This window comes from Cupressus sempervirens, chromosome 4 (assembly GCF_028749045.1).
Source record: "Cupressus sempervirens isolate cs-2001-9-10 chromosome 4, ASM2874904v1, whole genome shotgun sequence".
Classification (NCBI taxonomy): domain Eukaryota; kingdom Viridiplantae; phylum Streptophyta; class Pinopsida; order Cupressales; family Cupressaceae; genus Cupressus; species Cupressus sempervirens.
Window position 1 is genome coordinate 502,599,245 of NC_143121.1, and position 144,179 is coordinate 502,743,423.

A 144,179-nucleotide genomic window follows, 5' to 3' on the forward strand; every position below is an offset into this window, starting at 1 on the left:
GAATCATCGTTGGGGCATCTTCATTTCTTCATGTCTTCATCATTTCTATGCTTCATATCTACTTCAATTCACTATTTCATGTCTAAAATCACCTTTCTACTCATTTCGACCTTATTTTTATGCTATATCCTTCAAGGTCAACTCTAGTCAAACTGGGGCATTTTATCAATTTTTTTATATAGTCATTCTTGGGTTCTAATCATCTATCTGTCATCTTGGACATTGCTATATTCTGATTTTCTCATTTCTAGCCAGTTTTTGCATCCCCTTACCTCATTTCAATTTCGATCCCGAGGGGGCAGAAATAATCTATCACTGCTTAGGAGCATTTGTTTGATCTTCTCACTTGCTCTCACTCTATCTACTTTGCTAAGTGTTAGCATTCTTCTTGAATTCTAACATCATCTTCCTAGTGTTCAGTACTACCGCTATCAGGCTGTACATTTAGGACTTGCTATCTTTTTCTACATTTCGTTCTTCAAAATCAGATATCTATATCTATCATCGCCTACTTGGCTTTCTATTTTCTTTGACATAATGTGTTCCCAGATCGATCACGCATTAGTCAAAGAGGGGCAAATGTAATCACCTAAAAATGGTCATCTAGACTATTAGCCCCCTTTTCAACATTTTGGCTAAATTAATTTAATCACTTACCTAAGCCAAATTGCTAATAATCAATTTATTTGATTATAACCTATAGTTTGACTATGCTATCCTAAGTTCATTATTTGATTAAAAGAACATGTCCCATTTTAATTAAATAAAAGACCCCATTCTTATAACTCACTTAAAGTGCACACATAAAGTCCTTTTCCTATTTTGCAATTAAAAGAAAAGGCTTTGTGACTTTTTTCTTATATGACAAGTCAACTTATATTCTATTGGTTGATTTGTGTGTGCACATGGATCACTCCTATTTTCGAATTCCACTGTTGATCATCCACCATCTTCATCTTGATCTCCACCGTCCATACATCTTTAAAAGGGAGAGAGCTTTCCCCATCCATGATCCATCTTTTGAATATTGTTATGCTGCAGGTTTTCTAACAGGTTTCTTTGGAGCTTTGTGGAGAACTTCTATTTCTTGTCTACATCCTCTCATACCATAGCATTTTAGCTTAGATTCATGTTGCATGTTAGTTTAGCTTCTATTTTGCAATAATCTATCTCACATAGCTTATTAATGGTATTGTAACACTCTCATCCATGCTTAGAATAGCTGCATTTTTCATATTCATTCTAGTTTAATCTTTAGTTGCATTGCGTTCTTGAGGAACTCCTTGGGACATTTGCATTCTTTCATCTTGTCTTTGGAACCTCCCATTGCATGGTTTACTAGCAAGAAGAGTATCTCTAAGGCTCATCTGAGAGCCTTCTTATTCTTAAAATATACTCTCTTGCACTCCGTGGATAGGGAGCTCTAAGCCGGCATCTGAACATTCCAATCTCATGGAATCATTTGGATAGAAGGGTTTAGAGTGGGACACTTTCGAGTGTACAGGCATGCTACATTGTTTCCCACTCTAACAATTCCTCCATCTTGACTTTTGAAATCAACAAACTTGTTCATATCACTAGTCATATGATGTGAACAACCACTGTCAATTATCCAATTAGATTTATTCTCAACCTATGATATCAAAGCTATCTTCTTTGGAATTTCATCTTTAACTTCCATAAATTCAATTTCATGATCACTAGCACTTAATGCTTGATCATCAATATCATTATCTTCATTTGCATACAAACAATCTCTATCTTTTCTAGGTTTATGACTTCCCTTATACTTTTTCTCCCTTTTAGGACACTTCTAGATGCATAATGACCATATTCATTGCAAGTCCAACACTTAAAGATTTTCTTACCTCCATTTTCTCTTCTTACTAGAAGGGCTACTACTTCATCAATCTTTCTTTCTTTTTCAGATATGCTATTGCTAGCAAAATCTCCTCTAGAACTTGTGATCCTTGATAGGTTAGGTCAAATATTCAAGGCACTGAATGTTGTCTCTGTTCTGGTTAATTCTTCAGACTGTCTAAGCTCATTCTCAATTATTTTAGGTCTTCCAAGCAATGTCTCCTTTGTGAAATCTTTAGTACATGATATCAACAACTATATCATCTGAACTATTAGCTTGAATGGTGGTGTTAGAGTTTTCAATATCTTCCATAAAACCTCATCATCTACTTTGTTTCCTTCTTGATATTTAATATCTATAGTAAATTTTGATATCCTACCTATATATGTTCTTAAAAATTCATCTTCCATCATCTTATCAACTTGAAATGCATAAATCCAACTTTGTAGCCTCAACTTCTTAGAATGTGCATCACCTTCAAGACTATTTTCTAAAGCTTTCCAAATCAAATGTGAAGTAGGATGTGTAGTCGATAGTGCTTCTCTAGCTCTCATGTTACACATGAAAAGATCTCTTTCTATCTTGGTGCAAGTTTCCAAATCTCTTTCTTCAATGATTTTCTTCGTTGATTTTGTCAAGATCCAATATCCCAGAGCCATACACAACAAACGTGTCTTCATCTTTTCCTTCTAGCTTTCATAGTTTGTTTCATCAAACTTCATACTATCTTTCTTGAATATGTTTGCCATGGATCTCCCAAAGCTATTAAACTTTTTCTTCAAGGACCTAATGCTCTGATACCAATTGTTAGAAATAATTGTCCACCAAGATAACTTAGAGGGAAGGTGAATCGGTGATACAATAATTAAACCACTTATCTTCATTAAAAAAACTTAACCATTCAACCAAAGTAAAAAACAACTATACAAAGATGCACATATAAAATTATACTAGATATGTTCACTAGGGAAACTCTTGATTAGAGGGAATACCCTAGTGGGAATGATGCCCACAAGATGATGTACTAATATAAATATTCCTTGTTAGAGGATAGACCCTGTTAGGAGTCTATTACAACATTTAATAAAATGATTCCTTGTTAGGAGAATTTGAATCCCTATTAGGAGATTCCAACCCTGTTAAGAGTTTTGGTATAATGTATGCAAGAAGAGCCCACTGCCCAAACATGCAATTTCAACTACAAGAAGAGATCACTACTCAAAAAAGTAATTTACTAGTATCTTCTTCTTTCTTTTGTACTTTCCTCTATCATATCAACCAGACTAATCATTATTAGACCTTGTAGACCAGCTCACAAACCTCAAATCCAAATACCAAACCTTGGATCACTCAAAAAAACCTTGACAATGAAGTTTCCTTCACTTTTGCACTGCTTTGCTCAACTTTGCATTATGTACTACTCTACTACTTTTTGAAATTCAGAAGTCATATATCACCATGCCATGATAAAGAAAAATATCCTTCCTTTATACTAAGTCTATAAAACAATTCCTAAGTCAGCTATTAGTCCTTCTCAATTGATTATTATAGGACCTCATGAAGAACATGTTACACTTAGCAATAACACAAATCTTCTGCCTTACAACTTGAATAATGTTTTGTCCACATAATATCATGATGAGTGAGCCTAGACACATCATCATCAACATGTCTTCTTCATTTTCTCAACCTTGATCCTGAAGATATCAATTATGTTAGGAGATATAACAAGTTTACCAAAACATGCCTTTGTAAACTCTATCTTAGAATAGACATCACCAAAACTTACATAACTTATTCTAGACTTGTCCTTTCTACTTTTTACATTAACTATATATGCCAGATACTCCAAATTATCTCTCATAACCTTGGGTGGTTATTATACTCAACTAGTCATCCATACTAACTTAATCTTTCCATTATTCTTCTGTCAAATACCACAAAAGACATTAAACATGGTATGTTGACATCAATGACAAACTCAATCATGAATGTAACATACCATCATCAAACCAATCTTCCAACAATCTTGCCAATATTTCAACACTAAGAGCATGCAAAGTGATACTAAAGAAATATTTTAGAAGAATACTAGTGTAGTATGGAACAAGAGAGAGATGCTCATTAATTCAATTTTAGACACCCTAATTGCATTTGTAGTGAGAGTGATTTTTCACAAATTCTTTCAATCTAGTAGATTGAATAGTGTATCCTATATGGCAATAGATTTAGGATACAATATTGTCAAAAGAGGCCATACCTATGATCTTGCTAAGTTACAAGTTTAGCAACTATCTGAAAACATGGAGACCATTAGGAAGACAAAAAGTGCATCATGTAAATTTGATTCTCTATTGATTTGTACATTTTCTATGTTTAGAACACATTTCCCACATTTGGAAAGGTAGTGTAGAAGATAAATAGGCTAGTGATAGTGCATATTTCAGAGTCGATTGAGCAACTTGGAGAAAATTTTGAGTCAATAATGACTAATTACTTTGATTATTTCAATAAATATATGAAGCAAAGACTAAGGATCCCTATGTCACTAGTGGAGAAACATTATAAAATGTTTTCTTCTTAGTTGACATCGATTATATCTATGTATAGATTGCTATACCTAAGGTCAGATGGCTCAGGCCCTTGCCTTATGAAATTAATGTGGATGAGGCATATGCAACCATCACATCACTATTGGTAGTAGATATAGACAAAAGTGCCACATAATTTGGTAATTATGAAGAAGCTAGGTCAAGAATAAAAGTGAACTTGAAAACAACTTCTGTGACAAGGAAAAAGAAAAAACTAATCAAGAAGCTAAAAGAAATACCTAGATAAGGAGAGGAAGAAGAAGAAGATGATGATGGTTAAGAGGAACAAGGCCAAGCCCCTTTGGAAATTACTCAAGGACAAGGAGAATACCAAGAAAAGGAAGGAGGTGTCAAGGAAGAAGAAGTTGAGGAAGCACCTATGGTAGAGAAGAAGAAGAAGAGAAAGGAAAAGGAGCCTATAGTAGAGAAGCCAAAGAAAGTTGTGAAACCCACACAAAAAAAGCCAACAGTACCTACTACCAAGGTTAGAACAAGGGCTACTACAAAAATATGTCAAGGAAATAGAAAAGCCTAAAGGAAAAAGAACCATTACTACTCTAGAGCAAAGCCACCTAATAAGAATACAAGAGGATAAGAAGAAAATACACTATTCAAGCCAAGTCATATGAGAATAAAATTGAATCAGATGACATGAGTCAATTCAAGGTGGTAAGTCATAGTCTCTCATTAGACTTAGACAACTTGTGTGATAACATTAAGCATAATGCAAATTTATCAATATTCACAAATGTTGAATTTGATAAGTTAGGAAACATAGATATGATCATAGTAGAGAAAGCTATATATGAGATGATAACCACATTTAAGACCACACCTATTGAGATTTCCAACTCACTTTGAAAGAGTCTCTATGATCGAGTTGAGAAAAAGTGGCAATTTAGTCTATAGACTAAAAGGCAAATTAGAGAAACCACACTTGCTCAAGTTATGCCTAATTTACTAAAGGAAATGATTAATGAGGCCATGGAAATGTATAAGGGAAAATTCACTCCTAAAGATAGGGCATTCAATATTTTGCAAAAGAACATAGAGGATGTGGTAACCAAAAGTAAAGGAATTTGGAAGTTAATATATGGGTTATCCACTAAAGCTATTATAGAGAAAGGTGAGCAAGAAAAGGAAGATCCTAAGAAAAATGGTCAAGAGGAAACATGGACTACAAAATATGTAAATGTTAAGGATGGTCATGAGGAAGGGACCGAGAAGAAAGAAGATGATGCAGCCACAAGTAAGGATGAGGAGTAGGATGATCAAAATGTATCTGAGGTATAAGTGTCGAGTGCTAGTCCCCCTCATGTGGACCAAGCAAGTTAGAAGGACACAATAAAGATCAAGGATGTTTTTGACACCTCAACATAGAACATCAATCCTCTGATAGAGGAAGATTTGAAAAATAAATTAAAGGATTCTACTTTATCTACACAACTTTGCACAAGTCTTGTACTGGTGAATACAAATGAAATTGATAAAGCATTAGTAGGGGAGAAACAAAAAAATGCAACTATAATGTTCCTACTAGCTACAAAGGTCAAAGTCTAAAGAACAATAGGGTGTCACCATTGACACACAAGTTTCAATGCCCATTGTGGTAGATCAAGTGAAGGATGCAGTGATATCAGATGGAAGCACTACAAAACCAAATATATCGTCACAATAGCCTATGTTAATAGTTGAGAAAGATGGGATAGAAGTTCACATAGGTTAGGCAGCTAGTCCTGCACCTATCTCAAAGATGCAAGGTGAAGACAAGAAAGAAGAGAAGGAGGAAAATAGGATTGAAGAGTCAATTTTTCCAAAGAAGCCAAAGGAACAAATAGTTATACAGACATTGGTTACCCTACCAGTCTTTGTATCTTATCTTCCTAGTCAAACTCTTCAAAGGCTAACTATAGATGCTACACCCTTACAAATATCAAGGCCTAGTCCTAGTACATCCAAGATTTTTGAAGACACATCTTATGGAAATGTAAACTTAGATGAGGTGATTGAACTTCAAAAGTTTTATCTTATAACAACCATCATTGAGAAAATGAGCATTTTGTAGGAAGCTCTTCATAGGAAGAAAGAACAAGAGTTTCTCAGAAGAGAATATAAGCAAAAGAAAGTGCTTCATAATATCAAAGATATATTCCTTGATGCTTTTAGTCTTCCCAAGCCAAATGAAGACAAACCAATTCTTAAGAAACTAGTTAAAATTATTGACAAGATAAGAGATGAAGACCTAGATCACAATGTAAAACTTCTTGAATGGTCAGAAACAAATTTTTGCTTAAGAAGATATCTAGTGTCATTCCATTAAGATAGGTTGATCTAGAAACTAAAGTTGAGAGTATGAAGAAGGTGCTAGAAAAGATATTATCTCTTTACACCAACCTAAGTGATGTGAATTTATTCACACAGGATGTTCAGAGGCATATTGACCAGCTGCAAGGAGATCTATGATTAATAGGTACAACATTGAAGCTATCTCCCAGTCAAACCCAATCTCATTTCCAAAGACTATTGTCTACTCAAGGCAAGCTAGTCAAGCTCCAAACCTAAGATGCAAACATAAGGGTTGTTGAAGAAGGAGATTATTGAGAATAGATTGATACAAGTATAATCAATATGTTTCAATCAATGTTTTGTCACTAATGTCAAACCTACTATTTTCTGGTAAGATAACTACTTATATGATTTAAGTACTATCACTTGTTTGATTGATGAAAAGGATTTGATCAAAATATGTAACAATAGAACCTAGATGAAAGGTTGAGTTATGATATGTAAAGGAGTACAAGAATTATTTAAGATAGTGATAACATGATGTATTGATAATCTACTTAAGGTTACAAAGGTTGGTTACACTAAGAAAGTATAGAAGAACAAGTTAAAAAAAGCTTGTTTGTCAAGTTTGATCGAGTCAATAGTAGGTGCCAAGCAAGGTCAGTGCAAGTTGAGCAAAAATTAGTTAGAGCAGAGTAAAATTCTATTCTAGTGTATGCTGAGAAAAATAGTGGATGCTGAGTAAAGTTTAGTTGATGTCAAGCACTAGTAAACTTTAGTTCATTGCAAGTGATTTTATAGAGGATGCTAAGAAATGCAATATGTGCTAAGCATCAAAAGAAAGTTAATGTTGAGTTGTTGTATCGTTTGAAAGATCGTGAATTTGATGGATCTAAGCTAACAAGTTTGTTTTCTTGGATTGCATGAACCAGGTGGAAGATAAGATTGATGAGCTGATGGCACAAAATTCGAGGTAAACTATTTTGAGGTGAATTCAAAGAGAATTGAAGGAGAAATTTCTAGATGAGATATGAAATATGAGGTAGATTCATTATATTCTACTTAATCTATCATAACCCTAAATTGGATGATGGAGAATGAGTGGCAAAAGATCTTAATTTCCTATTTATAGAAATGGTTGGTCAAGAGCAAGGGTTTTCATATGCGAGAACCTAAGGAAGACAAGGAGTCAAGGGTTTATCTTCATCAAGTGACCTAGTGAAGAGTCTGCATTGGCATGTTAAGCAAGAAGGCTTAAGGGTATGAATGCTTGAAAGGTGAACAAGCTATTAGAGCTGAAATGTGTTTAGGCCAAGTAGAATGGAGGACTAAAATGAAGACCTATAATCTAAAAATGGAGTAATAAATTGTTATTAGATCAAGCCTTACTATTACTCTCTAATAATTGTATTAGTCTAGGGTAAATCCTTTGGATTAAGGTTGACCTAACAGTCATTTTTAAATCCTTTAACCAAGTGACATTCCAAGTGAATGGTCTAAAGTCCTCTAACAAGGCTCACTCCTAATAGGTTGATTGAAATCCTTTAATAGGATCACATTTAATAGTTCACATTATAGCCTTTAACAGGGTTGGCCTTTCATAGGGCATCACTTCAGATGAGTGAAAAAGGGTAGCATGTTATTGGTGGTTTTTCCCAAACTGGGTTTTCATGTAAATCATTGTGTCAAATGTGTTGTTGAATCTATTATGTTTCATGTTTACATTTTTGCAAATTTATTTGATAGTAATGTACAAGTTTTAAGTGATTGCATAATCTTATGGATGCATGCATGATGATACATGTTATATGGGTTCACTAAGCTATGTAAAATTTTATTTATACATCTGGACCTTGGATAGCTGATTCACCCCCCTCAGTTATTCTAAAGTATTCCAAAAATAGCTATTAGAGCCATCTACTTAAGAGGAATAGTTTGAAGGTACTACAAGCATGAAGATCAAGATCTAAAAAAGAGAAGTACCCAAGCTAAATAGAGGTAACTTTCTTGAATGTAAAAGCTTGATGAAGCTACATCTTGGAGAACTTGGAGATAATTCACAATCTATGATTACTACTAAGCATGTTGATCTTGGTAGAGCCTCAACTACTAAAGATATGAAAAAGAAGAAAGAACATAACTAGGCAATGTTGGAGATTACCTCTACCCTAAGTTATGCTAAATTTGATGATATCAAATGTCTTGACAGTGCAAAAAAATGTTGGATTCCTTAACTACCATCTATGGAGGAGAGACTAATATTCTAAGATCCAAAACTAAAAGTCTCAGAAGTAAGTTTGATGATATATGAATGGAGGAAGGTGAAAATATTGTTCAATATGTTGGAAGGATAAAAGAAGTTGTCAATGCAATAAGAGGAGCTACTAGCACAATATATGATGATACTATGGTAAGAAAAGTTTTAAGAACACTACTACCCATATATGCTATTAGAGTTTCTACAATTCAAGAACTGGGATGTATACTAGGGAATAATTTATCACTTGAAGGTCTGGTAGGTAGGCTCACAACTTTGGAGCTATCTAAATTTGATAATTACAAACCTAAAAACATTGAATCTACTTTCAAAGCTAAGCTTCATTGAAGTAACTTGATGAAAAGAAGGAGAAGAAGAAAAAGATAAAGTATGTGTCTAGTGACAATGATATAGATGAGGAGGATGTAGAACAACTTGAAGCACTACTGGCAAGAAGATTCCACAGAGGTAAAGGAAAGTTCAAAGGTAAATTACCTATCATTTGTTGCAATTGCAATAAGGTTGGTCATATTTCTACTAGATGTCCAAAGAAGAAGAACTATAAAGATGGTGACAAGTGCAAAAGTAAAAGAGATGAAGACAACAAGGACTAAAAAGATAAAGGCAAGAAGTCTTGCTAGATGTTGAAAATGAAACAAAAGATGAATTTGATGAACATCATGATAAAGTGGTGTATGTTGTAATGAAGGATAGATTTGATGAAGATGAGGCAACTGCACTTGTGACTTGTGTGAACAAGAATGACAAATGGATCATTGATAGTGGGTGTTCACATCACATGATTGGAGACAAAAGTAAGTTCATTGCCCTGAATTATTATGATGGAAATAGTCTAAGATTTGGTAATGATGCACCCACCATGTTTGATAAAAAGAAAAAGTTCTATCAAACTCACAAATAAGATTTTATGTGACAATGCTTATTGTGTTGAAGGACTTAACTATAATTTGTTCAGTGTGTCACAACTGAATAATTTAGGATGTAAGGTTGAGTTTGAAAACAAGATTGCTAAAATATGTGACACAAATAGAAAATTGATTGGAAAGGGTTATCAACTAGGAGTTATCTATTCTACCTTGACATAGAGGATGCTACTTGTCTAGTTGTAAAATTTGATGATGTATGACTATGGCACAAAAGGTTATGTTAATTTTGATAACTTGGTTAGTATTAGTAACATGAGAAAAGTTATAGGTTTTTCTACGTTGAAGAAACCTATTAATATAATGTGCAAACAATATCAATTAGGCAAAATGACAAAGTCAAGTTTTAAGAGTAAAGCTCATACCTCTAATGAAATACTAGAGATTGTTCATACTAACTTATGTGGACCAATTGAAGTACAAAGCTACAAAGGAGATAAGTACATTATGTTGTTTATTGATGATTATTCTAGAATGATGACATTTATGTTTCTAAAATAGAAATTTGATGCTTTCAAAATGTTTAAGTGGTACTTAGCAAGATTTGAGAAGGAAATAGGTAAAAGTCTTAAATGTTTGAGATTTGATAAAGGAGGAGAATTTACATCACATGAGTTTGAGATATCCTGTAGTGAAAGAGGATTCAAAAGATAGACATTTACCCCTAGAACCCCTCCACAAAATGGAAAAGCTAAAAGAAGGAACAAATCTATAATGGACTGTGCTAGAATAGTCATGATGGAAAAAAATATTGCTTTAAAATACTAGAGAGAAGCTATAAGTATAGTTGTCTATACTTTGAACCATGTACAATTCAAGAAATGTACTCATTCAACACCTTTTGAGGTATGGTATGGATACTCACCCAATGTACAATAGTTTAAGGTATCTAGAAGCAAATGTGATATTCTCAAAGACTTTAGGAATGGTAAACTAGATGCAAAAAGTGAAGGAGGTATATTTCTACGATATTCCACAAGAAGTAAAGCTTATAAGTGTTTAAATACTAACACTAACAAAGTTGTGGAAAGTGAAAATGTAAATTTTGATGAATATAAAGAAGTATATGAGACTAAACCTAATAAAGAGCTAGAAGAATAAAACTCATTTGTATACTTTTATGAAGGTATGCCTACTAAAGAAGATGCTATGAATCAAGCTATAAATCAACATCATGTTTTAGTGATTGTTGAGTCACATACTATGAATGTCAAGTTACATTCAAGAACTGAGGTACATTCAGATTCCAAGTTATAATATGAAGTTGAAGCACATTTTGATTCTAAAATTAGTAGAGATGTTGAGCTACCTGATAGAGATGTACAGAGTGACTCTAAATTTGAAAGATCAAATAAAGAAACTAGAATTGAACCAAAATTGTCTAAATATGTCAAGAGACATCATCCTGCTACACAAATTATTGGAGATAAAAATGCTATACTGGTGACAAGAAACAAATTGAGAAATGATACATGTTTACTGAGCATGAAAGTGCATAAATCAGTTAGACATGCCTTAGGAGATGTGGACTAGAGTAAAGCCATGGAAGAAGAGATTGAACAAATTGAGAAAAATAAAACATGGACTCTAGTTCCTAGACCAGAAGACAAAAATGTGATTGGCACCAAGTGGGTATTTAGAAACAAGCTAGATAAAAATGGTGAAGTCACAAGAAAAAAGGAAAGATTAGTTTGCAAATGATATGTACATGAAGAAGGAATTGATTATGGAGAGACATTTGCTCCAATTACTAGATTGGAAGGAGTAAGAACTTTACTTGCTTATTCTACATACAAATATTTTAAAGTTTATCAAATGGATGTTAAATCTACATTTCTAAACGACATATTAGAGGAAGAAGTTTACATAGAACAAGTAGAAGGTTTTGTTGATATTAACAATAAGAACATGGTATGTAGATTACACAAATCTCTATATGGTTTGAAACAAGCACCAAGAGCATGGTATGAGAGACTTCATAATTATCTTGTGAAAATTGGATTTGAAAGAACTCTAAAGATGGAAAATGGAAAAAATATTTTTTTAATCTGAAATTTTAGTTGATGATATCATATTTGGAGGTCAAGATGCTTTATGTAAGGCTTTTGCAAATGAAATGAAGCAAGAATTTGAGATGTCTATGTTTGGAGAGATCAAGATCTTTGTAGGTTTGCAAGTGTATTAGATGAAATATGGTATATACATCACTCAATCAAAATATGTCAAAGAAATATCGAATTTTTTTAAATTGGAGGATTCAAAACTAGTAAGTATAGCTATGGTGATAGAAAACAAATTGTCAAAGAATAATGATTTAGCTAAGGTGAATTAGACATTGTATAGGTCTATGATTGTAAAATTACAATATGTAGTACATAGTAGACCTAACATTGCATTATCTATAGGGATAGTTGCATGATTCTCTGCTAATCCTAGGGAGAATCATTTGATGGTTGTAAAGAGAATAATGAGATATCTAAAAGGAATAGAGGAGTATGATCTATACTCTAAGAAAAATGAGAAATTTGAATTAAGAGCCTATACTGATGTTGATTGGGCTAGAAACATTCATGATAAAAAGAGCACTAGTGGAGGAGCATTTTTCTTAGGCAAGAAGTTGGTCACATGGACTAGAAAGAAACAAAATTGCACTTCACAATCTATTGCTGAAACTGAATGTGTTGTTGTAAATTGTACAAACATTGTATGGATCAAACAATTACTCAAAGGTATGAAGAAAGAGATCATGGAACTAGTGACTCTTTATTATGATAATACAAGTGTTGCAAACATATCAAAGAATCTTGTGATGCACACAAAAACTAAGCACATTGCAATCAAATATCATTACTTGAGAGAATTAGTTCAAGATAATGAGGTGAAGATGGAATATGTTAACACATAAGAGAAAATTGTTGATATCTTCACAAAAGCATTATCTAAGGATGCTCGTGAGTATCAAAGAGGTAAACTAGGGGTGATACCCCTATCAAAGGCTAACTAAGTAACAAAAGGTGTGCCTTGCATCAAATAAGCTAATTTTCATATGTTACAAATTGATGCAGAGGGTCTTACTTCAGGGTCTGCCTAAAGTAATTAAAGAGTTGACATTACAAATTAGTCACAAGTAAGGTGACAAAGGAAGAAATTGAAGAATATCTGCAAGTTAAGATGACAAGTATTTGGCATTGTTGTCAAAGAGGGATATAGTTACTAATCAACATAAATATAAGAAAGAGCGAGATAGTTATTGATCAAGAGATATACAAGAGATTGGAGACTTAACAAAGAGGGAGAAATCCTAAACATTTACCTAGTAAGAAGGAGATATAAGAAGAAATTCAGAGGAAGTCATAATGATGACACGATAAGAAGAAATTCAGAGGGATAAGGATGACACAACAAAGTTTTGTAACCTATTTAGAAGATGGAAGTTTCCAAGGTATGTTTTAGTGGCTAATATTCATAAATTGACTAATTTTAGAATTTTTTGGCTAGTAATTTAGCTAATAATTTAAGATTTGATACAACCTAAATTGCCATAGTTTTATAAAATTTAGTTATAGAATATTTAAAATCGCTCAATAATTTATTTTATTGAAAAAATTAAACTCAAATATTTGCCACAATATTCATTACATGATTAGATTTGGGTCACCTAAATATAATATATTAATGGATAAATTAAATTAAACTAACCAATAATTATCATAATTACTAGTTACTTTACAGATATAACACTGATACTTAGTCTTCACTATTGATTTAAAGTATATGTAATGATTCTCATAATATTCCACGAGGTAAAAAAAAATGTTCAATTTTGATTTGTAATATTCCATGATGATTAATGAACTTCCTATTATTATTGAGATTCATCAATATTTTATACAAAAAAAATTATGATTCAAAAATAATCACCAATATTAATCATATGTAGAATAAAAATTGAGAGATTCGACAATAGAACTAAATATATTTTTTCAAAATAATGAAAGATTCACCAATATTTTATATCTTTTTTTGGAGGCAACTTTCTTAAATTTTACCCTGGAAGTTTTCGATAGAGGGAGAGATTTCAATACAAGGAATTATTTTCTTTTATGTATTTTGTTGGTCTTACTATTTTAAACTAGTCAATTTGGTTGATCACTTTGGTTTGCCATCAATGCTAAAAAGGGAAATTGTTGAAGAAATAGATTGTTGAGAATAGATTGATACAAGTATAATCAATATGTTTCAATCATTGTTTTGTCACTAATGTCAAACCTTCTATTTGCTAGTAAGACAATTGCTTATATGATTTAAGTATGATCACTTATTTGATTGATGAAGAGGATTTGATCAAAAGATCTAACAATAACACCTAAAGGAAAGGTTGAGTTATGATATGTAAAGGAGTACAAGAATTAGTTAAGATAGTGATAACATGATGTATTGATAATCTACTTAAGGTTACAAAGGTTGGTTACACTAAGCAAGTATAGAAGAACAAGTTAAACAAAGTTTGTCTGCCAAGCTTGACCGAGTGGATAGTAGGTGCTGAACAAAGTCAGTGTAAGCCAAGTAGAAAATTAGTTGGAGTTGAGTAAAAGTCTATTCTAGTGTATGTTGAGAAGAATAGTGGATGTTGAGTAAAGTTTAGTTGATGCTGAGTACCCGTAAACTTTAGTTTGTACCAAGTGAATTTATAGAGGATGCTGAGAAATGCAGTATGTGTTGAGCATCAAAAGAAAGTTAGTGTCAAGTGGTTGCATTATTTGAAAGATCACGAATTTGATGGATTTGAGCTGACAAGTTTATTTTCTTGGATTGTGTAAACTAGGTGGAAGATAAGATTGATGAGTTGGTGGCACAAAATTCAAGGTAAACCATTTTGAGGTGAATTCAAAGAGAATGAGCAACAAAAGATCTTAATTTCCTATTTATAGGAATGGTTGGTTAAAAGAAAGGGTTGTCATATACGAGAACTTAAGGAAGACAAGGAGTCAAGGGCTTTTCTTCATCAAGTGACCTAGAGAAGAATCTGCATTGGCATGTTAAGCAAGAAGGCTTAAGGGTATGAATGTGTGAAGGGTGAACAAGCTATTAGAGCTAAAATGTGTGAAGTAGAATGAAAGACTAAAACATAGATCTTTAATCTACAAATGGAGTTGTAAGTTTTTATCAGATCAAGCCTTACCATTACTCTCTAATAATTGTATTAGTTTAGGGTAAATCCTTTGGATTAAGGTTGACCTAACAGTCATTTTTAATTCCTTTAATTGGGTAGCATTCCAATTTAATGGTCTAAAGTCCCCTAACAAGGCTCACTCCTAATAGGGTGATTGAAATCATTTAACATGATCACATTTAATTGTGTGTATTATAACCTTTAACAGGGTTGGCCTTTCATAGGGCATCACTTTAGAAGAGTGAAAAAGGGTATCATGTTACTGGTGGTTTTCTCCAATTGGGTTTCCATGCAAATCATTGTATCAAATGTGTTGTCGAATCTATTATGTTTCATGTTTACATTTCTACAAATTGATTTGACAGTAACCTACAAGTTTTAAGTGATTGCATAATCTTATGGGTGCATGCATGATGATAAATGTTATATGGGTTCACTAAGTTGAGAAAAGTTTTATTTATACATCTAGACCTTGGATAACTGATTCACCCCCCCAGTTATTCTAAAGTATTTGAACAAGGGCTACCTTGATTAGTATCCATTCCATGTTGACCCCACACATGGAATTATTACATAAGGAACTAGCCTTTTCTAAAACATTGGTGAAGAAAGATAATCAATTTTCAACACATGATGGCTTAGTTGACCTTACTACCCGGCTTAACATTCAATATCAATCTCTAGAGGTAGCATGCAATAATTGGGATGCTGCTTTGAAAATTGTAATGGAGATCCACAAAACCTTTTTGGATAAACACACTATTAGTGTACCACCCAGAACATAAATGTCAAATAAGGGGGAAAGAGAATGAAAGGGGGAGAATATAGAAAGAGAATGGGAAAGAGAGTAAAGAAAAAAGAGCTAAGCATAGTACAATTTTGAATAAGGAGGAGTACTCATGAAAAAATAGGGGACAACCAAAGAACACACATTCACTTAGCAGGAGTATAAAATTTAGCTACAAAAAGGAAACACAACTCAGGGGGAGTTATGGAATTTTGGAAAAATAAGGTATGACAATCAAGTCATTAGTTTTTGCAATTTTGCAAATTTTGTAATTTTGTATGGGAGTTGAGTAATGTACACAGATTGTCTAACTTATGCTCATAGTGAGGTGACATATACATGACTAAGTGTTTTTGCCACTAATGTCAAAGGGGGAGATTTTTTATCTCATTTTGGTTTTGACAAATGAGTGACAACACACTTCAGTCATACTCAAGTAGATCATAGTGCATGTCAAGCATTAGTGCATGTTAAGCATCAATTATTAGACAATACATGTCAAACAATATACTCAATAAGTTTCAAGCACTAGTGTGTGCCAAGTGGACCATATGTGTGGATTCACTCTAGTGACAAGCAAGTTAATGCATGCCAAGTGATTGAGATGCCAAGAAAATAATGGATGTCGAATAATTTAGAAGTCAAGTTACAACATTGAAGATACAATGAGTGTCGAGTACCAGAGCTTTTAAGTGTCGAGTAAATAGTTTTTGGCATAGATGTTTGTAATGGAACAAACTTCTATGTGAATAATTTTTGGGCCAACTAAGGAATTTTTTGTGATTATATAGAATAAATATGGATGTATATTGAGAATCCCTATGTAGAAGCATGCAACCACTTAGATTAAGGGATGAATTAAGTGGCAATATGGATGAATCATAGTCCTTGATTCTAACACAAGCCTAGTCCACCAATGTTCTTATAAGGAGAAAAATCCTTAAATAGTTTAAGGAGGAGAGAGAGTATTGTCATTCAAGGAGATGAATGCTAAGAAGAAAGAGAGAATTCATGTTGACTAAGGAGTTGTGAGAAATGAATGAATTGAAAAATCAATTAAAGGAGAACATAATAGAGTAGAAAGAGGATAGAAGAGACATATCTATTCAGTAGGATCAAGCACAGTCAAGAAAGAGAAGATCTGATATGTATCAGAGAGGTGCTAACTGAATTAGAGTAAATCCCCTAACAGAATAACCATCATAGGTTTTTGTAAATCTCCTAACCGAGTGCTTACTTCATTGTGAGTTTAAGTCCTCTTACAAGGAACACTTTTAATAGGGTGTTAAATCCTTTAACATGGTGAGACTTAACAATCTTTCTGAGCCTTTAACAAGATAGATCTTTCACAAGGTAGATCATAATTTGTGATCAAATAATTGTAAAACTTATTTGGATACACTTTACAATTACAATAGTGACAATTTTTGGGTGTCATCCCCACCCCATTTTTACCTTCTCTTTGGAGGGTTTCTAGGAAACCAATATCTTGTGCCAAAGTGTTATTTACTTTATGTTTTGAATGACATTCATAGATAGTTATTTTAGTTTACATATTTAGATGAATGTATGAGATGGATGTGAGGTGAATGTATCTTAGTTAAAGTTTTGAAGTGTAGATTCACCCCGCCCCCCCCCAATCCCCCCACACCCCCCCCCCCCCCCCTGCCCAGAATTCCCTTTTTAAATAAGTATTTCTAATAGAGAAATCATTCTAGATCATTGATTTCAATCTAAGATGCATTCTAGAGGGTTCTCAAACCCTAATTAGGTCAAATATTGTAAAGGCAAAATAAAACTATAAAAGGCCCCATGTGAAACTATTTTTTATGTTGTTTTTAGTTGTAATTGAGAAAGGAATAGAAATAAGAAGAATATCTATGATAGAGGAAAAAGTTAAGCTCATAAAAGGACATAAATATTAAGTAGTAAAAGAGGATTTGAAAGATCAGTCACAAGAGGTGATACAATACATTAAGCAGGAGTGAGATTTGAATAATAAAAGTAAGTTGCTCTTATATAGATCAATTCATGCTACTTTCTTATCATTGTAGTAGTTTTAAATCCTTGTTGAAGGTAGACCTAATAGTATGATGTAAATATCTTAATCAAGTGCACACTTAAAGAGTGTTGTGAAAATCCTTATGAAAGGTGGATCTAACTAATATTATTGTATAGTTTTAATAGAACTTAAGCCACCAAAAGTGATAAAATATTATAGCCCTAACAAGGCACCCCCTCACTACAATAATGATGGATTTGTGGGTGTCATCCCCACCATAATTTTCCCTTTGACCAAGGGTTTCTACATGACCAAAATTTTCCTCCTCTTCACTTCTATCCACCCATATTCATTTAAACTATCACACATACCTACATTCACAAACTTCCACTATCACCTTATAATCCTTAAATATCTCAAGAGAACTCTCTTACACTTAACTATTGAAAACCAAATTCTTCAATATCTTAGGAGAACTCTCTTTCACTTAACTCTTAAGGGAAAAAGACTCTTACATAATTAGGGAATTATGCACAGAGTACTAATCTTCAAGCATGTTTGATAAAGGAAAAGTTTGTGAATAAGTAGGAGGGGATTCCATTTTGTATTTTAGAGAAGCTTGAGAGTGATTGGATTCCTTAAGGGTATTGGGAGGAATATCATAATGTTGAGCTTCAGTACCAATCCACCATGTCTATATGTTCATAGAATGTGTCCCAAAATTTCATTTTTTCTTACATTGGGACTAGAAATGTTCAATCAAGAAACATTTCTTCCATCTTGTAGATTTATCTACCATCATATTAAATCATGGCCATCTTATAAGGAAAATCTTTTTTGCCAAGGATATTATATAGGATTTCAACTAGGTTTAATGTTAAACTTTCCTTCTTTAATATAATGTCACAATTCTCAATTTTTCTCAAAATGTCCAAGGATCACTTTATGATTTTGATTAGAGAGGGAGTCATGTTTATCTATAATGAGGATATCTAGTCAACATACTTATTTGATTCATATAAAGACTAATTGATATCTAAGAGTGTGGGGGGTGAATAAGTTATATCTAGCTATCCTATAGGCCTTAAAAACAATTTAACACAATTTTAACTTTATATACTTTCTAATCATAAGCTCAATAACCACATTCACCATTTCATCTTTAACTTTTAATCATTTTACTTCAAATTGTTATCTCACTGTATATGACTATACCAAGTATCAAAATAACTATTTAGGTTATACCAACTTGTATTATGAAATATAAAACATGAAATAAACTTTGTAATACATAAAAAATCACATAATTAAACACATACTTTTAACTTGGAAACCCAAATATTTCACTCTTTTGAAGTGAGCTCTTCTAGGAGCCAACCTTGTAAAGGGTTTGCATGCACATTTTTAGTATGATGTAGTTAGAGGATTTACAAAATATCATCTAGATCTCATCACTCCTTGAAATTTCTAAACAGTGGTATGATTTAAAGGATTTACAAAAATCTCAAATTGATGTTACCATATAGGATTTTGTTGACTAGTTAGTCCACTTAATTAAGAGATTTTATCTACTACAATAGAAACAAAGTGACAGTTAAATGATCTATTTAGGTTTAGCACAACCATTATCACATCTCTACTTCACTTGTTCTTCTTCCTTTTTATCTATGCCTAGTTGATTCACACTCCTTTTTCACCTTGCACTTCCTCTACTTGATCTTCCTTCCTTTGTTCTTCTCGACTCACCTTATTCTTCATTCTCATCTAGTTTCAATTATAACTCACACTTAATCAACATTCAACCAACAACCTAAAAAAGTCTCAATCATCTCCTTAAATAGTTAATTCTATCCTTCTTGATCCTTCCAAATTTTTCTACTTAATTAGAATCATAGATATCAAATTCATTATATCTGGATAATTGGAAAATATAACTTCTTTGAGATTTTTACTCATCTTCATCTTGATTAAATCCCCTTCTTGAGATATTCATTATATTTTTCTAGCTACAGATCTTATAACAAACTTTGACTTTATCCTTTGAACTTCTTGAACATTCATTTACTTTTATCATAAGTTGGCCTCAAATTCAATCTTTTGTAACTTTTCTTCTAGCTCATACTTAGTAAAATTACAACTAGACTTGAGCAACACAATGCTTGACAAACACTAGAATCACTTGGTTACCACTAAACTCCATCTTTTCTTTTTTAGGTGCTTGATTATTATTTTAGTAGCTTGGGTAACACTAAATTCCTTATTTAACCTTGTAGCTTGGTGAATACATGAGCTTCATTACAAATTTACATGATTACAAAATAATCAAACTAACATTACATTGTTACAGTCCAATTAATTCAAGTACCCACTGAGTACTAATACTTATCAACATTTCCATCATCATACTTCTTCAAATCATCTTCATCATTAATCAAATCACTTCATCATTCAAATGATATGCTACTCTCTGAATCAACAATATGTCTAATTAACTAAGGCTTGACATCAATGAGAACATAATAATTGATATGAATCTTTCATATAAAATAATAGCATTCTCAATTACATTATAAGTTGGGGCTAACAATACCTCCCTTTGGCATTGATGACAACACATAAAATATGATTTTACATAACAAAACATCACATATAAGATAATCAAATGTATGCATTGACAATAATAGAACTTTTTAGCTCTTTGACATCATTTAGGTACTCTACAACATATTTTATATTAACTCGGTTTGTATCTGCAACATTTCTCCCCCTTTGGGTATGCTTCACCTTTCTAATTCTCTCCTACTTTATACCTTCTCTCTCTTTGGTTATCATCATTCTTGTAGATTCTCTCCCCCTTTAGTCATTATCTCCCCCTTTGACAATAATGTCAAAGGTAAATATAAGTCCCAATATCAAAATTATAAAACCTTGCAGTTGCACCTTATACCTTGCATGTACTATTTACATCAGTTTCATTACAAATATTTTCACAACTTTAGAATTGCTTCTAAAGTGTGAACTCTTGCATCAACTCCAAAAAGATATATTTTATTATCCATGAATTGATGCAACATTCATCTTCATTTAGTGAAACTTGGATAGAGGAAGCACCCCTAACTTACCTCATTAATACTCAAAAGCATCCTTAGGAAATGACTTGTTAAATATATCTATAATTTCTTCTTTGGATTTCACATATTCAATCTGTACTTTCTTCTCTTTTACTTTCTCTCTCAAGTAGTGATACTTGATGGATATATTCTTTGTTTTGGTAAGTATCACTAGATTCTTTGATATATTTAATGTACTAGTGTTGTCATAATAGATAATGATAGGCTCAAAAACTTCTTCTTGCATTCCTCCCAATAATTTCTTAATCCACACAATGTTATAACTATTCATTTTTGTGAAATGAAACTTTGTCTCTTGCTCAAACATGTTATCAATCTACCACTTCTCTTCCTTCTATCCTCTAGATTACCAGCCCAATCAGCATTGATGTAAGCCTTCCATTTAGAATCACCATTGTTTATGTACCATAATCCAAAATCTTTATTCCCTTTAAGATATATGGATATTCTCTTAACAATAGTCATGTGTGTTTCCTTAGGTCTACTATGCACAACATATTGTAGCTTTCCAATCATTAGTTTGTGTTTTGTCTCATTTACCTCAGTTGCAGTATCCTCTTTTGATAGTTTTCTTCTAGTCACAATAAGTGTACTGAATGGCCTTGACTCATCCATGCCAAAAAAATTCAATATCTCCTTTATGTACTTAGAATGAGTCACAAATATATCATTCTTTGTTTGATGAACTTGTAAGCCAATGAAAAATTTGATCCCACCAAATATAGACTTTTCAAAAACTTTACTCTTTTGATAAGAAAATTATTTACATAGAAAATCATTAGCACCAAATATAATATCATCCACAAATATTCTAGAAATCAATACCATGTTCTTAGTTTCACATATCAAGTACAAATTATTATTTTCACTAGTTCTTGCAAATCTAATTTTAATCAAGTATGAACGTAACTTTTCATACCATGCTCTCATATCTTTCTTCAATCCATTCAATTTTTTGTTTAATTTGTAAACCATGTGCCTCTGATCAGTTTCAACAAATCTTTCTAGTTGTTCTACATAGACTTTCTCTTGATCAAGTATTCCATTCAAGAATGTAGATTTAACATCCATTTGATACACTTTGAATCTCTTGTAAGTAGCATAAGCCAAAAAAATTCTCTATCCTTCCAATCTTACAAAAGGGAAAAAAGTCTCACCATAATCAATTCCTTCTTCTTGAGCATATCCTTTGCAAACTAATCTTGCCTTGTTCCTAAAAAATTCACCATTTTCATTTTGTTTGTTTTTGAAAATCCATTTTTTCTAATCACATTCTTATCACTTGGTCCTGGTACTAGTATCCATGTGTTTCTTTTCTCAATTTGATCAATCTCTTCATTCATATAATTTAACTAATATTTATTTTCAAGTGTAGTTTTCACAGTTCTTGGTTCAAATTCAATAATTAAACATGCATGGTTCTTCGACTTACTTCTTGTCATGACTCCAACACTTCTATCTCCAATGATTTTTTTACCTAAATGGTTATTTCTCACATACTTGGCTAGGATAGGTTTAGTTCTCTAATCTCCAACATTATCTCCACTTGGTTAGGACTCTTCATTTTTCTTGAGTTGTACTATATGTGGCTCAAGTGGAATAGGTATTTTCTCAATATCATTTTGAAGATACTCAATAACACTATACTTTATTTTGGGTATCACATGTTGTCACTTAGGTACTACATCAGGTGTACCATCATAGGTATAGATAAAATTACCATAATCATTGGGTTCCTTGTTTCTATCCTCGTCATTCTTTTTTGCAAACTCATCAATTGTAATATTCTTACTTTCAATCATTGTGTTAGTAGTTTTTTTCAAGCATTTATAATCTTTCCTCTTAGAGGAATACAAAGGAAAATAATTCCATCACTTTTAGAATCAAATTTACCATTTCCTACATCCTTGTAAATGTAGAATCTACTTCCAAATACTTTGAAACAACTTACATTAGGTGTATGACCATACCATAGTTCATAAGGTGTCTCGTTTGTTCCTTTATTTAGTTAAACTTGGCTGAGAGTATAGAGTATAGTACTGACTACTTCTCTCCAAAATATTTTAGCAATCCCTTTTTCAATCATTAGCATGCTTGCAAAATTAACAATAAACCCATTCCTTCTTTCACCAACTCCATTTTATTGTGGTGTCCTAATGAAAGATAACTATCTCTTAATTCTAGTTTCAGTGTAGAGGTTAGTTAAATAAACAAACTCATCACCTTTATTAGATCTTAAACATTTGAGTATTTTTCTAGTCTTCTTTTCAACTCTTTCTTTGTACCACTTAAAAATATTAAAAGTATGTGATTTAACTTTCATGAATGTGACAATAATGATCTTAGAATGGTCATCAACAAATAATATGAAATATCTATCACCATAATAACTTCCCACTCTCATTGGTCCACACAAATCTATATGCACAACTTCCAAGATATCATTAGAAGTATATGTGTTACTTTCAAAACTTGACTTTGTCATCTTATAGAGATGAAATTCGTTGTACATAGAATTCTCATTTTTTTGTAGACTTGGTGAGCCTCTAACTCTTTTATTTCTACTCACCTTAATTATGTTCTCAAAGTTAACATGGCATAACCATTTTTGCTACAACCACACATCTTCAACTTTGGAAAACAAGAAAGTATAAATTGAAGGATCAAGGTAGAATTGATTACTTTTAGCATGCTTTCTAGTGCTAACCAAATTTCCATCTTCATCAAATATTTTTACTTTCCTATTTTTAAATTCAAGCTTATGACCTATATTATTCAATTGTGCAACACTCAACAAATTATATATTTATCCTTGCACTCAACATGCATCATTACATTGCATTTTTTTATTAAATGTTAATGATACTCTACCTTTCATTGGATATAAAATATTATTCCCCAGTTTAATAGTTCCACCATCACATTCTTCAAACTTTTTAAACGTAGTAAGATCACCAATCATATGATGTGGCAATCCATTTTCAATGATCTAAGTATCATTCTTACTAACATGTGAAATAAGAGTTCCTCATTCTAGGATCTTCTTCAATAACATACATAATTTCTACTCTTATCTTTTTCATATTTAGTATCTAACTTGATGTGCTCCTCCACAACAATATAGCATGATTTCTTCCCTTTCTCTTTTTAGTCTTTTTTCTTCCTATACTTGTGATCCTTCTTGTCATTTATGCATTCTTCTTTAATATATGTAGTTTTTAGGGAATCTAGCTAAAAATATCCTACTTCATTACATTTTAAATAGATTAGAGGTAATTTATATTTGAATTTACTTTTGGCTCTAGGTAGCCTCCTAGAAAGAAATACTTTACTCTCAACTATGTTGTCTTTTGATTCTGACTCACTTTCATCTTTACTTCTCTTTTCCTTCTTTGAATTACCAATGGTTAGTCAAGACTTGAAAGAATTCCCAAGTGTAGGCATACTATTATCACAATTTATTAATTCAAATAAAGTCAACTGACCATCTAAACCATCGTGTGAAAGCATTATAAAGTATAGCTTTAACTTCTTGAATTGCAAAAAAATTATCGCATAGATAGGTAAGAGTGTTCTAAGAACATTTCTTACAATTTCACTATTAGTTATAACACCTCCAACAACTTGATTGAACTCACAATTTCCTTTAGTTGGTTCACATATTGTGCAACATTTCACCTTCCTATTGAAAATATAAGAGGATTAATTGAGAGGGGAGGGGCGAATTAGTTACTACAAAAACAAATCCAAGTCCCTTAAGATTTCAATAATACAAAACCATAACTCTATTGAAACTGTTGTAACTGGGTTAGCATAGAATCACTTAGTTAACATAGTATAGCTTGGTTTACACTAAGAATTGATGTTACTCTATAAATACTTGATTAATACTGAAAGTATAGAACTTAAGATATTAAGATTGATTAACCTTAATTAATTTAGTTACAAAAATATAAATCAAATAATATGAACACTTGAGACACTAAGATTTAATGTGGAAACCCAATTTGGGAAAACTACCAATTATGAATTGTTACTATTTTTCACTCTTCTAAAGTGAGCTTTTTAGGAGCCAACTCTATTAAAGGTTACAAAACACACTATTAGGTGTGACCCTATTAAAGGATTTAGATCACCCTATTAGGAGTGGCCTTGTTAGAGGTCTCTAGACACTTTAATAGAAATGTCACCTTGTTAGAGTATTTGGAAAATAGCTATTAGGATAAATTTTTTAAGAGATTTGATTCACTACTACAATTATTAGGGAGTAACAATGACTTGACCTAATTGGCGATGCAGCTAACTTTTCTAATTTTAGATCTATATTCTAGCTTGATTACTTAATCCTCCTTAATCAGAATGTTCTTTATAGCTTGGTTAACTTGGATACTCTGATGTCCTTCAATTCACTTCATTTATTCATCTTCTTCAATTACACTCCCACATTCAATCATCAACTTGACCTTATACTTATATGAATTACTTTTTCAAGTAGACTTGAATATACTTTTAAATAATCAATAATCAACCCTTAAGCTAGCTAGAATTAACAAATAAATCCATCAGCCTCAATATGTTGTAACAAGAAAATCCTTTGTTAGCCAACCCAACTTGATCAACACTAACTTAGAAAAGACTTTCCTTTGGTAACCAAGTGAACTCAGTTAATACTAGATTTTTCCAAATCTTCTCTGGTAACTGAGTGAGATTGGTTAACACTGGATTTTGCCAACTCTTCTTTGGTAACTGAGTGAGCTTAGTTAATACTAGTCCCATGTTAACTTTTCTTTGGTAACCAAGTGAACTTGCTTAACATTGGATTCCCTTCAATGTTTGAGTGAGCTTGAAAGATACTAAATCTAAACTTGGTTATTATTAGAATGCTCGACATACACAAGAAACTATGTTCATCACCCAAGTGAGCTTGATTGATATTGACTTCTTAGTAAAGACTTGAGATCTTATGTAACATCAAAGACAATATACAATTGAACAATTATTTTCAACAATCTCCCTCTTTGACATTGATGTCAAAACAACATGTCATAATACAATAAAATTTTAGAGAAAAATAAAAGGATAATATACTTAGTTTGATTATGATTCTCATCCATGAGAACTCCCTCTATCAATGTGAACTCCCTCTGACATCAATCTCTTCCTCTAGAATGATTCTTTGATTATTTTGATTGCAATTTCTCCCTTTGTTAGCAAACTCTCCTTCTTTGATATGACAACATAAACTCTCCCTCTTTCACATATTATGCCAAAGACAAAATTCAATGGACTTTCCATGTACTTGATGTACTAATTCAAATGTAATCTATTCTAACAATACTGCATCAACCTTGACTAATCTTCAAATGCTTGGTTGATGCATCACTAAACTCCTTTTAGTGAGCTTTAGATAGGGGAATGACCCCTAGCTTACCTCTTAGATACAAGAATGCATCCTTATGCAATGGATTGGTGAATATGTCTACAATTTTTTCTTTTATATTCACATATTCCAATCTCATTTCTTTATCTTGCACTAATTCTCTCAAAAAATGATATTTTCTTGTAATGAGTTTAGTCTAAGTATGCATCATAGGATTCTTGGAAATGTTGATTGCACTAGTGTTATGATAGAAAATAACTTCCAGATCCTTGATTTCTTCCTTCATACCTGACAATAGTTATTTGAACCAAAAAATGTTGGAACAATTGTCTACTACTACAACATATTTTGCTTCTACTAAATATTGAGAGATGCAACTCTGCTTTTTGCTTGTCTAGGATACTAGCATCTTTCCAAGAAAGAATGCTCCACTGCTAGTGATCTTCCTGTCATTGATACTTCCTACTCAATCAACATTAGTGAAGGCTTTCAATTCAAAGTTGTCTCCTTTGTTATACCACAGTCCATAATCTCTAGTACCTTTTAGATACCTCATGATTATTTTTATTGTCAGCATATGATTTTCTTTTGCATTAGTAAAAAATCTTGCCACTATACCAACTGCTAATGCAATATCAAGTCTTGTATGCACTACATACTTAAGTTTTCTAATCATTACTCTATATGTAGTCTAATCACATCTTTGGAATCGTCATTTTTGGAAATTTTATTTCCATTAGGCATGAGTGTTCCAATTGGTCTAGAATCCTCTATTCCAAACTTCTTCAATATCAACTTGATGTACTTTGATTAATTGATCTAGATACTGTTCTTCTATTGAATCTACATGTCAACAAAGAATTTGGTCTCTCCAAACATTGACATTTAAAATTCCTTAATCATTTTCTTAGAAAAGGATTTGCACAAGTCATCATGTCCAGTGAATAATACATCATCTGCAAAAAATTCTACTGGCAATATCTTCTTTTCTGGTCCTTCTTTGATGTATAAGTTGTTGTTGTCATTTGTCCTTTGAAAACCATTTTTTACCAAATAACTATGCAATCTTTCATACTAGGCTCTAGGGGCTTGTTTGAGACCATATAAAGCTTTGTGTAATTTGTAGACCATATTCCTTATGTTGGGATCTATGAAACCTTTAGGTTTCTCAATATAGACTTCTTATAATAGGATACCATTCAAGAAAGATGACTTTACATCTATCTAATATACTTTGAATACTTTATGTGCATCATAAGAAATTAGTGTTCTAACACCTTCTAGTCTAGAAATAGGAACAAAAGTTTCTCCTTAGTGAATACCTTCCTCTTGAGCATAACCTTTGCATACAACTCTTGCCTTATTCCTTGACACTTCTCCATTTTCATTCAACTTATTTTTGAATACCAATTTTGTGCCAATTACATTTTTATCCTTGGGTTTAGGAATAAGAGACCAAGTCCTATTTCTTTCAATTTGTTCCATCTCTTCATTCATAGCCTCAATCCAACTTTCATTATCTAATGCATCTTTAATAGTTCTAGGTTCAAATTTAGTAAGCAAACATGTACCTTTTATTTTGTTTCTTGTCATTGTTCCTTTTGACTAATCTCCACTAATTTTCTTAGGTGTGTGATGCCTTCTAACATATCTAGCAAGTATAGGTATTTTCTCTTTGGATTTTGGACTTGAATGACTCAGTTTACCATTCTCAAAATGATTTTATAAATCATGATTAGGTCCCACTATCTATGACTTGGGTCCTTCTGATAGAGACTCAGATCCTTCTGATTGTTATTCAGGTCCTACTAGCTACAACTCAAGTTGAACTAGAGATTTTGGGGACTTGGGCGGTGAAGATTGTTGATTCCCAAATGCATTAGTTTGAACTTGAGATAAAGTATCAAGTTCATAGTAGACAAAGTTTCTATAATTTTCAGGTTCTTTATTGCTTTCTTCTTCACTCTTTTCTACAAACTCATCAATCTTTACATGTGCACTTTCTATAACCTTGTGAGTAGTTAGATTTAGACATTTATATGCTTTGCTTTTGTTGGATTATACTAGGAATATGCCTTCATCATTTTTCACATATAATTTTCCTTTCCTTATCTCTTTTAAGATATAACATTTACTTCCAAATACTTTGAAATGATAGACATTAGTTTTATATACATACAATAATTCATAAGGTGTTTTCTCTAAATCTTTCTTTAGCTAAACTCAGTTCAAGGTATGAACTATTGTGCTGATTGCTTCCTTCCAATATTTGATTGTAACATTTTTCTCTATCATCAATTTCCTAGCACAATCCATTTTAGATCTATTTCTTCTTTCTATTATATCATTCTTCTAAGGTGTACCAAGTTCAAATACATGTCTTTTGATTCCTCTTTTATTACAAAATTAATTGAATTAATTAGAGATGAATTCTCCTCCTTTGTATGTCTTAAACATTTCAGTTTCTTTCATGTTTCTTTCTCTACTCTAGCTAGATACCACATGAATTGTTGAAAAGATTTAGATTTATCTTTCAAGTACATTACTATCATCATCCTAGAATAATCATGAACAAATAAAACAAAGTACTTATCTCCACTATAGCTTTCTACACCAATAGGTCCACAAAGGTCTATATGTATCGTCTTCATAACTTCTTCAGAGTGGTAATTCTTGCTTTTGAGCTTGTTTTTGCCATCATACCATTTTGAAAATTCTTGCACATGCCCATATTAGATTTCTTGAGGCCTAGAATGCCTATCACTCTTCTATTCTTGCTTATGTTGACCAGGTTATCAAAATTCACATGACACAATCTTTTATACCATAACCAACTTTCTTCTACTTAAGCCAAGAAGCATGAACTTCCAATTAGATCTAGCTAGAATAGATTATCTTTAGTTTGATTGTTAGTACCAACCAAATTTACTTTCCCATCTAGTAGCTTGGCCTTTCCATTCATGAATTCTACCTTGAATCCAGTGGTGTTCAATTCTGTCACACTAAATAGATTATGTTTTAGTCCTTCAACCCAGTAAGCATTGTCACATCTGAGTTCATTGGTTAATGTAATTCATTATTTTCCTTTTACATAAAAAGGATCACCATGTTTTCAAATCTAACATGTCCACTATCATAGTGTACCAAATTCTCAAACTTTAATTTATCACTAGTCATCTAGTGAGAACAACCACTATCTATGATCCATCTATCATTCTTGCTAATATGAGAAATGAGAGCCATCTTATCATTTTCATCATCTAATTCATCTTTATTAGCAATACAAACCATTTCATCTTCATCACTACTATAAAAGTCTTTAGCCATGTAACAAGATTTCTTACCGTTTTCTTTGTTATCTTTGTAGCTTTTGAAATCTTTCTTGCCTTTGTACATTTTCTACTTCTTTTCTTCTTTTCCTTCTTTGTTTGGACACCTTGCAGCAATGTGACCAACTTCTTCACAAGAAAAATAGATTAGAGATATTTTGCCTTTGTATTTTCCTTTTCCTTTAGACAAGTCTTCTTGCAAGTTGGGCTTCAATCGTTTCAAGGTCATTCTCAAAATATTCATCTTCACTTTCAAACTATTTTTTAAAAAGATTTTTCCCCTTTATTTTTGAGTGATAGCTTAGCTTGAAATGAAAACTCAATGTTACCAAAGTTAGGAACATAGTTATTAAAGTTATCTAGCTCATAGACTATCAATCTTCCCACTAGTGCATCCAAAGTTATATTATTTTTGGGATCACATCTCATCTCTTGATTTGTTGAAACTCTAGTCACATAAATATGAAGAAGAGTTTTGAGTACCTTTCTTACCACTATCATATCATCAATTTTCCCTTCCGAGGCTCTAATTGCACTTACACTTGCTTTGATTCTTTCACTATATTTTGCAATGTTTTCATATTCTCTCATCTTTATTTGATCAAATTGACCTCTTAGGCTTTCTGACTTATCTCTCCTTACATTTTCATCTCCTCCATAGATATATTTTAGCTTGATCAACATCTCATGAGTAGTAGGAAAATATTTGGCTTCATCAAATTCAACATATTTGAGAGTAGAGGCAAAGCCAATCATCATTATGTTGTGATTCTTCTTTTCTATAATTTTTTCCATAGTCAAAGTTCCAGTAGGTGCAACATACTTACTATCTAGGTATTTTAGGATTGAGTCTCCAATGGTTGCCAAATGTAGCCTCATGAGTTCATTTCATGCTTTGAAGTTATCTCTATTCAACTTAGGAATTTCCCTTCTATAAGACATCTTGAACTTTAGCCTAGGCCCTTGAAACCTTATCTACAAACACCAAAAACTCTAATACCAATTATTGTAAATATAAGAGGAGTAATCAATAGGGGAGGGGTGAATTAGTTACCAAAAAATGAAATCCAAGTCATTTAAGATATCAATAATACAAAACTAAAACTCTACTGAAATTATTGTAACTCAATTGGCATAGAATCACTCAATTTACATAGTATAGCTTGGTTTACACTAAGAATTATTGTTACTCCATAAAGACTCGATTAATACTAAAGGTGTAGAAATTAAGATATTAATTGTGATTCACCTTAATAAAGTTAGTTGCAGAAACATAAAACAAATAAAATGAACACTTGAGACACCAAGATTTAACACGAAAACCTAATTGTGGAAAACCACAAATTGCAACTAATTATTGTTTTTTACTCTTCTAAAATGAGCCTTGTTAGGAGCCAATCCTATTAAAGGTTACAAAATACATTGTTAGGTGTGATCCTATTAAAGGATTTAGATTATCTTGTTAGGAGTGGCCTTGTAAGAGGTCTTTAGACACTTCAATAGAAATGTCACCATGTTAGAGGATTTGCAAAATAGTTGTTAGGCTAACTCTATTAGGAGATTTGGTTCACTACTACAATTATTCAAGAGTAACAATGACTTGACATGATTTCTAATGTAACTAACTTTGCTGATTTTAGATCTCTGTTCTAGCTTGATTACTTGATCCTCCTTGATCATAATGTTCATTGCAACTTCATTAACTTGGATGCTTTTCTATCCTTCCAATTCACTTCCTTTATTCATATTTTTCAATTACACTCTCACACATTCAATCCTCAATTTGACCTTATATGAATTACTTTGTCAAGTTGGCTTGAATATACTTCTAAACAATCAATAATCAACCTTTAAGTTAGCTAGAACTAACAAATAAATCCATTAGACTAATATGTTGTAATAGGAAAATCCTTTGTTAGCCAACCCAACTTGGTCAACACTAACTCAAAAAATAATTTCCTTTGGTAACCAAGTGAACTTGATTAACAATATAGTTTTCCAACTCTTCTTTGATAACTGAGTGATCTTGAGTAACACTTGATTTTGCCAACTCTTCATTGGTAACTGGGTGAGCTTGGTTAATATTGGTTTCATGCCAACTTTCTTTGGTAACCAAATGAACTCAGTTAACACTGGATTTCCTTTGATGCCTAAGTGAGATCAAAAGATACTAACTCTAAACTTGGTTATTACTAGAATGCTTGACATACATGAGAAACTATCTTCACTGTCTGAGTGAGCTCGACAGCAACTGACTGCTCAATAAAGACTTGACATTTTATGTAACATCAAAGACAATATACAATTGAATAATTGTTCTCAACACTTCATTCTCATGTCATCATATTTACCTCTTAGACTCTTTGACTTAGCTCTAAATATATTCTCATCTCCATCATGTCTAAGTGCCAACTTGTCCCACATTTCTTTAGCATTGATTTAGTTCTTGATATCATCAAATTCCATATCATTCAAGACATATATAATTTGAATATAAATGGGATAAAAATGTGTTCACCTAAATAGAAAGAATATGTGTAAATAGGAATATAGGACCTATCCTTAACCCAATCTCCCAAAAGGAATGATCCAGATTGATCAATCACAAAGAACTGATCAATGCACAAATGAATCAAACAATGGAGAATATGAAGAAAGGAGGAAATCCTATAATCTACTATAGAAATTATGTACTTGAAATCTTGAATGAATAGAAGAAAAATACTAACCTCAAAGTAGGATAAATCTGAAAAATGTTGATATCTGATGTCTATGCACAATTTTGGGGAATTCTGCAACCTATTCTAGACTAGAAATATTGAAATGGAGAAAACCCAAAAAAAAATTGTCCTTTTGAAGATAGGTCGACCTTGACCTGAATAGTGAGGCACAATCTTACCCTAGGGCACAATTGTACACCAAAAGGTTGACCTTGACCTGCATTACTCTGCCAAAATTTTTGTTTGTAGATCCCACAAGTTTGACAAAAATGGTATACAAATCTACACTTCAATTCATTGTTCCACACCTGTATCTACAAGAAAAATGGTTTAATTTTTTAGATGGCAAGTTTTCCTTGGTTAAACCCTAGTTTTGAATCAACCTTGAAATGTATTTGAAATTGTGTTATGTATAAACAAAGAAAATGAAACTATTCACCTTGCTTGTATTGAAATCCTTGTGGAGGATTCAAATCCTTGAATCCACAAGTATGGATGCTCCAAATGTATGTAGGATGTTTCAAATCAATGACATTAGATCTTCAACACCAATATTGAATAGATCTTTGCATAGGAATCTAATCACCTAAAAATGGTCATCTAGACTATTAGCCCCCTTCTTAACATTTTGGTAATTTAATTAATCATTTACCTAGACCCAAGGTCTAATAAAAAAATAATTTGACTATAACCTATAGTTTGACTATGCTATTCTAAGTTCATTATTTGATTTTAAAAGAGCATGTCCCCTTTTAATTAAATAAAAGCCCTCTTTCTTCTAACCCACTTAAAGTGCACACATAAAGTCCTTTTTCTATTTTTCAAATAAAAAGAAAAGGCTTTGTGACTTTTGTCTTATATGGGGAGCCAACTTCTATTTTATTGGTTGACTTACTTGTGCACATGGATCAACCCTATTTTCAAACTCCACTGTTGATCATCCATCATCTTGATCTTGATCTATACCGCCTGTATGGCTTTAAAAGAAAGAGCTCTCCCCTTGTCAAAGGATCCATCCATCTTTTGAATATTGTTATGTTGCGGGGTTTCTAACAAGTTTCTTTGGAGCTTTGTGGAGAAGAATCTAGCATGGTAGCTTAGCTCTTTTGTTGCAATAGTCTAGCTCACATAGCATAATTAGCTTGGATATTGTAGTACTTTCATCTTGTTAACTTAGCCACACTTTTCATCTCACCTTAGCTTACTTCACATTTGTATTACATTATTGAGGCATCCTTTGTAGACATTTTTACTCTTGCATCTAATCTCTAAGAGAACCTCCCATTGCATGGTTTACTAGCAAGAAGAGAATTTCTAATGCTCAACTGAGAGCCTTCATATTTGAATAATACTCTCTTGCATTCTTTGGATAGGTAGCTTTAAACTGGCATCCAAGCATCCCAACCTCATACAATCCCCTGGATAGAATGGTTTAGAGTGTGAGACATTTATAGTGTACATTTTTTGCACCCATTGTGGGGCAAAATGTCTTAGTTTTGCTCTTCATCTTGCTACATTTCCACATTTTCTACATTCTATTTGCAAATTTTCTTTTTTTACAATCATAGATTTTAGGTGATATTTATCCAATATTTTGTGATGTTTGTTAGTACTATAGTGTGACATTTTCCCTATAAAACTATCACACACTAATATTGAACTTTATCACCTGGGTATAGTAAGTTTTATCACCTAGCTTAGGCAAAAACTTCATACAGAAAGATTTTTTCACATTAGTATACTAAGAAGTATTGTACGATAGTCTTCTAGAAAAAATTGTTGCCTAGTCTAAACTTGCTTGTTGATTGAGTGATTAGATTAGTTTCTTGGTTGTACTTTCTATTTGCTGAATTTTTTTATAGGTCTGTAGTGATTTATAGAGGTCTATTTGTATATTACATGTTATTTTGAAGCTAACTTGTGGGGCTAATGGTTGTGTTTGTAGGTTGTTACCTAGATATATTTTCCTAATTGCTTTTTTTTAAAAAGAATGCATGTCAAATCTTCAAATGTACAAAGGTTACTAACGATTGTTTGCAGGGCTGCCCAAAGCATAAAATCCCAAACTTGCTTGTATTTCTTTTATTCCATGTGCAACATTTACTAGTTGTTTCATTTCCATAGGCACATTAAACTTGCAATTAAGGTCCTTTAGTGATAGGAGAGTATGCTCTTCACCCTTGTGGTGAATCAAAAATCTTGACTTGCCTTTGGGTTTTGAGAGCAAGGGGATAATTGGATCTTCTTGGTGTGTTTGGGGGAAGCAACCAAGATAGGAGATTATGATCTTCACCCTTGTGGTGAATAAGAAATCTTGACCCTTCAGAGTGGATCTAGTCTATGGTAATTAGAATCCTTTAGAGAGCCTATTCTTGGACAACCTAAGAGGAATGACCTAAGTAGGGACAAGCTAATACTTAGCTCTTCCAACCCACTATAAACTCAAGGCTATCAAGGACACAAAACCTTGGTAGACATATTGTTTTTCTTCACTTAGTGTGATCGCTTGTGGGATTTTAACCATGAGGAGATCACTAGTCAAAAATGCTTAAGCTACTCTTTTGACCGCGAGGTCTATTACCCACTACAAAGTGGGGTGTCCCTTAATTAGGTACAAGAGGAACATTACGAATGGAAGCCCTTTCTAAACACTCTAAGTTAGTAGCTACCCTATTTTTTCACTCAACTTCATGGTGCAAGGATCAATCCTAATGGATTAACCAGATCGCCCCAAGATTTTACACTCACCATCTATGTTCCCTTGGTTGTGTTTATGAAACTTTCATGACAAAGCCAATAGCTCTTATGGGCAACCACTTGGTGTGAGGCGAAGGAGCATCAAGTGTGGGCCAAGTTGTTGAGTAATGAACTATGACTCTAAGTTAGATTGCTTGGCTAATGTTTTGGAATGTATTAACCTATGCAAATGTTCCTACATATCAAACATTACAAAAAAATTGGTAGGAAGGTTGTTCAGATATCACAAATGTGTATTAGCAAGGTTTTTTTAACCCTTGTTCAATTGTTTGAGACATGTTAAAAACCCCTACTATTTGCAAACCTTGTTGTTACTCGACACAAATTGAAACCTAAAAATTTTTGGCCCTAAAACTATCTAACTATCAAAATGAAACAACAAAATTGGAGTCAAATTTTTTTTTTAACACAACATTGGCACTTTATCGCACATTCTTTGGAGAAATATCACACAACATTGGTTTTCAAAAATTGTGTCACCCTATTGTTATAGAGTCTATCACCCTGCTATACTAAAATCTATCATCCCACCTTGTATGAATTGTCATCTAGGAGAAAAGTGTTACACGATTACTGTAAACTGTGTTGTACAATAGATTGTGTTGTCTTACTATTGCCTAGGTTTTGAAATAATATTGCCTGAGCCTTTTTTCTATCAAAATAGAGTCTATGTTCCACTTTTTCTGATCTAAGGTCTTGTCACTTGAGCCCTTCTTAGTCCTAGTCACACATCTATATGTTGGGTGTTGTCCAAAGTTGAAAAGATGGGTTTAGTATATCATATGTAAGTCTCAAAATGTCATTGATGATCACTTGTCAATAATCGGTTACTATTCTATGCTAGCTATTTTTTATTGAGCTTCTTGCTCACTTGCTTGGCTCGAGTCACTAGTGCTATAAATTCTTGAGCACCTTTCACAAGCCATCTATTCTACCTTAACAAGTAATTATTCTTGATTGTAAGAACTTCAAATATTAAACACTTCTCTTATCCTATTAAGAAAAGATAGATGCTTACATGTCGGTCACAACAAGGTTCCAAGTTGGTAATGGTAGTCATTCCCTTTTCATTTTCACATAGTTAGAGACTCCACCTAGGCATCCTCATAGAAAACCTTGTGTGGAAGACCCTGATTCCAGTCAAATGTAGATGGCCAACATTTGACATAATCCACTTTATAGTTTTGAAAACCCATTTGGAACACCTTTTGACACACCCACAGGTGAAAACACTTTGACCAACATGCATCTTGACAAAATAAAAAGCTACTTAGAAGAGAAAGCATATGAAAATGAAAGACTTTTGGAAATTATCTATGCTAGGGAAAAATCAAATCAACAAGCTGAAGCTAATTGTCATACATATAATGAGGAAACTCAAGGAAACTATTATCACAATCCTTTTGACCAAATTCTGATCAGTGGCAATAATGGGAATCACACACTACCAAGGACTCCTAGGGTCAATACATGAGCATGTCCATCACCACCTAGACAATCACAATCACATTACAAAAGTGAGGATGAGATCACTAGTGAAGATGTTGTAAGATTTCAGCAAGATGAGCTTGCTCAAAAACTAATGCTAAAAGCTTTAGAGTAAAATGAATATCAATACTTTTGATATATGGTAACAAAAGGATGGAAGCTCCCTCAAGATTTTGATGTGCAACAAATAATCCAAAAATGAGACCCTACTGAGGCTAAAATCTCAAGAGAAGAAATGCAAGAACTAAGGAAACAACTTACACAATTGTGAACTTCCAAAGAGCCACCTAAAACTTCATTTATTAAATAAATATTTCCTCTTCCATTTGATAGGATTTTATACATGCTTCCATTTACTAAGGATATATAGGTTCTTAAGTATGACAAATATGATGGAAATGGTGACCCTCATGATCATGTGAGGCATTTCTATGCTATTAGCATAGATTTCATGCATGAAGACTCCTATCTTATGTGTTTGTTTCCTAGAAGTCTAAGAGGACAAGCTATGGAGTGGTTCACAAAATTGACTCCCCCTCTCAAAATATTTTATGACCTTGCAAAACACTTTATCCAACAATGTTCTTATAAAATTCAACATCCTGTAACTATGTTGGACTTATGCCAAATTAAACAAAAATAGGGAGAACTTTTTGCAACATACCTTCAATGATGGAGATCCCTATACTCTAGGTACCCTTGACAAGTTCCTAAAGTTGAGAAATTTGACATTTTTGTCAACATGCTTGTACCTAACTTATACTTTGACATAAGAAAATAATTGTTCACATCCTTTAACACAATGGTTGAGAGTGCATATTGTATTGAGGATGTTTCTATCAAGAAGGGTGACATTATTGTGAATAAAGACAAAAATAACAATGGAAATGGCAAAGACAAGGGCAAACCTTGGAATAAAACAAGTATGTTGTTAATGACTGAGATAGCTACAAAACAACAAGAAGGTTCAAAACCACAAACATTTGATAAGAGCTCTAAGTTTACCAAAAAATGACGTGTCTATACACCAATGGTTGAGCCTTACGAAGTAGTCTTAAAAACCTTAGTTGCAAATAATCTAGTTACTTTACCAAATAATTCATGTCCCTATGACCCACCCATCAGACCCTCGTGGTGGAGAGAGGATCACATTTGTAGTTATCATGAAAACAAGGGTTACAGTACTAAAAATTATTTTAAGCTCAAAGACATAATTCAAGATCTCATTGAGGCTGATAAAGTTGTCACAAATGGTCTCATTAAAAATTTTGATCACATAGCTTTTAAACAACCATTGCCAAAATATGAGAAAGGTGAAACCTCTAAGGCTCCTTAGAAGAATCATGATGCCAAGACCAGCTATGTCTATGTTGATACTAACAACATTATAGGCATGCTTGAGCCCATTGAGTATTTATGCATGAAAAGTTCTAATGATGAAAACTGACCTAAGGATGAAAGATCCAAAGTTGTCCTAAAAACACAAAATGCTCCCCAACACCATAATAACACTAGACCTAAGGTAATACTCTAAGTGGCCAAATCTTCCTCTTCACAAAGTGAACTTCTTAACGTTGTCACTAAAGGAAATCTAAAGTAGTCCTAAAAGTTGCTCATGATCCTAAGAGTGCATCACCTTCTAAACAACCGACTACTTCTAGGATCTCCAACTATGACCTTGTCAACCAACTACAATGTACCCTAGCTCAAATTTACATTTTTGGGTTGTTATAATTATCCCCTTTGCACAAGGATATCCTTGAAAAAGATTTATGTTATGCCAAAATTCCCATAGATATTGATGCAAAACAATTCCAAGCTATGGTGAACCATATTCTTCACCTCACTACATCACTCTCATTGGTTCACCTTGATCTCATACATTGGTCAATTCAAAATCAAAGACCTAAAATATCATCTCTTCAAAATGACTATGAGATTGCTTTTTACCTAAATGTGTTGAGCCTGTGACTTCTTCCAACAACAAACCTATGATTAATATGATAGAATCATGTATTAAGTACCTCAATTATAAAAGTAAAAGAAAAAACAAGTGGTCAAATGAAAACCACATCGTGATGGTATCTAAACCTAAAAAAAGTAAAAAAAAGATGTATCTAATGGTGAAAACCTCCTTGAGGCAATTGTGTATGAGGTACTTGGTAGTTTGCCAAGCTATTTTTAGGATAAATCTTTAGTTCTCATCGAACCTACACAACCTATCAACTTGGGGATAGAGGAATCTCCTAAAATTATACATGTGGCTCAATCACTATCAACTGTAGAAAAGGAAATTTTTTCCAAATTCTTTCAAGACAAGAAAATCAATTTTGCATGGACATACTCAGATATGCTAGGGCTTGACACAGATCTTATCATGCATCACATTCTATCTCTCTTGGTGTAAAACCTATTAAACAAAAACTAAGAAAGATGCATCCACATGTAGCCCTATTAGTCAAAGTAGAGGTGGAAAAACTCCTAAGTGCAAAATTTACCTAAGCCATTGACTATGCAAAATGGATTTCCAACATTGTAACTATGTCTAAACATGATAAATCCATCTGGGTTTGTACTAATTTTTAGAGATCCAAAAAAAGCATGCCTCAAGGATGAATTTTTGCTACCAAACATAGACATGATAATGGACATGATGGTGGGTTATGAAATCTACTCCCTCATGAATGGATTTTTTGGGTATAACTAAATTAAGATCGCTCCAGCTGATCAAGAGAAGATAGCTTTTACATGTGCGTGGAGTACTTTCTGCTGGAATGTCATGCCCTTTGGACTCAAAAATACTGGTGCTACTTATCAAAGAGCAATAAATTCTATCTTCCATGATATGATGCATAAAAATATGGAAGATTATGTTGATGGCACATTGATTAAATCCAATAAATGATATACACATTTGGAAGACCTTATTTTGATATTGGACCATATGGAACAATTTCAACTTAGACTGAACCCAAAAAAGTGTGCCTTTGGGGTCACATCTAGAAAATTTCTAGGCTAAATTATCTTAGCAGAAGGCATTGAGATTGATCTTGAAAAAGTCCAAGCTATCATGAAAATGCCTCCTCCAAGAAATATCAGTCAACTTAGGAGTCTACAAGGATGTTTGCAATCCATAAGAAGATTCATTTCTCAGTTGGCCAATAAAGCTCAATCTTTTAACAAGAATTTTCATAAAAGACTCTACTCATATCTAGTCTTGACCAAATCAAACAATACTTAGCTAAACCTCCAATTTTGATGCCACCCATTTTGAGAAAACCTTTGATATTGTATATTTCAGCTATAGCTTCTTCTTTAGGAGCATTATTAGCCCAAAGTGATGAGATGGGTAAAGAACGAGCTATATTACATCAGTTAAACTTTGGTAACTTATGAAATGAACTACACCAGTATTGAGAAAGCCTAACTTGCAATAGTCTTTTCTTGTCAAAAAATTTGACATTACATGTTGGCACATACAATTCACCTAATTACCAAAATTGATCCTCTAAAATATTTGTTGAGCAAAGTTGTGCTTACCAGTTATATAGCTAAATGGATGACGATTCTTTCTAAATTTTACATTTAGTACATTAAATGTAAAGCCATCAAGGGGTAGGCCATAGTTAACCAATTGGCTAATTTTCCACTAGAGGATACAACACCTGTGCAAATTGAGTTTCTAGATGCCTCAATTATGTACATCATTGAGAGAACTTGGAAAATATTCTTTGATGGTCCTCATACATAGAATGGGGCTAGAGTAGGTATTTTTTTTATTTCCCATCATGGTTATATGATCCCAAAATCCTACAAAGTCTTATTCCCTTGCACAAACAACATTGCAGAATATGAGGCATTAAAAAATGGGATCAAAAGGGCTCTTGAATGGAGAATCATTGAATTGCACATCTATGGAGATTCTCAACTTGTTATAAACCAAGTGAACAATGAATATTAAATAAAGGATGAGAAGTTGATACCTTATAAGAAGTTGATGTTAGAAATAAATCATAGACAGAAATAACAATTACATGCAAATATAAAACATCCAATGATTACAACTTGATTACAATCTATAATCCCTTATAGCTCAATACAACCATAAGAAGCAATTTTGCATCACAACTACTAAAACAATCCCTAATCCTTAGCTCTTTTATACAATTATTTTACTAATTTTGAGTTATAATTAATAATTACATGTCGGCCCAAAATCCTAATAAAATAGGGCCCAAATTTTTTTTCAGAGTGATGCCCCGAGCCGTAAAGAATTTATGAAGTATGTACAATACTTTCCTGATTAGTCACCACAAACTAAAAATCTCCCACTTGGGGACTGATCAAGCTCCACATTAAATAAAAATATCCCACTTGGAGCCTGATCATGTAGCTATGCTGCTACTCCATGAGGCTCCAACTAGATCAAACCACCCTGGACTCTGTTGTTCTTTTATTTATGTTCAGTCGAGAAGACCAATAGAAGCTGAAGAGGAGTTTAGCTTCTCCCTTGTTACTATCTTTATAAACATATTTCTTGCATTTTCATGTATATTTATCTTGTCCAAATTTAACTATCCATCCTCCAAAACTAACTGAATGAAATGGTACTGCAACTGTATGTGTTTGGTCTTTGAATGCAAAGCTGAATTCTTTGCAAGATGAACGACACTCTGACTATCTGTAAACAAATAATAATCCTTCTAAGGATGTCACAATTCTTCCAAGAACAACTGAAGCCATATCATCTCCTTGGTTGCCTCTGTAGTAGCTACATACTCTACCTCTATAGTGGATAAAGCTTTAACCTTTTGTAACTTAGAAACCCAACTCATGGCTACCCCACCAACAATAAAGACATAACCTATAGTACTCTACCTAGTATCAATATCCCCTACCAAATCTAAGTCAAAATAGCCCTATAAATCAGTAGTAGAGCCCCCAAAGTGTAAACACTTATTGAATGTTCCTTGCAAATATCTGAGAATTCATTTGACTACATTCCAATGCTCAATTCTTGGATGTCTCATATACCTACTAACGACTCCCAATGCATGTACAATATCTAGCCTAGTGCATACCATAGCATACATCAAGCTTCCTATAGCTGAAGCATAGGGTATCTTGGACATCTCATCCTCCTCTGCTTGTGTCTTGGGTCTTATCTCCTTAGTCAAGTTCAAATGACTAGATAAAAGTGTGCTGATAGCTTTAGCATTCTCCATAGAGAAATGTTGCAACACCTTCTCAATATAGTCAGCTTGAGATAGCATCAATTTCTTGTTCTTCCTATCTTTGCAAATCTTTATACCAAGGATTTTTTTTTCTACCCCCAAATCCTTCATAGAAAATGCATGTGCTAATTGGCATTTCAGCCCCTTAATATGATCCATGTTAGACCCAGCTACAAGCATATCATCAACATATAAACATAAAATAATGTAGCTATCATCATCCAACCTCTTAAAGTGGACACAATGATCCGAATGAGACCTAATATAACCATGCTCATACATAAACATATCAAATTTTAGATACCATTGCTAAGGTGCTTGCTTTAAGCCATATAAACTTTTCATCAATTTGCACACTAAGTTCTCCTTACCCTCAACCTCAAAACACTATGGCTAAGCCATATCTATCTCTTCATCCAAATCTCCATGAAGAAAGGTTGTTTTAACATCAAGCTACTTTAAATGCAAATCTTCAATAGCCACAATACTTAAAATAGTATTGATAGAAGTCATCTTAACAATAGGAGAAAATATCTCATCAAAATCAATGCCCTTTTTCTGTGTAAATCCTTTTCACAACTAACCTGGCTTTAAATCTTTTCTTACCTTTGTGCTCTTCTTTTAACCTGTAAACCCACATATTCTATAAAGCCTTCTTACCCATAGGCAACTTGCATAAATCCCATGTCTTATTTTTCAGCAAAGAGTCTATTTCATCTTTCATTGCAAACTCCCACTAAATCTTAGTATCCACCTGCATAGCTTCATCATAACATTCAAGTTCACCAGCATCAATAAGTAAAATAGGATACAAAGAGGGAGAAAATATTTCTAGAGGTCTAATTTTCCTTGTTGACCATCTAACATTCACTGGTGTGTGTGATATTTTTTGTTGTGGTTGTTGTACATCATGAGGAATGGCTAAAACATCATCTTTTGGAGTATCATATAGCACTACATTATCATCTTCTTTCTTCTCATGTTGCTGCAATAGATCTTTGTACAATACTTTCTCATTAAATATGACATCCATGCTTCTTACAATTTTATGATTTTCAAAATCCCAAAACCTATAGCCAAATCCATTAATGCCATATCCAACAAATACACATTTCTTTGACTTATCTGCTAGCTTAGTTATATTTTCAAAATCTATGTGAGAAAATGCTTCACAACTGAAGGTTTTGAAAAAAGAATAACTCACCTTCTTACCATTCCATGCTTCCCCTAGAATACCACAACCCAAAGGAGTAGAGGGACCTCTATTAATCAAATATATAGTAGAATTGATATCCTTTTCCCACATGTATAAGGGCAACCCAACATGCAACCTCATGCTCCTTGCATACTCCATTATAGTCCTGTTCATGTGTTTAGCCACTCCATTTTCATGTGGATTTCTTGGAATAGTTTTTTGTCTACTAATACCATTAGTGGAGCAATAATCTTCAAATTCATGACAGTAATACTCACTACCATTATCAGATCTAAGACATTTTAATTTCTTACCAGTCTCATTTTCAACCAAGCATTTCCATTTCTTAAAAGTTTGAAATACATCAGATTTATGTCTAAGGAAATAAACCCATACTTTTCTAGTTGCATCATCAATAAATGTAACATAATAATGAGAACCACCAAGGAAAGATACCTGAGCTAGTCCCCATACATTGGTATGTACAAGCTCTAATTTCTCCTTTTTATTTTCCTTCCCAGTCTTTACAAAACTTACTCTCTTTTGTTTTCCATACACACAACTTCCAAAGAAATCCATATTAACAAATTTCAGACCTGGTAAAACTTTCTTTGAATGAAGTACTTTCATACCTTTCTCACTCATGTACCCAAGTCTATTGTGCCACAATGTTGTATCAGAATTTACAACAACTATTTGTTCTCCCTGCTCAATAGTAGCAACTATTCCTAAACATTCATTTTTCTCTGAAACAATTAAAGTATAAGGAACAATATGACCTGTACAAAGATATAAGGTACCTAATTTCACACCTTTTTCTACTACAAGGGAACCTTTTGAAACCTTCCAATTTTTATCATTAAAAGTAACTACACAACCCTCACCACCGAGTTGCCCTACTAAAATTAAATTCCTACTTAGCCTTGGAACATGTCTTACTTCATGTAGTAGCCAATGATTCCCATTATACAACTTAATATTAATTTTTCCCTTTCCAACAATTTGATAGAGTTCATTATCCCCCAAATAAACAAGTCCAAAATCCCCTTGAACATAATCAATGAAATAACCTCTATAAGGTGTAGCATGAACTGAAGCACCAGAATCTAAAACCCAGAAATCATCAACATTTTCTAAAGACAAAAGTAAAGCATCCTCTTCGGATTTGTTACTTACCAAATTTTCCTCTTTGTCTCCATCTAGTTTATCTCCTTCATTTTTCTTTTGACTCCAACAATCTTTCTTTTTATGCCCTAGTTTCCCATAGTACCAGAAGTTGTTTGGTCCTCTCGATTGAGACCTTCTCCCTTTTGACTTTCCTCTTGATTTCCCATGATTTCTAGAATTACTTCCTCTCTTAGTCATTCTACCCTTGCTTTGTGCATTCAAAGCACTTTTTGACGTAAATCCATTAAGGTTTTCCCATGAGTTTTTTCACTCAAAAGAACACCAATCACATCATCATATTTTAGGGTACTAGATCTAGAAACATAATTACTTATAGCCATTCTAGCTTTTAGCCAAAGGACACAAAATCAAGAGAGCCCTAATTTCTTAATCAAAATTAATACCCATAGAAGATAACTGACTAGTAATAGTATTAAACTAATTTAAATGATCTGCAATAGATCCACCTTCTGCCATTTTCATATTAAATAAATACTTCATGAGAAATACCTTGTTTGAAGTAGAGGGTTTTTCATACAGTGTCGCTAGGGTTTTCATCAACTCTTTTTTTGTCTTTGCTTTTGTAATATTAAATGCCACTAATGGTGCTAAGCATAATCGGATGCTTCCAAGTGCCTTATATCTAAGAGATCTCATTCATCATTTAACATAGATCCCTGATTCTTGGCTTTGCCTTCCAATGACTTAAGTAAATATTTCTGATAAAAATAGTCTTCCATTTGCATCTTCCATAACTAAAAGTTCTGCCCATTAAACCTATCAACCTTTAACTTACCCTCATCTGCCATCACTCCCACTCAACCATGAGACTCCCACTCAACTATGAAACTTTCCTACAAAAGGATAACTAAAAAAACAACCTTTCTCTGATACCACTTGTTTGGAATAAACCATGGACAGAAATAACAATTACATGCAAATATAAACAATATCAAAAAATAATAGATCACACAAAAAAAGAACATAAGATGCCAAGATTTAACGTGGTTCACCCAATCCCTGGGCTACGTCCATAAAAAAACAAGTTTGATATTATTATGATCCAGTGATTACAACCTAATTACAATCTATAATCCCTTACAGCTCAATACTATCGCAAGAAGCAATTTCGCATCAAAACTACTAAAATAATTCCTAACCCTAAGATCATTTATACAAGTATTTTTACCACTTTAGGGTTATAATTAATAATTACATGTTGACCCAAAATCTTGATAAAATAGGGCCCAAATTATTATTATTTTGGGTGATGCCTCAAGCCCCAAAGAATTTATGAAGTATGTATAGTACTTTCCTGATCAGTCACCACAAACTAATAATCTCCCACTTGGGGACTCATTAGGCTCCACACTAAGCAATAATTGATAGATTCTCTAAAGAACTATTTCACTTTTTGTTAGATTATATTGATCGATCAGGAAAGTACTGTACATACTTCATAATTAGTGGGGTTTGAAAAAAATATTTTGGTACTATTCATAGATTTTCCATTCGTAGATTTGCCACTAAAGTTATGGCTAATTTATGGCTGACATGTTATAACCCTAAAGTGGTTTAATACTTGTATAAAAGGGTTTAGGGTTGGGTATTTTCAATATAGTGTGATGCGAAATTGGTTCTTGTGGTGGTATTGACCTGTAAAGGATTATGGATTGTAATCAGGTTGTAATCACTGGATTGTAATAATATCAAACTTGCTATTTGGTGGATGTAGCCCAGGGATTGGATGAACCACGTTAAATCTTCGTGCTTTGTGTTCATTTCTATGTGATCTATTATTTTATGTTATTGGTTATATTTGCATGTAGTTTTTATTTTTATCTATGGTTTATCCTAACAAGTGGTATTAGAGCTAGGTTTTCTTTCAGTTATCCTTTGCAGAAAAGTCTCACAATTAAGTGGGAGTCTCATGGTTGAGTGGGAGCGATGGTAGATGAGGGTAAGCTAAGGGTTGATAGGTTTAATGGGTAGAACTTCTAGTTATAGAAGATGCAAATGGAAGACTATCTATATTAGAAGGATTTATGGAAGCCGTTGGAAGGCAAAGCCAAGAATCAAGGATCTATGTCAGATGTTGAATAGGATCTTTTGGACAGAAAGGCACTTGGAAGCATTTGGTTATGCTTGGCACCATTAGTAGCATTTAATATTACAAAAGAAAAGATGACAAAAGAGTTGATGAAAACTCTAGTGACACTGTATGAAAAGCCCTCCACTTCAAATAAGGTATTTCTCATGAAGCATTTATTTAATATGAAAATGGTAGAAGGTGGGTCTATTGTAGATCATTTAAATGAGTTTAATACTATTACTAGTTAGTTATCTTTTGTGGGTATCAATTTTGATGAAGAAATTAAGGCTCTCTTGATTTTTTGTTCTTTTCCTAAAAGCTAGAATGGCCTGGTAATGGTGGTGAGTAATTATGTTCCTGGATCTAGTACCCTAAAATGTGAAGATGTGATCGGTATTGTTTTGAGTGAGGAAGCTCATAGGAAATCCTTAGGTGGATCTACATTAGGAAGTGCTTTGAATGCACAAAGCAAGGGCAGAATGACTGAGAGAGGAAATAACTCTAGAAATCATGGGAAATCAAGAGAAAAGTCAAAGGGGAAGAGGTCTCAACCGAGAGAACCAAACGATTGTTGGTACTATGGGAAACTAGGGCACAAAAAGAAAGACTGTTGGAATTGAAAGAAAAATGAAGGAGATAAATCAGATGGAGACAAGGAGGCAAATGTGGTAAGTAAAAAATCTGAAGAGGATGCTTTTCTTCTATCTTTAGAAAGTGTTGATGATTCAAGGGTTTTAGATTCAGGTGCTTCATTTCATGCTACACCTCATAGAGGTTATTTCATTGATTATGTCCAAGGGGATTTTGGGCTTGTTTATTTGGGGGATAATGAACCTTGTCAGATTGTTGGAAAGGAAAAAATTAAGATCAAGTTGCAGAATGGGAATCATTGGCTACTACATGAGGTAAGACATGTTCCAAGGCTGAGTAGGAATTTAATTTTAGCGGGGCAACTCGGTGATGAGGGTTGTGTAGTTACTTTTAATGATAAAAATTGGAAGGTTTCAAAAGGTTCCCTTGTAGTAGCAAAAGGTGTGAAAGTAGGCACCTCTTATCTTTGTACAGGTCATATTGTTCCTTCTACTTTGATTGTTTCAGAGAAAAATGAATGTTCATGAATAATTGCTGCAATTGAGCAGGGAGAACAAATAGCTGCTGTAGATTCTGATACAACACTGTGGTACAGTAGACTTGGGCACATGAGTGAGAAAGGTATGAAAGTACTTCATTCAAAGAAAGTTTTACTAGGTCTTAAATGTGTTAATATGAATTTCTGTGAAAGTTGTGTGTATGGAAAATAAAAGAGAGTGAGTTTTGTAAAGACTGGGAAGGAAAACAAAAAGGAGAAATTAGAGCTTGTGCATACAGATGTATGTGGACCAGCTCAGGTATCTTCCCTTGGTGGCTCTCATTATTATGTTACATTTATTGATGATGCAACTAGAAAAATATGGGTTTATTTTCTTAGACAAAAATATGATGTATTTCAAACTTTTAAGAAATGAAAAAGCTTGGTTGGAAATGAGACTAGTAAGAAATTAAAATGTCTTAGATCTAATAATGGTGATGAGTATTGTAGTCATGAATTTGAAGATTATTGCTTCACTAATGGTATTCGTAGATAGAAAACTATTCCAAGGACTCCATAGGAAAATGGAGTGGTTGAATGCATGAACATGACTATAATGGAGCACGCAAGGAGCATGAGGTTGCATGTTGGGTTGCCCTTACACATGTGGGTAGAGGCTATCAATACTACAATATATTTGATTAATAGAGGTCCCTCTACTCCTTTGGGCTGTGGTATTCTAGAGGAGGTATGGACTGGTGAGAAGGAAAGTTATTCTTTTCTCAAGACCTTTGGTTGTGAAGCTTTTGCTTATATAGACTCTAAAAACTAGAACCAAGCTACAAGCTAAATCAAAGAAATGTGTCTTTGTTGGATATGGCATTAATGAATTTGGTTATAGGCTTTGGGATTTTGAAAATCATAAAATTGTTAGAAGTCAAGATTTCATATTCAATGAGAAAGTGTTTTACAAAAATCTATTGCAGCACATGAGAAGAAAGAAGATGATTATGTAGTGCTGGATGATACTCCAAAAGCTGATGTTCCACCCATTCCTCATGATGTGCAACAACTACAAAAACAAATACCACACACACTAGTGAATACTAGACAATAAACGAGGCAAATTAGACCTCCACAAAGATTTTCTCCCTCTTTGTATTCTATTTTACTTACTGATGCCGGTGAACTTGAAAGTTATGATGAAGCTATGCAGGTGGATACTAAGATTCAGTGGGAGTCTGCAATGAAAGATGAAATGGACTCTTTGCTAAAGAGTAAGACATGGGATCTATGCAAGTTGCCTGTAGGTAAAAAGGCTTTACAGAATAAGTGGGTTTACAGGTTGAAAGAAGAGGAAGGAGGTAAGAAAAGATTTAAGGCTAGGTTAGTTGTAAAAAGATTTGCATAGAAAAAGGGAATTAATTTTGATGAGATATTTTCTCTTGTTGTTAAAGTGACTTCTATCCGTACTATTTTAAGTCTTGTGGCTACTGAAGATTTTCATTTAGAGTAGCTAGATGTTAAAACATCCTTCTTTCATGGTGATTTGGATGAAGAAATATATATGGCTCAGCAACAGGGTTTTGAGGTCAAAGGTAAGGAGAACTTAGTGTGCAAATTGAAGAAAAGTTTATATGGCTTGAAGCAAGCACCTCGGCAATGGTATCTGAAATTTGATAGTTTTATGCATAAGCATGGATATAATAGGTGTCATTCAGATTATTGTGTTTATTTTAAGAGCTTGGATGATGATAGCTACATTATTTTATGTTTATATGTTGATGATATTCTTGTAGCTGGGTATAACATGGATCATATTAAGGGGTTGAAATGCCAGTTAGCACATGCATTTGCTATGAAGGATTTGGGGGTAGGAAAAAAAATCCTTGGTATGAATATTTGCAGAGATAGGAAGAACAAAACATTAATACTATCTAAAGCTGATTATGTTGAGAAGGTGTTGCAACGTTTCTCTATGGAGAATGCTAAAGCTATCAGCACACCTTTACCTGGTCATTTGAAGTTGACTAAGGAGATGTTTCCTAAGACATAAGAAGAGGAGGATAAGATGTCCAAGGTACCCTATGCTTCAGCTATAGGAAGCTTGATGTATGCTATGGTATGCATTAGGCCAGATATTGCACATGCAGTGGGAGTCATTAACAAGTATATGAGTCATCCAGGATTTGAGCATTGGAATGCTGTCAAGTGGATTCTCAGATATTTGAGAGGAACATCCAATAAGTGTTTACACTTTGGGGGATCTACTACTGATTTACAGGGCTATGTTGACTCAGATTTGGTAGGAGATATTGATACCAAGCGAAGTACTACAAATTATGTCTTTACTGTGAGCTGGGTTTCTAGGTTACAGAAGATTAATGCTCTATCCACTGCAAAGGTAGAGTTTGTTGCTGCTACAAAGGTAGCCAAAGAGATGATATGGCTTCATTTCTTCTTGGAAGAATTGGGACATCCTCATAAGGATAATTATTTGTTCACAGATAGTTAGAGTGCCATTCATCTTGCAAAGAATTCAGCTCTGCATTCTAAGACCAAACACATACAATTGTAGTACCATTTTATTCGATCAGTTTTGGAGGAAGGATAGTTAAAGCTAGAGAAGATGCATACAAATGACAATCCAATTGATATGCTGACAAAGGCTGTAACAAGTGAGAAGTTGAACCCCTCTTTAGCTTCAGTTGGTCTTTTAGATTGAACATGAATAAAAGAACAGTAGAGTCCAGGGTGGTTTGATCTAGTGGGAGCCCCATGTGGTAGTGGTATTGCTATAGGATCAGTCTCTAAGTGGGAGATTATTGTTTAGTGTGGAGCTTGATCAGTCCCCAAGTGGGAGATTGTTAGATTATGGTGACTGATTAGGAAAGTATTATACATACTTCATAATTTTTTTGGTACTATTCATAGATTTGCCATTAGTAGATTTGCCACTAAAGTTATGGCTGATTTATGGCCGACATGTTATAACCCTAAAGTGGTTTAATACTTGTATAAAATGGTTTAGGGTTGGGTATTTTCAATATAGTGTGACACAAAATTGGTTCTTGTGGTGGTATTGAGCTATAAGGGATTATGGATTGTAATCAGGTTGTAATCACTGGATTGTAATAATATCAGACTTGCTATTTGGTGGACATAGCCTAGGGATTGGGTGAACCACATTAAATCTTGGTGCCTTGTGTTCATTTCTGTGTGATCTATTATTTTATGTTATTGGTTATATTTGCATGTAGTTTTTATTTATGTTCGTGGTTTATCCTAACACTTTTGTGACGTTCTAGCAAATTCCTAGAGAAGAAAATAAGGTTGTCAATGTTATGGACACTCTAGCATCTATGCTCCAACTACAAGAACATGAATCACGATTTTAGTTCTCGGTGGAAGAACTGCATCATCTTGCCTATGATTTCTCAGATAACCAAGTGATCTACACTATTGTAGGTCATGACTCCTCCATCTATGTGGCTATATTTTCTTACTTGTGTGATTAGGTTATTCCTGAAACCCTCATGTGCAACCAAAAATGCCAACTCCTTTGCAATGCTTCACATTATACTTTGGTCTATGGTGACTTCTATAGGAAGAGTCTAGATGGAATGTTGCTTAGGTGTTTAGAGCTAAAAGAGTAAAAAGGCACTTGTTGAAGTCAACAATGACATTTGTGGGGTACATTCTAATTTCCCTACACTTGCTTGGAAATTACTTAGGGTGGGTTGTTACTGGCCAACCACACAAACTAATGTTGTTCATTATGCCAAGTCTTGTCATAAATGTTAACTTCATGGCAACTTAATTCATGTTGCTAGATGTGAGTTGATTCCCTCTGTGACATATTGGAAATTTCAACAATGGGCCTTTGACTTGGTTGGAAAAATTCATCCAAGTTCATCTAGTGGTCACAAGTTCATCATTACAGCAACTAAGTATTTCATCAAATAGGTTGAAGCTATACCATTATCTACTACTACTGGAAAATAGGTTTCCTTGTTTATACTAAACCACATCATTTTTAGTTATGGTATTCCTTCCTCTATTGTTACTAATAATGGAGGATAATTCAAGAACAAGAACCTCAAACAACTATGCAAGAAATTCCAAATCAAACAACATTGGTCCTCTATCTACTACCCTCAAGGGAACGGCCAACATGAGGCATCCAACAAAACATTGTTGAAAATCTTACACCGCATGGTTCACAAGTCTAGGAAAGATTGGCACTTATAGATAAATCCAACAATTTGGGCCTACAAAAAAACCATTTTTACTCCTATAGGGGCCATTCCTTTTTCTCTAGTCTATGGCTTTAAGTTCATCCTCCCATTAGAAGTTGAGATCCCCTCCTTGTGAGTCTCCTTACATGGATTGATAACTGATGAAGACAATCGAGCTATGCAAGGATAGGAACTAGAGACTCTTGATGAATGCTACAAGGTTGTTTTTTATCACATGAGAGATTATCAAAAGTGCATGTCTACTTAGTATAACAAGAAAGTTCACCCTCATGAGTTTCAAGTAGGTAAACTTGTGCTTAGAGAGAATCCAAAAACTTAGCAGCATAGAGAGTAGAAGGGAAAGTTTGAACCTAATTGGTCAAGCCTATACATTATCAACTATCTACTTCTAAAGGGGAAGAACTTGAAAAACCTATCAATGTCCTACATTTGAAGAAGTTCTATGCTTAGAGAATCATTTCTTAGCTATCTTGCACATATTTATGATCCTGAAAAAAATCCTAAAAATTAGAATATGTCCTAGCAAAATGAGCATCTTAATGAAAACCTAGCAATAAACACTTTGATGTATCACCAAAAAAATCAAAAAATAAAAAAAATAGATGAAATTTTGAAAAAATTCCTGCAAAAAAAAAATCTACCAAGTGGTGAAAATCTGGAAATAGGCACTATTTAAGACCCTTACATGTATGACTATCAGTCTCAAACACCCACTTTGCCACACATTTCATAGCTTGGATTGTTTCCTATCCTCATCTCGAGGGCACAATAGCTTAGCTTATTGTGGTGTCCTTGTGCATTAGGGTTTCTTTGACAACTCACAAAATAATGGTTCTTAATAGTATCCCCCAACTTTACGTCAATTGTTTCTCAACACTTTTCAAATAGTTTACCTACAGTCTCTAATGTTGTGATATTTCTCACTATCAGAATCAACTTACACACATGTACTTAAACACTTAAATGACTAACCTATGTTGATCTTTATTTTCTTTGTGTTTTTTCTATGATGATTTCTTTGCTATATGTTCCCTCCCTAATAGTCTTTTGAGGATGTCATTGACTAAAAGCCTGCAGGCATGGGGCGTGTTTTCTTAATTTTTTCTTGTGGGTATACTTTGTTTGTCTAAGGTGTTTTTGAGTGTTCACACTTGTCCATTTTGACACTTTTACTTGCAAATGTATCATCCTTGACTATTTTTTACAAGACCACAATCGGGGGTCATCCTGGTGCTTATGCCTTGATACAAGTGTAATCTTGCTATACTAAACTTAGGAAATCTAATCACCTAGTCATCTTGACTTACATGTCTTTGATTTTTAGATTGGATTTCCACATACCTATCTAATATCAATCATATTCATATCCTTGTAGTTATACTAGTGATGGTTGTATGATCTCATGATGTCTCTAATAAATGCTCAATGATAAAATAAGAGTTGAAATGTCATGCATTTCTTTCTAGTAAACCACTTTGCATATTAATTTGCATTCTAGGTTACTACTTTCATATCTTTCTTTTCTTTCTTTTGAACCATGTCTTTTCATCTTCTTGATCTTTCACTTCACCTCTATTGCTATCCTATCATCACAAGGGGTTAATCTAAAAATCACATTTGATCTATCCAAGTGTTACATGTTTCAAAAAAATAAGTCTATATCATGCACATGAGAGCTAAACATCATACATGAGAGAAATACATGAGAATATCCACATAAGTATCAAAACAACACATACATGTGCAAGAAACTGAAACTAAAACATCACATGAAAACCTCAAATGCTGAAACATCCATCAAAATGAGATAAGTACATAAATATGTTGATCAAATCATGTATCTCATATATATCAATGTATCACAAATACATATATAAATGTGGGATCTAAAATTTGGATATCCATCTCAAAAATATATGGAGTAGAATCAAAACTATTAGAATTAGCCTATGACTAACTCACACCCTCTGCAGCTGGTGGTGGCCCTAGTGATGGAGCCTATCTCTTGTTTGGTGCCTGCATTACACCCTCTAATTCCTAATTCTCTCTGAGTACATAGGCACCCCTCGATCCGTAGGGACTACAACAATATATACCCCATTATAGTACATTGCCCTAGCTATTTGTTGCTCCATCTCTCATCAGGCCTCTGCTAAATTATCTCTTAAGGACCACTCTTATCTATTCACCTCTACTTGTGCATCCACTAGCTACTAATTTCAAATAGCAATGGTCACTTGTGCAGCCTCTAGAGCCTAGATCTTGGCATCTTGGTTTTCTTCCTCCCTAGTTGGCTAATTTTCTTGCACCTCCACTTGAACCACTCACTGTCACCTCAGTGGCACCTCCTCCTTTTCCTCCTCCCTAGTAGCATGTGTCTATTTTCATCTCCTCCCATTTTAGGAACTATCCCTGACCTCCATCTGTCTCCTACCTTTGCCTCCACCTCTACCTCCTACATGTCCCTCTACTAGGGGTAGAGAAGCTAGCTCTATAAATTGAGGAAATAGATGTCTCTACATATTATATAAGTAAGATGGATTTACCCCTACATTAGCTACATTTGGGTGATAATCCCAAGGAGTCAATACCAATGTTGTTATCTCTCAGATAGTCTTTTGATAGTCCAACATGGGTAACTAGCCTCGTGCCTCATCCAAGTCAAAATGAGCATAGATAGTAGTCTCCACTGAGATCACCTATTGCTTTGCAAACTGATGCCATACTCAATTGATCACAAATCTCTCCACAATCTCTAAGTATCTTCCTACTAATGGTCTACTATATACTCTAGCTCCCAGGCATCAAACCATCTATGGCACTCTCGATAGGGCCTCCATGTGAATATCATCAACTCATCAAAATTTTACCAATAATAGGTGACATCCCCACTATGAGTCTGTGGAATGAATCTTGTATATCCAAAAATATATGGCTGGCTCCACTCCTGTGGTTGCACCCATGGTCAAATAATAGCAATGTGCTTCCATGTCCAGATCTATGCTAGCACCACTCTACATGTCCAAGAGTGACCCCTATGGTACACTTTCTCATCTAACTCATGATACATTTTTGTAAGAATAGTTGGCCCATATGCCATCTTGCAAAGCTATACAATCAAATCCACTACAAGTCAACCCCATCCTAGTGGGAAGCCCTTCTAACTCTTATCTATCACCAATGCTTGAGCAACAAGAGAACATAATAAACATGGTAGTGGGTAATCATCCCCATACTCATCACTAAGCTTCTCCTAACTCAAATGATGGTCTAATATGGTGACATCATGAAACATCTCCTACATCACTACTTACCCCTCTATTGAGGTCTAATCATAGCACACCTATGACATATTACCAAACTTGGCATCAGTATACTTCACATCAATATCAAAACCCAAAAGCATAATAGAGAAATCAAACATACAACTAACTAGATCACCATGGAAAGGTACTCAAAGGATGTGATAAACATCCTCTAAAGTGATTGAGGCCTCTCTAGTCATCAAGTGAAAGGTGTTATGCTCACTTTGTCACCACTCAACAAGTGCAATTAGAAATCCGCAATTTTCCCATAAATGGGGCATCTGTGTAACCCATCTCAATCCAATGCTAGCTATGGAAATAGTCTCATCATCTATTAGACATTGTACAACATATAACCCACAAATTTGGGGGCTCTGATAAGAAGGGCTAGAAACACTATTTGCAACACAACACATGCAAACATCAATAACACATCCTAAAAATGATCAACACGCAAAAATTCAATGTAAAATTGCTTCAAAATAGGTTGTGTGACATTCCCTACTATATGCAAGTGATATAAAATGTTGATTAAATGTTGTGCAATATTTCTTGAAATACCCATGTGATACATTTCTATCGTGCAATATTTTGCATTAGTTCATGTGACAAATGGGTATGTCCCATACAACATAGTTTTGACTACTTGTGCGATACATTTTTTTATGCAAAGTATCACGCAATATTTTCTAAAGTAATTGTATAATAATTTTTAAAATATTACACGATGTTCTACATTTTACTTCTAAAACATGTGAACAAAGGTCAAATAAGCTCGAAAATGTGATAAAAAGTTGAAAACTTACCAGCACCTCATAGTCGATTGGCTGGTTGTGCAACCGACTATGCTCAAAATGGTGTTTGTGGGTCAGAATGCTTGATAACACCATTTTCTCTCTCCAAATCTCTCTAAGCTCTCCAAATTCAAAAAAGAAAAAATGAATTTGAAAATGACACTTGGACCCCTTTTATAGCCTTCTGACCTCATTTTGACCTAATTTTCAAACTCCTCAGAATTCTGCAAAAATTGCACCCTTGGCTAATTTTGATGTCTTGGATCCATTTTTGAGATTGAAATTGAAATCCAAGTTCATCTTGATAGTCAAAATAACATTTTAATATTCTACCTTCTTTTGAGCAGTTAGCTGACCTTTTCAAGTCTAATCTTCAAATCTTCATTTCTTCATGTCTTCATCACTTCTACACTTTATATCTACTTAAATTCACATTTTCATGTCTAAAATTACTTTTTTTACTTGATTTGACCTAATTTTTATGCTTTATTCTTCATGGATAATTCTGGTCAAACTAGGGCCTTTTTTCATTCCTTAATAGTCACTCTTTGGTTCTAATCATATATTTTTCATCTCAGACACTAGAATATCTTGATTTTCTTATATCTCACCTATTTCTACATTCCCATTACCTCATTTCAGTTTTGATCCTGAGGGGGTAGAAATACTCTATCATCGCTTGCTACAACTATCTATTTCTCAGGAGCATATGTTTGATCTTTTCATTTGTTCTTGATCTATCTTCTTTGCTAGGTGCTAGAATTCTTTTTGAATTATTAAATCATCTTTTTCCTAGTGTTTAGTACTATTTCTATCAGGCTGCACATCAAGATTTTTTATCTCCTTCTGCATTTCGTTCTTCAAAATTAGATATATCTATCTATTGCTACCTACTTGTCTTATGTTTTCTTTGACATAATGTATTCCCAAATTGATCACACATTAGTTAAAGAGGTGCAAATGTAATCACCTAAAATTGTTCATCTAGACTATTAGCCCCCTTAACATTTTTGCTAATTTAATTAATCATTTACCTAGACCAAATTGCTAATAATCAATTAATTTGATTATAACCTATAGTTTGACTATGCTATCCTAAGTTCATTATTTGATTTTAAAAGAACATGTCCCCTTTTAATTAAATAAAAGCCTCCTTTCTTCTAACCCACTTAAAGTGCACACATAAAGTCCTTTTTCTATTTTTTGAATTAAAAGAAAAGGCTTTGTGACTTTTGTCTTATATGGGGAGTCAAATTATATTTTATTGGTTGACTTATTTGTCAAAATGGATCACTCCTATTTTTGAACTCCACTGTCAATCATCCATCATCTTGACCTCGATCTCTACCATCCATACAACTTTAAAAGAAAGTGCTCTCCCCTTGTCAAAGGATCCATCTACTTTTTGAATATTGTTGTGTTGTAGGTTTTCTAAAAGTTTTCTTTGGATCTTTGTGGAAAACTTCTCATTCCTTGTCTCATTCTATAATCACCATTGCATACTAATTTAGAAGCATCTAGCATGGTATATTAGTTCTTTTGTTGAAATAATTTAGCTCACATAGAATAATTAGCTTAGATATTGTAATATTTTCATTTAGTCAATTTAGCTACACTTTGCATCTCATCTTAGCTTACTTCACATTTGCATTTCATTATTGAGGCATCCTTTGTAGACATTTTCACTCTTTCATCTTGTATCTAAGAGAACATCCCATTGCATGGTTTACTAGTAAGAAGAGAATTTTAAGGCTCAATTGAGAGCCTTCATATTTGAATCATACTCTCTTGCACTTCGTGGATAGGGAGCTCTAAACCATCATCCAAGCATTCCAAACTCATGGAACCCCTTGGATAGAATAGTTTAGAGTGTGACACATTTATAGTATACAATGAAGAGGCTTGGATGAATGTGGATGTAGAAATCTTCAACAAGAGGGCTCCATAGAGATTAAATCCTTCAATGGCTAACAATGGACCCCCTTGGATTGGATCTTGAATGCTTGATGGATAGTAGATCTTCACTTCATAGAATAATGGATGCATAAGATAATGGTTCATTGAGAGTAGATCAAAACTTCATGTAGGTAGCTCCATAATAAAGTTTAGATGTCAAAATGAGGGAAGAAGGCTTCTTTATACAAAAATCTAGGGCACAAACTTCTAGGGAAAGATGACATAGGAGCATTAAATCCCAATTAACCTTAACCCCTAGAAATGGACCTAGATTAAATGTAATTTAAGATTCTACCATTTTGAAACCTAAAATGGCCAAACCTAAAGTAGGAAAAGGAATTTTTGAAGCCCGATATCCCAAAACTCCTAGAAATTAAAAATTGTACCTGAGGTCAAGGATGAGGTTGATCCTTCCATAGGTTAGGGATGACGTTGACCCTGCCCTAGGTTAGGGTTGAGGTCTCCCTTGACCTAGGTTAGGGTCAAGCTCAACCTTGACCCTTCAGGTCATCCTTGACCCAAAAATTCAAAGTCCTTAGTTTCATAGAGAAAATTGTCAAAAAGAGGTTGGAACTAGAGAGAGAGAGAGGGGGGGGGGGGGGGAGAGAGAGAGAGAGAGAGAGAGAGAGAGAGAGAGAGAGAGAGAGAGAGAGAGAGAGAGAGAGAGAGAGAGAAGTAAAATAGGTGGAAAAAAACTAGATCCATGAAAATACCTATTCAAGGAGCTTGACATGACTCCAAACCACTTACTTAGAGGGCTAAATACTCTTAACATGGAAATGCTTCCATTTTAAGATGACATATTTAGCCCCCACTTTAGCAAGAGTATGGACTCGATGCAAAATCTTGGTAAAGTAGATCTTAATGAAAAGATAATCTTATTAAAATCAAAGAGACAAAGAGATCCTCAAGCCCCCAGAGACTCAAGTCTTCATCAAATCCAAGATCACAATATGAGATACAACTCTAGAAAAAGAGAAAAGGAAAGAGAGTGTGATTATCTCTCCCAATGAAAACTTATGTCTCATTGTGAACCACACAAGGAAATTGTGCAACTGGAAAGATGGAATTGAACCGCCTAGTGAATGTGGCTACTCGCTAGTCAACCCATCAAGGATTCACCCTTAAGAATATTCTATTCCATAAGAGTAAAACCAAAAAGAAAAAGGGATCCAATCTTAAGGACACCTTTGACCTTAAGGGATCAAAAATATTTGAAATTGGCGGGATCAAGAGATCCTAAAATATAAAGCCATGCTTTAAGGATTAGTCACTAATCCATAAAAGGAGAAATGATATCTTGAAAAAAAAAAAAATGTATTCAAAAGTCTATGTGTTTGTGTGTGAAATAGGTGAGCACAGCGTATGCCCCCATGTTAAAGTTAACTAACACTTTAACAGGAGCAAGGGCTTTAACAAAAACATAAACAACTCTATTGATTATGTTTCTACTATGAGATTCCCCTAGATGAAGACAAATAAAGGGAAATACCACATAAATATACAAAGAACACAGAAGGGATCTACCTACTATGGGGTTAATATAATCATAAGATTTTATACGTATATATATATATATATATATATATATATATATATATATATATATATATATATATATATATGATATTATTGCAAATGAATTGACATCATTCCCCAAAGAAAGTAGAACTACAATCACAAAGGAGGAAAGATCACATAAGAGATACAAAGAAGAATCTTTTCAAACTATGATCTAGAAATAAAAAGGAATCAATGCTACCAAGTCATGGATCCAAGAAAATTACACAAGGAAATATGTACAAACAATAGCACAAATACAAAATAACATAGAATAACATATGGAATAATAGAAATACTTATAGAAAAATAATACAATAGGTTTGACTCCTTTATCACCTTGCACCAATAGATAAACATGGATCATATAAAAGAATCTAACAACATTTAGAAAACACATCATGGGAGAAGCACAATATAATAAATAAACACACAACAAAGGATACCATGAAGGACTAACCAATCAAGCATGTTGCCTACTCTCCCCATCTCATTGTATATCATTTAGGGAAGGTGAGTAACTCACAAGAGGGACTATATCCAACATAGTAGGAATAATAGCCAATTCCAAACAAGCATCCCCTTGAGAATCACAATATTCAATACTAGGTGTAAGTATCAATTGTGAGGAAAGCATTTGAAGGTAAATCAATTTCAATGTCAATATTTCCATATTCAATATTAACATCATCAATATCAATAATATTATCTTATTCATCTACATTAATCAAAATAGGATCTAAGATACAAATGGAATCCTTAGAACCATGTATTTGAAAATCATTATTAGTAACAACTTCTTCTAACACATCATGCATAGTTGTATCCAAAGAAGGTAAATATTTTTGAAGAATAGAATTACGAGCTTTAGCTTTAGCACAACACTACTTACAATGTTCATTAGTAGATCAATTACATTTTTTCTTGCTTGAAATGTGTTGAGAACTAGGAAGAACAATTACTAGATCCTTAATAGGTACTATAGGAGGATTAATAGGGTTATCAATAGATTGACAAGCAATAGGAAGAGCTTGATTAACATATGTAGAAGCCATTAAGAAAGGAGGTATAGAAGGTGTAGGCAAAAGACAATGATTAAGATCTATTGGAGGTAAACTTGACTCGAAAATATTACAATGATTATAGGCTTGATACGAATGGAAAAAATGATCAAGTCAAGAAGGACATGAATTAGGTAATGAAGGCCAACAGAAGTCAAGTGTAGCACAATCCTTGGGCCTAGAAGTATGATATAAACCATGATTGACCATCTTCAATTATTCATCATGAATAAATTTAAGACACTTATGAAAAGATGAAGCAATAACATGCATGGTGTTTAACCACAATAGTCCAAGCTTAACTTGAAACTAATCAAAAGTAGGACCAACAACAAAGGTAGTGTTCATAATTTTTCCATAAAGTTCAACAAGTAAATCAAGAGAACCAAATGATGGATAAAGAAAACCATTACAAGTTTGAATCCACACATCAAATGTATCATAAAAATTGCATTTCAATCTTTTCATAAATAAAAAAATCTTTAGTAATAGCATTGACTGGATGTAGGATCAACAAGATAACCATGAGTGGTATCTAAGAAATATTAGCAGCAATATAAAGGGGACCATCAGGAACTTTAACAGTCTTGGAATCATCAAAGGTAATCAAAACTTTCCAAGGTCATTTATTCTTAAGCTGTTGTTGAGATTTAGGCTAAGGCTTCAATTTAGGCTTAAGTTTCAGTTGAGGTTGAGCTAAAACTTGAGATTAAAGTAGAGGTTGAAGTGGAAATAAAGATTGAACAATATGTTCCACCTGATTAACAACATGATTAAGATCATCCATCTTTGTATCATAAAAATAATATCCGTAGAAGATGGTTGAGCAATAGTATTAGTATCATGTGTAGGTAAAGGATTTGTATAGGTTTGAATATTTTGATTAGGAGGAGAAATAGATTTTTTCCCACTACCGTCCAAATTATCAATAGAAATCATTAAAGTCAATTAAGTCATGAACTTTATGTTTTAAAGAATAACATTTCTCAATGTCATGACCATTTTGACGATGATATTGACAAAAAGCTTTAGAATCAAAAGATTTAGACGCCATTGTAGTAGGTAAAAGAGGTCAAATAGGAGGTAAAGTATTCGTATTAGTAGTTAACAACATATTCATAATACAATGTAAAGATTCAGAAAGAGGAGTAAACATATTATTTAATAAAAAACTAGTGGATGTAGAAGTGGCATTGTAAGATGCAACAATAACTTGATCAGCAACCACATTTTCTTTTTTGTTTATCTTGACATAGTTGTTGAATTTTTGAAATTTATTTGGGTTAGGAGAAACATTACTTTTATCAATAGGAACATGAGCCATTGGATTGGTGCACTCAAATTGACTCACTTGTAATTGATAAAAATGAAGCATTGCACGAAGTTGTTGAAAAGAAGTAAATTCAATAAGAAAAATCTTATCTCTAATATCCTTTTGCAAATTTGAAATAAACACACGTTGAATATCAATATTAGGAATATGATAGGAAATTTGAGCATGCAAATGCTTAAATATGTTAAGCTAAATAATTATCATTTATGCTTTTACTTAAGTTCACTTAGGTTAATGCTTTTATTCATTAGTTGTAGTTTAGGAGTTGTTAACAACATGGGAGTTTGTTCCTACCTAAGTCATACTTATCTTCTCACCTTGATCGAGGATATCCCACCTTTTGTGGATGTATTCTTAGTTATCAACCTTATCTCGTAACACTTTCTAGCTTGTTCTACAAGCTTCCTTGAGGTCTTTATATTCGGGCTCTCCTATTGTAATTTCATATCTTTTCATATCATATTGTACAACAATACATTTTTCATTGTTTTAATATTTTCTCTCTCAGTTCATTTAGTTTCTCCAAGCTCCGCCCTTCCTTCTTTGGTTTCCCTTCAATAGGTTATTTGCATGCAAGTGATCTTGGTGAGCTGTGAAGTTGGCTTTCATCAACTTCTACAAAATATTCCAATAAATTCAGTCAATTTTTCCTTAGAACTTTTTTTAAAATGCATCAAATCAATCAAAGGCTATTGTGAGCCAATGTTGTTTTCAATTTGTTGAATAAAATAATTGGCAAGTTGTGGAAATGAATCAATAGAATAAGGAGGCAAGGAAAAAAACCATTGTAAGGCCTTGCCTTGAAAGGTTTGAGCAAATAACTTAGCTAAAATCCTATGATCATGAGCATAATCACTACAAAGGATTTGAAATGTTTTAACATGATGAACAATGTCTCTCATACCATTGTAATTCTCAAGATGAGGCATATCATCTTGCTGAGGAATAGGAGTATGAATGATATCCTGGGACAAAGGACTTCCCATGTCACAAGTAGGAATACTAAAAAAATTTTGAGTCAAGGATGCGAGTTTTTGTTGTAAAGATGACACAGTTTGAGTTAAACTAATAAGTGTTGAATCATTAGAGAAAATAGGAGGAATAGAAACATTAGAAACACTAGGTAAAGTGTATGAAGCTATAGGAATGGAAGAAAAATTGGAGGAACACAAGGAACTATAGTTGGTAAAGGATTAGAATAAGTAAAAGGAACATTATGATAAGAAGGTTGTGATGTAGGAAGGGAGATAGGAGGAACACTCATAGGAATAGAGGGAATCATCACAGTCACCAAAGGAGTATAGGTAGGAATAGTAGAAAAAGGAATAGAAGAAGTTTCTATGCCAGTGATAGGAAGAATTGACCCTAAATCTTGAGATTTTTGAGTTAAACGTTTAAATTTGTAATGAAAAAGGTGAGTAGTACCCCACAAGATATTAACATCTTGATCACTATAACAAAGAACTTTTTTAAGAGCCTCTATGGCTTGAAAAGAATCTTGATTATGGTTTTCTTGAAAAAGCCAATTACCCATTTTATCAAGTTCAATTGAAAGTTTTTGGACTTGTTCAAGAGTAACTCTTAAAGCATCATCCTCATCATGAGATGAGTGCAATGATTTTTTCTCCATAAGAGGATTAGAATTAGGAAGAATCAAATTCTCATCTGGGATTCTAAGGAAAGGAGAAGAAGAATCAAGCTCAAAGGTACCCATGAGTCTATGCTTGTGTCTAACCCGAAGACTAGAAGTAGGAGTAGAAGTAATAAAGCTCATAAAATAACGCAATGTAAATGAACTAAACTAAGAAAACATAAAGCATGAATTTTTTTTATTTTGAAAGAGACTTTGCAAAAAATATTATATTTTTTAATTTTAAAATGTAAGAGCATAAAATAAATCTAATCTTAATGCAAGAAAAAACCTAAATATGAAATGAAATTTAACACCACAAAACACAATAGGGCATATAATTCAACAAAAGAAAAGAGGGTAAGTGAGTTAGGTTCACCAAAATGAATAGGATAAAAAAAATCAGCTAAATAGAAAGAGGTGTGTAAAGAGGAATATATGACCTATCCTTAACCCAGATTCTCAAAAGGAATGATCTAGATCGATCAATCACAAAGAAGTGATTAATACAAAATGAATCAAACAATGAAGAATGTGAAGAAAGGAGGAAATCCTATAATCTACTATAGAAATTATGTACTTGAAATCTTGAATGAATAGAAAAAAAATACTAACCTCAAAGTAGGATAAATCTGGAAAATGTTGATTTCTGATGATTGTGCATAGTTTTGGGGAACCTCTTTTGGATTGGAAACATTGAAATGGAGAATACCTAAAAAACTTTTGTCCTTTTGAAGGTAGGTTGACCTTGACCTAGAGAGCGTGGAACAATCTTACCCTAGGGCACAACTATACCCCAAAAATTTGACCTTGACCTACACTACTCTAATAAAAGTTATGTTTGTGGATCCCACAAGTTTGGCAAAAAAGGTATCCAAATCTGGACTTCAATTCATTGTTCCACATCTATATCTACAAGAAAAAAGGTTTTTTTGTTTAGATGGGGGATTTTCCTTGGTCACACCCTAGTTTGGAATCAACCTTGAAATGTATTTGAAATTGCAATATGTATGAGCAAAGAAAATGGAACTATTCACCTTGCTTATATTAAAATCCTTGTAGAGGATTTGAATCCTTGAATCCACAAGTATAGATGCTCCAAATTGTTGGTAAATAGATTGTTCTTTTGTTCAAACTTTGAATACCCATTATCTATGAAAAATAACTAGTTACAAGAGTTGGGAAATCATAACTGAGTCATTGACTTCCCTCTGAATTTGTAGGTACAACTCCCTTGAGTTTTCAATTTGCAATGAATTTTGTTTGTTCCTAATTCTAAATGGGGTTTGTTCTTGATAAAGAATAGAAGAGGTAAACCAAGTTAGGCCTAAATAGGAACTAACCCAAGCAAATATTTAGGTGTTAATGCTAATCAAATCTATGTACTCACACATCTTATGAACTCACAAAATTTGATGATACATTAATTAATTCTATTTAACAGAATGCTTCTAACTCTAATACACAAGGGACTAACTTAAAGAATAATGCAAGAAAAAATCTCTTTTAACCTTCAATAACACTATTATTATCCTTAGTTTGCTACATTGAAGAAGGGAACAAAGCTCTAGTTATTCCTTAACTCAATTCAACTAAAAGAGATATCTTAAACTATCACAAACAATGGAACAGTAAATAATTGATATGAAACACATTCAACTTGTCTCTGCAACATCAAGTATTTCACATCAAAAATTAGCCGACCTTTCCTTATTGTACCTTCAATTAGGTACATATAGGATTCTGAGATGACTGTTAAAAAAAGGAACTAAACCAATTCATCTCCTCAAAAATGACAAATGGCAAGGAGCTAGTTATCAATTACAACTACTCATCAAAATATGAAAGGGTGAGAGAGATGTCACTTCACCTTATTTCCCTTTTCTAACTTCTCCTTATAGGCCTTGGTGGCAAAAATGATCAGAATAAGATCTTCATGTCGATGAACATGAATGTTTTTGTATCTCAGGAGCCACTTGGAGTGTTCTTAGCCAAGGTCTTTGATAGCATCTAATCATTCTTATGTTGCCTCCATTGCCATGTGTACACACTTGATAAGCTGTTGGAGATCCAACACTCTATTTTGATGATTAGTATATTTCTTTGTTAGATTATCTAGATAACTAGAGAGATTCTTTTGCATGAAAACAACTTCTACTATTCCTTTCCCTTGTCCACTAGTTTGGGAGTCAATGTGTAGGCCTTTTAAAAATTCATAGTTTCTATCCTATTCCTCTTTAACTTTTCTCTCTATTTATTTTAATCTTTCTTCTACCACTAAAATCATTTCAGCTTTGAATTGCATACTATGTTGCCATTCAAATAAGGGCTCATCACCCTTTGGCAGAATCTTTCCCCCCAGTGCTTCCTTAGCCTTCATTTGGATAACCATTTTCAATAAGGAGATACAATCGTCACTCTTGGCATTTTCTATTGATAGGGTAGCCTAGTTAGCCAAGATGTTATCTTTCTCTATTTTGAGCCTCAGCATTGCATTATTGAGTAGCTCTATGACTGCAAGTCCTTTAGACTTTAGTTTTCCACTCCACTCCCTACCAATTTTCCTAAAGTTCTTGTCTTCTTGTAGCTAGGAGATGAAGGCCTGAATGTTTGTGGCTAATAGTGTTGCTGGTGAGTGACACTCCTAAAGTACTTACTAGCAGGGTAATTAGTTTCCTAATGAACCAATTAAGTTCATGGATCTTTTCCTTCATTTTGACTTTGGCCAATTTGAGACCTTCGAGTTATCCCTCTATCACTTCATTTGTCAATTTTGACAAACTCACTTTGGTGTCGTGTATAACTTCTCTGAGGTCCAAAGGCTACAATGTAAATTCATCTACAGTTAGGTCTTCAATTCTCCCCTCCTTGGTGGGCTTAGCATTCCCCATAGTTAAGTGTCATGTATTAGGGTCTTGATCGAGAATTGATAGAGTCTTGTGCTTCTTAACTTTACTCAATGCCAACCCAAAATAGATAGCTAGAGATAAAGTTTCTTTGTTTGGAGCTCCCTCTTCTTTCATTTTCTTCTTTCTATCTAAGGTATTCTCGAGCCACAACTCAGTGCCAATTACCTTAGACATAGTCCTTAGTGTATCCACACTAAACATTTTCCTCCTAATAGGAGCCAATGTCTTTGAAGTTGAAGAGAAAGGATTCTTTGGAGTTGTAGAAATGAGTTTTGGAGCTTCAGACACTTTCTCTACTTTAGAGGCTTTCTTTGCTCTAGATGTTTCCTTTGTTTCTTCATCTAACTCCATAGATTCACTTTCACTACTCCTCCCATCTCCAAGGTCAACCACTTGTATTTGGGGGCTACTCAGTAGGAGTAACGTGACACTTATGGATGAAATTGGACTAATGTGGGGTGATAGAGCCACAGTGGCTACATTTTCCTTCAATTCTTCTACCTTCTTCTTCTCAGACTCTATCTTCATTTGAAACACTAGCACTGAACCATCCTGACAAGTTTTATCAAGTGGTATGTTCTTATTAGGAGGTTGATCACCTCCTCCAGCTAGTTGAGCAAGTCCTTGAGTGATAGGTAGGATTATTCCTGGAGCACCACTTTGAGAAGATGAAGGTGCTACTACATTCAAGGAGGACTGAGTGGGCATGCCTTTTCTCCTACTTCATCATTTTTTGGTCCTCCCAATCCACTTTCTAGTTCTCTTGTAGATTCTAGCCATCATCATATCTAGATTCTCCACAACATCTTCAAAAGGTTATGAACTTACGGGAGTGTTCCTAAACTTTTTCAAATAAGTATTGCTATACATATTTTGACCATCATCTTCAACTCCATCTACATCAATGTTTACCTTATACATCTTCACTTGGTCGACTGTCAACCTTCCAAAAGGCTTGATCATTGCCCTCAAACTTATCTTTGCAGTTGGTCAAATAATCCTCAATAATAGTGATGTGTTTTATCATGCTTCCAATCTACAAGACATCTCTAGCATACCCATTCGGGTCGAACATAGGCCTCAAGAATTCATATATGTCCATCTTATATTTCCTTTTGAACACCTTCATCATGTTCTTGGCATCAAACTGAGTGTCGCAGCTCAAGGCTCCAAATTTTATGGGGAATCCATATCCTTTCTTCTTCAGGCTTCCACTTAGTATGTTCACTTGTAGAGCTTGACATATAATCTCAATCAATATGATCATGTCACTTGGATACCTTTGTAGTTTCAAGGGAAATCCACCAAATGTTGAAAGATGCAAATAAGAAAATGATGAGAACTGAGTAAAGTAACATCTAAACTGATTGATGAAAACCATGACTTTTGGGTTGAATCTCCTTTTTGGGCATCCTTGTAGTTCCTTGCAAATCCTCATGGTAAACACATCATTCACCTTAACATAATCTACATAACTATTCTATAATTGGAGACATGGATAAAACTCATAAGACTTAACACCATCATGAAAATTCTCTAATTTTGGAAGGTTAGACCATAATTGCAATGAGGCCAGCATGTAAATTAAGAATTGAAGACATGTAGAACATATTGTAAACCTTGGTCATCTAGAGAGAATTAGATAGAATTTTGCTTACCTCTTGCACCCAATCAATGTATTAGGTATATGAGCATATGACTAGAAAGAAGTATTTCTCAATGAAATTTAAGGCTTCTACCTAACCTTTCAACCTATGTAGGAGAACCAAAATATCAATGATTTCTAGCTTCAGGTTGGTTCCGAACAAAGCTTTGGGAACTTTTCTCTTATCACTTTGTGGATTCTAGAACCATGTCCTCATGTTTTCCTTCCTCCAAATCATCTTCTTCGCTAAGAATTTTGAAACTGATCCACCAAATGTTAAGTTAGAGAACTCCTCCCACTCTGGCACACAAAGGCAGTTCACCATTGTTTGCCTATAGATTGAGATTAATACTGTATCATTAGGTAGAACAATTTGCCTAGTTCCTAGGTTATAGTGATGAATATATTCATAAATTAGCTCTGGGCCTTCAACTCCAACCAAAAAACCAATGACCTAGACTAAATCATATCCTCAGAGTTTTTTAGTAATGGGGTGAATTCATTCAGATCTCACCCTCCTTTAGAAATCTTCCATGTCATAGAAGTGGAGGGATGTGGCCATGAAATTCTGGAATTGGAACTTGATCCTAGTAAAACCATCGAAACTCACAAACTTGGTTACCATGAGTTTGTTAATAAGATTTTAAATTGAAAGATTGAATGAGACAAAAAATGTAAATATCATAGATTTTTCAAAAGTTATGTGTACTGATAGAATGAGGAATCAAATAACAGATGTAACTCATTCAATTGCTTGTGCATCTTTATATGAGAGCCTCAATTCATCTATTATTCTTTAGTATTCATGCCACACAAATAAAATTTAAGGAAATACTCATTGGATAGTAAATACAAAAGCTCAATGGGAATTTAGGGGTCTTTTCACTATTCTGTTGAGCTTAATGGTAACTTTCTATAAGCCCATTACTTAATTTCTATTTTCCTTTAAGTTTTAGAAAGTGACCATTGGGGGTACCCCATTGGGGAAAATCCACCAAGTGATATTCTAATTATATGTTCTTTCCATAATGGTTTGATCCATTCTAATATCATTCTAGCATACTCTAAATCTAGTATGAGGGCCAAACTCAACCGTTAGCTTTATCTTTCTTGAATAATCAAAAAATTGTTTTCAAAGGTTGGAAACCCACCAAGGATAAGATAGTTTTTGTTTTTCCACCAATGCTACCTTCTAGATTGAATCTTTGGTAATTTCATTTTTGATAGTTGGGAATTCTTAGTTAAGGTGTGAGGACCTATTTGAGAACCATTTAATATCTTATTTTTTACCTCAAACTGCTTTGCAAAGAACTATCTTCAGGGGTTGGAAACCCGGTAATGAGAAGACAATTCTAGGTTTTTCGCCAGGGCTAAATATTTGAGTAATAATGAATCCAAATAATTTTTAGGAGTCGTATCTTGGATTCAAACATCAATTTCTTTGAATTTCTACACCCTTTGGAACTTCTTGAGTTGTATACATCTCGAAATGATCTTTCATAGGAAATTGCCTTCACAGGTTGGAAACCCACTAAGGAGAAAAAAAATTTCTAAATTTCTACAAAGATCCATTTTATCAAGAGATGATATGCCATGAGCAAATAGAGCACATATCTAATCTACAATGAGTAAAATTGATCTCTATTAGACTAGGTACTAACTTACCTAACCAATCACAAGGTAAAACAAACACCCACCCAACTATAGAGAAAGAGAAGGTAAAGTGGGAAAATCTAATAAAGATCACCTACCCTTTAGGGAACTAGAGCTAGACTCCAACAAAAATAAGGACTAGACTCACTTCATTTATTTTACAAAACTAGTTTTTGCCGATAGGTTAGAAAACAAAAAGTGGGGCAAAAAAAATGAATGTAGGATGTCTCAAACCAATGGCATTAAATCTTCAGCACCAATCTTGAATGGATATTTTCATAAGAAGAGGCTTGGATGAATGTGGATGGAGAAATCTTCAACAAGATGGCTCCATAGAGATTGAATCCTTCAATGGCTAACAATGGAGCTCCTTGAATTGGATCTTGAATGCTTGAAATTCTTGAATACTTGATAGTAGATCTTCACTTCATAGAATAATGGATGTTCAAGATAATGGTTTGTAGAAAGTGGATCAAAACTTCATACAGGTAGCTCCTTCATAATAAAGTGTAGATCTGTCAAAATGAGGGAAGAAGGCTTCATTATATAGAAATATAGGGCACAAAATTCTAAAGAAGGTCGAATAGGAGAATTAAATCCCAATTAACCTTAACTCCTAAAAATGGATGTAGACTAAATTCAATTGAAGAGTCTACCATTCTAAAACCCAAAATAGCCAACTCAAAAGTGCGAAATAAAGCCTAATATCCTGAAACTCCTAGAAATTAAAATTTGGACCTAAGGTCAAGGGCAAGGTTAACCCTACCCTAGGTTAGGGTCAAGGTCTTCCTTGACCTAGGTCAAGGTTGAGGTTGACCTTGATCCTTCAGGTCAACCTTGACCCAGAAAGTCAAAGTCCTTAGTTTCACAAAGAAAATTGTCAGAAAGAGGCTAGAAATAGAGAGAGAGAGAGAGAGAGAGAGAGAGAGAGGGGGGGGGGGAGAAGTAGAATAGGGGGAAAACAACTAGATCCATTCAAATACCTATTCAAGGTGCTTGACATGACCCCAAACCACTTACTCAGAAGGCTAAACACACTTAACATAGAAGTGCTTTCATTTTAAGATGATACACAATCTTTATGTTGTTGTTTTATCTTTTATAATTCATTTCATCCATAGTCATATGACCAAAAGGAGAAACTTATAAATTGTCTATCTAGTTTAGAGTAGTATCTCCAACTCCAAGTAAGTGCAACCTTATTCTATTTTTCCATGAGGAAAATTTCTCCTTATTTATCTTAGGTGCCTCTCTCTTTTTCTTTGATACTAATTGTTATATAACTTCAAAGGGGGGGAGGTGAATCAATTATATCTAGCTATCCCATAGGCCTTAAAAAAAATTTAGCATCTTTTCAACTTTATATACTTTCTAATCACAATCTTGGTAACCATATTCAACATTTCATATTTTAATTGTAATCCTTTTACTTCAAACTATTATTTCACTGTTTATAACTATATTGAGTATCATACCAACTATTTAGATTATACTGAGTTGTAGTATGAAACATTAAACATGAAATAAACTTTACAACACATAAGTAATCACATAATTGAACACAAAATTCTAAGGTGAAAACTCTATAAAGGGAAAAACCACCTCAACCTGGAAACCCAAATAATTCACTCTTCTAGTGTGAGCTCTGTTGGGAGACAACCTTGTAAAATGTTCCATGCACATTTTTAGTGTGACTTGGTTAGAGGATTTTAACCAAAGATCATCTAGAGCTTATCATTACTTAAAATTTCTAAAGAGTGGCCTTCTTTAAAGGACTTACAAAGATCACTTATTGATGTTACCACATAGGATTTCATATATTGGTTAGGTCCACTTAGTTAAGATATTTTCTCTACTACAACGAAACAAAGTAACATTCAAATGATCTATTTAGGTTTAGCACTAACTTTCTTTTCCAAATCTATGCTTCACTTAGTTTTCTTCCTTTTGATCTCTGTCTAGCTAATTTAAACTCTTTCTCTTTCACCTTCCACTTCCTCTTCTTGATATTATCTCCTCTATTCTACTCAATTCACCTTTTTCTTCTTTCTCCTTCAGTTTCAATTGTAATTTACACTTGATCAACATTCAACCAGTAACCAAAAATGGTGTCAATCATCTCCTTAAATAATTAACTTTGGCCTTATATATCCTCCCATAATTTTCAACTTAATTATGATCATAGATTTCAAATTGATTATATTTAGACATTTCAAAAATAAAACTTCATTGAACTTTGTGTTCATCTTCATCTTTCTTAAATCTCCTTCATCAATCTTCATTGCATTTTTCTACTTGTAGATCTTGTAAAAAGCTTTGAGATTAGCCTTTTAACTTGGCAACCATATAATTTATTTTTATCATAAGTCATCCTTAGAATAAATCTTTCTTAACTTGTTCTTCTAGCTCCTACTTGATGAACATTGCCACTTGAATCAAGCAACACTATGCTCGGTTAACACTAAACTCTATCTTTGCTTTGCTAGGTGCTCAATTATTACTTTAGTATTGTAGGTAATACTAAATTCCTTCTTTCACCTAGTAGCTTGGTGTATACATGATCTTCATTTCAAGTACCCATTAAATACCAATACTATTGGCTTTGTTATCATCATACTTTCTTCAAATCCTCTTCATCAATCAAATGATATGGTACTCTAGTGAATTAGCATAATATCTAACCAACTAAGGTTTGACATCAATGACAACATAAAAATTGATATGACACTTTCACATACAATAATAGCATTCTTAGTTACATTATTAGTTGGGGCTAACAAAAGACATGTTAAATCAAAAGGAACTTAAAGCTTTGAACTAGTTCACCAAAGAAAAATACATTAACATGGAAAAGGATAATGAATTCATTAAAGATAAGAGAGATTGAGTAGACCCAAAATGAATAGTCAATCCCTATACCCTCGGGGTGTAGATGTTAAGAAGTAAAGTCCACAAAGGTAGATGAGAGGGGAGGGGGTGGGTGGGGAGTGAATTAGTTGTGAACAATTAAACTTAAATCCAACTTGTTATAAAAAAACTTCTAGAATCAAAATAATGAAGTATACTAAGAGATAAATCATGCACAATGACACAAATTTTTCTTAACTAGGTAAACCCTTGATCAAAGGGAAAACCCTAGTTGGGATAGAACCTAAAAAATAGTGTACTAATATATATGTTCCTTATGAAAGGATGTAACCCTCTTAGGAGATAATTGTAGTGAAATTAGTACAATAACCAATATAAAAGGACAAATCCCTATTAGGAGACCTTGAACCCTTACTAGAAGGTTCTAACCATGTTAAAGGATAATAGAGAAATGACTAGACCCACTATCTAAATTACTCCAACAACAATTAAGATCAATACTTCATGATAGCATATCCAAAATACTAAACTGACCAAAATGTAACTTAATTACCAATATAGTTCCTTTGAATCCCAATACCATGTACCAAACCAATCTCTTCTCATCTCTAATTATCTAGAAATAAAACTCACATCCTCTAAGCACATACACAAAATATAGTATATGTGATATCTTCCACCCAAGGAAAGCATCTTTCCTTTATACCCTTCTTAGATAACTAATTATGTCAGTTTGTTACAACTTCCCTAATGTATAATTAATTGCAAAGGACATAAGGTATACATGCCTTATTAAGCATTATTATTATTATTATGATAAGGTTCCCACATATTACAATATAATTAAAAAATTCTACAATGAAGATCAATGTGTTACACCAACAAGGTCAATTGCTAGTAGAATATATCACATGTTTCCCTTCAACAACCTCTTCAAAATAATTTCTAAGACTTGCAAACAAAAAAATAGCATAAAAAACATGTATATAACCATGATCCAAGCTCCCTACCCTTAATGCCATCTCATTGATAAGATATAGCCAAATTCCTAACAAATATCTTTGACAATATTTCTTACATATTTATTTGCTACTAGTCTTCACCAAATAAAATCTTACTTAGATAATAATCATCCTAAGCATAAGTGAACATAGATGTATCCTATCTACTCATCTTTAATCATAATCCTAAGCTTGCATAACTTAACCTATTCTATGTCAACTTTATTGTTCCATGCGATGTACATAATCTCTATGCACTGGGTCATGAACTCTCAAACATATGTTGTCATCAATGAAAAAACTTGTCATCAATAAAACACATAACCACCATATCAAAGTGCCAACTAGACTTGTATTCTTAATTATCTCCCCCTTTGGCACTGATGATATCATATGATGAGAAATCAACAATCAAAAATAATTTTCTAAATATCCTCAACATATACAATTTTCCTAAAAATATACTCATTAGTCAAACTTTTGAATATAATTATCTAAATATCCTCAATATATATAGTCCTTAAAGACTTCTAAAAACCTACTTGACATCAATAGATTCTCCTTTTTTATTTTTTGTTTTAAACTTCTCCCCATTTGACATCAATAAAAAAGGTGTTAGTATGCCAAATATCAATTTGAAATCACTCCCCCTTTGTTGTACATCCTCATAAGGTACCTGTATTAGATCAAGCCATTCTACAACCAAAAATGCATATGTTAAATACCACCAGATAATGTTATATCAGAAATCATTATAAAATAACTCTACATAGTTCTTCCCAATGCAACCACTCCCCATGAGAAGCAGTAAAAAGCATCACATCCAAGTGTAAGAATTGTTTTCTGATTGTATTGGACTAAAGAAATGCCATCATTTACTCTATATCTTGAGAGGACATTATCCCAATCATTCCTTTGAGATACTCAAAGGTGTCCTTAGCTAATGGAATTATAAATATATTTTCTATTTGTTCCTTTGTACATACATATTCTAATTTGATCTATTTTTTACAACTTTCTCTCTCATAACATTATACTTAATATCATTATGTTTATTCTTTGAATGTAAAACTAGATTCTTAACATACTCATAGTACTTGTGTCATCATGGTGTACAATTGTAGATTCTAAAAATATAGTTGCAATATACTTTAACATGTGCTTCATCCACATAATTTGATTATCATTATTTGTTGTTGTAATATATTATATCTCTATCATGGATTTTGAAATAAAATATTATTTATTTCTTATCCAAGAAACTCATTTTCTACCAAGAAATAATTTACCATCACTTGTTCTCTTTCTATCATCAACATTATGTACCCAATCAATATCTGTATATAGACATAATATGAAATCATTAGATCTATCATACCATAAGCCAAAATCTAATGTTCTCTTCAAATATCTAATTATTTTTTTAGCTACTTCTAGATGTGTCTCTTAAGGATCTTGTTGAAATATCAAAACTATACCATCTATATTTTGTGTATTTGGCCTTGTGTGTCTCAAGTATTGTAATCCTTCAATCATGAATATTCATCTAGTTTTCATAGTATTGGGTGTTAAATTAATTAGAAGTGAATTATTCTCCTTTGTTAGACCTTATCATACCAAATTCATTTTCAATTTTAGTCTTGAATATCTTAAATCTATTGAATTTTTTTAATTTCTTTCTTAAAAATACAACCCACATCATTCTTGTATTATTATTGTTACTGTGCTTGTATACCCACATTTTAAACTTCAAATTCGATCCCATGGAATAATCCTCTATGAATTTTATTGCTAATGATGTTGTGGTAATGTACAATTTGTAAAGAATGAAATCTTCTAAAGTTATGTTGAACTTGAACTTTGAACCTCAAGTTTAGAGGTTCAAATTCAAAGTTCAAAATTGAGTTCATTGATCTAGAGTTCAAGTTCGGGTTTGCAAAATCAAAGTTCAAGCTTCAATTTCAAAGGTCCACCTTTCGATGTTTGAAATGTAGATTCATTGGTTCAAACTTCAAGGTTTGAAGTTTTAGATAAATGATTTAGAGTTCAAGCTCATAGGATCAAAATGACAGTTTCAGATTCTCAAGGTGCAAAGGAACCATTCAAAGAATTGATTCAAGATTCAAAAGGCTCTACCTTGGCTCTTCCACTTGAATGTTAGCTATTGGAGGTATTATGTCATGTTCAATTAGTAAATAGAAACTTGAAACTATGCTAATAAAATGCATATATGTTGGAAGTATCATTCATGGTTTCATTAGTTTTGCTCATTACTCCTCCAAAACATTTTATGGATGTATCACATCAGCATTTTTTCAGTCCATCTAAAGTGCGTGTTAAATATAAGAAATATCACAACAATCATAAACCAAGTCCAATAGTTTATATAACATAGAATTTGGACTCATGACAACCATATATGTCTTTAAAGAGGCCTACATACAAGATTGCAGAGGATGTGAAAGTGGCTAGAAACTACATTCTGCTAATTCTAATTTTATAAGAGTCATATAGACCCGCATTCAGTAGCTCATATCTTTTGACTTAGTGATTGTTTTTCTAATCACTTCATTTAGAATACATAGAATTATGTTTGAAAAAACATATCAAAAAATGAGCTCGATCCAACAGTGGAAGAAACATATATATATGCCCCTCAAAACATGACCCATTTTGACTGGTAGCAGTATTTATTGTTCTATCCACCCAGATAAGGAAAGATTAAGATTTTGATTTAACATATTTAAATTTTGATTACTAAAATATAATTTAAATAGGTTATGATATATTATTATTAACTTTAAAGTTAATAAGTATATCAGATTCTAAGAACATGCAAAGGAAAGAGAAAATATAATTCCAAGATTCAATTATAAAGAGAAAAACTTAAAAGTCACAAGGATGATTATTTATTGATATATTTTTCAAGAAGAAGGGGCCTTATTATCTATTATAGATAGAGAGCTAGAGTAGGGGGAAGGAAGATTGCATTTTTTGCATTTCATGTTCATTTGCATTTGGAGTTGAGAGTTCTGGTTTTGTAATAGACTCAACAGAGGTTGTGAGAAAATAAAATCAGAGTATTCTTATTTGTTGTGTTCAATACAAAGAGGGGTTTTATTTTGAATCATATCATTTGTTTATTACTTCTATGTTTATAATTAGTAGTAGTATTGATATATTCAATTTTAAACATTATCTTACATCTTGTGTTAAGTACTGAATGGGCTAAAGATTGTAGTATTTGCAAACATTCCTATTACAGAAATTGGGATTACTTAACCCTCATTTGCATTTTAGTTTCACTGCATTTGCATAAGTAGCATTCATATTGCATTACCAATGTCGAGGAGTCATAGGAAATGTGAATTCTTGGGGTTGGCTAGGTCTAGAACTGAATTTACTACTTGAGTTTGTTCTATCTAGGGCTGACTTGGCTTTCCTCTTCCATTCTCAAGTCAAGAGCATACTTAGTTAATTTAGGAATAATTTTTTTTTATTGAATATCATTCATAAGGGAGATGTATCTTCTAATTCATAGGAAATATATCAACCTAGTGATAGATTATCCAACTATTGGTATCAAATTGTTTCTCACATATTTGGGCATTTAAGAGTTAAATTGAAAAGAAAAAATTGTTTACCAACAATTATCAATGAAAAGAGTAAAGTGCCTTTCAATATAGAAATTTCTAGTCTTTATAAGACCACACAAATATGTATGAACAATCTCCTAGTTATCTAAAGTAGTGAATGTCTTCCTAGGAAATTAACTCTTCATTTTTTAGCTATCACACATTCTTTCTACATCATGGTAGAAGGTTTCACAATATTTGGTGGATCTCTTATAAAATTAGAGTTACTCACATTCATTATATTATCAAATTTTATATGATGAAATCTTCTATGCCATGATCAAATGTCATCCACTTTTGCAACTAAACAAATTATCTTAGTAGATTTTGATTGAAAAAATATTACCTCTAGCTCTTATACCTATATCAATCAATTTCCCATATTTATCCTTGATTGTACATGTTTTCTTAGTGAATCATAGATGATATCCCTTAGATCATCAAGTTGTCCAACACTCAACAAGTTATATTTCTAGTCATTAACAAAATATACATCATGAGTGTTAGCTTTACCATTAAATGTGACAAATATCTTTCCCTTAATAGGACAAGGAGCATTATTTCCAACTCTGGCTATACCAACATCATAGTTGTTAAAATCAACATATTTTTCTATGTCGCCTATCATGTGTTGTTAACATCCACTATCTACTATCCAATAAAATTTCTTTTTCTCAACACATATAAGTTTTTTTTCTTTAACAAGATTTTCTTCCTTGATAGAAACAAATCCTATCTCATCTTCATCATCAGTGTCTAATAAGTTTATTTCATTAAATTCAATTTTACCATCAATTTCATACAAACAATCATTTGGAATATTTGACTTGTAGGGATTTCTAAGTCTTTTGGTTCTCTCTTGGGTCATCTCAAATAAAAATAACCAACTTCCTTACAACTCCAAAAAATAAAATGTGGTTTCTTACTTCTGGGTTCTCTCTTTGCAATCAATGAAACTAGCTCATCAGTATTTATTTCTTCTTCTTTAACTTCTTCCCAATCTCTAGCATAATATCCACTAGTGCTTACAATTTTTTTTAGTTGCCTTTTATCATTATGTACACTTGCTTTGAAATTTGTCTCAACTCTAGGAAAATTATCTCTTAATCCACTACTCTCAAAAGCCTGTAATTTTCCAATCAATGTTTCTCTATTATAATATTTTGTAATAAAGATAAAATTTCAAGAGAATTTACCTTATTATCAAAATAAAGGGTTAAAGATATCAAATTTTTGTGGCATATCTTGTCTTCTGATATGATTCCTCCAAAGCTCATTAAACATATATCAATATCATTGATCCTTTGAATATAAGATAGGTAAAAAATTCACCTTGTTGAATTTTGGCACCTTCAAGCCTAGATTTCCAATTTTGCAACCTCATTGTCTTTGTCTTTCCATTACCTTCACATAATCTCTCTAACCTAGTCCAAAATTATGAGAAATATCAAGACCCTTTACTTCAACAAATTCTAATATAGGAAGTGCAATGATTAGTGCTTCTCTTGCAATCATATTACAAAAGAAAAACTTATTCTCCTCATTTGTACATCAAAGTAGATATTTTTTGGTCTTTACTCTTAGTTTCCTTTGTAATCAATGAGTGGAAAATCCACATGTAGATCAAATGAGTTCACATCGTATCCTCCATCTTGTCATAGCTTTCTCTACCAAATTTTGAACTCTCCTTCTTGTATGTTATGGATCTCCTCAAGTTGTTAATATTTCCTTCAAAGAGGACCTAAAGCTCTGATACCAATTTTTAAGAAGTAAAGTCCACATACACAATTTGAGGGGGTGAATCAGTTAGGAACAATTAAACTTATTTAATACAACTTATTATAGCCAACTTCAATAACCAAAATAATGAAGCATAATAAGAGATTAACCATGCACAATGACACAATGATATGTTGATTGGGGAAACACTTGATTAGATGGGCAACCCTAGTGGGGATGGCACTCATAAAATAGTATACTAATATATATGTTCATTGTAAAAGGATGTAACCCTATTAGGAGCTAGTTATAGTGTAATTAGTACAATAGTCCATGTTAAAGGATAGATCCCTATTAGCAAATATTGAGCCTTTGTTAAAAGGGTCTAACCCTACTAAATATCAATAGAGAAAAAATTAGACCCACTGTCTAAATTTCTCTATCAACTATGAAGACCAATGCTTCAAGATAACATACTCAAAATACTAAACTAACCAAACTACAACTTAATTGCCAATAGAGTTACTTTGAAGATTAACACAATCTACCAAAAAATCTCTTCTTTTATCTTATTTCAGTAATTCAACTCACATCCTTTGACCACATACATGAAACATAGTACATGTGATACCTTCTATCCAAGAAAAATGTATTTCCTTTTATACCCTTCTCAAATGACCAATTAGGTCATCATGTTAAAGCTTGTTGAATGTAAAATTAATTACAAGTATGACCTCACTATGACATACATGCCTTGTTAAGTGTCATTATAATTATTATAATAAGATTCCCACATATTGTACAATACAATTAACACATTCTACAATGAAGATCAATATGTTACGTCAACAAGGTCAATTGACAATAAAATGTATCACATATTTTACTTCAATGGCTTTTCCAAAATAATCTCTAAGACTTTCTAACACAAACATATAGAACACAAACAAGCTTCTTGGAAATTAATATATGAACATACTATGAAGCTTGATATCTAAACCTAAAACATTATGTAGATGAACATAGAAGGAGATTCTCTATAGATTTAGTACAAGTTTCAAACTTCAAATTTCCTCCTCACAAGTTGAGCATTTATGATCTTGCCTCTTTAAGATAAGGAAGAGTATTATATTACCTTTAATAGCTCTAGAAACTAAAAAATGATTTCATGCTAGGTTATACATATTGCAAAAATTACCCTTATAATAATTTTTGCCAAAATTTACCTTTTGGAAATGAAGGTTGTTTCATTGTGGCAAAGCCACCCATTTATGTTATTGATTAGTAGATTTACAACTTATAAGTAATAGAAATAGAATTCCAAATTTGTTTGAATATTTCTTCTACTTAGGGTGTTTTGAGGGTTTTCCATAATAGAAACTAGAATTTAATTACCTTTTTTGAAGTATTACAGTTTAAAGTGGGAAGAAAAAAATTGTAATTGTTATTTCATGTTAAATATAACATATTGAAAGAGAAGAAAAAAATTCTCGCTCAATGGCCCCTGCTCGTCCTGTTCAAAATTTTGGATCTCTTGCGCATAGTTCTCCTGCTCCTTCAGGAAATGTTGCGGTCTCTGCTTCCACCTGTCGTTTGGGTGGAGGTGCTAATAATGGTGGATGTCATGCACGTGTGGGTAGTGTTTTATTTGCCTCATGTTTGTCTACATCTGTGGGTGGGGATAGGGCTTCGTCTACCCCTCGTTCAGCCCTTGTGTCTCCTGCGCCTCGTACAGGGTCTCCTAGTTCTGGATGTAGGTCTTTTGCAAATGTGGCTGCCTATGAAGCTGGTTTACATGGTGCTTCCATTTCATCCGGTCCCTCTCACATTTTGCCTGTAAGTGCTTTAAAGCCTATTAGGGTTTCATTAGATCCAAAATTAGTTAAAGACATTTTTCATACGGCAAAAGACCTTTCTTCCCTTGCTGCCATTTTTCACTTCCGCAGCTATTGGCCCTCTCTTACTGATCTACATGGTTGGATCTCCAAGAACTGGATGCCACTTATAGATAATAAAATACACATCTTCCCGTGTGCTAAAGGCTTTTTTATAGTTAAGTTTCAAAGTACCAATGACAGAAATATTATTTTGTGTCGCAATAATTTTTCTTGGTAGGGAAAATTTCCACTCATGGCCAAACCTTGGCACATGGATTTCGATCCTCTCTCAGAATCCTTTAATAAGTTCCCTATTTGGGTCCGACTCCTTAATCTTCTGTTACATCTTTGGCAAGATTCAATTTTTGAAATTATTGGGAATGCTTTTGGGGATTTCTTATATGTGGATGCTGACACTTCGAATATTCTCCACTCGACCTGTGCTCTCTTTCTTGTAGACTTGGATGTTTCTAAGGGCCTTCCTGAGGCAATTTGCTTGGATTCCTCAAGGGGTTCTTGGACACAATTGTTGGATTTTGAGGGTATTCCTTTTCATTCCAGGAAATGCCACTCGATGGGTCATGTTGTTGCTCATTGTGTTGCTAGGAATTCCAAATCTAGGTGACCACCTTCTTGGTGGTCAAAGGACTCCTCTGAGCACTACACGGTGAAACATTCCTTGGTTTCTCTTGACGATTTTAAGGCTGAGGCTAGCTCTGAGCTGGTGGCTGAGGAGGATGCTTTGGTGGAACTTTCCTTGGATGCTACTGAGGATTTTGTGGCTGAGGTTGGCATTCTTTTTGAGCTAGTGGTGGAGGTGGATGCTCTGGTCTCTACTCCTGGTTCGAATGTCCCTCCTAGGGGTCAAACATCGTCTGATTCTCTCACAGAGGTTGTTGCAGCTTCTGCTTCCCCTAGGCTCCTTGGGTCTTTTTCTTCTTAGGCTTGGGTTGCTGAGGCTATGAAGATTGAGGATGATTGGATTATGGTTAAGCAAAAGAAGTCTAATTCTTCTGCCCAACCTTTAGATAGGGTCCTTCAGTCGGGTAAGGGAAAATTCATATCAAAAGGAAAATCTTTTGTTTCCCTATGATGTCTAGTTTTTTATGATGGTGAACTGGTTGCATTACTAGTTCATTGGAAATTGGTTTGGGAGGTTTTTCAGGTTGTTGTTCCAATCTGTTGACTTTCTAGGTTCCAATATTATTTTGGTTATTTTATTTGGTCTCATCTATTGGTCTCAAGTCCCTGTAAAACTTGATTTAGTTGTTTTGCTAGTTTCAAGTCCTTTTATAACCTGGTCGTGCTTAATGGTTTATCTTTCTCTTAGATGTAAAGGGTTTCGGGGCCCCTTCAAAACCTGCTTTTACCTTAATCTAAAACATATTGAAAGAGAAATTAACACAAGACATAAATATCGAATTTGTACAATATTTCCAATTATCATACAAATCCCAATATTACCCTACTTTTCTAATGACCATGACCATGATCACCTGCACTTTGAAAAAAATTAGTTTTAGAGTGAAAAGTGAAAAGAGAGATCTAAAGGAAGATTATAAAGTTTGTAGGTGAAGTAAAAGGTTTTTTTTTGTAAATATAAGAAAAAATTTATGTGATTTATTCAATAACACTTAAATTATCAAACAATGTATCATGAAAAACCTACATAACCCATTCCTTTTTGTGGGTAACATGGTTCATTCCCAAGAATGCTACTATGGTGTCATCAAACTTCCTTTTCTAATCTCTTGAGTTTGCTCACTTAAACTCAAATAATCTATATACAACCTCAAACCTATGGATTAAACTATTGAAGTGTGACCATTGGTATTGCTTATATTTTGTTTAGAGATAAATGAGATTCATTCTCAAGATTTCATTTTATCTTATTGTCGTAGGGGCATTGGATTTTTTAAATTGGTTGTATTATTTTATTTCTTAGCTTTCAATGCCATAATGAAAGTTGCATCTCACATCTCTCTATCAATTTATCTTAACCTTTAATAGAGGATTTCTTGAAAATAACACAATTGACACTATCATTTGATATTATTCCCTTATACAATTAGCTTCACAAGCTTTGAGAGAGTACTGACACACATATGAAGCTTTTGAAATACTAGTTGTTGAAAATTTTAGACCTGTACTAGTTGTAGAAAACTCCATTCTAGCCTTAAGAGGGTCAAATGAAGATACTGATATGCATTAGTTGGTGTTTTGAGAATGACTGAAATTAAATTACATGTGCATATTTTAATTCTTTAGTGATGGTAATTTTGTTATAAGTTCTTTCGTTATACACAAGAGACTATAGTTGTTACCTTGTTTGTGCTATTAATATTTTTTTGAAGAATCTCAAAATATTAGCAAATTTCAAATGTTTGTAAATATTATTATTAAAATAGATTTTTCATATTTTAATTCTATTTTTTTATTGGTTGTCACTATTTTTGCTAGTGGTTTTAATTTTTTTTAGAATTAAAAACTGCATGAAATTTTTCCATTGGTAATTGGACATTTATTGAACATGAAATGACTTAAATGAAGGACATGTCTCATATTTAATGATTTACTGTTTGGCCAAGTAATTCAGCACTGGTCTTTAATATGTTGTGTTTTGTTTGCTAAAAAAGCTTATAACATGTTTTGATATTATTAATTTCTCTAATTTTAGTATGTAAGGTTAGAACTCTATTTGGTGGTGTGTAGAAATAGAGTTTAGAATTCTATCAACATTTTTCGATTTTAGCATCAAAATCATTGTATGTGCCTCTCCATTTGAACTATTGAATTGTACATCTCTCTAATTTTTATATTTTTTACATTCTTTTTTATTGTGTGTGTGATATATATATATATATATATATATATATATATATATATATATATATATGTACATATATATGTACATATATGTATGTACATATATACATATATATATATGTACATATATATGTATATATGTACATACATATATGTACATATATATGTACATATGTACATATATATACATATCTATATGTATATATGTATATATATATATGTACATATATATATATATGTATATATATATATATACACACACAAACAACTTTGAAGGGTTTGTATTTATTCTCAAACTAAAACAAAAGAGGGTTTATATTCTGTGCAAAATTAATAAAAGTAATGCTTTCCACTTTGTGTATTCCAATTTAACTCAAAATACTCCCTACCTTTTCTGTCTTCAATCATATGTTTGTCTTATTGTTCTCATTGAATTTTTTTTGGGTGCATGACTAGACATTGATTTGGATAAAACTTTTTACTGTTGACATGAACTGGATTGACGAAATTTGGGTTATGTAGACTTAAAAGAAATACTCTAGAATTCTGTATTTTATTTTAATATAGATTATTTGTACTAAAGAAAGTAAAAACCTGTTTTTTACACAAAAGAGGCTACACTATGTCCACATCTGACCATTAAGACTCAAACAATATCTTGCAATACAAGAATTTTCTCACGACATCTCCTCTATGGCCCAAATCAGTCATTCATAATGGAGGAGGAACCGCAAAGGCTACAAGGGGAAGTACTAAAATACATACTTGTCTCAATTTTGGCTCAGGATTACAACTCAACACTCCCAATTCGAGCAATCTCTCCGTCTCTTCCTTCACAGAACAACCACCAAGCTTTGAAGCCTTCCACTTTCGCTCAACTCCCTCACCCATTCCAACAATAAGAAGCAACCTCCAACATCAAAACCACAAAGGTAAAAACGTCTGTGTTGTTATTCGCCTTTCCTGTGGATACCAATTCTGGAGCAATGTAACCAATCATTCCAGCTACAGGAGTGCTTTGGGATTTCTCACCATGCCCATAGAGATGAGCAACTCCAAAATCCCCCTTTAAAATTTTGTACCTTTGAGCCTATCCTACAACTTGACAACGATGCCCAAATATCATCTTATCATCCTCTGGTGGAGGCGACCCATGCATGAAATCCTTCAATTCTTTACTGCTCTCTCGAAACCTGGCTGAAATGCCTGAAACTGCTCTTTAAAGTGTAGTTAGAACTATAAATATAATATCATAGTTGATTTACCATAGTATTGTATATTTAGTTTGTGTGGTAATAATAGAAATCAGATAAGTTTCAGTTCTATTAATTTTGTTGATTTTGTCTTCTCTTGATTGAGTATTAATCACTGATGAATATTATATCTATAGACACGTCAAACTAATGTAGTTTCCTAATTTTTAGTGCATGTACTTATCGCCAATAATCCATTATGGTTTATAATGTAGATCTAGTCTTTTAGTTTACATTCATTATGTATTTGGAACACAGACATTGCCAATTTTCTTTATGAATCTCAGAAATCGGCATTTGTAAACTTTAAAAAGTCCAACTTTAATATTGGTTTTTTAATTTTCTTTATGAAAGAAATCCTACTTTGATATGAAATTTCTAAACTAGTATTTGTACCAAAAAGACATCTTGGCAGGATTTTGTGGGTCTTTTGAGAATGGAGTCATGATAGGATGTTGTGATTAGGAACATAACTATGGTCGAATTTATAGGTAAAAATTTAATTCTAAGAAATAAGCTTCCATATTCTTGAATATAATTGTACTCTGAAAATCCTGTTCATCCACCTATAAAAACCATAACAAGTCAATTAAAATACATTCATACCAAGCCATATAGAACATAGAAAATATATTTGTTTTAAACACAAGTTGTAGCTTCTGTAGCTATAAATCTTCAATGTTTCTCTTTTCTGAAATCACCATTTTTTTCCTTTGCAAGCACAAGCATGTGTAGGAAATTGTAAGCTTGCTTTGATATAATATTTCATCTTTGTAAATTTAATATGTAACTTGAAAAGTTGGCTGATTATTCTAATGTAAAATAGAGCCAAAAAAACATTATTAATCTATTCAATAGAAGAAGTAAAGAAAAATGCAAAATTATTAAAAATTAAAAATTAAAAAATTATATTGTGTGTTACTTATGATTGTCATTTTCATAGTTATATAAGAGTTAAATATTGAACATACTTTATTAAATATTTTACTGTTGTAAAGAGAATATTTAAAATTGTATTTGCCATATTTAAGAGATCTTTTGTCTATAGATCACGAAATTGAAAGAATAGAGGTTTGGTGAGGGTTTGATCAAGTTGAAATCCAAATTTCACAAAATATAATATAAAAATTTTGTCAACGAGGAAAGGGATAAAACAAAATTGATCCAAACCTTTATAGTAGCCGTTCAAAGAACACGAAGAAAATATGACATATCACATGTTGATATAGGGAAAAGCTATGGGGTATAACGGAGCTAAAATTCCATCAAAGTCATCAGCATCTACATCCATGAGATTTGTGGTATTGGGCTTGAATTTGAACATTTTTTTTTTTTCCAACTGTATGATATTTTTCGACCATACGCACAAACAAACCAAAGCAAAATATATCTCAACTTCTCTTCATTAGCAGACAAGAGCTACAGGGCAGCATCGTTCCTACCGTTGTTTGCAGGGAAATTTTGGAAACCAGAAAAGGTTTTCAACAAAAGTGTCTGCGTTGACAAAGTTTATGTGAAGGGTGTAGATTATTGAAGCTATGTGAATGGTGCAGATTATTGAAGTTGATCATATATTATGCATCAAATTGTATACTTCCAATATCTGTAGGCATGCCAAAATTATAGAAATATAGCATTTTGTAATAACTGCTCCTACAGAATTAATGTCCAATCAACATTTTTTATAAAATGTGGAAAATTCAACTATCATGAGTCAAAGTCCATTGAATATTGACTTGTCACCATTAGTTGATTAACTATCATTAACTTTAACAGAATGATACATATACATACATGCTAAAATCTAAAAGAAACCATGGTTTCGTTACCAAGATACCAAGATGTACCAATTATTTAGTTTAAATAATTATCATTAAAACTATAGAAATACTTACACCGTTTACCAGATATTAGATACTAGATACTAAGCTGGTATGAATAGGATGACCAAGTTGTTATGAGCTCCTGGACTTGCTCAAGAAAATAGAAGGGCGAGAATATTGTAGGAGTGCTTTACCACCCTATCACGAAGCTATTAAGCTTCCCTGGTGTAACGCCTCGCCAAGGGATCCAAAAGAATTAACCTAAAGTTTTACTAAGTTTCCCAGAATTTTTTTTTTTTTTTTTTAAAGAAGAATAACATACACATCAAACATAAAGTAGCAGAAGCAAAAACATACAATCAACTATAAGCATACATAACATGTTACATTCTTAAGGATCTCAATACGTTGAACCACATTTAAATTTAAATAATACTAAGTCCATCAAATACCACATCCATATGAAAGAATAATTAAAATGACCAATGTCCATTTAAATAATATACATTTGTTCTAAATGCCACTTGGCAATAAAATTCAGAATGCTCAATAATTGATTGCACATGTCACAAGGTATGAAAGGCTAAAAGAATATACATATGTAGAACTAGAAATACATCATCCTCCTTGAATCCATGATATAAGTACAATAAAATAAATGAAACCATCCACCGTACATAATATATCCAACCATCATAAAAGATATAAACATCCATCATAAAATATAACCATCCATCATAATGATACATAGATAGAATGAAAGGAAATGCAAACAAGAAGCTCCAACTATAGTCACTATGGACAGATCTCAATGGTAAGAGTTAAAAAAGCACTACCACCCGACCACATGGAACCTAAATAGCCCACTCCCACTACACTAAGGAGATAGTCTCAAGTCGCAAATAGGATATCAAACCAAATATCAAAAGTACTCTCTAAGTCCAAGAAATCCTAAAAGTATTCTAACTCTCAAAGGTTCCAAGATAAGTCAACATCTAATTCCTAAAGGCACACAAAGACACGTAAGAAACCTACTATGTAAGCGAGAAGTATCATTGCACAAATCATGCTAGAGTTACCCTGGCAGTCTCTCAGGACCCTAGCCCCATAGTGATCCCTATGTGGTCACTAGTATCCACTCATATTGACAAGGCATACTACGAATGCAAGGTCATTACCAAACGTTCTCTCTACTCCCATCCTAGTCTGTACTAGCACTTGAGGCATGGGCGAAGACATACAAAGGCTCTTATTAGGTTCATTTTATTCTCATTTAGTGTAGTGTTTTGACTTATTAAACAACTTAAAATGGGTTACCCTGGTAGCCACTTAGGGCTCCAACCCCCATTGCAAGCCACTTCTTGACATTACATATAGATTATTTACCCTAGGCTCATAAAAGCACAAATCAATAATCATATAAAAATCACCTCAGTCCTATACAAGTGACTGGAAACCATCGAGAGATAATTCACAATAATCACATCAGTTCTCTACAAGCAATTGGAAAGCATCCCAAAAATAATTGATCACAGACTCAAAATGGTTAAGTCAAGTATCTCATAAGCATACACCTTAGCTTCACACAAGAAGATTGGAAAGAAATTACTAACAGTAAATACATCTCATCATACAGCATGCTAAACACATTACCATGGTTGAGTTTAGAAAGATCGAGAACAAATCATCATATCATCACAAACACAAAACCCCCAAGCCTCTAGTAACATCTTAAGACTGGTCAAAACTAAATCAACCCAAACCCAGAACACAAACAACACACATAAAACAGAGTGTAGGTATCAAAGTTTTCATTTGATTTGAAAACACGTCGTTGAGTTAAAAGTAAGGTTTAAGTCTTCACTTTCAATGTAAGTTCTCAAGTAGATAAGATTCATCGTTTACCCCTATTATTTAACCCATTCTAATAAAAAAAATACAATTACCCTTATACAATTTTAAGTCAATACTTCAATAATTGAGGGGTAATTATTTATTTAAATTATTAAAATATACTTATTGAAAATAAAATAACTCATAATTTTATTAAAATCAAAGTTATTAATAATAATTAAATGAATTTTACAACTTTATTACAAAACCTTCGTTATTAAATAAACTTAATTAAATTACATTAAATCAATTAATAATTATACCAAAACTAATAATATTACCATTCATTATTAATTTATTAAAATTAATAATTAAATTTTATTAATAAAATTAATAATTATCATTAAACAAATTATCAATAAACTTCTTAATAAATAATATTTTAATTAAAGTACATTTTAATTTTAATAAAAATTAATTTAAAATATCATTAAAAAAAAAGGTAACAAGGGAAAGCGATTAATATCATTGTTGCTCATGCCAGCCGCTATCGTGATAGCAGGTCCTAATGTTCATGGTAGAATTTGTCATGACAACAGGTATCGTGATGTACATAATAGGGGTCTACCATGCGGCGGCCTAGGGAAATGAGGAAGGAAGGAGGGGGTGGGGGGTTGGTGGCCCCCACCCACCTCATTTTAAAAAATATATATTTTGTTATAAAAAAAAACAACGAACCCTCCTATTTAAATTAATATAAAAATATATATATTAAGCAGACTTACGACCAAACTCTGATAGGGAAAATTCAGCAAACCAATCGAATTTTCAATATAAAATCTCCATATCATTTCAAACCCTTTCCTCAATAAGATTGAGACTCCAATTCTACAAAATGAGGTTTGTTTTACTATATTTTAAACCTCCACATATACAGAAGACATTGTCATGCATTCAATAATTTACAATATTGAAATAATCACGAGTTCATCACAAAGAAATTCATATTTACAATCTATAGTCATAAAGAAGACATGAAATGAAAAAGTGTAATAAGTTGTGTGAATAATCACAAGCATCTACGTGGATTCTGATGCTAATCATTATGCCTAAGAATATTGTGAGAGAAATTTCTCCTCTCAAGACTTTCTCTCTTCCGAAATTCTTTCCTCTTCCAAAATTTGTGGTTCCTTCCTAAAAATTTTGTTCCTTGAAAATGAACCCTCAATTGGTGATAAGGAGTTCTCTCCTAAAATTGGGGCAATAATTGTGTGTTCACCCAAGAGGACTCCTTGCTCGCCAGACTTTAACTCTTATTAACTTTTCTTTATCTTTTCATTTATGTTTAATAAATTATAAAATAACTTTATTTAAATTTTTACTTGACTTCTCTTTTCAATTAATTTTTTAAATTTAATCTCATGCACACATCATGGAATCATTAAACTTTTAATAAATTAATTTCTTTTTCCACTTCTTAATTTATTTTTGAACGTTTAATTTGATAAAATATTTATTAACTTAAATAATAATAATTTTTAACATTTATTTAAAAATGAACTCTAAATAAATTATTATTAAATTAAATTAATATTATCACATTCTAAAATCAAACTTTTATCTTTAAATTTAATTCTTTTTATTTAATTAACATCTCAATTAATTAAATATTAAAATACCAAAGTAATTTTCATTAAATTAAATCATTCATTTAATCTTTAAATTAGACTTAATTAATAGAAAATTTCACAAAGGCTCATAAAATAAAATACAAAAACCCATCATAGCAAAACACATACAATATCAAACTAAAGGGTTATAATCACGAAGTAATGTCATTTAACGCATTCAGAGGGTAGTCAACTCAAATACTTGTCCTAATTTTCTAGGACAAATGGCTTAAAGGTTTAAGATTTGGACATAAGAATTTATCTCCCCTCTCTTACTATTGAGATAATGGGATAGGGTATGCTCATCCTGGAAATTTAGGGAAGTCAATACTCGGTACCTGCAACTTGCATAAAATCTACGCATGTACAAACACAATATTTTAAACTAAACAGGTAATGGTAGGAAGTGGTACATTGTGTAGATCTCGACTAGCAGGTGACTACGACTCCCTTCCTTAACCACATCAGAAATGCCATACATAAATAAAACATACATGCACACCATACACATGTAGTATGGGGTAAGTATCCATAAGCAATCACATGATAATCCACCTAACTAATCATCACTAATAACTAAAACACTGTAATAATCATCATGCATGCATGAAGTATAGAGTACCAAGTAATCTCATCATAAAATCAACTGAATGTAAAAAAAAATCTGATAATCTCAAAACAATATTACTAATCAACAAGCATAAAATTGGCCTAAAAGAGTTTGGTAATGATAGCAAAAATGTAAACTAGGGGCAGACACTATGCCCAAAATCTTTCCTGACATGAAATATACCCAGCCCAACATCGAGGAAGTCTAACTAGGTAATACCAAGAGCAGTAATGGAATTGCACATGCAGTAAGTACAAAATGTCATCTCTCTAGTACAAATGAACTCATTTTCTTTTGAATGAAATTCCAAGTATATCATCATATCTTGAGCTCATCTCATAAGATATCATTACAAAAGGTGCATATTTAGAGCAATGTAAGGAACATTCTATCAGTTCTCCAAAAATATAATTTTGTAAAAAATATTAATCTAACTTATAAAAGAAAAACAATACATTAATGAAAATAAATTAAATGAAAGTCTAAGAGAAACATCTATCATTATTATTTCTTTTGAGAAAACCTACCCCAACAATAAGATTATAGCATATCATAATAGAACATAATATGCAATGTCTCAATCCTATTAGGCATTTCCACCTCACCATTAGAGCATGGAGTGCAGAAAAATACACATGGAAACCCTAGTTGACAAATCAACCATCATGGAATTGAACACCATAATCAAAGGTTAATAGTAGTTAATTTATGAATGAATGTGAGAACATGACATTTATCCAATGACTTAGACCTGCACGTCATACATCATCCAATGTACATGATTCAAATATAGGCATTCAATGTTCAAGATGAAATAGATACTTTAACTTTAAGTAAACATTTAAGGACATCACTTCCTATTGTCAATCATACAAAAACCTCTCTCATAAACAAAAGAATAATGGAATTCTCATTACTATTTGACTCAATGGATTAGTAATCTATAAATGGAGTTTGCTTGCACATAGTTTTGATTGATTCCATAACTCTTGAATATAATAAATAAATAATAAATAAAACTCTTCTTACAATGTCCTAAATAGATAACCTCTATATGTATTTCCTAGTTTTATTTTATAAATCTTCCATAGTTATAGATAACAATCAAGTTGATAGTGCTTAATTATCAAGAGGATCTGCATTACTAAAAAAACTATCTATTAACCTTCCATTTGAAATTTATATCGAAACAACTTAACATAGCAATCATGAAATGCATTACAATTTCCTCTAATAGCATTTCCTTTACAATTGAGCACATGAATCCATCTAACAGTGATTCTCTTATAATTATAGTGATAATATTTATGAGACAACATCAAAACAATAATTTAAGGTGTGTGTGGGTGTCCATACTCAACACCAATTCTTCACTATGTAGTTAATTTGACTAATAGTGAACATTCCCATATTTGTCCTAACTTTAACAACTTAATACAATTAGAATAGTTCAAAACAAGTTGTTCAACTATATATCACTTTTTTAAGAAAAAATGTTCAAACACTATGTGTTCTTCTAGCATAATCCAAGTGTTTTTAAAGGTGAATTGGAGCTTGTCTATAAGTTTTCTATGAACCTATACAGAGGACTCTATTTCAAATGTTGGAGTAAGGTTTAAACATAATGTAAACACTTGAAAAAGAAAGAGTGGTAGTTATATGTATTGTGGTGATCTAAGTACAAATTTCTTCCTTGATTGGGATGACTCCTAGCCAATAACGTGTTAGATAAAATTTACGATCTAATTCATAACTGTTCCACATATTTGAAAACTATTATAAATGGTTCAAATTAATCTATTTTGAATAATCCCATATGATTACGCATAAAAATTTAAAAAAAAAATTAAAAAAAACTCATTCCTTAAGTCGTAGCTAAGTTCTAGACAGAGGGAAGCTATTAACTAGACTTGGACCTGAAATGCCCAACATGGTATCTCATCTATCCATCAGCTTCAAGGCATTTTGACACACTACTCCCATACTAGTCTTGGATGGTGTTAACAACACATACAATCAATCCAAGAAGTTAAAAGGAACCCGATACAAACATGGTGTCAAAGACCCTTAAATAGATTAGGGCATCATTCCTAGCCAATCTAATAAAGATTTAGAAAATTAATGACACAACTTCTAAGGAACTATTGTATCCAACAAATGCATTCCTACTAGAGATCATAACCTAATCCCGTCTTTTGTATCATTTTACAACAGCGACCACGCTAATCATTTCACATACAATGGCTATGGAAAATATATATCATATGACGACTATGGCAAAACATTTCACATACAAGAAAAATAAAAAAAAACAAGCAACCACACCACTTGCATATTTACTATTAAAAATTAAAAGGTCAAACAAGTATTTAATGATTTTTATTAATGAGAAAAGGAACCTGCGATTTGATGTTGGCTTATTTGCCTTGATGTACTCCCTTCATCCTCCAAGCCTCTCCACTATTACCCAATCTCTAGCTACTAGTCCTTCAAAAAGTCCCCTATTCTATTTTAATTTCAGAATTTCATAACTGACCTCCCTCCTATTTTCCGCAAATTCCCCTTTTAAAGAATGTTTCCTAATTCATAGCCAAACCATTAAAGTGAGATGAGGTAATTTTTCTAATATATATACATATATATTTCATTAATTCAAAAATGATTGCAAGAATCAAAATCCATGATCCATGTGGTAATCAGAATACTAATTTATTCAAGCAAGGAAAGTTGGGTTATGAAATCCTCCCTCCCTTAGCAAACACATCGTCCTTGATGATGATATGTTAAAACTTACAATCATATCCATAGAATTTCAAAACTTCCATATTTGCAATGATCAATAATGTAATTCTACCAATAATATTTACTTTCATCTACTCAAATAAAGTCAAAATTTTGTTTCCTTAAATGAAATCTACATTTCATTAACACATTAACTCTTATGGAACTATCTTTTTAAGATAATATTAACATATAGTTGAAGTAACAAGTTAGAAAAAGTAACACACATTTAATATAAGTGCATGAATAAGTAATCATTTCAAAAACTTTTTTCTATGTGTGAGTGTGTGAATTCCATTACCATTCTATAGACTACCTCTCTCCAACAATATTCCCCCTTTCTTATGATGTGTCGTTCCCTTTTTTGTATTATAGGAACAACAACAAACATTAGTCCAACATATATCACAAAACAAATCAATATCCAATCAAATACTTCCTTATCTCAATGATGTTCAAAGTTAAGTAATATGTTACCTTAAAATTACATGATATCACACACATACCTATACTTACTTATCATACCTTGACATCACATGGATTTGACCCCATTGGTAGGTACTTCCTATGCAGTTCCTATCATACTCATACATGTACAACCACAATATCTTTAGCTCATCCATAATGTCAATAGCTAAAGAAGATAAGTTTTCATTTATAAATATCAAGAGTTGATATTTTTCTTAAAAACTCATCTTTAATCACACCTTGATCATGAGTAGAAAAAATCAATCATACGTACCATACATACCATCTAACATGTGGTACTCTCTAAGTGAGTAAGTGTGCACATTAATAGGTCAATTATCGAGAAAAAAATATATTTCATTAGGATTTGATTCATCATGAAATATAATGACATACTCATATGAAATCATCAATTTAAGTTTATTGATATTTAATCATCATTGTGCATCTAAAATGCTTGCAAAGGTTACAATTTTACATCAAATTGCATCATTTAGTTCAAAATTACTAGCATATATTTAGCTAGTACAATAAAAAGATCAATGATAGAAAGTCACACAATCAAATGTGTCAAGTAACATTGACCCAAGTTATACATCAATAGATAATTCAACCAATTCCCAAACACACATGTCGACCAAAGTAACTCAAGATGACCAAATCATTGATTGTCATTCATTGACCAAGTTGATTGATAAAATGAATCAAGAACTTTCTATAAAGTAGAAGTCACATGCATGGTGAATCATCACATACACATAACACTAATGCAAAAATATTATCAAAAGTAAATAAAAGAGGGATCTATACATACCCTTTTTGCATTCTCATAGGAAGATCGCATTTTCATACACTTGCCACATAGGCCAAAAATTAAACTCAGGTTAGTCAAAATTTTACTAAGAGAAGTTTAATCAACAAGTAGATACACTATCTTCCAATTAATTACTCAACTTCATTCTAATTTCTAACTTACATGTTGAAATCATAGGTGTAATAAAAAAAATTGCATTTCATAAGCCAACTATCTACCAAATTGTCAAGCACAACAAATCATCACATGGATATTCCATACATGAATATATTGAAAAATTTGACCTACATGTCAAACTTTATTTTATCATATGCAAGAATCATGCCCTACTGAACAATTTCCACATCATCAATTGCAAGAAACACAAAAATAATCAATAAAAACCCTGGTTTGAAGAGTCAACAACTATTTCATTACCATAATCAAATATTAACAAATAATTATCCATTTAAGAATGTAACACATGACATTATTTAAGGATGCTAACCTAAAAATCATCTATCCATCAAAATGTAGGATTTAATAAATACTTGTTTAGTATAATTTAAAGCATCATACCTCAATGAGCATCATAGAAAATGTCAGCCAACACATTAGATATGGCATAATAAACACATCATAGAAGTGCAATGTTATCTACCATATATGAGCACTATTAAGTAAATCATCTAGGTATGCTCACCAATCACCTGAAAGGATCAATAAATCCTATTTTTATCAATTCAGTGACCTTAGGCCCTCAAGCCCATCTCATCACCATAGTGTGCTTAACCAAAATTTAAGCACAATTTGTGATGTATGGCCTTCACACCATTCAATTATCACATAAAATATGGTTGAGGTGCTTTTCTATCCAACCATGAAGCCTTACATTTCCTTGGGATCATACCTAACACATAAAATGCCCAACCTTTCAATGCCCAAATAATACAAAATGCACTTCCTTGGGATCCTACCTAACACATAAAATTCCCAATCTTCCAATGCTCTCACAATACCATAGGTACTTTTTGTGGGATCCTACCTAATATGTAGAATTCCCAACCTAGCAATGTCTAGCAATGCAAAAAGCAGGAGTTATATGGTGTAGCCATGAAACATACTACTTCCCACATATGTCCAAGTAGCCATAATCATGGATGTGGTAGGGAGATGAAACAAGGGCAACATAGCTTTAGCCAAAGCATTTTTTAGTGCTAGTATTACACTGGCAGGTAGAGTGGAAAATGAAATCATCACTTCTACCCCTCCCTATTTGTCTACATTTGGCACCCACACCAGAAGGTAAGCTTTCCAAAATAATCAAATAATATTATTTATATATATATATATATATATATATATATATATATATATATATATATATATATATACAACAAAAATGAAAAGGAAGAATGGCATGTTCTTCACAATCTACTCCCTTATAACTCCTATCATTTCTCCACACTAAACAGGATAGATGACATCACTTCAAAACACAAGACCAGCATACTAAAACTACACACCCTAGCCACCTCAAGATCAAAAAATCTTGAAATTAGGATTCACAATTCCCAAATCAAAGTCTAAGAAGGAGGCACAAAACCAATAAAATAAAAGTGAGCAAGAGTCATAGAAGATATTTCACATAAGAAATCGGTGGCTCAATGGTCACAAGAAAAAATTTCAAGCTAGCCCCTCATCACATCAAAGTTCATGAAAATTGAACATAATCAAATGAAAACCCAATTCACATAAAGCACAATGACTCTCACTAGTCACCAAGAGGGAGTAGATGTTTAATGACACCTTGTGTCCAAGGGTTGTTAAGAACATAACCAAAATTCACATGCATCACATGCAATTTATCTTGATAATCACACATTTCTAAATGCATAATGAAACATGCAATACTTTTGCAAATGAAACCCATGTTCTTCCTACTTATCATATTAGCTTACTCAATGAACATCATGAATCTGGCATAAACATAATTCTTGCACCACATGTGCATCACATGCTATTTACAAAATTAAAGACATTTTTCTTTTCTACCTCAAGCCAAGTTTTCATTTGTTAGGCTCTCATAGATGCAAAAGTTAGCCATCTTTTGACTATCTCAATAGTTCAAGTTTAATACAACAATATGCATATTATACCATCACTTAATTTAAATCAAAATATAATTATACCCATATGAGGTAAACAAATTACCAATAATTCCATAAACTTTCCATTTTGACAATCTTTAAATGAATGCAATTTCAACACAAAATCATGACATGCATAAGGAGCACATATCCTTCTATGTCAAAAGTAATCATAATTAAGAGACACAACATGCAACCCATGTCATCAACTCATACAACATAAAGTAACTAGTTGACTTAAAGTTGTGTGTCTAGCATAGTGAACTCAAGGCCCAAGTGTGGAACCAAGAGCTCTATTACCATATGTAATAATTGACCCTACAAAACCAATGCCACATCAGCGTTCTCCATAAAATATGAAAAATTCAACCATCATGAGTCAAAGCCCATTGAATATTGACTCGTCAACATTAGTTGATTATCTAACATTAACTTTAACAAAATGATACATATACATATATGCTCAAATCTAAAAGAAACCATGGTTCTGTTACTAGGATACCAAGATGTACCAATTATTTAGTTTGAATCATTATCATTAAAACTATAGAAATACTTACACCATTTACCAGATCCTATATACTAGATATTGAGCTAGTTTCAATAGGATGACCAAGTTGTTATGAGCTCCAAGACTTGCTTAGGAAAATAGAAGGGCGAGAATATTGTAGGAGTGCTTTACCACCCTACCACAAAACTGTTAAGCCTCTTTGAAATCTTTCTTGACATGAAAGATACCTAGCTTGACATCGAGGAAGTCTAACTAGGTTATTATAACAAGAGAAGTAATGGAATTGTGTACAGTAAGTACAAAATTTCATCTCTCTAGTACATTTGACTATGTAGTTAATTTGACTAATAGTGAACATTCCCATCTTTGTCCTAAATTTAACAACTTAATATGATTAGAATAGTTCAAAACAGGTTGTTCAATTATATATACTTTGTTAAGAAAACATGTTCAAACACTCTGTGTTCTTCTAGCATAATCTAAGTGTTTTTAAAGGTGAATTGGAGTTTGTCTATCAATTTTCTATGAACCTATACAAAGGACTCTGATACTCTATTTCAAATGTTTGAGTAAGGTTCAAACATAACTTAAACACTTGAAAAAGAAACAAGGGTAGTTATATGTATTGTGGTGATCTAAGTACAAATTTCTTCCTTGATTGGGACGACTCCTAGCCAATAAAGTCTTAGATAAAATTCACTATCTAATTGATAACTATTCTGCATCTTTGAAAACTATTATAAATGGTTCAAATTAATCTATTTTAAATAATCCCATATGATTATGCATAAACAAATACAAAAAAAAAAACTCATTCCTTAAGTCACAACTAAGTTCTGGATAGAGGGAAGCTATTAACTGGACTTGGACCTGAAATGCCCATCACAGTATCTCATCTATCCCTCACCTTCAAGGAATTTTAACACGCTACTCCCATACTATTCTTGAATGGCATTAACAACACATACATTCAATGCAAGAAGTTAAAAAGAACCCGATACACACATGGTGCCAAAGACCCCTAAAGAGACAACAGTGTCATTCTTAACCAGTCTAACAAAGATTTATAAAATTAATGAGACAACTTCTATGGAACTATTATATCCAACAAATGCATTCCTACCAGAGATCATAACCTAATCCCCCCTTGTGTATTATTTGATAACAACAACCAAGGTAATCATTTAAAATACAATGGCTATGGAAAATATTTCTCATACAACGACTATGGAAAAACATTTCACATACAAGAATAATACAAAAACAACAAGCAACCACACCACTTGCATATTTATGCTTACGAATTAAAAGGTCAAAAAAGTATTTAATGATTTTTTTAATGAGAAAGGGAACGTTCAATTTGATGCTAGCTTATTTGCCTTCATGTGCTCCCTTCATCCTCCAAACCTCTCCACTATTACACAATCTCCAGCCGTTGGTCCTTCAAAAAGTCCCTTATTCTATTTTAATTTTTGAATTTCATAACAAACCTCCCTCCTATTTTTTTCAAATTCCCCTGTTTAAGAGTGTTTCCCAATTCATAGTCAAATTGTTAAAGTGAGATGAGGTAAGTTTTCCAATACACACACACACACACACACACACACACACATTTCATTAATTAAAAAATAGTTGCAAGAATCAGAATCCCTAATCCATGTGGCAATCAGAATGCCAATTTATTTGGGTGAGGAAAGTTGGGTTATGACACATTTAATAGCTATGCAGCCTACAAAAGGTCAAAGACTTGACCATGGCTTTTTTTTTCAGAGAAGTTGAGAAGTTCCTATGTTCACAAGAATTATGTGAAGGCTGTAGACTATTGAAGTGATCATTAATAAACCTTCTTAGATGCCTAACATTGATTGCCTTTAATTATAGTTATTCATTTTCAAAAGAAATTTCTTTTTGCAAATCAAATTGTATGTTTCTTTTGAATGGCATGAATGTGTAAGATCGTTATGTGATATGTCAAGAAAATGATTTCTCACTCTAATGATGGTTCTCCTTGGAACTTGTAGTGTATCTGGATATGACATTGTAAACCCAATGTATTTTTGTGCTTAGTAGACTATAGAATGGGTCCTTTTATGATGTTAGGCTTTTGCATAGAACCCGCAAGTTTCATTGATAACTAATATGAGTCAGCTGAGGCTTTAGCCTTTATTGTCAACTCCTCAATCAACAATTGGATTATAATTGTCATCAGTAAATCTTGGCTTTTTTATCAATATTTACATGCACATAATCTCTATACAGCTACATCAAAAAATTCACCATAAAAAGAACTAATAACATTCTCTTTCAGTTGATATCCACCAGCTATTAGCTATGCTAATTGAGTTTGAAAGTGTTGTTTGCTGAATTACGATAATTACTTTGATAATTAGAATATAAAGCCCCAATCTCATGTTTCACATGGTTTTGAAGATAAGGGTCTATTATGAAAGCCACAATAATTTTACCACATTGCCTCATTGGATCTCACCAAGAAAGATGAAGCAAGAGTATTCCAATTTTGATCATATTTATTAATTAATAAAAGTTACAAAAGATTGAAAAGATCAATTACTACAAACCCAATAGTGAGGAAATTCATTCAACTCGTTGTTACTACAGATCATCAAAACTCTTTTAAAACTAGTTTAAATCTTGGAGACAATGGAGTAGTAGAAACTACCAAATCTCTGTAAGTGAGAAGATGAAATGTTATTTCTTGCAAAAAGGAAGGATATGGAGGCATAAAAAATTAGAAAAGAGTGGAAATTCCAATTAATTTAAGCCAAATCTCAATTAAATTTATTAAACTCATCATCACTATAGGTATGAGGACATGATTTATAAGTTTTAACTTTGATTTGGTGTATCTCAGACTCATATGCTAATCAATACTAGTGTTCAAAACTTGGTTATGTTGAAAATTTTACATAGTGATAAGCATTTCTTAGATATAATAATGGATTTTCATCCTTGGAATATATTGAGGGTAGGTTTAGTTTCTTGAAATTTTGATTACTTGGTTTTCTTTAAGTCAACCTTGTAATTTACTAAACAATTATCATAGACTATCAAATCCAAACTAAAATAAGTAGTTTCTAAGTGTGCTTCCTAGGCTAACTGAAAATTTCAAACCTAAAATAGGTGAATTGCCTATTTTCAATCCAAATAGGATCATGATCACAATATATTTGATGAAAGTACTTGTTTTGCCCAGCGTATTACTCTTTCATAAAAGGGGTAGCACTACAATATTAATAGAATCAAGGATAGATGTTCATCAATTTTTAATAGTCATTCATATTGATGTATAGATTATTTATTGAATATTCTCTAAAGAGAAATAGTAGATGGCAATGAATTACTTAATTTCTATAGCACCACACTCGCATGTTCTCTTGGTATGAATGGTTTATGTAGCCTTTGGCATGAATGGTTTATGTAGCCTATTCCATTAGCCAACTTGCAATGTATGCATTGTCATTGGCCATGGTTTCTCTTCCAACTTGAAAATGGAAAAGGGATTTACACCATAGTAAGTAGTGAAAAAGAACATGGTTCAATTGAGGCATCAGAGGAGGATTCCCCTAAGGTCAAGAGAGCAATGCTAGTTTGCAAAGTTATAGTAGGTAAGGCTAGTAGGTCTCAAGACCCAAACGAGTTTATTTCCTATCTATTTATGTCAATAGAATTATGAACCATCTCTAGAAAGGAAAAGAAAAGAGAGGAATTCACACCATTAATGCATTGAGTCTTAGGTAGCTTTTCCAAAAACTAGAATCTAAGCCAACAAGGCTCGAAATGGGTCTAGATCTACATAGTGTAAAATCCCAAAACCATATTGTGAATCTAATATCACATAAGTTATCCCCCTTCACTAACATTTTACAATTCCTAACTGAATAAACAGAGCTTATTTTGAGAGCATATTTGCAGCCGAGGAACAACAGATTGATTTGTGTTGGGAAGGAACGTTAACAAAGATGGACCCCAAATAACTGGTAGAATGAACGACTAGCAGCCACTATCAAACAAAAAAAGAGAATAGAGGTAGGGGAACAACATAAAAGATAGATCATACCTCCAAGTGTAACGTGTTCTCTATACCTATCATTTGTTTAATCTTATGATTCACAAGGGAAAGTACTTGTCACAGGGTTTTCTAATTCTACTTATCAATGTCCATTCGAAATATTTGAAAAATAGTCACACGTCTCTTCTGCATGAAAAGGAAGAAGCCCTCTTTGCCAAATGCAACTAGCTATCAAAGCAATCTACAACAATGTTAATCTCAAGACCTTTTTTTTTATTATCTTCCCTTGTGAGCAGTGTTCTACACAATATCTCTTCATCAAATTAAAAAAACAATTATTAGAAGTGAACATCGGTGGAAATATTTTGTTTGCTTGTAAAATCTTATTTATAATAGTTTATGGTAAGAATTAAAAATTTGGGCCTTTGGTCTAGTGGTGAAGTTGAATGGTTCACAAAGAGTCCGTCAAGGATTAAGTCTTGTTGAGTGCAAGGCTCCAGTCTGAACCCTCCATAAAAAAAATTTAAAAATAACTTTAAACAGTACAAGAAGAAATAATTGGGATTATAAGACACTCCTTCTTGAGCTTTAAAAAGATGTAAATGACTTGTGGAGAAATGTTTGACGGGTAAAAGAATATGAGTAAAAGAGATGGGAGGGATTTATCTAAGGCTCAAAAAATAATATTTTTGAACATATACTAATTTAAAATGATTTAAAGGAAATTTAAAACTAATATTAATTAAATGAACATAAAAACAATTAAGACATTTCATAAGAAAAATCTTAGCAACTTGAGGTTTGATTTAGAAATAGTGTGATAAGTTACCTAAGCTGCTTAATAGACAATTACACTCTCTAAGGTGATATACAAAAAGTAAAGAATCATTAGGACTTCAACAAGGTGGAAAAAATTATAAAGGCATTCAGAAGTTGTAAGAGAAATTATGTTCTCAAAAGTGGCTTAAACAAAGGAGGACACATGTTTAATTTGATGTGTTAGGCTTTTATTTTATATTTCATACTCTTTCCTTTTTGAGATATTGTCAATATTTTCCATTCAAATTTGGTATTTTTTTTGTGTTGAGGTTGGGGTTAAATAAAATCAGTGGACTGGTTTTTATCCATTTCAACTATGGTATTGTATGGATCTGTATTTTAACATCATCTTATCATCCTTTGCTGGAGTTGACCCAGACTTGAAACCTATGCTAAACCCAAAAATTATTTCTATCTCACTCCCTTCAACATTTGAAGGCTCCTTAGGCTTCACAGAGCCATGTTTTCTTGCATGCACAACCTTAAAAATTTTCCTCGAAACAATGGAGAGAATGGTCATTTGAAAAATGTCTACAGAGCTGAATTTTCCAGAGAATTTTAAAAAGTGATAGTGTTATTATTCGAAGAGCTCGAACTATAGAAAGAGAAATTTGAAACTGAAAGCCCTCATCTAGAAGCAAAACTACAACATAACTTTGATAATAATAATCATATATGCTAACGAATATTGTGCATAGAATCTTGGAGAATGTCAATAGAAGATAAACTAGGATACATGGGGAAAAGGGTTAACAGGGTATACATACCAGATACAAACCCTGGCTATAAAAATAGATCCATGGAAATGGAAATGTTTCATAATCTGCCAAAAATTCACAAAGAGTTGTAGATTGTAGGAAATGATTAGGTATTCTAAAGAGACAAAAAGGCAGCAACTTTTCATATTTTAAGAAATAAAAAATGAACAAAGGAAGAAAAGGGAAAACCATAGTACATTATCCTTTTTTTGCTTCCTATTTTAATCCACGTGCTTCATTTTCCTTTGTGGTGATTAATATAAAAATGGATTTCTATTGTAATATGTCAATATGAAAGTGCAAATTGGAAAGAATAGAACAACAACAACAAAAAAAAAAGAAAGTACAAACACACATATTTATCATGGTTCACCACAATGGCTACATCCACACTATAGGGAATATCTCTTATTAATGTTAAAGATTGGACTTTACATCATAGTTGTAGCTTCAACTCTTTGAATATGATATACAATAATTAACCTCCAATACATATATAGATAATAATAATAATCAATTGTGAATAATAAATTGAAGACTGTTGGGCTTCACATATACACCCAACAAACCCCCACTTGAATTCCAATTGCTATAATGTATGAGTCTCCTCTAAATTCCCCTACTGTTATTTATTTACAATGCTAAAGATAAGCTCAACAAAACTCAAAGTTCTCTCATGGAACAAGATTAGTGAGTGTATCAGCTGGATTCTCCTTGGTGTTAATCTTCAAGACCTGAAGTTTTCCCTCCTCAAGTTTACCTCAAATGAAATGATAACACACTTCAATATGCTTAGTCCTACTATAAAATACTACATTTTTGGCTAAGTCAATGGCATTTTTACTATCACAATAGAAGGTTGATCCTTGTTGAGGACTGTAAGAGTTTTCCTTAAGGCAAAATTTACCCAAGACCAAGGAACTCAAACACAAGAACAAAATAGACCAGAGTATGATCAAAATAACTATATATTATTCAATTCAATGTACAAGTACACTAGGAGTGCTTGTATATAAAGGCATTTGAGATGCATCTAGAATGCCTAAGAATCAACATCATGATAAATCATACAACCAAGCACATGTCCACCAGATATAAGTTATCCTCCATTAAGCATGGAAGTAAGTGCAATGATGAGAGGATAAGCCTACAATGGTGTAACATACAAAATTATGTTGTAGATAACATGTGCTAAATTAGGAGTGCAAATAACTGTGTTGTCTACATAACAACTTAGTGAATGATGCAAACTCTAGTGTTGTAGACACCATGTGCTAAATTAGAGTTGTACACTTCTGTGTTGTCAACATGGCAACTCATAAAGGTACACAAACTCCTAAGCATCTCACAAAATAAATAATAAAATAATGCACTAACCTAAGCAAACTTAAGTAAAGTGTAAATAGTAAATACCTATTTACACCAACACCCCCCCTTAAGTACAGCTTAAGGGAACACACTTAAGCTCACAAATGCATGATGGGTCCCAGCTATGAGTCCATGTTAGGTACCCATGTACAAAAGTAATGCCCTACATACAATGATGCAATGCAAACTCTCATAAAGAAGAGAAAGAGGGAAAACCTCATCAGAAAAAACCATCCTCCAAAAACATAGATAAATACAATAAAGAAGATGAGAGAGAAGAAGACCTCAGATGAGGAAAAGATCCCTCTCAAAAGAAAGAAGAGAGAAGTCAAGGGACTCCCCTTTCTGTAACATCTTGCACCCCCAAGAGATCTCGCAAATGAATATACTTGACCTCAGTGAAGGGTTTGGTGAAGATATCGATGACTTGCTCTACTATAGGACAATATTGTAGTGCAATGATCTACTCATGTATTAGCTCTCTGATATAGTTCATATGAACTTTGATGTGCTTAGTCCGCTAATGCTGAACTGGATGCTTAGAGATCTCAATAGCACTTTGATTTTCACAATGAATAACTGTAGGTTTAGGTAGATCAAATCCAAAGAGAAACATTATTTTGCTTCTTACTCTACCAACACATAGGGTTGGAACCAAGGTAAAATATGTAACCTATAGTGGACTTGCGAGAATCTAAGTCCCCTGCATAGTCCGAGTCTATGTATCCAACCAACTAAAGTCTTGTACCTATTGCATAATGTATACCATGTGTATGTGTACCTTTTATGTAGTTCAAGATGTACTTGGTGGCCTTCTAATGTAGCTCATGTGGTTCTTGCATGAAGCATGAAACCATGCCAACTGCAAAAGCTATATCAGGGCATGTATGTGTCAAGTAGATAAGGCTCCCAACTAACTGTCTATATAATGTAGCATCAAAAAGTGGAGTGGTATAGTTAGACTCTAACTTGACACCTAATAGAAAGGGAGTAGGAGCAAGCTTGTAGTCACTCATGTGAAATCTAGAAAGCAAGTCAAGAGCATAATTGGGTTGAGAAAGTGTAATCCCTATTGAAGACTTCATGATCTTAATGCCAAGGAAGTAATGTAGCAAACCCAAGTCTATCATAGAAAATTTGTCTTGTAGAGAGGTCTTGACACTAGAAATGATGGATGAATTGCTCCCTGTAATGATCAAGTCATCTACATAAAGCACTAATATCAAGTGTGAGTCATCCTTCTAAAGAATTTAGACATCAAATCAAAATGACACTTGGTGAATCCTGTTAAGAGTAAAAAGAATCCATTTTGGCATACCATGTCTGAGGAGCCTGCTTAATACCATAAATAGATTTCTTCAATTTGCAAACCATAGTAAAATCCTGTACAAACCCCTATGGCTTCTCCATATAATCCTCCTTATGAAGATCACCATTCAAAAAGGCACTCTTAACATCAATCTGGTGTACAACCCAACCATGAGCTATAACAATAGCTAGTGTTAGGCAAATGGAGTTCATCTTGGTGACTAGTGCAAAAGCTTCTATATAGTCAATACCTAGAACCTATGAGAAACCTTTGGCTACTAGTTTTACCTTATGCTTATCCACACTTTCATTTGCTGCAAATTTGGTTTGATAGATCCACTTACATCAAACCACCTTTCTTCCCTTAGGAAGGGGGACTAAGTCCCAAGTGTTGTTGTTCATCAAAGAGTTATATTCTTCCTCCATAGCCTTGTCCCATTCTGGAATCCCTGATGCTTCCTTAAATGATTATGGATCTGAAGCAATGGTTATATATGCATGTAGAAATGACTTGTGTTGTGACCTTGTCCTTTGAGTGTCTGAAGGATTCCCCACCAATGAACTTGTTACATCAAGGGTTTGTTGTGCCCAATGAGGTTTAGTAGAAGAAGAAGGAATGTCTCAACTATTTTTTGACCCTATAAAGGTGGTGTCCTACAAGTCAAAGTTGAAGGAATCTCATCTTCCAAGTCACGGCCATTACTATGATCACTGTCCACAAAGGAGGAAGAAGGAGGAGTTGAAGAAGCCAAACCTAGATAACTTTCCTCAAAGTGAACACTCCTCTCATAAAATATTTCATGTGTCTCTGGATCCATTAGTTTGTATGTCTTGAGATGGTTAGGATATCCCACAAATATGCATGGTTTTCTTTGTGGTTCTAATGCCTTTCACTTTTGTGGAGGTATCATTGCCCATGCTGGACAACCAAAAACTTTGAAGTGCTTTACACTTGGTTTTCTTCCACACCAAGCCTCAAAAGGTGTTATTCCATCTAAGGCCTTATGCAGGCTTATGTTTTGGATGTAGTTTGCACAACACATGGCTTCTGCCCAAAACACTTGATCTAGAGACTTATGTTGAAGCATGCAAGTGGTCATTTCCTTAAGGGTTCTATTCTTCCTTTCAGCGATACCATTCTACTATGGTGTGTATGCAACTAAATGTTGAAGATCAATTCCCTCATGAGTGCAAAAGTCTATAAGCCTAGAGTTGACATATTCCCTACCATTATCTATTCTTAGGATTTTGATGGCTTTCCTTGATTTTTTCTCAACTTGAGCTTTGAAGGTGATGAAGTTATCAAATAATTCACTCTTATGAGAAAGAAAAAAGATCCAAGTGTACCATGAAAATTCATCAATAAAGGTCAGAACATAGCAGGCCTTACCAAATGATGGTACTAGAAATAAGCTAACTACATCTCTATGAAACAATTTAAGAACAATAGTTGCCTTCCAAGACTTCCCATTTTCATATTTTTCTTCGGGATGCTTGCCTGCTTCACAACTTGGACATACACCCTTTCAATACTTGACTTGAGGTAGACCAATGACCATATCCTTGTTGCTGAGTTGTTGAAGGTAGTGATAATTAAGATGTCCAAATCTTTCATGCCATAGTTTACTTTGTGTATTTGAATGAGTTGACAAGGCAAGGGAAGTGAACTTGGGCACAAAATGTGAGAAAGAATAAAGTCTTGTCTCATGATTAGCCTTTCCAACTGCCACCATAGAATCATCTTGGAGATTTTTCACCACAACTATACTAGGGAGGAACTCTACCTTGTTGACACATCCATATTGATTTATTTGATAGATGGAGAGAAGGTTGGTGCTAAGGTTAGAAACATGTAGAAATCCTTGAAGATGCCATTTTCCAACTCAACATTTCCTTTCCCTTCAACTTCCACTTGAGTATCATTGCCCACATAGATGTAAGGTACATTTGATGGTTTCAAAGAGGACAATTGCTCCCTTGAAGCACCCATATGATGTCTTGTTCTTGAATCAAGAACCCATTCCTCAGCATTGTTTGTACTTTCTACCAAAGTTTTTCCCTTACCCTTTGAAGTGGATGAAGATCCCTTATCCTTATATGCATTTGGTACATCAATTTTTTTGTTTCCTCATCATGCTGACTAATTCATCAATCTGCTTATCCTTACACTCATGTTCATCATGACCATTCCTTTTACAATAGGAACTAGTTTACTTCTCCTTTTTGTTGGAATTGTTCTCCTTTTGGTTATTTTTGGAAGAAGACTTTCCTTGTTGTGAAGAAGATTTTGGACTGGAAGAAGATTGATTTGAGGAAGATTATTGTTTTGAGGAGGATTGTTGTGTGTCATCTTGTGGCTTAGCCTTACACTACTTCTAATTCTTGTTGGAGTTTTTACCACTTGAATTACCTTCATTTTCTACCAAGGCTTTGGTCTTGGAAGAATTGAGAATTCTTATACCCACTAGATTTTCATGTTGATGCAAGAAAAATGGTGAATAACTAGGGCCAAAGGCTCACCCAGCCATCCAAACCACCCTACAAGAGTTAACACAATGGAAGCAAACACGAAGAACAATAACCAAAGGAGGAAGAAGAGTGAAATACTTTTATTGATTCATCAAAATATCTTCATACATGCCCAGCTATAAGGCCTTCTATGTTATGGCTAATTACAAATACATTCACATTCAAACAACCAACTACAAATTCACACTTTCAATTATGCTCTCTAATCTTCTTCTCAAAAATTTACCTAACTCTAAGCCTAAACAATCTATATATACTCACCAAAATGGCTTACAGATTATTCTAGAACATTACATAAGAGGAAGGTCAATCCAACAACAATCTAGATGCATCCCAAGAAAATATCTTAACATAAATGTTGTGAACAAAAAAAATCCCACAAGTCAGTTCACAAAAATCACATCCAAATGCTAACATTGGCATACACTAGGTAACTCGGCACTCGGCATACACTAGGTAACTCGGTGAATGAAGAGTTACTTGGCATACACTGGATAACTGGGGTGAATGAAGAGCCACTTGGTGTACATTGGGTAACTTAGTGAATGAAGAGTCACTTGGCATACATTGGGTAACTCGACAAATGAAGAGTCACTTGGCATACATTGGATAACTCATTGAATGAAGAGTCACTTGGCATGCACTGGGTAACTCGATGAATGAAGAGTCACTTGGCATACACTAGGTAACTCGGTTAATGAAGAGTCATTTGGCATACACTAGATAACTCGGTTAATGAAGAGTCACTTGGCATACACTGGGTAACTTGGCAAATAAAGAGTCACTTAGCATACATTGCAGCTACAGTAACTCAACATCAACATGTAAAATGAAAAAAATGAGCAGGATAACAAGGCAACCTAAGATGCTCCTACATCAGACAACCAGGGTTGAAAGGAATGATTCTCTTGAATCATTAAGATGTCACAATCTGAGTGGAATCCAACTTAGATTACAAAATCCATGAAGTATCTTCAATAGGCTTGTTCTTCCACTTTACCAAATATTCATAGTAATATTTTCCTCTTATGCTCCTGCCAACTCTCTGATCCAATATATGTTCAACTTCTTCAATCTGCTTCTTAGGATAATCTTCTAATACAACAACTTCATCATCTAACTCATGATACTTATACAAATCAGCAATATTGAATATAGGAGATACATCCATGTCATTAGGTAACTCAACTTCATAAGCATTACCAATATCAAACTTCTTCAAGATCTTACAAGGTCCAAATTTTTTCATCTTCAGCTTACTGTATGTTCCAACTGGGAATATTCATTTCTTTAAATGAACCATCACCTCATCACCAACTTGAAAATCATGGTGTCTTCTAGACTAATCAACATTCAAATTATACTTTTGATGACTTTGTTCCAACCTCAACTTCACTTCCTTATGCAAAGACTCCATAAAATCAACAAATTCTTCTCCTGCAGCACTTTTCTTTTCTTCACCAACAACATCTCTCAAATATGATATACCTCTAAGATGCATTCTGGTAACAATCTCAAAAGGTTTCTTCCCTGTACTCCTATTCACAAAATTATTATATGCAAATTCAACTTGTGCCAAAACCATCTCCCAATTACTTGGCTTATTCCCAACTAAACATCTTAGCAAATTTCCCAAGCTTCTATTCACAACCTCTATCTTTCCATCTATCTGTGGATGGAATGTAGAATTGAACTTCAACTCAGTACCCATCTTCTTCCACAAGGTATTCCAAACATAACTAACAAACTTACTATCTCTGTATAAAATAACACTTCTTGGTAATCCATGCAATCTCACAATCTCTTTAAAGAAAAGTTCAGCAACATGCTCACCATCTAATGTCTTCTTACATGGTATGAAATGAGCCATCTTCAAAAATCTATCCACTAAAACAAATATAGAATCATAACCCTTCACTATCTTAGGCAATCCAAGAACAAAATCTATAGTGATGTCAGTCCAAGGTTTCTTAGGAATAGTAATAGGTGTATACAAACCAGTATTTTGACTCACTCCCTTTATAACTTGACAGACTCCACAACTCTTTACAAATTTCTAAACATCCTTATACATTTGTGGCCAATAATACTTCTCTTTTAGCAAACTCAATGTCTTATCAATTCCAAAATGTCTAGCTAATACACCACTATGCTTTTCTTTAATCAGATTCAACCTCATAGGACTTCTAGGAATACACAACTGAATACCTTTGAACAACATACCTTCTTGAATGAAATATTCATCATACTTACTTATCTAGTCTATCAGATTTGGTGCTCTGCACTCTATCCATGCCTCAAAAAAATTAGGATCAACATCATACAATTCTTTCATTTCATCAAAACCAAGAACTTCAACCTTCATTTCAGTCCACAAAGAACGTCTTCTACTCAATGCATCAGCAACTCTGTTAGTAACTCTACTCTTATTCTTGATCACAAATGTAAAACTCTACAAGTACTCAACCCACTTCATATGTCTTTGATTCAATTTATGTTGACTTCCCAATTATTTTAAAGCTTTATGATCAATATATAACACAAACTCTTTAGGAATCAAATAATGTCTCCACTTCTTCAAGTCTTGAACAATAGCATAAAACTCTTGATCATACACACAATATTTCCTTTTAGCATCATTCAACTTTTCACTAAAGAAAGCAATGGGTTTACCTTCTTGACTTAATACAACTCCTATTGCATGACCCCTTGCATCACATTCAACTTGAAATACTTTGATGAAATCAAGCAAAGCCAATACAGGTAATTCAACATCCTTTTGTTTCAAAGTCTCAAAACTCTTATCAGCTCCATGTGTCCACTTGAATTCCTTTTTACCTCCCCCTCATTGTTTCAGTCATAGCATTACAAACAACACTAAAATTATTTATAAAATTTCTATAAAAACTAGCCAAACCATGAAATGATCTTACCTTGCCCACATTCTCAGGTGTAGGCCATTCCAAAATTGCTTTAACCTTCTCAGAATCCATCTTCAATCCATCAATTGAAATCACAAATCCCAAATCTCCTCTTGCATAAAAGAACACTTTTTTAGATTAATTAGCAACTTTTCCTCTTTCAACCTCTGCAATACTTGTCTAATATGCTCAAGATGTTCTTCCTTAGTCTTGCTGAATATTAAAAAATCATCTAAATGAAAAATCACAAACTTACCCAAGAATCTTTTTAGAACTTCATTCATCAACCTCATGAAAGTACTAGGTGCATTAGTCAAACCAAAAGGCATAACCAGTACAAACCATCTTTTATCTTGAAAGTAGTCTTCCATTCATCACCTTCTCTGATTCTGATCTGATGATAGCCACTCTTCAAATCAATCTTGGTAAAATACTTTTCTCCACTCAAATAATCCATTATGTCATCGATCCTTGGCATAGGAAACCTATATTTCACTGTGATTTTGTTAATAGCTCTGGAATTAGTACACATTCTCCATTCTCCATTCTTTTTAGGTGCTAATATAGTAGGTACTACACATGGACTTAAAATTTCTCTGATCAAACCTTTATGCAACAACTCATGCACTTGTTTGTTAAGTTCTTTGTTCTCTACAGGTGCCAATCTATATGGTGCTTTTCTTGGCAAACTAGCTCTAGGAATCAGATCCATACAATGACTTATACTTCTTAGTGGAGGTAAACCATTAGGAATATCATCAGCAATAATTTATTTAAACTCATTGATCAATTTGGTAATTTCTACTAGCACTCGGCTATCACTATCTGCTATCACTCGGTCATTACTAACTTCTGCTACTTGGTCATTACTACCAACACTCGGTCCTTTAAGAACTATGGCAAAATAAACTTGATTCTTTTTCATTTCCTTTTCAAATTGTTTCCCATTAACCATGCAAATTTTTACATCAGTACAATTAACCTCATCTAGACTTTCAATCAAAGGTAGCAATGTTTGTTTCTTCCTATTTATCAAAAGAGTATATTGATTCAATCTTCCATCATGTACAACATATCTATCATATTGCCAAGGTCTACCCAACAAAATATGACAACAATCCATGGGCATAATATCACACAAAACTTCATCAAAGTAATGTCCAATTTTGAACTTCACAAGGCATTGCTCACTTACCAATATCTTATGCTCATCTTTGATCCATGAAACATGATAAGGTTTGGGATGTTTCAGCCTCTACAACTACAACTTGGTAACCCGCTCTTCTAATGCCAAATTTGTGAACTTCCACTATCAATAATCATTTTGCAACATTTTTCAACCATCTTGCATCTGGTCTTGAAAAGACTTCTCCTTAAAATAGGTTCCTCATCACTTCCCTTATTACATAAGGTTCTTCTCACCATCAAATTTTCTCTAGCCTCAGGTCCACTTGGTGAACCCTCATCATCTTCTTGAATCATAGCATTTTTGTTACCTTGCCTACTTTCAGAGTATCTACATTCAAAATATCTATGTCCCTCTTTACCACATCTAAAAAAATTACCATGAAATCCACCTCTAGAATAGGAATTACCTCTTCCTCAATAAGAATTACCACTTTTCAATTCAATTTTGCCTTTGTCATCATTCTTCCATTCAAATTTGTCTTTATCCTGCATAGAACTATCAGATCTACCATTTTTTTCATAAGATCTACATCTACCTCTTTGGAATCTACCACCTCTACCTCTTTGTCTTTGTTCATGCTTCTTTGTCAATATCTCCTTAGCTTTTAAGGTATATTGATATGCTTCTTCTACACTTTCCAACTTCACAAAACTTATTTCATCCTAAATTCTAGATCTCAATCAATTAATGTACCTTGCAATTTTCTGAACATCATGATCCACATGTCCAGATCTGACATCCAATCTATAGAATTCCTCAATATATTCTTTGACAGTCATGTCCTTTTGTTTCAAATTTTGCATCTTTTTCAACAAGCTAACTTGGTAATCAATAGGAAGGAATTTGTTCTTTACTTTGTTCACCATCTTTTGCCAAGTGTTTATCTTCTCCTTTCCTCTTCTTTGTCTATCAGTTTGCAAGTGCTCCCACCATAGTGATGCATGACCTTTCAACCTAGTGACTGCAATCTTCACCTTTCTATTATGAGGAGTGTTTTCATAGTAAAAAAAATTCTCCATATCAGAGATCCAATCCAACACAGCATTGGTATCTATTTTTCCATCATAAGGAAAAACTTCTATAGTAGGCTTTGAATTTTTCCTAGACAATATTTGCAACAATCTTTTCTCATCTTGATCTTCTTCAGGTTCTAGATTATGGTTTGGTGTTGTTTCTTTATCATCACTTACATCATCAAGATGTGCTCCTCTCCTCTGGGTTGTCTCCAGAGCATCTAACCTAGCTGCAATTTGTGTCAACTAATCTAATATAGCATTATCAACACTATTTCCTCTACCATGAACCATCTTTACAAATCAAGTTCCCGCAAGATCGTAACCCTCTACAACTTATAGGTCAAATCTACAGATCTTCCACCCTACAACCAAATCTCAAATTAAGGTTCTACATGATTCAATCTCCATGAGGATGAACTTCAAGCTCTGATACCAACTGACATAGGCAAAAGGGTGAATAACTAGGGCCAAAGGCTCACCCATCTATCCAAACCACCCTGCAAGAATTAACACAACAGAAAAAAACATGAAGAACAGAGGAAGAAGAGTGGAATACTTTTATTGATTCATCAAAATATCTTCATACATGCCCAACTGTAAGGCCTTCTAGGTTATGGCCAATTACAAATACATTCACATTCAAATAACCAATTGCAAATATGAACTTTTAGTTCTACTCTCTAATCTTTTTCCCAAAAACTTACCTAACTCTAAGCCTAAAAACTCTTTATATACTTGCCAAAATGGCTTACAGATTATTCTAGAACAACATTACATAAGAGGAAGGCTGACCCAACAATGGTCTAGATGCATCCCAAGAAAATATCTTAACATAAATGTCATGAACAAAATATATCCCACAAGTCGGCTCATAAAAAGCATGTCCAAATGCTAACACTCAACATACACTAGGTAACTTAGCGCTCGGCATCCACTAGGTAACTCATCGAATGAAGAATCACTTGGCATACACTGGGTAACTCAACAAATGAAGAGTCACTTGGCATACACTAGTTAACTCAAGGAATGAAGAATCACTTGGCATACACTAAATAACTCGATGAATGAAGAGTCACTTGGCATACACTGGGTAACTCAGTGAATGAAGAGTCACTTGGAATACACTGGGTAACTTTGGTAATGAAGAGTCACTTGGTGTATACTGGGTAACTCAGTTAATGAAGAGTCACATGGCATACACTGGGTAACTCAGTTAATGAAGAGTCACTTGGCATACACTAAGTAACTTGGTGAATGAAGAGTCACTTAGCATACACTGGGTAACTTGGTGAATGAAGAGTCACTTCACATACATTGGAGCTATAGTAACTTGGCATCAACATGTAAAATGAACAAATAAGTAGGATAACAAGGCAACCCAAGATTCTCCTACATCACATGTTCTAGGATCAACATTTCTAAAAATTTCTCAAATGAAGGCTTAGCATAGGCACTACCCATTGTTAATTTGTGTGTATTAAAACTAGAAACAAAAGGAGCATACTTAGGTGGAAGATGAGTCATGATGTGTTTGATCATCTTTCCATCCTTGATGGGTTCACCACAATCCTTAAGTTGTGCCCTATACATGTCTACTTGGGTAAGATAGTCTTTGATGGTGACAAAATTTCTAAGATCCAACTTGAGAAGTTTTTCCTCTATGGTGTAAGCCATGTCTTCATCTATTGTCCCATACAATGCTTCAAGTTTAGCCCAAACCTCTATTGGATTAGTAAGTTTCCTAATGTGAAATTTGATAGGATCAGAGATATTTTTCAACAAGGTTCCTAGGGCCATCTCTTGTTTGGCATCTGATTCCCAGTCTTCTTTTCGAGCTTCATCAGCATCAGCAAAAGGTTTCTTTGTTGCACCAGTTACATAATGCAGTAAACCTTTTTCTACCAATGGTTCCTTAATTATTTTTTCCAAGTAGCATAATTATGTGGAGTCAACTTTGAAAAAGAACCCATAATGCAAGATCACAAGATCAAGGAGACACAATACATAGTACACACCCCTCTTCTCACTCAATCAAAAAATCCCCCCCCCCCCCCCCCCCAAAATGAATGATTTTGGCACTTTATATATAGTGCATTTACAATAGGCCATCTCTCAAAATGCACAAAGTGGGATTCTGATTTTGCTGATTACAACCTCTGTATAGAGTACAAATCTAGAATTTTACAATGTAGCTAAAAAATACAACAATTATGAAGCAATATAATGCAAACTATGACCTATTTCTAAAAGTGGTTTTTTTTTTCACACAAGCCTACAATCTGACTATAGATAAAAAAAGTAGACGAAAAAATATGCACTTTCAAAAAAAATGAAACCTGAAAAGGAGTCCATATGAGACTATATGATATGTTTGAAGTTGCAAAATGCAAAATTAAATAGGTGCAGTCACCAAAAAATGCTATTTCTAATAAATCCGTGTACCAAAACCAAAAAAAAGTTGCACCACTAAAAACTTTAGGAAATCAAAAAAAATTGCACCTGATTTAGACTGCAGATGACTGAGTTATGGCCTCTCAAAGTTGGGCTGCCAAATCAAAACTACATCCGAAGAGGGGTCTGGAGAGAAAAAACACTATGTTAAATTTGATGGTCAAACAATCATTGCAGCAATTCAAAATTTCCCTAGAGTGATGGTCAGATGGCATGTCAAATTTAGGCTCAGGAAATGATGACATCAATGACTCGAAGCCCTATGATGATGTCAACATATGAATTAAATGGAATATGCAGACGTGGAAACTTGTGTGGCTATATAGAAATGATGTCACTAATGAGTCAGATTGTATGGATGGTGATGTAGCTCTGCTACCAACTTGCTGACTATATTAATGATGTGGCAATATCCACGTGGGCAGTGGTTGCTGCACTATCCATATGTACAATCATCAACTGACTGTACACACTGTCACTATTGCTGGTGTCATCGCGTGGCAACTTACAAATTGGCCTACATGTTGTGATGCTATTGGTGTCATTTGGCCTATTCATAGGCAGCCTTCAGATCCACATATCTTAGTTCAGGGGGAGCCATGTGTCAAGTGCATAGAGAGGGGACTGTCGAAGATTGTAAAAGCGGTGACAGAAAAGGGTTTAAGTGGGACCAAAAATGTGGGTATTAATCCCACATTGAGTGGGAGAGTAGCCATAACATTGTTTAAAAGAAGTCTCAGCTATTTCAAAACCAAAGGTCGCCCCACCGAGAATTAGAGCGTGCCACTGGTATGGATGTTTGGTTCAACCAATGTTGACTATCTGGGCCAGTGAAGGGTTGTTCATTCCACCGAAATGTTGATGGTGGTAAGAGAGAGCTACTTGTCAATTTGGTTGAGGGCCAAAATTATTGAGGTCATTGCCTAGATTTGTGATATTGATGTCACTGATATAATAAAGAATATTCTACAAAATATTCTCTGCATAGGGTCAGGTTGTGACTACCTAGTGCCTATGCTAAAAAAAAAAATTTGCACGCCCAACTAGGCTAAAATCTTTAAAAAAATTGAAAAATATAGAGAAAAATCACAGATCTAAAAATTAATTAAACAGATCGATAAAAGACCATACCAAACTTGCAAATTGGGCCTTTGGGTTCCGATTTGCAAAAAAAATTTTCTCAAATTTGACTTTTGCCTAGGGTAGGCAAATTTATAGTCAATTTTCATAGAATCGTCGCTCCAGATGCAATGGCAAGGTCTGCTTCAACTCTAGATGCTCCCAATTGTTGTAGATGCTCTAGATCTAAATTGGGTCCCTTTGAGAGATGAAACAACAAGCCAATGGCTTTGTGATGAGAATCTCCCTCAGCTCTGATACCATGTAAGAATTTTCCTTAGGAAAAAATTCACCCAAGACTAAGGAACTCAAACACAAGCAAAAAATAGACTAGAGTATGATCAAAATAATTGTATAGTATTCAATTCAATGTACAAGTACACTAGGAGTGCCTGTATATAAAGGCCCCTGAGATGCATCTAGAATGCCCAAGAATTAGCATCATGATAAGTCATACAACTAGGCACATGTCCACCAGATATGGGTTATCCTTCATTAAGCATGGAACTAAGTGTGATGATGAGAGGATAAGCCTACAATGGTGTAACATGCAAATTTACATTGTAGACAACATGTGCTAAATTAGGAGTGTGAATAAATGTGTTGTCTACATGACAACTTAGTGAATGATGCAAACTCCAGTGTTGTAGACACCATGTGTTGTCAACATGACAACTCATAAAGGTACACAAACTCCTAAGTGTCTCACAAAATAAATAATAAAATAATGCAAAATAATAAAATAATGCACTAACCTAAGTAAACTTAAGTAAAGTGTAAATAGTAAATACCTATTTACACCAACAAGGATAATCAAAATCACAAAACAAACATTGCAACCAAATCAACTCTTCTTCTCTTTCAGTGAGAGCAATGTATTCAGCCTCAATCGTAGAAAGGGAGACCACTTGTTGCAACTTTGATACCCAACTGATCGTTGCTCTAGCAAAATTCAAAACATAACCAGTAGTAGATCTTTTATTCTTTGTTTAGTTGTTGCTCATGATCTTGAACTTGAATAGCTAGACATTAAAGTAACATTTCTCCATAGTGTTCTAAATAAAAAAATCTACATGATGTAACCTAAGGGATTCATTAAACATGGTAAGGAAAACTTATATTGCAGATTGAGAAAGAGCTTATATGGTCTCAAGCAAGCTCAAAGGCAATGCTACCTCAAGTTTGATTGATTCATGACTAAAAATAACTTCATTCGGTGTGAATCTAATCCATGTGTCTACTATAAGAAGTTACCTAATGGTTCATTTGTTCTTTTATTGTTATATGTTGATGACATGTTGGTTATCGGTTCATCTATGAAAAGGATTTCAGAATTAAAAGAGAAGATGTCACAAATGTTTGGTATGAAAGACTTAGGGGTAGCAAAATAGATACTTTGTAGTGCCTTCCCTCATTTACATTTTTCTAGATACATTGTTGCTATCATGGCCGAACTTTTTTAGACTAGTTTTATCTTAAGACTATCAGATATTGTGTTACAGATTCAGTTGATATATGATGTGATTTCTTAGACTCTACATTTCATGTATGCATGATGATTATTACATTATTTTCTATTATTGATGATTATTAGTTAGATGACTTATTATCACATGTGTTTTCTTATGGATACTTATCCCATACTTGCATGTGTATGGGGTGTGTGTTTGTTCTCTTATTGTATGGCATTTTTGATGTGGTTAAGGAAGTCATAGTCACTTGCTAGTCAGGATCTACACGATGCACCACTTCCTACCATTGCCTATTTAGCTTAGCATATATATATATATATATATATATATATATATATTGTATGTACATGCATGGATTTTATGCAGGTTGCAGGTACCTAGTATCGAATTCTCTGAATTGCCAGGATGAGTGTACCCTATCGCAATATCTTGATGGTAAGAGAGGGGAGATAAATTCTCAAATCCAAATCTTAAGCCCTTAAATCATTTGTCCTAGAAAGGTAGGACAAGTATCTGAGATATTTTACCTTCCAAAATGTGTCGGATGACATAATTTGTGATTTTAACCCTTTAGACTGATTTTATATGGATTGTTCTATGATGGGTTTTCATATTTTATTTTGGAAATCTATGGTGAATTTTCTATTAATTAAGTCTAAAATTAAAAGATTTAATTAATAATTTAATTATTTTGAGGAAAATTAATATAATGTTATGATATTTTGATATTTTTATTCTAATTAATTAAGTGGGAAATTAATTGAGTAAAAGAATTAAATAAAAGAAAATTAAATTAATAATAATAAAAATAATAAATAAATAATAATAAAAGAATTAAAATAAAAGTTATAAGTCTACCTAGGAGAAAGTGCACCTCTTGATTGCACATATGTCTACAGCACAAGAGTTAGCGCACAAATTAAGCACATGGTGTCTACAACCTTGTGACTCATCTGGAAGGTTGAAAAAAGCTCGTGCTTAGTTGTCAACACTTATCTCATCTTCTGATTGTTTCTAGAGACATTCTAGATGCTTCCTAAGACCTCTTTATATTCAGGCACTCCTAGAAGCTCAAGGAGCGTGTTTGGAGGACCTGAGAATGTTGGAGAAGGAAGGAGCTTTATCTGTAGATTCTAAGGAGAAGTGATTTAGCATCAGTGTCTAGGTAGACACTCCTGATTTTTGCATATGATATTTCACTTCATGCACTTCCTGTCTTCTTTGTGTCTTCTAAATGCTTTCTGAGGATTTCATGTGTTGAATATCTTGGTTGTATACATTCTTGTCATGAATATTTAAATTTCTATATGAGAAAATCCCACAGCCTAGATCTGAGGAATATATGGGGCTAGGGTTTTCAGAGGCTTATGGATAAACCTATTAGAAGGATTAATAGGTAAATTTAGACAATGATCATTTTTGGGAAAAATTCTTAACTTATAAAATTGGAAAGCCCATTTTGTTTAAAAACTATGTATATGCTCATAGGCATTATTGTAAATGTTTTCTTTTAAAAATATACAAATATGTTTACAAATCTACATATATATACATATATGTATATATATGTATGAATGTATGTATGTATATGTTTATTTAAAAATGTTGTTTTTGTTTTAAAAATGTCACAGAGAAAACGATTGAAATGAAATCATTTTAAAAAAGGAAAAATTTTGATGCGCGTTCTGAAAAATGTTTTAGAAAATGTTATAAAAATTTTTTTTATTGAAATGAGAAGGGGGACAAATGGTACCCCCCATACCCCTGCGGGTGGTAGAGACCTACCGTCACAGGGACTACGATGACAGGAGTACTCTGTACCTGCGACCATAGGTACTGTGTACCACGACAGAGGGTTATTATTATGTTTTGTTTTTATTTTAAATTTATATGTGTATATTAATGAATTTTGACTTTAATATTACATTGTTATTAAATTATTAAATGTTAATAACTTTTAAAAAATTAATTATTATATATTATTAAATATTAATTATTATATGATATTAATTATTATATAATATTAATATTAATTAATATATTTATTATAAATAAAAAATTATTAATAGATTATTTCTTTAATAATTTTATAATATTTTAGTTTAATAATAAAAATCTAATTTAAACAGATTTAAGTGAAGGATAGATAAATGAGGATGAATTTTATTTGTTTACACTAAATTTTTCTATGTGTCCTATTGGAACATGATGGGGGTCTTTTTCAAATATTATATATATAATATACTCTTAGAAACATCTTAAAATATTCATTTAATGGGTTATGGGGAAAATACTGTTATCTATCAAACAAATACATGGGTTAGGTAAAATGTACAAATTTCTCCACTTGATATCTAAATTTGAAAAAATGATAAACTAAAACCCCACACTTAATTCAACTATGCAATTTTAGCAAACCAAAACATGTGCTTGTATTTTGTGTTTTCTCTATGCTATCTGTTTTGGGTTTTTTGGGTTGACTAGTTGGTTGACCAATTAGAGGACGTCTACCAAAGGCTCGGGGGTTATGATTGTGATGTCATGAAGATGTCTTTTGATCTCAATCTTTTTAAACCCAACCATGGTTATGTGATGGCATGCTCTATGGTGTGTGTGTGGTTTATTGATTGATATTGTTTCCAATCTTCTTGTGTAAGCTATGACATATATAACCATTTATGAGTATCGATCAGTTGTGTTTGGATTATTTTCCAATCACCTTGAAGGGATTGCATTGTTTATTTGATCTTGATGATGTTATGTTGTGACATTTTTTGACTCGGCCATTTTGGAGTCTTCGATCAGTATTATTATTTGCTTGATATGCATTTTGGTTTCTTGATGAAAACCAATGGATATTGTGATTTTCATTGATACCTTCAGTTACCAATAGAGAACTGTTGAGGTCATGATTATCTATGGATGTATTCTAGTTGCTCATGGAGATTTGATGTTTTTATTGTGGATTATCTTTTGGTTATTTTCCAGTCACTTGTATAGGACTATGGTGATTTTGTGATTTATGATTCCATGAGCTTAGGGTAGGTTATCTACTTATAGTGTCGGGAAGTGGCTTGCGATGGGGGTCGGGGCCCTAAGTGGCTGCCAGGGTAACTCATTGTAAGTTGTTTAAAAAGTGAAAACATTATAGCTAATACTAACTTAAATGAACCTAATAAGATAATTGTTTTTCTCGTCCATGCCTCGAGTGCTAGTACGAACTAGGATGGGAGTAGAGAGAACAATTAGTTGCAACCTTGCATTCCGTAGTATGCCTGGTCAGTATGAGAGGATACTAGTGGTTGCATAGGGATCACTAGGGGGTCAGGGTCTATTGAGAGACTACTAGGGTAACTCTAGTGTGATCCATCCGATGACACTTTCCTACTTACATAGTAGGTTTCCTACATGTCTTTGTGTGCCTCTGGGATTAGATGTCAGTTTGTGATTGGAACCCTTTGAGTTAGTATACTTTTACGATTCTTGGACTTAGAGATTACTTGTGTTATGTGATTTTTTATCTTGTGTTATGTGATTTGATATCATATTTGGGACTTGAGATTATCTCCTCAGCGTGGTGGGAGTGGACCATTTAGGTTCCACGCAGTCGGGTGGTAGTGCTTTTTCACTCTTACCATTTGAGATATGTCTGAGACACTGTGGCTGATGCATTCTTTGTTGACATCTATCTTCATTCTGTTCTTGGATTATGATGGAGGACATGTATCCTTATATTGATGATTAGCATATGATAGTTGATGTTGTTTACTTATCTTACACTTTATTTTGCATGATTAGATTTCTTATGCATATGTTGTAGTATGTTAGATTTCTTTCTACATATGATGTAGTATGTTTTAGAAGTGACATTCCTACTATGATAATCTAGACTATTAGCCCCCTTCTCAGAATTTTGGCTAAATTAATTTAATCATTTACCTAGACCAAATTGCTAATAATCAATTTATTTGATTATAACCTATAGTTTGACTATGCTATCCTAAGTTCATTATTTGATTAAAAGAACATGTCCCCTTTTAATTAAATAAAAGACCCCATTCTTCTAACCCACTTAAAGTGCACACATAAAGACCTTTTTCTATTTTGCAATTAAAAGAAAAGGCTTTGTGACTTTTATCTTATGTGACAAGTCAACTTATATTCTATTGGTTGACTTGTGTGTGCACATGGATCACTCCTCTTTTCAAATTCCACCATTGATCATCCACCATCTTCATCTTGATCTCTATCATCCATACATCTTGAAAAGGGAGAGAGCTTTCCCCCTCAATCCATCCATCTTTTGAATATTGTCATGCTGCAAGTTTTCTAACAGGTTTCTTTGGAGCTTTGTGGAGAACTTCTCATTTCTTGTCTCATTCTCTCATTCCATCATATTAGTCTTAAGATCCTATTGCATGTTAGTGTAGTTTTTTTTTGCAAATAATTAGATCACATAGCTTAATAGTTGGATTTGTAACATTCTCATCTCATTTTAGTATAGCTTGCATTGTGCATCTCATCCTAATATAGTTTCATTTTTGCATTGCATGATCCAAGAGTTCTTTGACACTAGCACTCTTGTTCTTGTCTAAAGAATCTCCCATTTTGTGGTCTACTAGCAAGGGCTGCATTTCTAAAGCTCAGTTGAGAGCTCTTATGTGTTCATTTGTATGCCCCTTGCACTCCATGACTAGGGAGCTCTAAGTCAGCATTCGAGCTTTCCAATCTATGGAGAGAAGTGCACCTTTTCGAGTGTACATTTTTGGCACCCCACAAGGGTGCCAAAAATGTACACTCAAAAAGGTGCACTTCTCTAAACCATTCTATCTGAGGTTCTCCATAGATTGGAAAGCTCGAATGCCGACTTAGAGCTCCCTAGTCATGGAGTGCAAGGGGCATACAAATGAACACATAAGAGCTCTCAGCCGAGCTTTAGAAATGCAGCCCTTACTAGTAGACCACAAAATGGGAGATTCTTTAGACAAGAACAAGAGTGCTAGTGTCAAAGAACTCTTGGATCATGCAATGCAAAAATGAAACTATATTAGGATGAGATGCACAATGCAAGCTATACTAAAATGAGATGAGAATGTTACAAATCCAACTATTAAGCTATGTGATCTAATTATTTGCAAAGAAAAAACTACACTAACATGCAATAGGATCTTAAGACTAATATGATGGAATGAGAGAATGAGACAAGAAATGAGAAGTTCTCCACAAAGCTCCAAAGAAACCTATTAGAAAACCTGCAGCATGACAATATTCAAAAGATGGATGGATTGAGGAGGAAAGCTCTCTCCCTTTTAAAGATGTATGGACGGTAGAGATCAAGATGAAGATGGTGGATGATCAACAGTGGAATTTGAAAAGAGGAGTGATCCATGTGCACACAAAAGTCAACCAATAGAATATAAGTTGACTTGTCACATAAGACAAAAGTCACAAAGCCTTTTCTTTTAATTGCAAAATAGAAAAAGGACTTTATGTGTGCACTTTAAGTGGGTTAGAAGAATGGGGTCTTTTATTTAATTAAAAGGGGACATGTTATTTTAATCAAATAATGAACTTAGGATAGCATAGTCAAACTATAGGTTATAATCAAATAAATTGATTATTAGCAATTTGGTCTAGGTAAATGATTAATTTAATTTAGCCAAAATGTTGAAAAGGGGGCTAATAGTCTAGATGACCATTTTCAGGTGATTACAGGAAGAAGATTATTATGTGTCAGGATGACCAAGGGAATGATGTGAAGATTTTTGGGATACCGAGGCCTATATCTCTACGGATGATTTCTGCTATGCAATTGAAGTAGAGTTTTCGTAAGGGATGTCAGATATTTTCGGTTACAGTTAATGAGCTTGATGAGGAAGTTCCTAGGGGAAAGATTTTAGATCACTCAATTCTACAGGAGTCCGTAGATGTTTTTCCAAGTGAGATTCTAGGCATGCCCCCAAAAAAGAACATCGATTTTAGCATTGATCTTATTCTAGAAGTGAAGCCTATCTCTAAAGCTCATTATCGTATGACTACTCAAGAACTAGGTGACTTGTGTCTTCAAATAGAGGAGCTTTTGGCTAAAGGGAGCATTCGACCTAGTGTGTCACCATGGGGAGCTCCAATGCTCTTTGTGAAAAAGAAAGATGGTTCTTTGCACCTTTTTATTGATTATAGATAGTTGAATAAGGTGACAATAAAGAATAGGTATCCTCTACCAAGCATCAATGACTTATTTGATTAGATCAAGGGAGCTACAGTATTCTCCAAGATTGACCTTAAGTCAGGATACCACTAGCTTTGCATTAAGGAAGCCGACATTCACAAGAATGCCTTTCGAACTTGCTATGGGCATTATGAGTTTACAGTGGTACCTTTTGGGCTAACAAATGCTCCATCAATATTCATGACTTAGATAAATGGGGTGTTTTGATCTTATCTTAATAGGTTTGTACTTTTTTTTCTTAATGACATATTGATATATTCTAAGTCTCAGAAGGAGCATGAGGAACACCTGGGATTGGTTTTACAGTGCTTGAGAGACAATCAACTTTATGCCAATCTAGCTAAGTGTGAATTCTTCAAATCAAAGATTCAGTATTTAGGGCATGTCATATCAGGTGATGGTATTTTGGTAGACCCTACAAAGATCCAAGCAATAGTAGATTGGCCTACACCTACTAATGTGTCAGAGATTCATAGTTTCATGGGTCTAGCTGGTTATTATCGCAGATTTGTCCAAAACTTCTCAAGGATAGCGCATCTTATCACTTCCCTTCAAAGGAAAGGAAAGAAGTTTATTTGGATGGAGAAATGCGAGGAAGCATTTCAGAAGCTCAAGGTGCTATTGACCAATGCACCAATCTTAGCAGTACTTGATCCAAATGGTGATTTCATGTTATGTACAGATGCTTCCCTTGAAGGGATTGGAGTAGTTTTGATGCAGAATGGACGGGTGATTGCATATGAACCACGCAAGCTCAAGGATCATGAGCTAAATTATCCTACACATGATCTTGAGTTAGCAGCGATAGTTCATGCTTTGACAAGGTGGAGAAATTTCTTGTTGGGGCACAAATTTGAGGTATATAGTGATCATCACAATCTTCAGTACATTTTCATGTAGCCTAATTTAAATGCTTGCCAGAGGTGATGGATGGAATTTCTATGTGAGTATGACTTTGAGGTAAAGTACATTTAAGGAAAAGAGAATGTGGTGGTAGATGCTTTGATTTACTGGAGACATGTGATATCATCTATGACTCTTAGTGTTGATTTGAGGAGTCAAATTCTTCAGGCACTTCCTATGGATTCTTGGTACCAGGAGGTGTACAGAGAAATAGATTCAGGAAGGCCTTTGGAGGGTAAGTTTTCAGGCTATGACCTAGAGTCATATGGTCTTTTGAGACTTTTAGGAAGGATTTATGTGTCGCTACTAGATGAGATTCACACCTTGATTCTAGAAGAGGCTCATCGTGCATCTTACTTGGCACATCCAGGTGTCAAGAAGATGCATGCTGATTTGTGATGTTTATTCTATTGGTCTGGGATGAAGCGTGACATTGCTGATTATGTTGCTAGGTGTCTATAGTGTCAGAGAGTCAAGGTAGAACACCAGCATTCGGCAAGACTTTTGCAACCAAATCTCATTCCTTCATGGAAGTGGGACATTATCTCTATGGACTTTATAGAAGGATTACCTATGACTACTCATCATCATGATGCTATCATGGTCACTTTTGATCGATTGAATAAGGTGGCACATTTTACACCAATTATGTCTTCCTACATGGAAGCTTCTGTAGCTAATGTCTTTATGCATGACATTGTGAGACTACATGGTATTCCCCAAAAGATCATTTCTAATAGGGATCCTATATTCACATCCACATTCTAGACATCGTTGTAGCATGAGCTTGGAGCACAATTGAATTTGAGTCTGGCATATCATCTAGAGACAGATGGTCAGACAGAGAGGGTGAATCAGGTTTTGGAAGATATGTTAAGGATGTATGTAATGGATAGGCAGACACGTTGGGAGGACTATCTCTACCTAGTGGAGTTTGCTTACAACAACGGGTATCACAGTTCTATTGGCATGACACCATTCCAAGCTTTATATGGATGTCCTTGCCATACACCTTCGATTTGGGATAGTCTTGATGATCTCATCCTATTGGATTGTAAGATGCTTCGTGATATGGAGCAACAAGTAGTGTGTATCCGCGAGCACTTGACTACGGCACAGGATAGGTAGAAAAAGTATGTTGATGCACATAAGATAGAAAAGTAGTTTGCTATGGGAGATGAGGTATTCTTGAGAGTGCATCTATGAAAGAGTCTGATCCAATACGGAAAGGGTTCAAAGCTAGCACCTCGCTTTGTGGGACCATTTGAGATTCTTGAGAGGATTGGCCCAGTTACTTATCGCCTGGCTTTATTACCCAACCTAGCTCGCATCCATGATGTTTTCCATTTTTTAGTACTTAGGCAATATATCCTTGATGTAGTACATGTTCTTGATTGGAATGTATTGTAGGTAGAGGATGGGAAACTAGCTTTGGAGCTAATTCATATTCTGGAACAATGAGAATTGACCCTCAAGGGTCAAACCATAGAGCAGGTAAGGGTCCAATGGGACCCTACTGATGACTCTTCAGCTACATGGGAGGATGCAGTTAGATTATGGGAGTTATATCCCTACTTTTTTGTAGGCTTCCAGGAGTAAGCCTAATCCTAGGAGGGGTGGATGTAGTGCCTACCCTCATTTACATTTTTCTAGATACATTGTTCCTATCATGGCCGAACTTTATTAGACTAGTTTTATCTTGAGACTATCAGATATTGTGTTACAAATTTAGTTGATATATGATGTGATTACTTAGACTCTACATTCCATGTATGCATGATGATTATTACATCCTTTTTTTTTATTGATGATGATTAGATAGATGGCTTATTATCATGTGTTTTATATGAATACTTACCCCATAATTGCATGTGTATGGTGTGCGTGTGATGTGGTTAAGGAAGGGAGTCGTAGTCACCTGCTAGTCAAGATCTACATGATGTACCACTTCTTGCCATTGCCTATATATATATATAGTATGTACATGCATGGATTTTATGTGGGTTGTAGGTATCGGGTATCGACTTCCCTGAATTGCCAGGATGAGTGTACCCTATCGCACTGTCTTGATGGTAATAAAGGGCAGATAAATTCTCAAGTCCAAATCCTAAGCCCTTAAACCATTTTTCCTAGAAAGGTAGGACAAGTATCCGAGATATTTTACTTTCCGAATGTGTCGAATGACATAATTCGTGATTTTAACCCTTTAGACTAGTTTTTTATGGATTGTTCTATGATGGGTTTTCATATTTTATTTTGGAAATCTATGGCAAATTTTCTATTAATTAAGTCTAAAATTAAAAGATTTAATTAATAATTCAATTATTTTTGGGAAAATTAATATAATATTATGATATTTTGATATTTTGATTCTAATTAATTAAGTGGGAAATTAATTGACTAAAAGAATTAAATAAAAGAAAATTAAATTAATAATAATAAAATAATAATAAATAATAACAATAATAATAATAAAAGAATTAAAATAAAAGTTATAAGTCTACCTCGGAGAAAGCGTACCTCTTGATTGCACATATGTCAACAACATAGGAGTTAGTGCACAAATTAAGCACATGGTGTCTACAACCTTGTGACTCATCTAGAAGGTTGGAAAGAGCTCATGCTTAGTTGTCAATGCTTATCTCATCTTTTGGTTGTTTCTAGACACATTCTAGGTGCTTTCTAAGAGTTCTTTATATTTAGGCACTCCTAGAAGCTCAGGGAGCATGTTTGGAGGACTCGGGAACGTTGGAGAAGGAAGGAGCTTGCTCTGCAGATTCTGAGGAGAAGTGATTTAGCATTAGTGTCCAGGTAGACACTCATCATTTGTGTATACGATATTTCGTTTCATACACTTCCTATCTTCTTCGTGTCTTCTGAATGCTTTCTAAGGATTTCATGTGTTGAATATCTTGGTTGTATGCATTCTTGTCATGGATATTCAAATTTCTATATGAGGAAATTCTACATGTGTAGATTTAAGAAATATATGGGGCTAGGGTTTTCAAATGCTTATGGACAAACCTATTAGAAGGATTAATAGGTAAATTTAGAGAATGATCATTTTAGGAAAAAGTTCTTAACTTATAAAATTGGAAAGCCCTTTTTGTTTAAAAATTATGTATATGCTCATAGGCATTATTGTAAATGTTTTCCTTTAAAAATATACAAATATGTTTACAAATCTGCATAGTACATACATATATATACATACATACATATATATATATATATATATATATATATATATATATATATATATATATATATATATATATATATATATACATATATATACACATATGTATGTATGTATATACATACATATGTATATATATATACATACATACATATGTATATATATATATACATACATATGTATATATATATATATACATATGTATGTATAGATATATATACATATGTATATGTATATATATCTATATATACATATGTATATATATATATATACAAATATGTATATATATATACATATATATATATATATATATATATACATATATATATATATATATATATGTTTATTTAAAAATGTTGTTTTGTTTTAAAAACATCACAAAGAAAATGATTGAAACGAAATCATTTTAGAAAAGGAAAAAATTTGATGCGCATTCCAGAAAAACATTTTAGAAAATGTTATAAATAAAAAAATTATTGAAATGAGAAGGGGGACGAATCGTACCCCCCATACCCTTGCGGGTGGCAGAGACCTGCCACTTAAGCATTTGAGGTCATTGTGCGACCAAAAATTGCGACCAAGTTTTTCAAATGGGAAAATTTTTGTTTTTTTTTAATAACTAGCCCATGTTGGTTGCAATTGCGACCAATTAGTTTTGTCATAATTGCGACACACAAGGAAGCATAAAACAAAAAAAAATGGCAAAACATTTCATTTGGCTTTTGGACGAGGTTCATTTGGCTTTGGTGCGAGCGAGGGTCTCCATCAACATTGGCTCTGCTATAGATAATTGGCTCTACTACATATCATTTTCATCTAGCTTTGGCATGAGGGTCTCCATCAACATTGGCGCAAGGGTCATCAACATTGGCACAAGGGTCTCCATCAACATTGGCACGAGGGCATGTCTTGGTGCGAGGGCACGTCTAATCTGGTGCGTTTGATTGTAGAAATTTTGAGGGCACATCTGAAATTTTGAGGAGTTCCATGTGATTCCATTAGTATCCTACCTACAGAAAGAACTAATATGTTTTAGGATAAAGTTGGATCTTTAACTAATTTATGAAAACCATTGCAATGTGCCTTTAAAATAATGTATTGGGTACTGTCGCCTGATCGTAAAATGGTTAAATTCAATCGCACATATACTTATATATTATATCAGGTGCATTTTTTATACTATTCATTTTACCATGCTACTTACTCAAGGACAAAAGTCATTATATTTGTTATTATTGAATTTAGCTAAATGAAATGAGTTTTGGTGGGTCTACAATCTTACTATTTCCTGTATTTCAATAACTAAAAGGCTAATGAGTGTTGTCATTTAGTTTGGTTTTCTATTTATATTACCATGTTTGTGGTTTGGAGCAGTGGTTAATGGATTCCTAATTTCTAATTAGGAATATCTGTTTGGGTGCATTTCATTTCTATTTCCATTTGAAATTGCTTTCAAATAGTCTATTGCATTATGCTTTGACATCAGTTGATGGGTTTATGATAGTTTGCATTCATATTAATTGGTTATTGTATAAAATTAAAGTTGGCTCAATGTTTTCATTTGTATAGGCATAACATTCCACTTATTCTCATTTGTGAAGGAACTCCAACTGATCACAGTACCATTTTTATCACTAACCATTTATATCAAATAGTGATAAAAATGGTCAGTGGGTCATTCAGAACAGTGGATTTTCAAAGAAACAACTTTTATCTCTGAATTTCTGATATTTTACTTGAATTAGATGGTTGCATAGGCATTTATAGGAAGTCTTTGAAGAGATTGCTTATCATAGTATTGGGGAACAAATGAGTTGGGTGGCAGCCACAACACTCATAGTTGAATGCCATTTACACCGCACATCTTTTTCCAAATCTTTTATTCAACAAGACCACATCACACACCATAATAAAAATGGACCTTCCTGAAACTTATTCAATATCTCAATTATATAGCCCATGCAAGACATTGTTTAACATCACAATCAAAACGGTCATCATGTGGTCAATCTTTCAACTTATTACCATATACTACGGGTATGTCTATTGAGGGAATGATTAGAAAATTGAACAGAAAAATGTAAAAAATTGTATAAAACATGGGTGAATACATAAATCTTAAAATGGTGAAACTAAGGGTAGAGATTTTAGGGAGTCAAAGAGATGTTTAGTGACATGATTAGCTTCCGACATAGATCAGATTACATAATTAGGGATAAGGATTGTAGTCTGTAACTCTTTTTTGGGGAATCCTTTTTATGATATGTAGTGTATCATCTCATTAGATTCTTCACTCATACTATGCGACTTTCCACGAACTGCCTATTTGGATTATGTTCATGATCTCAACTATTAGGGGAAACTCTGCACACTCTGTCTTCTCTCGACTGTGTAGGGTTCTAGAATTTTGAACACTTTTGATCTCCTTACGGCTTGAAGAGCCTTATCTTTATCAAGTCTTCTTCCTTTGAAATGGATGTCGTCTGAATTGACACTAAGTTTCCTATCAAATGCAATTGGCTACTTTTCATAATTCACACTAATAGAAACAACAACACCAACTACTTGTTACTCTGCAAGGAAAAAGTGAGCATCTTCTGCACCCCTTTCACAACTTTCATGCAATCTTTTGTGTCTGTTACAAAGTGCACTCCACATTTAATGATTTGTCTTGATAGAAGTCCTCTCCTTGGAAAATAACAAGCTTTTTCATTCTTGAATAGGGCTTGACTACTATTCTATTTATCCCAGGAATAACATGTAAAACTCTCTGCCATATACTGACATATTCAGGTTGTATTGTGTTTTTTAATGGACACTTTTAATGGATTTCTACCAAGTCACTACTTTAAGAATATGCTCTCTTTTGTCAAGATTACTTTCTAGGACAGTTACTAAACTTTTTATGTCAATACTTTAGTTAGAAATATGCTTTCTTGTTCAGCAACACAAAATCTGCCTTGTCTTCATAATTTTGTAAAGTTCTATGATGCTCATCTTGCAAAATCAACCTTGACATTTTAAAAAATTCATTGAAACATAGTGCATATTCCTTGTTTCTTGTATCATATTTCATTATTCCACAAAGTTTTGTTCATGATCAAATCATACAATTACATAGTCTGACAGTTCCTTAAATCAAATTAGCATACATATAGAAAAAATGCACGGAGATGGCAGGTTGTGAAAGCAATCATATAGGGCTGCAATGTGGGCGGCCTGTATTAATCCTTGAAACTTGCCATCTAATTCTTGTCATTTTATCTAGAGAAATCTTTAATTCCACCACCTTTTCAAAATTTGTAACTGCATGCCAATCAGGACAAAACAAAATTCTTAATAGAAAGTAAGGTCACTATTGTAACATTTTTCAATGCCAATTTTATAAATTCAATTGTGTTTATTTTTAATTTTAAGACTTTAGACTACTCTCTTTTTTTTTCAATTTAAGATTGCCAAACACTTCAGTCATTCAAGTTCCTTAGTATAGCCACCCAACATAGACACAAATCTATAAGTACAATGGACTAGTGAAAATTTGAACCTTGATGACAGCCTCACCTATCTATTTTGACCCAGCTCTAAATAGATCACCACAGTGTCAATTAATATTTACTTTAATATATTTTTATTATAGTAATATATTATAAGAAAAAATTAAATCTTTACAAAAAAAAATTAATACCAAAATATTTCTTATTGAAAAGATATAGGCTAGTGTAAATGTAAAAAAAATAAACTAAATTTTTCAGATGTTAAAACTAGCACATATGTGAATTTAAAAGATTTATTTATATAATCTATTAATATTTTCTTTAAAATTTATCTCGACTCCAAGGAAAAAGCTAAGGAGTGAGCAAACATAAATTTGAGTGGTAAATGGATCCACCTAAGATTCTATTGGAAGCCAAAGTGGATGCTCGTATTGTTGTTCTTTTCACTAAAATAGATTCAAAATTCATAAGCTTGTATTAGATAAAAGGGAAAACTTTATACAAATTGTCAAAAACCTATGACTGTCAAATACAGGGCCTTTGATCATTTTTTCCATAAACATTCAATAGAAAAATCTCTTGTCCATAAGTTTTGGCTTCCTTACACTTACAAACACCTTAATTCTGATTTATATATCTGAATTAAGAATCATGAAAATTAATTATAGTTCATAATTTTTTTCTACTTTCTGAGATCTATATAATTCTGATGATGGGTGTGATTTCAAAAATTGATAAAAGCAATTTGAGACAATCAAATTAAATTGTAAAATTTTCATCTTGGAAATCTTAGATTTGAATCTATTGAAACTTAATACATAATAACAAAAACATTTATAACAAAATCTACCTGAGCTTTGAAGACAAGTGGTTCATAGTAAACTAACAAATCCTCAAAATTGAGTATAGAAAGACTTTTAGGCCACTCTCCAGATAGAATCTCTTCCATAATCTCAATCCTCTCCTCTCCTTCCACTTCCACACTTTTACTTGAACTCACATTGAATGCATACCTCACCTGACCTCTTGATTGCCTTCTCTTCCTTTCACACTGAGATACTTGTGTTGGTAATAATGGCAGTGCAGTAAATGCTACACACTTCAATTTCACTGCATTTACCAAAGACATTGGTTTTTCCTCTCTACTTTATTATACTCAATTCAATATCTCTTACATTTTGACATTTATATAGCAAATTAAATGAGCCATACTGAAATAAATGAAAGCTAAATGGTTTCAAAATTCAGCTTCATTTCGTGCAGATATACATTGAATCTTATCTTATATGTGGGTCCATTTTAAGACACATGTCTATACATTGGCAAAGATTTGGAATGCCTTGGCACATTCCTCTGAATTATTGTGTAGTGGATAAGATGGACTAAGCTATTGAAAGAGATTGATGGTAAATTCTGTGGACTCTGATTTGCATGAAACAACTGCGTATTACAAGTGGCTTCTACAATGGAGGACAAACTATTTTTGACTCTTGTAAAACAATTGGCTTCTATCATGGAAAGTGGGGAAGCTAAATTTTAGGGGCTCCAAATGAAGCCAAATCTTTGAATGAAGGTCCCAAGGGGCTTCACTCGAAGCCTCCATGTCGATATTGGTGTGGGGGCTTTGAATGAATCTTAGGGCTTCATTCGAATTTGACATGCAGACCTCGTTCATACTCCTAATAACTGATCGAAAAAGCTTTTAAATCCAACATTTTTTCTTTTTTGTCCCATGGTTTCATGTATGAGTTGGTGGACTAGGGTGCTAAGAGGGAAGTCAGTAACATCATACCTTGCATCAGCATCTCCATCTATGGTGTAGGAGCACCTAACTCTTATGAAGTACAACTCAGCAACTGTTTGACAAGCTTTAATAGTTGACATGTAATGGGTGATTGGTGTCAGGCTACTACGTATGCATTAATCTCGGTCTTGAATGCAAAAGAAATTGCGAATTCACTAAATAGGTTCAAACTTATTTTTGTTGATTTAATAGTTTTGATTTGAGAATGATGGTCTAATGATTTGAGAGAAAGAGTTGAGAGACAAATGGAGAGAGAGATAATACAAGTGATAGAAAGACTCCTAGATAATATTCTTGAGGACAATGTGTATTATAGTCCTTACCATGTTTTCCTTTGATCTACCAAAAGGATGGTGGCATCTTGCAAATGGCATGGCTCTTTCTACCACTTGTATTATCTCTCTCTCCATCTGTCTATCCATTCTTTCTCTCAGATCATCTGACCAACATTCCCAAATCAAATCTTGACCCTATTTAGTGGATTCACAACATAAACTTCAAATGCTTCTCCTATCAAATATGTAGATTTCACAATAGCTAAGAATTGTAGGCATCATGGTCACATTTTTTTGGAAATGTAATTGGGTTGTGTACCCAAGCAATGCAAAGCAACTTCCACACCTTCGATTCCAAGTCAAATTCATCTGTAAGAATGATCGCTTGCCAACAGTTGCTGAATACATCTGTACCTCATGAATACAAGGTCCTCCAACAAATGTATTCAACAACTGTTGGTAAGCGATCATTCCTAGCTCATGAATACAAGGTCCTCCAACAAATCTATTTAACAGATATTGGCAAGAAATCATTCCTAGTTGCTTTTGTTTTATAAGGTTTGTCTCAATCCCAATAGGCTGTAGTTTCATTTTCTAGATGCACTTCGTCACTTGGGTATACAACTCAATTACATTGATTCCAAAAAAATGTGACCATGATGCTTACAATTATATTTCTTAGTTGTTGTGTCCTAAGATCCCTTATGACCCTTTACAACTGTTTACGATCCCTAAGAATAAATCTTAGAGCTCTTGAAATGTCGTAAAGGGTCATAAGAGACTCCTAGGAGGGGCCATGATGAGCTTCCACCTTCACGTGGTTGGTCCTGTTAAGTAGAGAATGCTATAGTTTTCACAAAACAAAGAGAAGCTCAATAATTTAAGGTCTTAGTCCATAGACAAATTAAATTAGACTTATTATCCAAAACACATAAAAAACATGCACATAAACGTGGTAGGCACTAAATAGAGATAGTTGGAAGAGAATTAAAAAAAAGATTAAGGATTATGTTATTTTAAGAAATATTTAAATAACAATTATAAATTGAGTTAAATCAATAAGTATTCATTTCTACCTTTTCCAATATAAATTTAAATATTGAATGGTCTCTCCTTTATATCTTAATCCTTCAATACTCATAACTCTTTATTGCATTCATTTTGATCATTCACTAAACTTAATTAAATTATAATTATATTACATGTTATTTTAATTTTTTATATTTTTACTTTTTGTTTTTATTATTGAATGTCATGTCAAAAAGGGGACATTATAGTGAGATGCATTACAATATAGAAAAATAACAAGAACATTATTGAAATAAACTAATACAACATTCAGATTATAAAATCAGACTGTTGCAATAACACAAATTAACCTAACAGAAAGCATAGAATACCATTCCCACAATGACCAAACATTTACCCACTGAACTACACCTCCTCTAAATAATGTAAGATGCTGATAAAACGTTGATACTGCCATCACACATGTCAAATTAGACTGATACACACTAAAAGCCACCTCAATCAATTGTAGCTAACATCTGGATGCACACTTATAATTGATGTCAATCAGAATACTGAAGGTCTGGAATAGGGCATAGTGGCTACTGATACAGCAGGTACAAACTCATAGAAAGCTCACCAAATTTGCCAAAGTCTACATAACTAAGACTTAGCATCAAAGGTTCTCCCTAGGCACCTCGAAACCACCAAATATTGGCCCCAAAATAGGAGCCCTTCATCTTCAAGCTCTCACATACTTGCTCCACTTGGTACAACACCCCATAAAGGTCATCTATTCACTTTCAACTTGGACAGCCTTCAATATGGTCTTTGTATACAATTCATTTTTTGTCATTTCATTATATGGTTTGAACAAGTGTGGAAAAAAATCAGATTTTTATTATGAATTTTCTATTCACCAATCTATGTTAAACTAATCAGCAAGGTCACTTTCCTAATACTTTATGAACTGGATGCTATTCACAAGGTCAGTTTCCTAATACTCACTATAGTACTTGCTATTCAAATGAGATAGACACGGCTCATTAGTTTGTTTGTATTCTCTTTGGATTTTGTTAAAGAAGACAGTTGAATGCTATATGATGAACTAAAAGTTCTATGGTGTCAATAGGCGTGTGCATCTCTTGAGCCAAATTACCAGCCCTAGTGACATTTGTTGTTGTTCAAAAGTGGCACCATACTAGACCATGTCTGACGATATCAATGCACAAAAAAATAGGGAGGCAATTGCTAGACTGCGGTCTAACTTTAAAAGAAAAGGTGATGGAAAATTTTATTGTCCTTGCAACATGTGTAAGGGCTTAAAGACTTGAAGATATCTAATCACAACAGCTGAGCAACATTGTAGGCAACATGGTCACATTGAAGGGGGAAATGAGTATCGCCCATTGGTATGTATTTTAATAGTTTATAAATTACATGAGACATGATTTTATGATGACATCATGGTCATGGTTAATATAAGGTCATCATTTTCATATAGGTCAACATCCCTGAGTTTCATGTTATGGACCATGACAATTCAGAGAATGCAATTTTCCAAACGAGGGAACATGGAGGTGTGAATATTGAAGTAGAAGGTAATGATACCATGGAAGAAGATCAGGATGATGAAGATCATGATGATCAAAATGATCACGATGATAATGATGATGATGATGATGGTGATGATGACGTAGAGTTTGATGTACCTTTACTTGAGAAGGTAGAGCAGCCCCTATATGAAGGCTCCAAAACAACTCTTCTTGCCACTGTATTGCTATTGGTGAACTTGAAGGTAATGAATGGTTTATCCAATGTAGCAATGACACGTATGTTAAGGTATTCCATCTTCTTTCATTATTTTACTCGTAGTTCCCTTACAATTAACATTGGGTTCATGTAGCAATTGATATTCTTTAAATTAAGAAATTATATTTTTGGTCGTAGGTTGATAGGTGAGTGTTTGTTACCACCATCAAACATTCTACCTCACTCGTACCAAGAATTATCTGCAATCATGAAAGATATTGGAATGGAGTATCAAAAAATAGATGCATGTCTGAACAATCATATTATATATTATAAACAACATGAATTTGCAACACAATGCCCTACTGGTCATATCAGTAGATATCAATCAGATCAATTAACAATAAAAGGTGCCTCGCAAGGTTCTTTGTCATATTCCCACTATTCCATGTCTGCAACGATTATTCAAGTGCAATAGCTTGGCACAATTTATGGATTACCATGCATGCAATAGAAGTCAAGATGACATTATGCGAATGCCTGTAGATGGTTCGACATTTAAGGAAATAGAGGAAAAATGGCCACACTTTAAAGAAGAACCTCGTAATCTCAAGCTTTCATTGGAAGCAAACGATGTCAATCCTTATGGAGAGATGAGATCTACTTACTCGGTGTGGCCTATTTTTGTTATCAACAATAAAATACCTCCTTGGTTGTCCATAAAGAGAGAGCACATAATGTTGACACTGATTGTTCCAGGTATTTTTTGATTTAGTGGTCATCTAAATTAATTTATTATTACTAATCCATCAAATGGTAAAAATAATTATGTAATGTTTTTGCTCATTCAATTAGGTAAGTACGAAGTCAAAGATATCAACGTATATATTGAACCCCTTATCGACGAGTTGGTGGTGTTATGGAATGGGGTTACTATGTATGAAATTTGTAGACCAATAGGACAAAGAAAATTTCAATTTCATGCAATGCTTGTATGGACAATACATGATGCCCCTGGGCTAACACATTTTTGTGGTATGTTCTCTTCTTGACACCTCTTTTTTGGTATGCCAAAGTTAACACATTTAATCCAATTATACATGATCTTGTAGGTCTTCAGACAAAGGGTAAATTTGCATGTCCAGTTTGTGGTCCAAAGACGAAATCTTGTCATTCAAAAAATTTAAAAAAGCAGGTGTTTGATGAGAATAGACACTTTCTGCATAGAAATCATAAGTACCGAATTACCGAAAAACATTTTTTCAATGGCCTAGAAGAGACTACATCAAAGCCATAGAGAATGACACCTCGCCTATGGAAGTTGGCATACAATAAAATAAATTGTCGAGGTCATGTCATTCCATTTGATGCTTTTTGTTTCAAATTTATATTTTGATATTGTTTCTTGTTTACTGATGATGTGATTGACGGTTGTGAAGGTCGTCAAGACATCAATATCCAAATTCCAAAAGGACTAAAAATTTATCCTACACAATTTACTAGGTTTTCGTACTATGAGAAACTCCCAATTGTGCATTTATTTGATCCTATTCATATTGGAAAGAATGTAGCAGAGACATTATGGAAAATCTTGGATGGAAGGCGTGACAAAGATCAAATTGTCAAAACTTGTAGTGACATTGAATAATCCAACCATGCAATGAAAAATGGTATTCAACCAAATAAAAATGGAGACCAATTGATACAAGTGCCCTTAGTTGGTTATTGTCAGAGCAGGAGAGAAATGCTATAAAAGAAGTCATAAAAAAATACGATTTCCCACAGGATTTGTTGCGAACATAAACAATGTCATATCAAATAAAAGTGAATTTGGGCCAGGGTTGAAAACACACGATTGGCATACATTTATTAAGGTAATTCATGTTATTTTGTATTCACTCTATATTTATATACTGCATGTAGTTTCAATTGCATTCTTTTATAAAATATTGACAAGATCATTTTACAAATATTGCAATACGTTCTACCTCTATCTCTCCCATGCCACTTCGCCAACAATGTCAAACAGGTTATATATGATCTTGGAAAATACATGAGGTGGTTATCATCTAAAGAAATCAATAAAGAAGATATAAAATATTGGAAGAGAAAAATTCCTCTTCTGATGTGTGAAATGCAAAAGTGTCTAGCTCCAAGTTTTTTCAATGCACAAGAACACTACCTCATACATCAAGTTGAGGAGATTGAATTGTGTGGACCTGTACCAACCAGGTCAATGTGGATGGTTGAGAGGCACTTGAAATTTTTGAAAGGCTTGGTTCGACAGAGAGCACATACCAAGGGTTCTATGGTGGAGGGATATATGGTATACCAGACCATGGTGTACATTACTAAATATCTTCCTAAGTTTGCAGCAAACATCCATGTAGATCGTATTTGGGATCCCAACTCAATTAACAAATTTGAAGGAGAGTACTCGATGGGCAAAGGTAGATCGAGGAAAGTGAGAGGTAAATCTAAGATTTTATTGTAGTTAATTCATTCATATAAATCTTCAATATAAGTTATTTTTAATTGGCGTATTTATTTGAAACAGGTGGTCGAGAGTGGGATTCAATACATTTGTATATTAAGAACAATGTTGATTGGATGACGGAATGGATTGAACAATGTCAACAAAATGGTTGCTCATTAACATGGGAAGGTGTTGCTTCATTGGTTACAGAAGCTCATCGTAATGGAGATTCCAATTTTATGTCGATGGTAGTTGATCTAGTAAATGGCTTAAGAGGTGGAGAGGTACATAGAAATTTATTAATGATCATAACTTGACATATGTTTCGTATCAACTCATGATGCAAATAATTTACACAAACTTCAAAAATTACAGGTCAAGCACCAAAAGCTATGTACTATCATGGCCACAAATTCTGCATAAAAAGGTTGGATGACACAAAGAAAACTTGTGATTCTGAGATAATTGTATTTTTTGAGGTTACCAATATATCATCTAGAAGTGACATACATCCTCAACAATCTCAAAATCAATACTATGGTATCTTGGATGATATAATTGAGTGTGAATTTAACACCTTCAAAGTAGTTCTATTCATCGTCAAATGGTACAAGTTATGACTAAATCAAAATGATCTAGATAGAATGGTTATTCAACATGATAATGGATTTACAATGATCAATACAAGGTCATTTGAGCCAGTTGGAGATGAGCCCTATGTTCTTCCAAGCCAATATGAGAAAATGTTTTACTCAGAGGTTCCAAATAAATAGGGTTGGTCATTTGTTGTTAGACATGATCCAAGAGGAAGGCCGATAAAGTATAATGTTATGGAAGAAGATATTGAAGATGATGAAGAAGTAGATGATGAAGATCAAGATGATGGTGATGACGATGATGGTGATGGTGATGGTGATGATGATGATGATGATGGTGATGATGATGATGATGGTGATGGTGATGATGGCGATGATGATGGTGATGTGGCGATGGTGATGGCAATGATGATGGTGATGATGGAGATGATGATGATGATGATGATGATGAAGATAATCAATGACTACAAACGTCGTCACCCCTTCTGTTGATGATCTTGCATTCCATATATAAGGTAAAAGTGTTCATGTTTACGATGTTGCATATTGTTCATGTTGTCTTCTAAGTTATTTGTAGCATACACGTATCATGTAATTTTTAGCAAACTTAAGATAAATTATTAACATATGCAGGAAATTTGATTATATATTTATTGTGTTCATTTCTAATGATTACAACATATGTTATTTATAGCTACCAATTTTTATGTTGTGTCTGATTATGACCCTTTTTGCAAACAGTCAATTGACTACAGGTACATCGTCACCCCTTCTGTTGACATGTTTGCGATGTTTCCTATTTTTCATGTTGTCTTCTAAGTTATTTGTAGCAAACGTGTATCACGTAATTTTTAGCTAACTTAAGGTAAATGATTAACATATTCAAGAAATTTGACTACATATTTATTGTGTTCATTTCTAATGATTACAACATAGGTTATTTATAATTACCAATGTTTATATTGTGTCAAATTGTCACCCTTTTTGCAAATAGTCAATTGACTACAAGAGATTTGACCCGTTTGGCATGGATTGTGCACAGTGACATGGATCAACAGGTATAAGTCAATAAATAGACATAATTTTCTTATAGTCTTCTTGTTTATCATTGAGTACGTATGTTATAAATAGACATTATATAATCATATAATGTATATATAGACAAAGAAGGTCCATATAGAAATATAATTGTATAATCACTTTCAACTTACTACATTTTATATATGTCACTTTCACTTTCCATTTGATGGATTGCAGGACCCACCAAATAGGTACTTGTCAGATCTATCTACATCGAATGAGGGAAATGAAGAAATGGTAGATGAAAGCTCTACATGTAGTACGGCTAAAAGAGGGACGTCAACTAGAGGTCAAAAGAATAGAAAAAAATTTGATAAACGCATGCAATTTTTCCTTGCTAATGGGGGGTCATGTTCTTATGATGATGAGACCAAAGGCGACATCAAGGTGCCCTTTCGGTACTCACACATTGAGAAAGAATGGATACCCAATGAGCTACCTCCAATTAATACAGATTTTTGTGTTAATGAGAGGATATATCGCATTGCTCCATCCTCATTACATGGTTTGGGCCTATTTTCCATGGATGGGATAAAGGTATGTTACAACAAAGTTGTAGAATTGTTCAAGTATGTCTGTCCATGTTACAATTACAATGATTGGATGCAGATTGTTCGATATAAAAAAAGTATGCGTAGGTATGGGGTATCAGCTAATTATATACAACGAAAAGAAAATAATCAAAGTAAAACATTTTATATGTACATTGATGGGACACCAAAAGCAATAGGTAATATTGCAAGTTTTATAAATAGTACACGACCTTCTTCAACTAGTAAGCAACCCAATTGCATATTTGAGGTGCGTGAGGGGAATGAATTTTTTGTTTGTGCAATAAAATCAATAAGTGTAGGGGAAGAACTGCTGATTGATTACCATTTAAATCGCATAGATACAAACAAAGTTAATATCATGAGGGCTATAAGTACTAGTTACCATTTTGTTAATAAGTTTTTTTTTGCTATCTATTTCTTTCAGTTAGCTGAATTTTTTATGTTTAATCTTTGTGGCAGGATGATATGGATCCGACAAATGATAGAGGTCACCAGGATGCTACTCCCACCCCTTCTTCAGCGAGGGTAAACCTTTTTGAAATTGTACAAATTAGATAGTTGAAAAATTTTATATTATTACGTTATTTTATTTACGGTTTTTGATTTTTTATGATAGTTTTACTGATATTCCTCTGACAATTTGATGTTCAGGATAAGGGTAAAGCAACAGCAGTAAGCACAGAGCCACTAGCTATGCATTCTGATGAGGATATTGCTGATACTCCCAATTTCATAAAAATGTTGAAGAAAAAAATCAGGCAAATTAATTTAGAAGCAATGAGAATTTTGGATGAGGCAAATATGGAACCCGGGGAGATGAGGAAGAGGCTATTAGATTTGAAAGCGCAAGCTCAGCGTTATGAAGTAAGCTCCAATGAATATTTAGTTATAACAAAAGCTCAATAATGATTTATATTTTATAATCTTTTATGTTGTGAAGTAAAATATGTAATATGTGCAAAAATACTTTATTGATGCAATTTTTTCAAAGAGTTGTAAGAAACTTTAACTACTAAATTCTTGTTATACAGGAATTTTTGGGAATTGATCCAGAACCTAGTCAAGGACAATGCGGTGAGGGTGGTAGTAGCAAAGCTCCAACTGCCACTGGTAAAATAATCTTTTAGTTGACAAGTTAGAAGGAATTTTTTATTTTGAACATTCAAAACTTCTTAACTCTTACTTTTATTATTTCAGAATGTCTTTGCTAACAACATATTGTTCAAGTCATCTAGTGCAGGAGAATCCTACGAGGTTGACGAATGCCTATACGAGATTGCTGACTGCAATGTTGGCAACAAGGGGACATCTAGCTAGTAAATCCTTGTTTTTCTATATTTGGTTTTGTGTTAACTATGAGTTGATAATATGTACTTTAATCTTGGGATGCATCACATAGTGTATTGTTTTTTTTTTGGTAGGAGATGCACCGTCTGGTATGCTGCCAAATGCGGATCATAGTACATCTATTGGTGATAATTCACTGTTATTTCCTAGAGCTACCCGTGTTTCTAGCAAGGGATCTATGGAGACATCGTTGTTGATTGACGATAATGAATTAATGCTTTTGAAATGTCCTAAGTTTCCAGGTACTTTAAATAATTATTTTTTATATTGTAATAAGGATTTTCTTGCAAGATGTAAACATGATAGGAAGTGATGAATGCAAGGGCTTTTGATGTGGAGTGATGCCTCATGACCTTCTTTAGTGTGTCGTATTGTGCAAGTTGTTTAATTATTCTGGAATTCCTTTTTATTAGGGGTTTGGTAGGATCATCTAAATTATCAATGACCTTTTATCTATACCAGTAATTCTCTAGTTTAGTAATTTGGTACATTGCAATTTCATGCTTTCAGTAGAAGATACTAACCAATTTTTCTACAGAGAACCAAAAGTGGGAGTCTTCTTTCATATGATTCATTTTAATGGTTTTTACTATTAATTATCCCATGACAATTTTTGCAGGAAACAATACACTTTATAGGAGGCTTTATGACCTCACGCTGCGAAGATTCGGGCCCACCATACGTACTAGGTTGTTGTACATCATAACTAAACTAATTTTATCCCACTATTTTTTTTCATATCATTAATTGGTGCAACATTTTTCCTTTCATTCAAGTCTTTTCTTATACTAGCTATATCTAACAATTTTGTGTTTTTTCTTAAAAGGTGGAACTACCAATCTCAAGAATTAAAAGATGAGCTCATCAAAGATATAGAGCATGAGTTTGGTAGAAATATTTTTGATCATAAGAAATTGTTACAAAAAGCTGCCAAACATCTTAAGGTTGTGTGGGACACATATAGAAAGAGCCTCGTCCACAACCCGAAGTATGGGTGTCCTCCCTTTGTTTCAGTGAGGGACTGGAATGAGTTAATTTTGGATGCAATGGAGAAAGGGCAACGTCCAAAAGAAAGTACACCAAAAAATCCAAAAAG